The 137,392-nt window shown below is 54.3% G+C and overlaps 4 protein-coding genes across 12 annotated transcripts; 3 read left to right on the top strand and 1 right to left on the bottom strand.

Annotated features, from left to right (window-relative positions):
• Window positions 1-3,791: 3,791 nt before the first annotated feature.
• IL12RB1 (interleukin 12 receptor subunit beta 1) lies at window positions 3,792-29,716 on the bottom strand. Its single transcript, XM_077331519.1, has 15 exons — window positions 29,372-29,716; window positions 25,509-25,629; window positions 23,112-23,284; window positions 18,821-18,966; window positions 11,832-11,889; window positions 11,175-11,285; window positions 10,954-11,036; window positions 9,608-9,824; window positions 9,087-9,251; window positions 8,814-8,918; window positions 8,208-8,363; window positions 7,889-8,032; window positions 7,700-7,796; window positions 6,667-6,751; window positions 3,792-6,303 (listed from the first exon to the last, which is right to left on the bottom strand). The coding sequence occupies exons 1-15, from the start codon at window positions 29,466-29,468 to the stop codon at window positions 5,860-5,862; spliced, it is 2,202 nt and encodes a 733-aa protein (XP_077187634.1). The 5' UTR covers window positions 29,469-29,716; the 3' UTR covers window positions 3,792-5,859.
• A 5,989-nt stretch (window positions 29,717-35,705) lies between these two features.
• On the top strand, window positions 35,706-91,332 carry MAST3 (microtubule associated serine/threonine kinase 3). 8 transcript variants are annotated; one of them, XR_013229887.1, is made up of 29 exons: window positions 49,521-49,651; window positions 50,383-50,460; window positions 66,655-66,743; window positions 67,099-67,174; window positions 67,662-67,682; window positions 67,932-68,010; window positions 68,627-68,787; window positions 70,587-70,662; window positions 70,941-71,150; window positions 71,227-71,328; window positions 72,286-72,418; window positions 72,790-72,860; window positions 73,641-73,726; window positions 74,138-74,346; window positions 75,123-75,261; window positions 75,727-75,859; window positions 76,604-76,769; window positions 77,380-77,481; window positions 77,745-77,867; window positions 78,611-78,720; window positions 78,897-79,042; window positions 79,383-79,615; window positions 80,489-80,689; window positions 81,420-81,646; window positions 82,320-82,442; window positions 84,668-84,804; window positions 87,348-87,529; window positions 88,370-90,637; window positions 90,765-91,332. XR_013229887.1 is itself a non-coding variant. In XM_077331517.1 (29 exons), exons 1-29 carry the CDS (start codon window positions 49,602-49,604, stop codon window positions 88,683-88,685), a joined length of 3,897 nt encoding a protein of 1,298 aa, XP_077187632.1. In that variant the 5' UTR covers window positions 49,521-49,601; the 3' UTR covers window positions 88,686-88,876. The 8 variants fall into 8 exon arrangements, 7 of the variants coding, with proteins under 7 accessions (XP_077187629.1, XP_077187632.1, XP_077187626.1 ...); XM_077331517.1 differs by lacking the exon at window positions 90,765-91,332 and adding an exon at window positions 85,667-85,784 and having other exon boundaries at window positions 88,370-88,876; XM_077331514.1 differs by lacking the exons at window positions 49,521-49,651; window positions 50,383-50,460 and adding exons at window positions 35,706-35,863; window positions 47,692-47,723 and having other exon boundaries at window positions 88,370-91,332.
• Window positions 91,333-99,074: 7,742 nt separating this feature from the next.
• Window positions 99,075-114,110, top strand: PIK3R2 (phosphoinositide-3-kinase regulatory subunit 2). Its single transcript, XM_077331510.1, has 16 exons — window positions 99,075-99,223; window positions 103,858-104,455; window positions 104,882-104,974; window positions 105,670-105,732; window positions 106,613-106,747; window positions 106,888-107,092; window positions 107,629-107,714; window positions 107,888-107,993; window positions 108,289-108,387; window positions 108,700-108,880; window positions 109,205-109,330; window positions 109,775-109,917; window positions 110,052-110,228; window positions 110,900-110,971; window positions 111,683-111,853; window positions 112,335-114,110. The coding sequence occupies exons 2-16, from the start codon at window positions 104,116-104,118 to the stop codon at window positions 112,525-112,527; spliced, it is 2,190 nt and encodes a 729-aa protein (XP_077187625.1). The 5' UTR covers window positions 99,075-99,223; window positions 103,858-104,115; the 3' UTR covers window positions 112,528-114,110.
• Window positions 114,111-116,750: 2,640 nt separating this feature from the next.
• IFI30 (IFI30 lysosomal thiol reductase) lies at window positions 116,751-133,080 on the top strand. 2 transcript variants are annotated; one of them, XM_077331507.1, is made up of 7 exons: window positions 116,751-116,985; window positions 125,332-125,508; window positions 125,604-125,678; window positions 125,865-125,960; window positions 128,108-128,260; window positions 130,913-130,985; window positions 132,688-133,080. In XM_077331507.1, the coding sequence occupies exons 1-7, from the start codon at window positions 116,860-116,862 to the stop codon at window positions 132,762-132,764; spliced, it is 777 nt and encodes a 258-aa protein (XP_077187622.1). In that variant the 5' UTR covers window positions 116,751-116,859; the 3' UTR covers window positions 132,765-133,080. The 2 variants fall into 2 exon arrangements, with proteins under 2 accessions (XP_077187622.1, XP_077187623.1); XM_077331508.1 differs by having other exon boundaries at window positions 116,763-116,985; window positions 130,913-130,981; window positions 132,684-133,080.
• The last annotated feature ends 4,312 nt before the right edge of the window (window positions 133,081-137,392 follow it).

The following is a 137,392-nucleotide window of genomic DNA, read 5'->3' as shown; positions in this document are numbered from 1 at the left end:
CCTCTCCGACTAGAACGGCTCGTGCTCCCTGATCCAGAGAACAAAACACGGCCCAAAGCCAACTCCCCCCCCCCCCCCCGTGATGCAGTCAGACAAGCCGAGCCCTTGTGTGCGGATGGAAACGAGCAGGTGCAACTGGCAGCGGGAGGCTGGGCCACATCTCAGCGGAGGAGGAGATCCCATCCCTGCATTTTAACGGCTGGATTTGCCTCGAAAACGGCCTTCGCAGACAGCCCGTAGCTGGAATATTTTCCTCAGAGGGGCAACATTTTTATTAAGGGCGCAGTAGGGGACCAAATCCCACCCAGGTTTAGCAACCTCCAGGTGAGGCCTGGAGAACTCCCGGAATTCTGACACTTCCCTTGCTGGCACCTCGGATTTCAAAGGAGCCCCCCCCCCAACGTTTTTGGGGCAAGTCCCCCAGTACAGGTATCCTGCCTTCTGGGCTTGTGTGCACATTCCTTCCAAACCGAGGCAGTGCCTTCAAAGGGCAAACCCACAATTCCTTGCTATGACACAACCTGACCCCCCCCCCAATTTCTCCTTTTCTCCCGCTGCCCCCCCCCCAAATGCTCTTAAGCAAATGAAGGCAGATGTGCCTTAGTCCAGTGCTCAGCTGCAACCCCACACTAAGGAAAGAGGGCGAGGGAAGGCGTGGGAGAGACTGCTCCAATCACCCGGAAGGACTGCGGGCTTCAGGAGAGATCCAGCGGGCAGGGCCAGGGCTGGCTCAAGACCTCTGGAGTCACAGCTGGGTCTGAGAGAGGCAAAGCGCCTTCCCGGGGGGATCGTGTGCTCCCCTTCCATCGAGCTGCCCCCTTCCTATCCAGGGCTCCCTGTACCCCCCTCGCCCTCGGAGGCCACCCAGGGTGGAGCTGGGTCCAGGGTCCCAGAGGGTGGGCAGGAAAAACAGGGGGAGGGCCTGTGGCTCGCCTGTGGCTCTGGCCCAGTGTGCTCATGTGGGTTCATCTAGAAGAGCTGCTATGTGCATTTGTCATGCTCAGCACATTTGTGGTATGCTCCTGGAAAAGAGATTTTTCGTATCTGTTGCCCTCAGACTTCGGAGTTCGAATGATCCAAAGGAGTGGGGAATATTGGCTGCTGTCCAGGCATCTCCCGTCAAATCCGGAAGTTTTCCACTGGGATGTGAACAATCAGGGACTTGGGAGGACAGGGGAGAGGGCTGACATGGCAGTAGAAAGGTTCCCCCCCCCCTTTTCTTTTAATCCTTTGCGCCGTGCCATTGCTCTGGCTCTTCACCAGCTTGGAACGTGGTTGGTTGTATCTCTGCATTCGTCTCGTTCCTTCTCTGCCGTGGAAACCATTTGGCAATTTCTATCCACTGGAAGAGCGCTAAGAAATCAAGTATCAAAAATGTGATCGCTCTGATTTGGCATTTCCTAAAACTGATGAGCCTCTTGTGGCGCAGGGTGGTAAGGCAGCGACATGTTGTCTGAAGCTGTCTGCCCATGATGTTGGGAGTTCGATCCCAGCAGCCGGCGCAAGGTTGACTCAGCCTTCCATCCTTCCGAGGTCGGTCAAATGAGTACCCAGCTTGCTGGGGGGTAAACGGTCATGACTGGGGAAGGCACTGGCAAACCACCCCGTATTGAGTCTGCCATGAAAACGCTAGAGGGCGTCACCCCAAGGGTCAGACATGACTCGGTGCTTGCACAGGGGATACCTTTACCTTTAAAACTGATGAACCTGGTGGTGTTTGACCAATTAAGTGATCGTCGCCCTGAGAAAACTTATTTTACAGATTTCTGCCAACTGTTTTGCTCATTTCAGGATGAAAAGTTAAATCCTTGGCAGTATATCCTACCGCAATAGTTTTTACGATTAAGGTTAGGATGTGGTTTCTAAATATCGATTGAAAATGCGTTTTTGAGGAGCAAACAGACTGCTTGGCTTGAAAATGGTGGAGTGGCTGCCAGCTGTGGCTATTGAGATACACAGAAATTATTTATACACAAACCATACAGTACGTTGTCTGCTTCCTTTGTGATGATTTTGTGTTACTTTTTAATATACCGCTTAGGTCAGTGGTCCGCAACCTTTATAAGGCTGCGGACCGGCAGTGGTGGGAAGGGCAATCGTGCGCCCGCGCATGCGCATTTGCGCCATGCACGGCCGCAGGCACGCATGCGCGTTTGCGCCCACACATGGTGCAAATGCGCATGCGCGGACCTGCCACGCATGTGTGTTGTGCATGCACGGCCCTGCTTCCCTCTCCCCCCCTCCCACAAAAAGAAGCTTGCCGGGCTGCAAGCTAATAGGCTTTTGCGGCCGATTTGCTTGCGGCCTGGGAAGTTTCTTACTGCGGGGGGCGGCGGGGAGAGGGAGCCTCGCCCTGGTGCTGGGGCCTTCGTGGCCCAGTGGTTGGGGACTACCAGCTTAGGTCACTGACTCAGGAGGGTGTTTATTCTCTAGATGTCCATTCCACACAGCGTTAATGTTGCTGAAGTGTTACCATCGTGTAACGCTATTTTTTTAACATTATGCACGACGTCGTACACAATCTGCAACACTCCTGCAACACCTCTGCAAAAATCGCTTCATTGTAGTGCATTTCGGGGAATCCACAAAAGTTTTAAAGGGGATTCCCCCTTTAAAAACTGCTAGACTCTTGAGAACAATCTGCAACACATCCAAAAAAGACATGTTGTTGTCAATGGTGTTTCATCAGACTGGAGAGAGGTGAGTAGCGGGGTACCTCAGTGCTCAGTCCGGTACTTTTTAACATATTTATTAATGATCTAGATGAGGGGGTGGAAGTTCTGCATGTGGGTGAGAAAAATGAACAGCATGCCTACTGGATGGGGGATACGCTTCTAGGTAACACTGTGTGTGAACGAGACCTTGGGGTACTTGTGGATTGTAAACTAAACATGAGCAGGCAGTGTGATGCAGCGGTAAAAAAGGCAAATGCCATTTTGGGCTGTATCAACAGGGGCATCACATCAAAATGTCATTTTGATGTCATAGTCCCATTGTATATGGCACTGGTCAGACCACACCTGGAGTACTGTGTGCCGTTCTGGAGGCCTCACTTCAAGAAGGACGTAGATAAAATTGAAAGGGTACAGAGGAGAGCGACGAGGATGATCTGGGGCCAAGGGACCAAGCCCTATGAAGATAGGTTGAGGGACTTGGGAATGTTCAGCCTGGAGAAAAGGAGGTTGAGAGGGGACATGATAGCCCTCTTTAAGTATTTGAAAGGTTGTCACTTGGAGGAGGGCAGGATGCTGTTTCTGTTGGCTGCAGAGGAGAGGACACGCAGTAATGGGTTTAAACTTCAAGTACAATGATATAGGCTAGATATCAGGAAAAAGTTTTTCACAGTCAGAGTAGTTCAGCAGTGGAATAGGCTGCCTAAGGAGGTGGTGAGCTCCCCCTCACTGGAAGTCTTCAAGCAAAGGTTGGATACACACTTTTCTTGGATGCTTTAGGATGCTTAGGGCTAATCCTGCGTTGAGCAGGGGGTTGGACTAGATGGCCTGCATGGCCCCTTCCAACTCTAGGATTCTATGATTCTGTGCGTTCTATAGCAGTAGCAAGCATGTCCCTCCCTAAGCTCTCGCGCCCGAGCTTCCGGCGTCACAATCGCCATTTTTTCCCCTTAAAAGGAACGAATAAGCGATGCTTCTTGGGCTGAAATCCCTCCCAAGCAATTGTTTCCAAGCACAATACAGCCCCCCCCCCCCCGTTCAACAGTGCCCTAATTTCGGCCAGAAATTGCACGGGGGAGGGGGATTTTTTAAAAAAACGTTTTAAAACTTTAAGAGCGTGTAAACGATTAAGCGCCAGCTCCTACGCCAGCGAGCAAGAACTTTCTGATACATCAAATTAACAAATATGCGTTATTACAGGTGTTTTCGAGTTTTTAAAAAAGTTTTTAAAGGGAAACACAAACACAACAGTTAATTGGCTGTTCTGTTGATTGACGGCCAGGGGCGGGAGGAAGCATGGAAAAATATCGCCTCCTTTGTTGAGATTTTGGCAAGACTGGAAACTTGTGCGTTACGAGGACAGCTAGTGGGAGAGCCTTTTTTTGATAGAAACAGCTGTGTGCGTTATCGAGACCTGCTGCTTTAGATTCCAGTGCTTTTCAATAGCGCACAGATTTAGCAACATTACCCGTTGTGCAGAATTGCCCATAGTTTGTTGGCCACACTGAATAAGCAGTCCTAATTAACTAATGCAATTTTGCCAGTTCCATGTCATTGGCCAGGGGTAGTCAAACTGTGGCTCTCTAGATGTCCATGGACTACAATTCCCAGCTGGCAGGGGCTCATGGGAATTGTCGTCCATGGACATCTAGAGAGCCACAGTTTGGACACCCCTGTAATAGATTCTCAAAGGGGGATCTACAAGAGTAGTAGGGGCTGGCATCAGAATCTGGGCTGCTTGGGGACCTGCAAGGGGCCCCAACGGTGCAAGGCTCCTGCCCCTCCTGTTCCTTAGGCTGGCTCTCAGGAGCCTCTTTGAGTGCATCTCTCCAGGTCCCTGAAAAAGGTCCCTTCTTTCTCCCAGGAACCTGCCTTTAAAGGTCCAAATCACTCCACCCCTTGCAGGGCACGCCCGCCGGACAGCAGTGATTCGTTCCTTCCTAGTCCCTCCTCCTGGGCTGTTGAATGGCTCCTCCCCCTGGCTGCCCACCCCAGAACCCCATTGCTTTGCTATAACCCTCTACTTGGGTTGAGTCTGCAGGGGGCTTTTTATCCACTCCCAGCCTGAATAAATCCCTCCCGTCTACACTGAATTCGATTTCAAATTTGATTTGGGGCACTTTAAAATTTCCCTCTGCAGCATGCATGATTGATCTGCGGTGACCTGACCTTTCCCCCACAATAGCCAGGAGTAGATATAAGGAGAAGACTCTTGCGAGTCCCTTGGACTGCAAGGCGAACCAACCGGTCAGTCCTAGAGGAGATCAGCCCTGCCTGCTCCTTAGAAGGCCAGATCCTGAAGATGAAACTCAAATGCTTTGGCCACCTCGTGAGAAGGAAGGACTCCCTGGAGAAGAGCCTAATGCTGGGAGCGAACGAGGGCAAAAGAAGAAGGGGACGACAGAGAATGAGGTGGCTGGATGGAGTCACTGAAGCAGTAGGTGCAAACTTAAATGGACTCCGGGGAATGTTAGAGGACAGGAAGGCCTGGAGGATCATTGTCCATGGGGTCACAATGAGTTGGACACGACTTCGCACATAACAACAACAAGATATAAGCCTCGATATCTGAAAAATCATCATCAGTAAGTGTAGATTTCTCCTTTTTGTGGATTAACTTCCTGATCCGTGCTGCAATGCTGACATAGCAAAACAGTCTTCCCTGACTGGCCCTCCCTGTTTTAAAGTGACTGCGCTCCAGCAGCCCATACTTCTCTCAGCAGAGATTTGCCTCATTCTCTGAGAGGCTGCTGCTGGCTCAGGAGTCAAAAGACAAGGAATAAAGCACTAATGCTGGCTGGACTTCACCCGACCCCCTCCTCTCTGAGCTTCCCTAATCAAGTGCAGAAAACTTTTTTTTTTCAATTCGGGGGAGGGAGGAGAAATGACGGAGAAAGACCTGGGTTCAAATCAATCTGAATTCAGCAGGATCCACAGCAGGGTGGGGGGAGTAAGTGCAGAGTCAGCTTGGACTGCTGCTGAGCAGAATTGCCCATGTGCAGTCATCTCTGGCCTGCCCCTGACTTCTGTGAAGTTTGTGGGGGCTGCCCTCTTTCCTGGGCCACGCCAGCTATGGACCCTGGAGTCTGGCAGCACTTGATGGAGGAGAACATCCCAGAGGGGCAGTTGCTATTGCAGGGAGGGGAAAATCAAGAGTCCTGGAGCATCTTGAAGATGCAGAGCTGACTTAGGTTGAAGCACTAAAACCACATCCTCCAGCACTGTCCCGGGACACCACCACTGTATCCAGAAGCGTCAAGGAACGTGGGGCTGCTGCTTGAGGGAGGGCTGTGCGGTCCCCAACCTCTGCCTCCTGGGGAAGAAGCGGGCCATGGCCAGCTCTCACCACAGAGGAAATGCCTGTAAATCCCCCCCGTCCTTCTTGTCCTTGATCACCCTCCTCGTCTACAGGGCTCAGAAGCCCCTGGCTGTTGTACTCCAAGGGCAAGGCAGTGGGACAGCTCGCTGGGTCCTCCGTAGGGGGCGGAAATTCTTCCACTGGCTTGGCAGCACCCAGTGGGTCCACCGTTGTCTTGGCAGATGACCCTTCCTTGGGTGGCCATTCTACCAGGAGAGGCTCTGCAGGACCATCGGGCTCCAGCAGTTCTATGAATCCCAGCTTCAGCTGAACCTGTGGAACGATCAGCATTAGATGAGCAACGCATATGTTTACCTTGGTGTGGTTTTTACCTTCTAGTGGATAGCAGTGCTGCAGGCCCAAGATGGATCAGGGCCTCGCAGCATTTTAATGAAGGGGAGCAGCCACGCGTCCACAGTCCTCTTGGGTCTGGCTCAGAGGCCAGTGAGCTGCCCCTTGACCCCTGGCCTGCTGAGGAGGGCGCTGGGTTGGGCACATAGTCGGGGGGGGGGAGGGGGTGCCACCAGGTCCAGCCTCCTCCAGTGTCTCCCCTGGAGCAGGGCAGGGATGCCTCTGGTGGGGGCAAGAGACAGGTGCCGTTTTTTGGGGCTCGACTTGAAGCAGGAGGAGCCTCACCTGAGCCGCTCCTGAAATGCTGGTCAGCTGGACAGCTTCTGTGTTTGCAGGATCCGGCAGGGCAGAGCAGAGCCCCTCCTTGGCCCTAAGAGAAAAGTGGGGGGAGGGGTGCAGAGAGCTGCATGAGGGGAGGAGCTTCAGTTTTAAAATAGTGCACCTCTGCTCAAAGTATGGGGTGGGGGTGGGGGTGGGGGTGGGGGTGGGGGTGGGGGCAGGGAATGCAATAAGCCCCATGTTTCAGGTGGGGAGGGGCCTTTGACTGGGGGTGGGCTTAGGCCACTTTGTGACTTTCTGGCTGGATCAAGACCTTCTCCAGCGAGAGTTGTCGGGTTCCTGGACCACCAGTGGGAGATGGGGGTAAGGATGTCTGGTCCAGGATGGGAAAGCCCTGGAGAATTGGGGACGAAGCTCAAAGAGGTTCCATTCCACAGAGTCCCCCCTCCACAGCATCGATGTCCTCTAGGGGAAAGGGATCTGCAGTTCTTGGGGACCCCCTGGTCCCACCTGGAGGCTGGCCTCTCTGTGTCCAGCACCTATAAGCAAGTGTCTCCTAAGGGCCCTTCCCGTTCCCCATGTTTTGCCAAGGAGCTCTTCTTGTGGGGCTGTGAAATAGAAGTGGGGGCTCCTCACAGTGACTTCAAGGAGGGGGGGGCAGCATGGGCTCTAGGCTGATGCCGGCTTGGCCTGGGGCAGACTGCCATGCTGTTTGGCCCAGGGTCCCCTTCTCTGACAAGGTGTCCTCCCAATCTGGGACCAGGATTGAGCCTGGGAGCGCGAAGCAGGGACTCTGCCCGGGAGTCCTCCCCCGGCAATGAGACTGCCCCCTACGGCTTTCAGGCCCCCGGATGACTCTCGCCCTGTTCCACCCGACTGTCCGGCGAGCAGACAGGGGCATGGCCACCATCCCAGGACCTGACTCTGCTTTCCAGTGCCCCTGACGGGGATGAAGGGCTGGGGGGAGCAGCGATGGAACCACCTCGCCTTCCGTCCCGTTTCCCAGCCCAGGGTGGTGATGGCCAAAGGCTCCCTTCACCTTTTCTTTCCGAAGCAGAAGACGAGGGTGGCGGTCAGGAGGCCTCCAAAAATCCCCACGTACCAGAGGCCGAGGGACGAATTCGCCGACTTGGGAACTGGGGGGGGCGAAGAGGGTGGTGAGGGACGGCTGCTCCCCCTGGAAGGGGCCCTGGGGAGGAGAAGCCCTCGGCCGCCCTCCGCAACGCACCTCTTGGGCGGGTCAGGAGAGGCCAGAGGGGCTGGCAGCTCTCGTCTGCTTCGTCGGTGGAGGGCCAGACCCCGACCTGGTACGCCGTCTGGGGCTGCAGGCCCAGGATCGTGTAGTGAGTGTCCCAGGAGTTGGCTTCGTGGTCTGCCCAAGGACGCAGGAGCGTGTCAGGAGGAGCCCTGTGGGTCTGCTGCCACCCCCGGGGCTCTGGGGCCTGGCTTCTCACCACACCACGGCGCTAGCCGCCAGCATCTTCCCACCCCCCTCTTGCGGCCCCGCGGGCTGTCCCACTACGCCCAGCTCGGAGCCCCCCACTCACAAGCCACGTTCCCGGCCTGCTTGTCCCTCCAGCAGACGATGTACTTCTTCAGGGTGTTGGGGCACGCCACGAGGGCTCCTGGGGGCTCCCACCCAAGGACGGCCGAGTCAGTCGTTTCGTTGGTCACGCGGACCACAAGGGCCTCTTCGAGGGACGCTGAGGGTGTGTCGGGGAGAGACAGAAAGAGCAGCAGCTGGACACGTCGGCCCAGCAGTCCAGGTCCTCTCCCCGGGCAGCCCCACATCGGAAGCAGCTAAGCCGCTCTTCGGGAGGAGGGTCCGTCCCTTGCTGGACTCGCCAGAGGCAGCTCAACCACACTGCCCTCAGGAACGGCCCCTGAGAAGGGCTGCCCTCCCTACCCCTAGATGGGCCTGACCTCTCTGGCGGACACAAGAGAGGCCGCTGGGCCCAGCGGAGACAGGGAACCTTCCGCAGCCATAGGTGTGTCCCGGGAACACGCTTCAGACGAGGGGCTTGGGAGACAAGGTGCAGGCAGGAAGACAGAGCGCCACCAGGACTGGGATTCAGGGGCTGGGGGGGGGGTCTTCCCGGTTTCTCCCCTGCCCAGCGAAGGGGGTGTTCACAGGACTGGACAGAAATACTCACTGTTTCGGGAGAAAAAGTGTGTGAATACCACAGTCGACCAGAGACACGTTTGGGAATCCAGGGCATGCACTGCCAGGCGGTAGCATCTGTTGGGCTCCAGCGTTCCTGGGAGGTAAAGCCAAGGATTCTCGGGGGACGAAGCATCCCCTTGAAGGTTGTGCCGGAGGGGGGGTCCTCTTGGGCTGCCAGTGCCCCTTGGATCCCGGCATAGGAGGATGTTCATCGAGGGAGGCCGGGGGGAGGGGAGGGCTCCTCCCCAAAGGAAAACATTACCTGCGTGTCTCCCCATGAGCATGTTGGGGGCTTCCCTGGTGCATGGCTGTCGGTGGAGGGCCTCCCCCAGGGGCTGCTCCTCAAAGCAATAGGCCTCGGCATCTGTCTTCCCTGCCCACGGGTGCCCGGCAGACAGGGGGCTGTGCAGGCTGAGCAGGTCTGGGGCTGAAAGCCAGGAGAGAAAGGGACCGAATGAGGGTGCGAGGTGGCCCCCGGCCGGCTGGCTGAAGGCTGGGCCCAGCTGCTGTGCCCCTGAGACCTTGCGGCCCACGCACCGCCCTCCCTTTGAGCCTCGGCATTGCAGGGCCTGCAGATCTCAGGAGAAGTCAAGGAATTCTGTCCTCAGGCCCCGCGGAGAAGGGGGGAAGCCCTCCTGCATGGCAAAGCTTCTGGCCCCTCCGCAGAACCCCCAGGAGGGCCCAGAAGAAAGCCCCGGGTGATCTCAAGGCCCTGCCAGTAGCACCCATTGCCCCAAACGAAAAGAGGGAGGGCTGCCATGTCAGTGGGGCATTTGCACCCACCTGGATCAGGCCCCGCTGGGGGGAGGTGGAAGACAAAAGGCGGGGCCCGGCCAGCTGCGTTGGAGGCTTGCAGGGAAACGGAGTAGGCAGCCCCAGAGAGGCGGATTTGGCAGGAATTCGAGCAGCTGTCCACGCGGCTGGGGGCATCCGGGCAGTCGCAGGGCAGCAGGACAAACGTCAGGGTGTAGTTCACCTCCCCTTGCTCCCGGCTGGCTTTCTGCGCAGGAGGAAGGAAGGCACTGGCAGGCGGCTTCCTTTCACCCTTGGGCGACTCCTCCACAGCCAGTTCCCTCTCCTCTGGGCCCCCTCCCCTCCCCTCCCCTCACGGCTTCCCCCCTCTTTCCCCGGCACGCAGCGGAATGGCCTCGGCTGTCTTGCTCTCAGTGCTGCTGCAAATCCCATGCCAGAAAGAGTCGGCAAGAAGACAGCAAGGGCAGGAAGACAACGCGGCAACCTCAGAAGTACTCTGGGAATGGGGGGAAGGATATGGCAGTCTATTGAAGATGATGAATAGTTATGCGCCTATTATACTACCCATGGGTGCCTGCCAGTATTCCCCCTGGCTAGTTAAATCAGTGCGGCTGCCGTAGTAATAAATACGACAAATAACATGTACAAAGCAGTTTCCCTCGGTGCCTGCTGAGCTCTCCAAAAAGTAGGAGGAACGATTTCGAGGCACAACTCGAACCCGGCTAGCACCTGGGCTCTCCATAGTTAACGTGTGGTTATGTTGTCCCTACAGGGTTTCCTTCTACCGAGGGGTTGTGTGAGGAGGGAGGACCCGCCTCTGGAGGCAGCCATTTTGGGTTTGGCCCCGCCTCCTGTAACAGCCATTTTGGTTGAGACTCAACGCCTCATGTTAAAATCCCTCAAAGACACGGGAGATACCAAGATATTATTGTATCTATGTGCTTAAATGGACTCCGGGGAATGGTAGAGGACAGGAAGGCCTGGAGGCTCATTGTCCGTAGGGTCGCGATGGGTCGGACACGACTTCGCACCTAACAACAACAATGTGCTAGGTGAGGTGGCCCACCACAGTCTCGTGGCTCTCCACGAATTACCAAGTGAGGACCACGGTCCTCTGGCGTGCAGGACTGAGGCCACGCGGAACTACGAATGGGGCTCGGAAAGAGAGTACTGTCTGGGGATGCTGAGATGGGGCGAAACAACTCCGACGTCTCCGGCCCAGGAGAGTTGGTGCTTCTGGTGCGGATCAAAGCCATCTTCAGGGACTTACAACACGCCGCGTGGCAGTCTAACTGCAGCAGGTACAAGGGAAGCCACTGGCATGGTCCCCATTGAGGCCACTGGGCCAGAGCCTGGCACACCTGCCTTGGCATTACCTCCCATTCCAGAGTCACGTTCCTCAGGCCGTCACTCCCCAGCTGCCCCACGATGTAAGTCACTTTGGGACTGGCAATGATTTCTGGAAAGATCGAAGCACCCGTTGGAACTGGGGGATGTTCTCCTCTTGCCCTGAAGTCCCCCTCCGTGCTTCATCAAGACACCTCCCACCACAGTAGCCCCCGCCAAGGAGGGAAGCCAAACCACAGAGCCCACGTACCAGCTGGGACCACGAGAGGCTTGCTCCACTCACTCCAGGTGCTGCTCCAGTGGGAGGTCCGTTGCCGAATCTGCACCTCGTGCCGGACGCTCTTCTCCACGCGACACAGGACTGGCCAAAGCCAAGCAGAGCTGAGTCCACCCGCAGCAGCAAAACCAAAGCAGGAGAGGATTCCCCGCCCCAAGGAGCACTGGGGCTCACATGGTGCTTTCCCTGCACAGGCTGGCCAGACGCCTCCAGGAAGCCCATGCTCAGTCCCCTCCCCCCAGCATCCTCCGTTTGGAAAGGGAGACTGCTGCCTGGCGTGGAAGTTCTACTTTGCTCCCAGGATAATATAATAGATGTCAATAGTGATTGTGTAAACCAGCTGCCCCCAGTAATTCAAAATGCATAACCCTGTAATAAGCAGGGTTGCCAAACTCAAGGTGGGGCCTGGAGCTCTCCTGGAATTATATCATCTCCAGAGCACACAGATCCGTTCTGCTGGATAAAATGGCTGCTCCTTCCGCCACAGATTGCCCTCTCCTTCCCAGGCCCCACTTTCCATGGGCTGTGCCCCCAAACCTGCAGGAATTCCCCAACCCAGAGTAAGGGCCATACATGAGTCTACACGGGGTCAGCCACCACCTTCCCAAGGGGCTGGGGGAGTCAACCTACCAATGAGCTTCCATCCGGTGCTGCTGTCACCCTTTTCCTCCCTGGAGTCACAGTTTCCCTGAAAGCAAACACGGATCCCTGTCAGAACATGGGTCAGGTTGCTGATTGCTCTGCTGTGGGGCACAAAGGCAGCCCTTGCTCAGACACCAAGAGCTCAGAATCCCTGGGGTATGTTATACGATCAATGAAAAGACCAGGCCAGACTCCCGCTCTAGTCGGACTGTCCCTAAACCCAGATAGCAGTTCCAGGGGGGATTTGGTTTTCAGCAGGGTCACTCTTCAGGAAGCAAGCAAGCAAGCGGGTGCTCCAGTGAGATTCGGCCCAGCCCGCCTGTCTGCCTGCTCCAAGTGAGGGCAGCTTAACTTGGAGAGCTGGAAACGGCCTTTGCAAAGGAAGAGGGCGGCTCTGTGGACATTAAGAAGGACTTTCCAACAGACTCTGAGGAATGTCCTCTTTTCAACCACTTATTTCCTGGGATTTGTTTCCCAAATAGCCAGCCTGATGAAGTCAAAAGTTTGCAGCTCGTCGTGTGACATGTTAGAAGAAGAAGAGGAAGAGGAGGAGAAGGAGAAGGAGGAGAAGAAGGAGAAGGAGAAGGAGAAGAAGGAGTTGGTTTTTATTTGCTGCTTTTCTCTACCCGAAGGAGTCTCAAAGCGGCTTCCATTCACCTTCCCTTCCTCTCCCCACAACAGACACCCTGTGAGGGAGGGGAGACTGAGAGAGCCATGAGATTAAGAAGAAGAGTTGGTTCTTCTATGTCACTTTTCTCTATCCGAAGGAGTCTCAAAGCGGCTTCCATTCGCCTTCCCTTCCTCTCCCCACAACAGACACCCTGTGGGGTGGGTGAGGCCGAGAGAGCCCTGATATCACTGCTCGGTCAGAACAGCTTTATCAGTGCCGTGGCGAGCCCAAGGTCACCCAGCTGGCTGCATGTGGGGGAGTGCAGAATCGAACACAGCATGCCAGATTAGAAGTCCACATTCCTAACCACTACACCAAACTGGCTCCTAAAAAGGGCCTTTTGTGGCTTGTGAGTTTTCTCTTTTGAATTTGGCTCTGGGACTGTAACTCAGGGCCATTCCGCACAAAGTGGCCACATGTTTGCTGTTTCCGAAAGCGCTACTTAAAGTAGTGAAAATTGGCCGTTCCGCACCACTGCAGTTTTTGCGGAATTTTCCATTTTCACTTACGGTATTTTCGTTACCCACAGGTTTCCGGTCTAGGCCGTCTCGCCACAAAGGAGGTCCCTTTTTAGTGCTTCTGGCTTCCCGTGGCCGTCAATCAAACAGCTGGGACACCTTTGACCTCCCCCCCCAAGCCGCAATCGGGGTTTTTTTTTTTTTTAAACCCCGAAAAACATGTTGCAACGAATCATCGAAAAATCATTGGCGCAGATGGACCAGGTTTCTAATGTTTTCTATGAAAAAAGGTTTTATGATGGAAACATGTACCCCGCCCACAGTACATGCCCACAGATTACCTGCCTATATGTACCTAGGCGCACACGTGGTCAGCCTCACTCTTTGTTCTCCTTGCCTTGTGGCCACCACACAGCTAAACGTAGCAATGGAGAAGATTATTCTTGTGTTGCTTGCTCAGATGCAAGCAATTGCGCCCAGTGTGTCCGTGCCGCCGTGTCCTGGATGCGGTCTACGTTATGGGGATACAGACAACGTGTGGACAGAAGGAGGAGGAGGGCCATCACCAGAAGGGCTGTGATTCACAGCAAATTTCTTAGGGCACGCGTGGTGGCTAGGAAACGCTGGCAAGCTCTATCAGAGGTCTGGTTCCCCAGACAGTTCTGGATGGACGAGAGATCCACTGACTGGTGGGAAAATTTTGTGATGTCTCGCTGGGATGATGACCACTGGATTCCCAACTTTCGAATGTTGAGGTGAAATTGTGAATTTTTTTGAAATTGTGGAAGCCCCATGGAGAGGGAAGTAACTGGCATGTGGTGCCCTGTTCCTGTGGGGGAAAGGGTGGCAGCCGCCTTGGGGTACTTGGCCACCCCACAGTACTTCCGCACAGTTGCCCAGAAATTTGGATTAGGAGTGTCCATGGTCGGCGAGATCCTGTTGGAGTTCTGCTTCGCCATGGAGGCAGAATTGTACAGCAAAGTGGTGTGCCTCAGAGACCTGCTCGGAGCGGTGGGTGTCCTTTTACCCTGTATTTTTTTTTTGACAGGTGAGCAACGAATACTCGATGCGCCCCACGTTAACATTGATCCCTGATGTCTATTATTTTCTTTTTCTTTCCTTAGAGCATGGACGGGTTCGCCCATTTGGGGTTCCCACATTGTTTCACCGCAATGGATGGCACCCACACTCTACGCAGGCCTGCCCTTGTCCTTGATCCAGAAATTGCAGCTGGTGCAAAATGCAGCTGCTAGGAACACCTGTGAGGGCCCTTGGATCTACCTGGTGCTGAGGCAGCTGCATTGGTTGCCAATTGCTGCCCGGATCTGGGTCAAAGTTTTGGTATTAACCTTTAAGGTCCTTTGCAGTCTGGTACCCACATAGCCTTATGCCCCTCAAAGGGTCTTGTGCTCTGCAGGTACAAATTTGCTGGATATTCCAGGCCCACGGGAAACTCTGACGAGAAGTGCTTGCACTCGAAAGCTCATTCCCTGAATAAATCTTTGTTGGTCTTAAAGGTGCTCCTGGACTCTGGTTTTATTGTGCTACTTCAGGCCAACACGGCGACCCATTTGAATTTACTATTTTGTGGTATTGCTAATATTGCTAATATGGTTGTGACTATTCGGGTTTTAACTTGAAGGAATTGTATTGAAATTGTATTGTTATATTTTATTCTGTTTTTATCTTGTTGTAAGCCACAATATAAAATATAAAATAGGCACCCTGGGATTCTGACCCTGAGGCACTGGGGGTGGGGGTGATGTTGGATTTTTATATATTATTCTCACCATCGGATTATGTTGTGAATTTAATGTTTTATCTTGTGTGGATGTATTTTATGTGGAAATCCGCCGCAAGATGACTTGTTTGATTGCAGTGGGTAATAAATCAGATGGATAGATATGCGGGGTTTTTACACCTGGCTTTTCAGGGTACAGAGGAGAGCGACGAAGATGATCTGGGGCCAAGGAACCAAGCCCTCTGAAGATAGGTTGAGGGACTTGGGAATGTTCAGCCTGGAGAAAAGGAGGTTGAGAGGGGACATGATAGCCCTCTTTAAGTATTTGAAAGGTTGTCACTTGGAGGAGGGCAGGATGCTGTTTCTCCTGGCTGCAGAGGAGAGGACACGCAGTAATGGGTTTAAACTTCAAGTACAACGATATAGGCTAGATATCAGGAAAAAGTTTTTCACAGTCAGAGTAGTTCAGCAGTGGAATAGGCTGCCTAAGGAGGTGGTGAGCTCCCCCTCACTGGCAGTCTTCAAGCAAAGGTTGGATACACACTTTTCTTGGATGCTTTAGGATGCTTGTGGCTGATCCTGCGTTGAGCAGGGGGTTGGACTAGATGGCCTGTATGGCCCCTTCCACTGTGGTTGGGAAGGGGCCATACAGGCCATCTAGTCCAATGTTCAGTCTTCTCACAGTGGAGGTGACAAATAGATTTAAGGAATTAGATCTGATAGACAGAGTGCCTGAAGAACTATGGACGGAGGTTCGCAACATTGTACAAGAGGTAGCAACTAAAACCTTCCCAAAGAAAAAGAAATGCAAGAAATCAAAATGGCTGTCTGAGGAAGCTTTACAAATAGCTAAGGAGAGAAGGGAAGGGAAAGGCAAGGGAGAAAGAGAAAGATACACCCAATTGAATGCAGAATTCCAGAGAAAAGCTAGAAGAGATAAGAATGCCTTCTTAAATGAACAGTGCAAACAGAAGAAAACAATAGAATCGGGAGGACCAGAGATCTTTTCAAGAAAATTGGAGATATGAAGAGAACGTTTCATGCAAAGATGGGTATGATAAGGGACCAAAATGGTAGGGACCTCACAGAAGCAGAAGAGATTAAACAAAGGTGGCAAAATTATACAGAAGAACTATACAAGAGCGAGCTTAACATCCCTGATGACCACAATGGGGTAGTTACTGACCTGGAGCCAGACATCCTGGAATGTGAAATCAAATGGGCCTTAGGAAGTCTGAGCAACAATAAAGCTAGTGGTAGTGACAGCATTCCAGTTGAACTATTCAAAATCTTAAAGGACGATGCAGTAAAAGTGCTACACTCAGTATGCCAGCAAATTTGGAAAACTCAACAATGGCCACAGGATTGGAAAAGGTCAGTTTACATTCCAATCCCAAAGAAGGGCAATGCCAAAGAATGTTCAAACTACCGCACCATTGCACTAATTTCTCATGCTAGCAAAGTTATGCTCAAAATCCTACAAGCTAGGCTCCAGCAATATGTGGACCGAGAACTTCCAGAAGTACAGGCAGGATTTCGAAGAGGCAGAGGAACTAGAGATCAACTTGCCAACATACGCTGGATCATGGAGAAAGCTAGGGAGTACCAGAAGAACGTCTACTTCTGCTTCATTGACTATGCTAAAGCCTTTGATTGTGTGGAGCACAACAAATTGTGGCAAGTTCTTAAAGAGATGGGAATACCAGAGCATCTTATTTGTCTCTTGAGAAATTTATATGCAGGTCAAGAAGCAACAGTGAGAACTGAACATGGAATCACTGACTGGTTCAAAATTGAGAAAGGAGTTCGGCAAGGCTGTATACTGTCGCCTTGCCTATTTAACTTGTATGCAGAGCACATCATGAGAAATGCGGGATTAGAGGAGTCACAAATTGGGATCAAGATTGCAGGGAGAAATATCAACAACCTCAGATATGCAGATGATACCACTCTAATGGCAGAAAGTGAAGAGGAACTAAAGAGCCTGTTGATGCGGGTGAAGGAGGAGAGTGCGAAAGTTGGTTTGAAACTCAACATCAAGAAAAAAAAGATCATGGCATCCAGCCCTCTCAATTCCTGGCAAATAGAAGGGGAAGAAATGGAGATAGTGACAGATTTTATTTTCCTGGGCTCCAAGATCACTGCAGATGGGGACTGCAGCAAAGAAATTAAAAGACGCTTGCTCCTGGGGAGGAAAGCTATGGCAAATCTAGACAGCATCCTAAAAAGCAGAGACATCACCCTGCCAACAAAAGTGCGTTTAGTCAAGGCTATGGTCTTCCCAGTTGCAATGTATGGCTGCGAAAGTTGGACCATAAGGAAGGCCGAGCGTCAAAGAATTGAGGCTTTTGAACTCTGGTGCTGGAGAAGACTCTTGCGAGTCCCTTGGACTGCAAGGCGAACAAACCGGTCAGTCATAGAGGAGATCAGCCCTGACTGCTCTTTAGAAGGCCAGATCCTGAAGATGAAACTCAAATATTTTGGCCACCTCATGAGAAGGAAGGACTCCCTGGAGAAGAGCCTAATGCTGGGAGCGATCGAGGGCAAAAGAAGAAGGGGACGACAGAGAATGAGGTGGCTGGATGGAGTCACTGAAGCAGTAGGTGCAAACTTAAATGGACTCCGGGGAATGGTAGAGGACAGGAAGGCCTGGAGGATCATTGTCCATGGGGTCGCGATGGGTCGGACACGACTTCGCACATAACAACAACAACATGGCCCCTTCCAACTCTATGATTCTGTGATTCTATGATTCACAACCTGAAGGAGTCCCAAAGTGGCTAAAAAAGACCTTCCTTCCTTTCCCACCACGGGCACCCTGCAAGGTAGGTGAGGCTAAAAGAGCTCTGAGAAAACAGCTCTGTGGGAAAAGTGTTAAGAGAATGGTGACCAGGTCAAGGTCACCCAGCTGGCTGCATGTGGGGGAGGAGCGGGGCGTCAAACCCAGTTCTCCACATTAGAGGCTGCCACTCAATAAGCACTACACCAGGTGGGCTTCCTACATGGCTTGGGGCAATTTCTTTGTTGAACACCCTGCCCTGGGGAACCGGCTGCTACTTCTGATAGCTATTTGTTGCCTGATTCAGCCTGGCAGAGAGCTCCCCCCCCCCCCCCGGCTACTGGTGTACTGTTGAAAAGGTTCTTTCTCTTGGCTTGTTGCCACCACGGGATGCCGGCTCTGGTATCTCAGGCCAAAGGGCCTGGAAGTCCAGTGGTCTCTATGTCCCTGTGGAGGTCACAAGCAGGGCAAGGAGGGTGCTGGGATCCTCCTGCATTCCCTTAGCCAAGTCGCTGGCTTACCTCTGAAGGTGGAAGTTCCCTTTATCCATTATTGCTTGGAGTCAGGAACTAGGCCGTTGCTCTCGTGCAAAATGAGGACCTGAGGCCCCACTGGATTCCCACTGACATGCCAGCCGCAACAGCCATAGAAATCAGGCATGAACAGCCTGCAAAGGGGTAGAGGAGTGGGCAGCCGTACAAAACTCCTGTGGTTACCAGCAGCTGTTGTCTTCTCCGTCACAAGGACCTCTTGTTGGAATTGCAGTCAGCAAATAATTTGGTGAACTCAGCCTTGAAAGGCTGTTGTTAAGCTGTTTAAGCAACTGAGCTGCACCTAAGTGCTCACTAGTGGCATCAAGTGGCATTGGTGAGGTTGCAGGGAATTCTGAGCCATGTGCCCTGGGGATTCCTTTGTTTAAAGTGGGTTCCCACCCGCTTTCTCTTTCTTCAGGAAGAAGCAGCTCAGCTGAAGATTTGCTGAAGATTTGCCTCTTGGATTTATTCCCCTCCTCTGCTGTCTCCAACCCCTCCCCCCCCCAGGAAAGGAAAGAAAGAAACTCCTGCTGCGTTTGGCTCCCCTCCCTGCTCTGAGCTTCCCCAATCAAGTGCAGAACACTTTTTGTTTCAATTGGGAAGGGGGAGATAGAGACCCAAGACCCAAGTTCAAATCAATCTGAATTCAGCAGGATCCACAACGGAAAAAACAAAGTGCAGAACCAGCCCTGGAAGGCTCTTCAGGCACCAACCGAGAGTGTTTCTCACCAAGGACACCCCCAACAACGCCTTCGCCCAGCCCTGCCTTCGCTTCTCGTCTCCATTGGCAACTCACCAAGGTCCATTTTTCACCCGTGCTGTTGTGCCGCATCCGGGCCTCCTTCTCAAAGGGGGGACAGTCACGAGAGGGCCTGGGCCACTTCAGGGTCAGACTCCCGTTCACTTTGGAAACGTTAATTCCCGTTGGTGCCTCAAATTTCACTGGAACGAGAAGACGGCCTTTATCATTATTTATTATCCGTGTGTGAAGCAAAGCCAGGAGATCCACGGACTGTCTGGCAGCCAGGCAAGAGAAGTTGGGAGGCCGTCTGCCATTGCTTGCCTCCACCTCACAGCCCCTAGTGCTCCTTGGAGGAACACCACCCAAATCACTGGAGGTCTCTCATCCATATGCTAGCCCGTGTCAGAATTCAAGACTTGCAGACAAGAATACTTCTATTGCAGAAAGTTTCTTTAAAGGTAAAGGGATCCCCTGTGCAAGCACCGGGTCATGTCTGACCCTTGGGGTGATGCCCTCCAGCTTTTTAATAGCAGACTCAATGCGGGGTGGTTTGCCAGTGCCTTCCCCATTTGCCAGTGCCTTCCCCAGAATAAAGTTTCTTTATTCTCAAGCAAAAGCATCCAGCAAACGAATAGGTAGAACGGAAGTTAAACGCAGGGATCCACATATATAAAACACAGGAACATCCCCTTCCCTCCCTCCCATCAGAAGGCGATGACTTGGGTTTCAAAGGAGACCAAACATTCTTCTAATCAGGGTACCCGGCGCAGGAGGGCAAACTAAGTCAAAGGGAGTGTAGTATCCCAGCACAGCATTGTTGTGAGAAGCAGAGGCCAGAAAGCATAAGCTGGGGAATGCGGCCTTGAGGTGTGAAGGGAACCAGCAGTGGGAAGCATCACAGGCCAGGCAAAGCAGACAGCTCCAGCTATCCATCATAACATTCATGGCCGAATACCCAGGATTCTGATGGCCACGGTTGGTGCTGCTTAGCTTCCAAGGTCTGGTAAGGTCAAGCTTGCCTAGGCTATCTCCAGCAAGTGAGAAAACAGGAGCCTGTTGGGCTGAAGGAGGGGTGCTCTGGACACAAGCGTCTCTCGGCCTGGCACTGATTCTAGGGCTACCAACCTCCACGTGGGGCCTAGAGAGTTCCCAAAATGACTACTGATCTCTGGACTCCAGAAAGCAGTTCCCTTGGAGCAAACGGCTGCTTTGGACAGTACACTCCAGGCCAGTCTAGCATGGTGGAAGCCCCTTCCCTCCACAGCCCTCCCCTCCCGCTGGCTCCATCCCAAGATCTCCAAGAATTTTCCCAGCCACAGTTGGCCCCTGTTTGGAGTCCATTTCCACTTCCTCAATGGCCAAATGATCTGGGACATTAATTCGTTGCTGACCAAGTCACTTACACAAGAGTTGTGGGCATTGCCTTGAACATTGAGCCAGCTTGGTGTAGTGGTTAGGTGTGCAGACTTCTAATCTGGTGAACTGGGTTTGAATTTGCGCTCCCCCACATGCAACCAGCTGGGTGACTGTGGACTAGTCACAGCACTGATAAAGCTGTTCTGAATGTCAGGGTTCTCTCAGCCTCACCCACCTCCCAGGGTGTCCGTTGTGGGGAGAGGAAAGGAAAGGTGAATGGAAGCCGATTTGAGACTCCTTGGGTAGAGAAAAGCGGCATATAAGAACCAACCTTCTTATTCAGTAATCTCAGGGCTGTCTCAGCCTCCCCTTCCTCACAGGGAGAGGAAGGGAAGGTGATTGGAAGCTGCTTGGAGCCTCCTTTGGGTAGAGACAACAGCATGAAAGAGCCAACTCTTTTTCTTCATGGAAAATGATTTCCCCACAACAACCTATAGTTTCTGTGTCCCTTGACCATTCTGCACCCGAAAAATATATTGAAATGATCACCTTTTGGAGATGCCAAATTTTTGGTGTTTCTCATGACGGCATCAACATCCAGCATCCCAGGAGAAAACCAGAAGCCACATCCTCCATTTTGAAGCGCTAGTTGTGGGATCGCATAAAGCGGATTCCCCAGACTGTGTAGCGCGAGCCGAAGGAGAGCAACCAGCAGGCCACACTCCAAGGAAAGGTGTGGAGCCGAAGTAGTGCTATCTCTTCTTCCAATGCCCACCCTCACAACCACCTCCCTGTCCCTTATCCAAGGGGCGGGTTTTACTTTTTTTTTTATTTAGCAAACTGCCTGAGCAATGATTAGGCATTAAATCATCCAGGCAAAGCAAAAAAAAATAAAAAAAAAATTCCCCACCAGTTAACACACAAAGCATGCCTCTCTTAATTCCCCCCTACCAAAAAATCAGGCTTGAGATTCATTTTTAAAAGGTTCAAGGCTCATGATTGCAAAAGGGACGGCATTAAAAAAACACTATGCATCTATGATTAGATCTAGGATTAGATGCATGGGCATCTCAATGGAGAAGTTTTACTTTTAAAAAAGTAGCTGGCATTGTGGGCCCTTTAAAACATGGAGAAAGGTGATTGGCTGCCTGGCTTGATTGACAGGCCGAGGAGAGTCGCGTGTAAACCGCATTGCTCTCTTCTGCTATTTGAAGCAGGCATGCAGAGTGCCAAGAAGCACAAGACGGAGGCAGAGGAGAGCGAGAGAGCCAGAAGGTGAGGCATGACTGGGGGCATGCTATTTTTTAGCGTTATGCCATTGTGACGCTATTTTTTTCAATGTGCGGAACTGCACCCTGCTTTCCCTGCAACTTTTCCCAAACTTGCTTTGCTGTATTTTGGGAAGTGTCATGGCAGGGCAGGGTGGAATCAACACAGGCAGGTTTGCATCTCCTCCTTCTTGCCCCCATCAAGGCTGTTCACCTTGTTCCAAACAGATTTGGGGTCCTTCGAAAAGCCTGCCTATCAACCTATAATCCTGGGTGTAAGCTGCACGGAGCTTTTATTGCAATTCCAGGTCGATTCAGTCCCTGCCGTCTACACGGAATGCGATTTCCGTTTTGAATTGGGGCGATTTAAATATTCCCTCTGCAACAGACATGATTGATCCGGGGTGACCCTACGTTTTCTTCACGATTTCCTGGAGTGCTTTTAACCCTGGATAAATTAAAAATCGCATTCCTAAAACATGCAGCTGTTTGCCTTTCCCCGAACTAAACGCTGCTGAGCCTCCAATTGGTAAGGGAGTCCATTCAAATGCTTCCGGTTACGAAACTTTCCTCCCAAGATGTCTTGTTTCTCTTTGTTTCCCTCTGGAATTTGTTTCCCTCTTGATTTGTCTCTTCTTTGAGAAGCTGCTGGCTAGCTGGCTTTCGTTTTTCTTTTTTAATGAACGTTATTGCAAACTCAGGGAGGGGAGGGGAGGGGAGGGGAGGGGAGGGGAGGGGGTGGCGTTTACCTTCCAGTTCCTGCAATTTAGACAAACCTCCTATTTCAAAAGGACGGCTGCAAGCTATCCCTCTGAGATGGATCAAATTCCCTGTAAGTCCCAGAGTGGGAGGCTGGTATTGGCATAATGGGGAAGAAAACACAAGGAGCCGGCTCCCAGCTCCCCCCCCAGACTGACCCTACCTTTATTGTGCAATATCTTAGAGTGCTTTTAATGCTCAATATTTTTAATATTGAATTGAGAAAGTAGGCTGTTTTGAATTTGGGCTCTGCTCCATTGTAGAGAACTTCTGATTGGCCAAAGCTGATCATGTGACAAGCTTGCCTTAAAGGAGAAGCCCCTAATTTCTCTCAACTTCGGTCGGTCCTGGATTTTTTCTCCCTCCTCTGCCTTCTTCGGTCCTCTCCCCCAACCCTCCAAGAAAAGAAAGAGGCTCCCTGCTTGGCTCCTCTCCCCCCCCCCTTCAAGAAAAGAAAGAAAGAGGCTTGGCTCCCCCCCTTCTGAACTACCCTAACCACGTGCAGAAGACTTTCCTGTTTCAATGGGGGGGGGGGGAGAGGAAGACCCGAGCTCAAAGCGATCTGAATTCAACAGGATTGACAATGGAATAAACAAAGTAAGTGCAGACTCTGCCCAGGTGGCTGTGAAGCTGCATCAGCTCCTACAAAAGGATTTCACACGAGCCTGTCACGGTTTGGAAAAGCGGCCAGGCAGAAAGCCAGCCACAGCCCCATCACCCAGCGCAGAGGCAATGCAGAATCCCGTTGGTAGCCAAGAACTAGGAGGAGCTAAATTCCACGGTAGGGGACAGGCTGGAGGCCGTTGTTCAAACCATCACCCGGGCTGCCTACATGTCCAGTCCAAGGACAATGTCACCTGCAAATTGTGCAGGTCTCATAAAACTTGCGCAGTAGGAAATGGTGCAGGGGGTGAGGCCAGGGGATGCTCTGCACTGCAGCAACCACAATATGTCCTACTCACCGGCTTGGCTGAGTTTCAGCTGCAGCTTCTTAGAAATGAGCACTGAGCCTTCCGCCAGGTTCTCCACCCAGATGGTGACGTTCTTCACACTGGAAACTCTGTTCTCATCAAAGGAGAAGGAGGTGGCTTCTCCAGCCGGAAATGACCTATTCCTCCTTGGGTCGCCAGGGTACCTGAGGGCAAGGGGGGGGGAGGCCACATTCTGACAACCTGAGGAATACTAGGCCTTGTCTCTCAGCGGTGTAACGGATGGCAGGGCTTCCTCACACCACTTACAAGCAATGTCCCAGATGTGTGATTTCTGCACCCGTTAAAAATAGTAAAATGTTTACCTTTCGTTGTTGTTATATTCCGGCCCCTCCATATGACATGGCCAACATGCAGCACCTGGGCAGTAAATGGCCGGCTACATCCATTTTAAAGCGCTGGTTGGGGAATCCCAAAAAGTGGATTCCCCAGCCTATTTAGCGCAAGCTACTGGAGAGCAACCAGCAGAGGGAAGATCTGGAGGAGGCTAAAACATACAAAAGGCGCCTGCCTCGTTCCACCCTCCCTCATGCCCCCTCTCCTGGGGACGGGAACATCTTTTTAAAAATGTCTGACAACCTGGAGCAACGAATAGGCAGACAAGTATGCAGGCAATGCAGGAAATAATTTTTTTCCAAACGTTGTAGCACAAAGCATGCCTCTCTAAAGCTTCCCCCCCAAAAAAATCAGAAAAAAGATTAATTTTTAAAATTAACAAGACTTGTGATTAAAGATGGGGTAGCATTCTAAAAGCGCTATGCATCTATGATTAGATGCATAGGCATAGCCATGCATTAAAAAAATTAGCGGGCATCACGGGACCTTTAAAGAATGAAGAAAGGGGATTCGCTGCCTGGCTTGATTGATAAGCGGAAGAGAGTCGCATATAAATTGTGTTGCTCTCTTCCACCATTTCAAACAGCGCTTGTGGAAGGTGAGAAGCACAAAAAGGCAGCAGAGAAGAGCAAGCCAGGAAAAAGGTGAGGAGGGGCCGGGATTCGTGATTATATTTAGCGTTACGCCATTTGGCTGGTGTAACACTATTTTTACAGAAATGTGGAAATGCCCTGCATACTGAAATGAAACCTCTGTGGTCAGAGGCAATATACCTGTGATTTCTGGAAGGAGAAAACTCCTGTCCTTCCTCAAGGAGCACAGAGCAACATGTATGGCTCCCCTCCCATTTCGTCCACAGAAATACCCTATCAAGTCAGCTAGCCAAAGAACTGGCCGAAGAAGAAGAAGAAGAAGAAGAAGAAGAAGAAGAAGAAGAAGAAGAAGAAGAAGAAGAAGAAGAAGAAGAGTTGGTTCTTAGATGCCGCCTTTCTCTACCTGAAGGAGTCTCAAAGCAGCTTCCATTCGCCTTCCCTTTCCTCTCCGCACAACAGACACCCTGTGAGGGAGGGGAGGCTGAGAGAGCCCTGAGATTACTGAAGAAGAAGAAGAAGAAGAAGAAGAAGAAGAAGAAGAAGAAGAAGAAGAAGAAGAAGAAGAAGAAGAAGAAGAAGAAGAAGAAGAAGAAGAGTTGGTTCTTAGATGCCGCCTTTCTCTACCCGAAGGAGGCTCAAAGCGGCTTCCATTCGCCTTCCCTTTCCTCTCCGCACAACAGACACCCTGTGAGGTGGGTGAGGCTGAGGGAGCCCCGATATCTCTGCTTGGTCAGAACATCTTTAGTAGGACCATGAGTAGCCCAGGGTCACCCAGGTGGCTGTGCTCCTAACCACTTCACCAAGGGTGTAGGATCACTCATCGTGCTATACCAAAAGAATACATGCCCGACTGAGTCGACTGGAGTAAGCACGACTGCGTAGAACTGTTCTCTTGGTGAGGTCTGCGGTAGAGAACAGGATTTGCACCCAAGACTCCCATTCCAACCACAGTCTTTCGCTGGTTCTCTCTTGCCCATGATCAGCGATGGCTTCTGGGGACGGACAGACCTGATCCAGGCAGCCCTGAGTAGGCATTCACTCATGCATATGCTGCTTTTGGAAGAATTTATTTTCTCTAGGCAATGTGACAAAAACTAGAAACATGAAAATATAACTGTAATAATCCCAAATAGGCAGGACACCAGAAGAGCTGGTGAAAAAAAATGAGGCAAACTCTATGATTCTATGGTTCCCAAAGCCCACTGAAACTCCGCCCCACCTTGCAGGCGCAAATCCAACTGGTGACAATTCCCACAATTAAATTTATTTTCATGCCACGAAAAAGCTTCACCTGTTGAACATCTGTCTGGTCCAAACCGTCATGACAAGTCTGCTTAAAAGTTAAAAGTAGGGGCTGCATTATGACTGTAGGGAGGGAGGGGGGAGGGAGGCAGGCCCCACATAGGGGGCAAGGGGGCCCGGGTGGTTTATGCACACCCACCTGAGGTGGAGGATGTAGTTGGCCTTGGAGACATTTGCAGCCTTCCACCTGCAGAGGATCATCCGGTCTGTGCAGGACTTCTTAGAGCAAAGCAAACCGTGGGATCCGAGAGCATCCAGACCTATGGAGCACAGAAAAGGGATGTGGTGACTGGGGAGTGAAGAGGGCCTGGGGGGGGGGGCAAACAACCCATTTTATCTGGATGAGGCATTTTCCAAGCTAAATGGCTCCTCAGAGGCAGTCTACAGCAGGGGCATTTGCTGGCAGGGGCTCATGGGAATTGTAGTCCATGAACATCTGGAGGACCACAGGTTGACTACCCCTGTTCTACAGGACCTGGCCTCCTTTCCAGACCTCAATATACTTCCTTCTACTGAAAACGGGAATTGGAGTCTTTCTCTGCAGCAGCAGGCAGAGATCTGTGGCTCCTCCAAAGGTGCTTTCAAAATGCATCTGCTGCAACTTGGCATGCATTTCTGCAGTCACCCAGAGTCTTCAAGTTCTTCCAAGTGTGGGCCCATTTCTGCCTTCAGCCAGCCAAACAACCAAGGAAGTCCAGTAGGGCCTTTTCAGGTCCACAAAACAGCCCAGCCGGTTTAAAATGCAAACACCGTCACTTGTTATTACAATTCCCAACAAAAAGCCATAAATAAAGTGAGCACACGTATTAAAAGTAGAGTAAATAATGAAGTCCCCTTTTTGTTTGGTTGGTTGTTTGTCTAATATATTGTATACTGTAAAGTAAATGTTGAATAATTGTGTGGATGATATATAACCCCCTTTTCTGCATCCTTTCTGCATTTCTATTATATTCGGATTTCTCTTTTACAAATAAAACCATTTAATTTAAAATAGCAGTAATAATGAATGCCCCAACAAGCCAGGAAGCAAAGTCCCGCTTTGCAGGGCTCTTCCTTGGACGAGAAGGTCAAGTAGGAAGAAAGCCAGCCCAAAGCGGAAAAATGCCAGGAAAGGTGGGACGGTGAGAAATTGGCACGCTTCCGCAGGAAAACAGGTCTTCGGCCAAGCTTTCGTTTGGGGCCAGTGAGTTATAACATCTACTGGGCTCCCACCGTAACATCATAGTATCTCTTGAGACCTGCTGAAGGAGAACATCCAGGGGAGAAATACACTCAAATTTGACCACACAGCTGCTTAATTTTGATGGCTTTAAATGTTTGAAAAACTGTTTTGGAGTTCAATGATCAAATCTGTGTCTTACTTTTATCTTATCGGTCTTGTGAAATGTGCTTGTTTTATATAATGTTCGCTTTCCTTAGCCAACATTGGGAGGGCAATTTAATAAATAATAATATAATAAATAAAGGTTTGGGGTCTTAAACCCTACTTTTCTATTGCAGCTAAGAGGTAGCCCCCAAAAGAGTTTGAATTTGATAAGATTGCCAACCTCCAGTGGGTGCCTGCAGATCTCCCGCTCTTACAACCATTCTCCAAGTGAGAGAGACCAGTTTACCTGGAGAAAATGGCCACTTCGGAAGGTGGATTTTGTGGCAGTATTGAAGCCCCTCCCCTCCCTAAGCCTGCCCTCTTCAGGCTCCACCCCCGAAATCCCCAGGTATTTCCCTACCTAGAACCAGGCATCACAGGACCTTTAAAACACGGAGAAAGGGGATTGGTTGCCTGGATTGATGGACTGGCGGAAGCACGATACATGTAAGGTGCTTCGCTCTCTTCCACCATTTCCAGCAGCAGATGTGGAGGGTGAAACGTGTGAAAAGAAGGCAGACAAAGGAGAGACAGAAAAAGGGTGAGGAGGGGCTGGGAGGCGCAATATGACTTAGCACTTTGCCATTCAGCTGGCGTAACGCTATTTTTACTGATGTGCGGAAATTGCCTTGGTCTTCTGAGAACAGTTTCAGTTTGTTCTTTTCCTCTCTCCAGCTACAGCAGACAGACAGGCTGCTCCCTCTCCTCTTTCCTGCACCCCTTGTTCTCTTATTCCATCAATCTCTTTTGTACTTAATCCACCTGTGCTGAGCTTGGATGTGTATTTAGACTCTGCCAACCAAAGTTCTGTAGGTTCTGCCCTCGGAAGCTGCCATTCCCCGATGCCCGGAGATCGGATGCAATTCTGGGAGAACTCCGGACCCATGCTGGCAAGCTGTCTGAAGCACAGCACTTTCACATGCGCTACCATATGCAAGTGTGGAATCCAGAGGCAAAGCACATAGAACATGGATGGAAAGTGTATTATTTACTAGCCCATTGGGTTTGGGGGAGGAGAATACAGCAAGGCAGGTGGGCATAAGAAAGATGTGGGGCAGATTCAGGTAGGAAGACAGCCAAATGAGGAACTGAATTTGCCCCTGTGCTGCTGGCCAAGAGGGCTCTCCCTTCCCACTCCCTCCCACAGAGGCCATAGTGTCGGCTAGCCCTGGACGACGGGATGGGTTCTGGGCAGAAGCCGGCCAGATAAGATCCAGGCTCTTGGCTTCACCCTGTGATGGTGGTTTGCGGTGGCAGCAGGTATCCCGTGAAGAGCGGCGAGTGCTTTCTCTCCTGCATATTTGCAGCATCACCAGAAGTGAACAGGAACTGGATATACCACACATCCCCTGACCTATTTGTTACAAACATGTGCGCTTAAAGATCCCCACCCAGCAAAGCTGCCCATCCGAGCAACTGCAAGAGCCACGTTTCAAATACCTCGCAGGAGAGATTTTGCCCACCCCGTGTGGATTCTGCCCTCAGCAACTGGCCAGGGAGGACAAGCGTGGCAAACCAAGCGAAGCACTTTCCCCAAGTCACCTCGCGCCTGCTTGGGTCAGGGCCAGCAAAGCTGAGAGACGCCCACATTTATCAGTAGGTGGCTGGAGCTTCTATTAATATAACTGCTTCTCATTCAAATCCCTCCCGCAGTTAACTAGATAGAGGAAATCCCACAAAATAAAAAGGAAAGAGGGAAGTGGGCAAGGCCCTGCAGTCCCCTCACTTCGTGGATCCTCTCCTCTCCGTTGGCTGCAGAGGAGAGGACACGCAGTAATGGCTTTAAACTACAACAATATAGGCTAGAGATCAGGAAAAACTTTAGTTCAGCAGTGGAGTAGGCAGCCTGAGGAGGTGGTGAGCTCCCCCTCACTGGCCGTCTAAAAGCAAAGGTTGGATACACACTTTTCTTGGATGCTTTAGGATGCTTAGGGCTGATCCTGCATTGAGCAGGGGGTTGGACTAGATGGCCTGCATGGCCCCTTCCAACTCTGTGATTCTGTGATTCTCTCCACTTGGGCGAGTCGGGACGAGCACCTGAGGCTGCCTGGGATGGACCTGAGGTCCAAACGGAGCGGAACCAGGCCTTTCCCGGGCATTGCGCACCCAGCCTGCACAGCGCAATGTGGGCAGGTGGGAATGCAGCCGTCCACCGAGAGACTGATCCGGACTGACTGCAAGGAGCAGGTAGCCTCACCCAAGGGAAGGAGGGCTGGAAATGGCGCATGTGCTCATGGTGACCCACACTCCTCCCTCAGGACCTGTGGCTCTGGCTTTTGGGTGGCAGGTGCTCCTTGGATGTCTCACCATGAGCATGGAAAACCCTTTCTTTCCGTGCTATAAACCTGAGGCATGAAAGTTCCTCCGCTGGAGCATTATTCCCCCCCCCCCACACACACACACATTTTCCAGAACTAAAACCCAGGGGAAAGGGGGGGGACCCTCAAAAGTTCTCAAAACAATTGCTCACATATTCTGACTTGGGGGGGAACAACCCACAGAGGGTCCAAGTGGGGTTGAAAAGACAGCTCCAGCCTGAAACGCCGTCCTGTTTTGGAGGTCCAGGTGTCTTTTCACCCCCACGTGGGCCGGCTGGATCTATCTGCAGCTCCGCGAGAGCCTTGTGCTGCACTTACCATCTGGCGTCCCCAACACTGCGAAGCACAGAAGCAGCAGCAGCAGCAGGAGAAGGTGCCTCAGCAGGAGGCGCCTGCCCCACCAGGTTCCCTGCATCCTCCTCTTCTCCGGGCTGGCCTGGCCCCGTGGCTCCCCCCTTTTCCCGGCAGCGAAGCCTTTCCCTGCCTCCTGCGGGGCCAGCGGACTGGGCCTCCGGGTCCCTCCTGGCTGGGGAAATTGGCAAAGACTCCACTTCCTCCCCTCCACTTTTGCTCTCCTTCGATCACCGTTCCCCAGAGCGTTTTTGGAAACTCCTTCCTCATCGGAACCACGTGGCGAAGCAAAGATGTGGGGTCACAGGCTGTTCTGCGCTCCCACCGCTGTGCGTTCCTTCAGCCCAAAAAGGCACCAAGAAAAGGGATTCGGGGGGGGGGGGAGATACCCAAGGGTGCCTCTGATGGTGAAGTGTGATCCACACCAGGGTGGGGGATCTCCTCCACTCCTCCGTCTGCAGAGAAAGCCACATCCTGCCTTCACCGCACACAGGTCTGTCCTGCAGGAGAGCATGAGCCAGGCAGAATGAGTCTGACACCGGTTGTGTGTGTGTGTGTTTTGTGTGTGGACTTTCCCTTGCCTTCCGGCCAGCACAAAAAGGGTGGGGGGCTTCTTGCTTGCTTGTGTCATACTGAGGGTCCCCCGCGGAAAGCAATGGATTCAGGAGAAGCGCATGGGACTCATGGCCTCGTGACATGATGGGCCACTGGCTGAGAGGCCTGGAGGAGGAGATGGGACAGGAGTCAAGCTGCCTGCACCGCAGGGATGGCCGTCCTCCCCACCACCTCCCCTAGGATGGGCAGAAGTGTGTGGTCAAGGTCCTCGTACCCCAGCCATGTACGGCAAGAGTCAGGGTGGCTCCTAACCTGACATGGTCCTCAGGGGTTTCTTCCTTGTCCCACTGCAGGCCCACTGGCTGGGCAGACGAGCAGCTTTGTCCTCCGACTATAGTTCCCTTCCTGGGAATTGAACTCCGTTCCCAGGAGAGGGAACTTCCCCAGGGAGAAGGGTAGTGAGTCCAGCCTGGTGTGAGTCCAGCCCACGGCTCCTCCTGGGGTATCCGCTGCGGTTTGGTCCCTGCCTTCTGGGGCTCCAGCATCACACGGGGAGGCCACGGCTGCCTCTGCAGAGGGCGGGGGGCTGTGCGCCAGAGACACCAGTGGCACGTGGCTCCTTGCCTAGTGGCTGTTCCAGGATTGGCAGGGGCTCCCCCAGCAGGCTCCCTGCGCCTGTCATTCCTTTCCCAGTACCAGTGCCCATGGAGTGAGGGCATCCCGCCGGCCCACGTGCCCCACAGCTCTGGGGTTCTTGGGATAAATCTGCCATGCCCTTTAACTTCCTGCTGCAGAGTTCTGACATTCACCACCTTGCGGCGGTGGAGAAGTCAAATGCAGTCCTGAGCTGTATCAACAGAGGTGGCACGTCAAAATCATAGTCCCACTGAATACCTCACTGGCCAGACCCCACCTGGAGGGCTGTGTGCAGTTCTGGAAGCCTCACTTCAAAAAGGACGTGGACAAAATTGAGAGGGTTCGGAAGAGAGAGACAAGGATGATCCAGGGCCTGGGGACCAAGCCCTATGAAGACAGGCTGAGGGACTTGGAAAGGTTCAGCCTGGAGAAAAGGAGGTTGAGAGGGGACAGGATGGCTCTCTTGAACTATATGAAAGGTAGTCACTTAAGAGGTCAACATCAAGAAAACAAAGATCATGGCATCCGGCCCTCTCAATTCCTGGCAAATAGAAGGGGAAGAAATGGAGATAGTGACAGATTTTATTTTCCTGGGCTCCAAGATCACTGCAGATGGGGACTGCAGCAAAGAAATTAAAAGACGCTTGCTCCTGGGGAGGAAAGCTATGGCAAATCTAGACAGCATCCTAAAAAGCAGAGACATCACCCTGCCAACAAAAGTGCGTTTAGTCAAGGCTATGGTCTTCCCAGTTGCAATGTATGGCTGCGAAAGTTGGACCATAAGGAAGGCCGAGCGTCAAAGAATTGAGGCTTTTGAACTCTGGTGCTGGAGAAGACTCTTGCGAGTCCCTTGGACTGCAAGGCGAACAAACCAGTCAGTCCTAGAGGAGATCAGCCCTGACTGCTCTTTAGAAGGCCAGATCCTGAAGATGAAACTCAAATATTTTGGCCACCTCATGAGAAGGAAGGACTCCCTGGAGAAGAGCCTAATGCTGGGAGAGATCGAGGGCAAAAGAAGAAGGGGACGACAGAGAATGAGGTGGATGGATGGAGTCACTGAAGCAGTAGGTGCAAACTTAAATGGACTCCGGGGAATGGTAGAGGACAGGAAGGCCTGGAGGATCATTGTCCATGGGGTCGCGATGGGTCGTACACGACTTCGCACATAACAACAACAACACTTAAGAGGGGGGCTGGGAAAAGTTCTTGGCAGCAGAGGAGAAGACCCACAGTCATGGATTTGACCTATGAGTAGAATGGTACCAAATAGATATCAGGAAAAAAATTCACAGTGAGAGTAGTTCAGCAGAGGAATGGGCTGCCTAAGGGGGTGGGGAGCTCCCCCTCACTGGCCGTCTTCAAGCAGTGGCTGGACAGATCCTTCTCCTGGATGCTGGAGGCTGATCCTGCACTGAGCAGGGGGTGGGACTAGATGGCCTGCATGGCCCCTTCCCACTCTATGATCCTTTCAGGGGCTATCCTGGATCTCTGAGAGATCAATGAGCATATGAAGTTCCACAGCAGCTCTATATCTGTAACAGCGGGAACTGTTATTAATAAAACACTAAGGGCTAAATGGGCGGAGAGTAGGCATGGCCTGTCAGAGGAAGGGCCCAATCGGGACACGCAAAGGGCCTCCCAATTGGGGCCTGCCTCACACAGGTCACGCCCACTCAGGACTTTGGCCCAATCATTGATTAGCCATCATTGGCTTTGCCTCAGACTATTGACAGAGCTTGCAGGAGGCTGGTGAGTGCTTTCCCTCCACTTCCCTTCAGGCCTGCTGAGAAGGAGCCTCTGATAGCCCCTGACTGAGGGGAGGGAGGTATTTCTGAGAGTAACGCAGGAGAGCCTGAGGGCCTTTCTTTTGAGGGCGGGGAACTTTCCCGTTCTACCAAACAGTTGGCTGACAGGGAGGCCACAGAAAAGCCCCTTCTCACTTAACATACTGCTCTGGTCGGAGGTTGGACACAGCCAAGCCATGTGTATTTCTTCTTTGCAACTCTCTGCAGATTTGAGGCCACTGCACAGCGTTATTCTGCAGACAAAACTGGATCCTGTTGCGGAGGTTCTTTTGTCTCCTGTTTCATCTGCACAACAACCCTGTGCGGTGGGCCTCAAGTCTTTCAATTCAACAATGAACTGTGTGGGAGGCCTTAAATGTTTCTTCTCTACCACAACCCTGTCCAAAGTAACCCTTTCTGCTTGGGGAGATGATCTTTATACTCTGTAGGTGAGCTGTAATTCCAAGAGCTCTCCAGACCCCATCTAGATGTTGGCTACCCCTGGGTTGGAAATATTCCTGGAGGTTTGGAAGTGGGACTTCAAAATTGTACAATGCCTCAAAGGAGCCATTTTTGCCTGCAGAGCTGATCATTATACTCTATATAGTATAGTAGGGGATTGCAGGCTGCAGTTGGGAGTGAGTGCTGCAGGTGTGTCCCTCCTTGGCTGTGGGCTATGGCCTGTCCTTACCAGCAACTGTTTGTATTTTGGGGCGCAGACAGACAGACCAGCATCAGTCCTGTGAGTCTGGAAAGTGCAGGAAGATCTAAATAAAAATTATTTACAGCCTGAAACTGTAAATAATGAACTGGGGAGACAGGGGTACTGAAGAGGATTTTTTCAACCTTGGCCTGGCAAATAAAAAAACTAGTATAAAAAACCTTACTTAGATCAAGACTGCTGTGCACACAGAGTATTCCTCTTAGGGTTGCCAGCTTCCCTGTGAGGCTCTACCCCACCTCCCTCATGGGGAGTCTGCTATGGGGAGAGGAAGGGAAGATGATTGGAAAATGTTTTGAGACACCTGAGACCTGCTGGGTCACTGCGGCCCATTCCCAGTTCTCTCAGACCTCTCACAGCCCCACATCCCTCACAGGTTGACTATTGTGGGGAGACGAAGGGAAAAGGTGTTTGTAAACCGCTTTGAGACTCCTTTGGGTAGTAAACAACAGGGTACTAAAATCCAGTTCTTCTTCTAAGGAGCAACCATGAAAGAAGTATGTGGGCACATAACATTTTATCAACAGTGAAAAAATGGAGACAGAAGGAGCAGGATGGACACCTGTGTACTGTGACCACCCCATGTGTATTAGAACAGGGGGACATTTTGGTGTCTGTGGCCTAATTCACACAAGAAGGGAAATGATGCAGAACTGCCAAGCCCTAGCGCCCGTTGTATTCCTGGATACAACCAGCTTTGCTACTAGTGCCTAAATAAAAACCCAAAAAATCCAGCTCTTCTGGGATCTGAAGGAGATTAGATAATGTGCTTTCATCTTAGAAATACCAAAAGATAAGGGGGTGGGGTTTGCTTTGGGTGAACCCATTGCATGTGCCTAGACACCACTCTTCCATGGATGCAGCCCAAAATCACATTTGCTTTTTTAGCTATTGCATAACACTGCTGACCCATGTTCAGTGTGTAATCCCCTCAACCTCCTACATCCTTTTTACGTGGTGAAATTCATTTTGTTAGTTCTCGCCCGGTTTTCCAGCCAGTTAAGGTCATCTGGATTCCTCCCAATTCAGTATCACCTGTGGATTCAATGTGCAGCCCCCTTTAATGCCTTCATCAAAGTCTCTTATAAAGATATCCAACAACACAGGGCCCAGGAAAGACCCCCAAGGCAATCCACTTGTCCCCCCGTCCCCCCCAAGCAAACGAGGAACCATTTATAAACATTCTGTCAACCAGTTACAAATTCACCTTACAGCCCTCAAATCCAAAACAGCCTTTTCCAACTTCTCATAAGTCTCTCAGAAAGAAAATAAGGTTAGTCTAATGTTACTCATTCTCGACATCTTTTCTGGATGCAGGGGACAGACTGTTGGATGATGTGTTCTCCAACCTTCCCAGGTGTGGGATCTTCCTTTCCCCCCTCTTGATGGTGGAGAGACCCTTTGCCTGCCTCCGGCCCTCCAGCTCCTGCCTTTTCCTCCGGAAATCCTCCAAAGCCAATGGCAGGGGTTCCGAAATCACACGGCACAAGAGGAACTGCTGCACAGTCTACCACCAGTGTGCAACTGCCCCCAGGGCACAGGGCCGCTCAGTCACGCACCACCAGCTCTTGACTCCCACCTCTGCCAGAGAAGCCAGCTGGGGGACGTTGGGCCGGTCACACATTCTACCCCAAAGGATAAAATGGGGGACGGGAGGTCCACATCAGCTGCTTGGGGTCCTCAGTGATGGGAGAGGCAGGGAGGTGGATTTGCTGAGGTCCCGGAGGGGCTGCACCTTCTCAGCTCACCAGGCCTCTCCTTGGGGTCAGAGTGGGGGATGCTGCCTCCCAAGATGCCTTCCGGACCATCTTGTGCAAGTAACTGGCCCTTTTGGGCCTGGGGGAGCGGACTGAGGGTGCCAGCTCTGGGTCAGGAAACACGTGGAAATTTGGGGGGTGGAGCCTAAAGGGGTTTGGGGAGGGGAGGAACTGGGGGGGGGTATGATGCCAGAGAGACCACCTCCCCAAACCGCTGTTTCCTCCAGAGGAACTGATCTCTGGCGCCTGGAGGGCAACTTGAGCCCAGGGGATGTGCAGGCGCCCCGGGAGGTTGGCGACGCTGAAGCCGGCTGGGCTTTTGCCTGGAAGGAGAGGTGGGGTCGCTGGTTCTAGAGGGGGCAGGAAGGAGGCCAGGCAGAGCGGGCCAAAGAGCCTCCTGGGCAGCCCGAAGAAGCGGGCCAGTCCATGCCGGCCAGAGTTGCGGGCGCCGCGCCTGCAGAGGGCACCGGGCCCGGGAGGCAAGCAGCGCCGAGGCAGAGCGGCCGGCGGAGGCTGCGGCGTGGGGGGGGGGGGCTCCTTCTGTTCCCCGCCGAAGAAGCACCCAGGCTGGACCCCCCTCCCCCTCCCCCTCCCCCACCCCCACCCCCACCCCCACCCCCACCCCCACCCGGCTGCAAGGGAGGGAGGGCGGGCGGGCGAGGCACGAGGGGGCAGGAGCAGCTGGCCCAGGCGGGGGGCGCGGGCCCTCCCTGGGCGCTCCTGCCCCGCAGTCTCCCCCGGCCCCGCGCGCCTTCCCGCGCCAGGCGGAGGCCAGCGCCAGACCCCCCGCCCCCCCCGCCCCGCCCCCGCGGAGCCATCAGCTGATCTGGCGCCGGCCAATGCGCGGCCAGCCTCCCGCCGCCGCCGCCGCCCGCCTCGCCTGTGCTGCGCTGCGCTGCGCTGCGCGGTGCCTCCAGCCGGCGGGCGGGCGGACGGGGCGGACGGGGCTCCCTCCCTCCCGGGGGCCATGGACGACTCGAGCCTGCTGCGGCGCCGGGGCCTGCAGGTGAGGGGGCAAGGGCAACCGCGGAGGCCGGGGACGAGCCGGTTGCAAGTCCCGGGGCGTGGCGGGGACGGCCGGGAGGCTGGCACCCTCTCCTCGGGGCCGGCGGGGGCCCTTCCGAGCTGCTGGGCAGAAGCGCCGCCGGAGCTCTGGGTTCGAGTCTCCCTCCCCCAGGGAGGAAGGGGAAAGGGGGTCTCAGGGATCCCGTGTGCCGGCGTCGGGGGGAGGGGGCAGGCGCCAGCCCTGGGGAAGCCCTCTCGCCTGCAGGGCGTGCTTCGGGGCCGGCGAAGCGCCAGGAATCCTAAAAGACAAGATGCTTAATGCAGAACCCCCCCCCCAACACACCTGTCAGCCTGCCCGTCCAGGTAACCCTTCTGTGTCCTGGGAGCTGGACATGCTACAAATCTGTATAGTAGTAGATGGAGACCATGTTAAGCATTTATTTATGCAGCTTTACTTGGCCCTTCCTCCAAGGAGCTGGGGGGGGGGGAGATGGGTAATTCTCGGCTTCTCCGCGTTACCCTCTCACAACCACCTTGTGAGGTGGGCTAGGCCATGAGAGCAAACGTGGTCACCTAGTAAGCTTCCTGATTGGCAGGCGCCCGAAGGTGCCTCTTCTGTGCCCGAGGCGGACGGTCTTGGCCGCAGCCCCATGCCGGCATATGGTGAGTTTGGAAACATGGCTTTGATGTTGCGGCCTTTTCTGATGTGCACCTGTGAGGCCAGGTACCGGCACACCCTTTTAATAACCGACAAAGTCCACCTTCCCGGACCAGAGTTGGAGGCCGGGCCCTTTGAGTACGGTCAGAAGCGCCCGGCGTCGTCTGCTATGTGCTCCAGCCAGCATTAGAAGTGCAGATGTTTGGAATTTGCGACCGTGCCAGTTGCTGTCCGTGGACAAGCGTCCTTGGACATCCCTTCACAATCATGATATTTGGGCTTTGAAGGTTCCCTGCTGTTTCCGGGGTTTGAATGTGGGCGATATGCTAAATGCACATTGTTTTGCCTCAGTTCTGACAAGGAACTGTGTAGGTTACCTCACTTGCTTTCAGTTTGGGGCCATCTGCAGAAATCTTACAGAGTGTCAGAGCTTCTCATTCAGCCACCACCACCATTATTATCATTATTATTATCATCATCATCATCATTATTATTATTATTATTATTATTATTATTATTATTGATTTATTTCCTGCCACTCCATAAGTAGGCTTGTGGCAGGTAACAACAGCCTTAAAACCCTAATTAAAACACCCCTAAAAGACATTAAAAATTCCTAACATGGCGGCAACCAATCCCAATCCTCCTCCTAACTATTAAGGCGATGGCGAATGGGGAGGAGTGACGTATGCTTCGGGCTCCCCAGGGGGCAGCTCTCTGCCTCGCAGACCCCTGGCGGAAGGGCTCCGTTGTACAGGCCCTGCAGGAAGCTGACAGCTCCCTCGTCATCGGACGAGGGTGATCTGGGTTCCAAAGCTACCACTGAGGAGGAGACGCCCACAGCGCCCTTGCAGGGGACTGGCGGTGCCCACTATACAACTGCCCACACTGGAAGCGCCGGGCCAGAGGGTCTAAGATGGGCTGCGACATGGCCAGTCATTGGGTAGATACATGCCAGGCGCCCACAATCTAGGATCTGCCGCCAGATTGGACACCTCTAGTGGGAAGGAACCAGCCCAGCCAGGACTGCGAACGTGGCGCTGTGCGCCAAGTGATCTCCGAACTGCAGCTTCAGTTTTGCTGCCAGATGAACAAGATGATGGGTGAGATGGCAGCCTGGATGACAAGGAGAAGGCGGAGGAGATTACCCCCAGTGGTTCAAGGAGCACCAGGAGGGGGAAGAGACACTCAGTACCTTGACAGAAGTGTCCGTGGTGGGCGGAATTACCATTGCAGCCCCCACAGCCTCGGCACCAGCCCGGCCACCTCTGGGAAGGCCTGCTGCAGCTGCGGGTGCTGCTCCTGTCTCGCCGGGAGGGGCACGGACGCTGGACACCGACTTTGACAGCTCCTCTGAGAAGCTGCCCTTCCTGGTGCAGATACTGATCTACATGAACAAATGCAGCTACATCTTCCCCAGAGGAGCCTACAGGGTGCACCAGGTGGGGTCCTAGCTGGGAAAGCAGGCTCTGGACTGGCTTGTGAATCTCTACAACCATGACGCCCAGAGCTACAGGACTTTGACCGGAAGCGCTTCAAAGACCCGTTCCTGTCCGATGTGGCTCAAGAGCAACTTTGGAACTGAAGCAAAGGCTCCAAGACAGTCTCTCAATATGTGTCCGAGTACCGGCCCCTAGCAGCCAGGGTCCATGACTGGTCTGAAGTTACCAAGGTCCAGTTTTTCCTGAAAGCCCTCCTTGAAAAATGCATGGGGTAGGCTGACCCTACCACCCTCATGGGGTGGTTGTGACTAGCTGGGGAGGTGGAGGCCGGGCTTCAGATTGTCCAAATGGTGAAGGTTCAGCATGCTGAGGAGGCAGCCAAGAAGTGCGCCGATGTGGGTCGGAATTCTGAACCCCAGTGCCCACCCCCGGCTGACACGGCCGAATGCCCCTGGCAACGAGAGAAGGGCCTGTGCCTTGGGGGTGGCGGATCCAGGCCCTTCCTGGCTGATTGGCAACCACCTCCGATAAGTGCTCCGGCATCCCTGGAAGTGCCTGACGCCCCAGGCAGCAAGCAGACCCCACACCCTAGTCTGAGGGGCAACAAGCAAAGGTGCGCCTGACCCCTCCCCCCTTGTGGGTTCCATAAGGCAGATTTGGAAGAGGGGGGGGGGTTCTTCTTCAAGAGGACTAAACTTTAAGTTGCCGCCGCCTCTCGCCCTGAGGTTTCGAAACTGTATCATGATTCTCAGGCTGCTGAGCATTTCGACTTTGTGACTTTGACTTTCTGACCTGCCTGGCTGACAATTTCATTTATCAAATGGTAGATGAACCCACAAGAGGTTCAGCCATACTGGACTTAATACTGACCAACAGGCAAGAGTTGGCGGATGAGGTGAAGGAGGTGGGGACCCTAGGGGGAAGTGACCATGTCCTCATAGAATTCCTTTTGAGATGGGGAGCCAAGGAAGCTTGTAGCCAGACGCAGATGTTGGATTTTCGTAGGGCAAACTTTAATAAACTCAGAGACATGATGAGTGTCATACCATGGACGAGAATGCTGGAAGGGAAGGGAGCATGTGAAGGGTGGGCACTACTCAAACAAGAGCTATTGCATGCTCAATCCATGACTATCCCACAAAGACGAAAACATTGCAGGAGCTCTAAGAAGCCTATTTGGATGAACAGAGAACTTCAAGAGGAACTAAGAAAGAAAAGGAAAATGTTCAGGAAATGGAGGGAAGGACAGAGCTCTTAAAGAAGAGTACCTACAGGTTACTAGGCACTGTAGATCAATCATCAGAAAGGCCAAAGCTGAGAGTGAGCTAAGATTGGCCAGGGAAGCCCATTGTAACAAGAAAAGATTTTTCAGTTATGTGAGGAGCAAACGTAAAGTAAAGGAGGCAATAGGCCCACTGTTGGGTGCGGATGGACAAACTCTAACGGAAGATGCAGAGAAAGCAGAAAGGCTTAGTGCCTATTTTACATCTGTTTTTTCCCACAGGTCAAAGTGTTTAGGCACATCTAGAGATGGCCATAGCCAAAGGACAGTGTCTGGGTGGCAGGTTAACATGGATAGAGAGGTTGTCGAGAGGCATTTAGCTGCCCTGGATGAGTTCAAATCCCCTGGTCCGGATGAAATGCACCCGAGAGTACTCAAAGAACTTTCCAGAGAACTTGCACAGCCCTTGTCCATCATCTTCGGAACCTCTTTAAGGACTGGAGATGTCCCGGAGGACTGGAAGAGAGCAAATGTTATTCCGATCTTCAAAAAAGGGAGGAAGGATGACCCGGGAAACTACAGACCAGTGAGTCTGACCTCTGTTGTGGGGAAGATAATGGAGCAGATATTAAAGGGAGCGATCTGCAAACATCTGGAGGACAATTTGGTGATCCAAGGAAGTCAGCATGGATTTGTCTCCAACAGGTCCTGCCAGACCAACCTGGTTTCCTTTTTTGACCAAGTAACAGGTTTGCTGGATCGGGGAAATTCGGTTGATGTCATTTACTTGGATTTTAGTAAAGCTTTTGACAAGGTTCCCCATGATGTTCTGATGGATAAATTGAAGGACTGCAATCTGGATTTTCAGATAGTCAGGTGGATAGGGAATTGGTTAGAGAACCACACTCAAAGAGTTGTTGTCAATGGTGTTTCATCAGACTGGAGAGAGGTGAGTAGCGGGGTACCTCAGTGCTCAGTCCGGTACTTTTTAACATATTTATTAATGATCTAGATGAGGGGGTGGAGGGACTACTCATCAAGTTTGCAGATGACACCAAATTGGGAGGACTGGCAAATACTCCGGAAGATAGAGACAGAGTTCAACGAGATCTGAACACAATGGAAAAATGGGCAAATGAGAACAAGATGCAATTTAATAAAGATAAGTGTAAAGTTCTGCATCTGGGTCAGAAAAATGAAAAGCATGCCTACTGGATGGGGGATACGCTTCTAGGTAGCACTGTGTGTGAACGAGACCTTGGGGTACTTGTGGATTGTAAACTAAACATGAGCAGGCAGTGTGATGCAGCGGTAAAAAAGGCAAATGCCATTTTGGGCTGTATCAACAGAGGCATCACATCAAAATCACAAGATGTCATAGTCCCATTGTATACGGCACTGGTCAGACCACACCTGGAGTACTGTGTGCAGTTCTGGAGGCCTCACTTCAAGAAGGACGTCGATAAAATTGAAAGGGTACAGAGGAGAGCGACGAAGATGATCTGGGGCCAAGGGACCAAGTCCTATGAAGATAGGTTGAGGGACTTGAGCCTGGAGAAAAGGAGGTTGAGAGGGGACATGATAGCCCTCTTTAAGTATTTGAAAGGTTGTCACTTGGAGGAGGGCAGGATGCTGTTTCTGCTGGCTGCAGAGGAGAGGACACGCAGTAATGGGTTTAAACTTCAAGTACAACGATTTAGGCTAGATATCTGGAAAACGTTTTTCACAGTCAGAGTAGTTCAGCAGTGGAATAGGCTGCCTAAGGAGGTGGTGAGCTCCCCCTCACTGGAAGTCTTCAAGCAAAGGTTGGATACACACTTTTCTTGGATGCTTTAGGATGCTTAGGGCTAATCCTGCGTTGAGCAGGGGGTTGGACTAGATGGCCTGTATGGCCCCTTCCAAATCTAGGATTCTATGATTCTATGAAAACCCTCCATCTGGTCCAAAGGAATTACTGGTGGCCCTCTCTACGGAAGGATATGGAAAGCTACGTTCAGGGCTGCCCCACATGCCTCACTGCCAAGTGGGTGGGGGGGAACCACTGGGTCTTCTGCAGCCGTTGGAGATCCCGGCTGCCCCCTGGCAAGACATTTCCAAGGACTTTATCATGAGCCTGCTTCCTAGCTGGGGGGAATTGTGATTTGGGTGATGGTTGAGCTGTTTTCCAAACAAGCCCATTTCATACTGTGCCCAGCCCTCCCCGTGGCCCAGAAGCTCGCCTCCCTCTGTGTCCAACACATGTACAGATTACATGGTCTCCCCCTTAAAGCCATCTCTGACGGAGGAACTCAGTTTGTTGCCAGATTCGGGAAGGAACTCTTGAAAATGTTAGGGGTGGAAAAAGCCTTAAGCTCAGGCTATCCCCCGGAGTCCAACAGCCAAACAGAAAGGGTGAATCAGGTTCTCGAACAGTACCTCTGATGTTTCATTAATTACCAACAGGATGACTGGACCAACTATGCAGAATTTGCATATAGTAAATTACACATATATAATAAGGTTGTCTATGGCAAGAACCTCCAGGCCCACCCCCACCTGGGATCCTGGCCCCGACAGTCCCCAGATTTGAAGACGTGGGCTGCCCTCCTATGCGCCTGGCTTGAGATTACTGCCATCCTTGAGTTCGCCAAGACTGAATTTAAACTCCAGGCAGACAAAAAGCGGCTCCCTGAGCCCCTCTGAAGGTGGGGGACCGAGCCTATTTGTCCACTAAGCATCTTTGCTGCCAACAGCCCTCATGCAAGTGGGGCTTGAAATTCGTGGGTCCTTTCCCAGTTACCTGTCTGATAAATGATGTCACAGTTGTACTTGGTCTCCCAGAGACTTACAAAAATGTCCATCCTGTTTTCCATTGCAGCCTGCTCTGACACGCTCCTGATTCTGATAAATAACATGCAGCACCTGGGATGTGGATGAACACACCTGTTATTAAGTTAGCAATATCTTGGACTCACGGGTGCACAGGAGGAAATTGTAGTACTTAGTGGATAGGAAGGAATTCCCTGTGTGGAAATGGGAATGGGTAGATGCTACCCATGTTTGGGTGCCCAGTCCAAGAGTTTGACTGTCATACCCCTTGAAACCCTCACCCGTGTCCTTGGGGGTGGTGGGAGGGGGTTAAGTTTGGAGGGGTGGAATTTATATTATTTTTATTTTGTTATTATATTTATATACTGCCCTCCCCGAGGGCTCAGGGTGGTTTACAGAAAACATGGAAGGATACAATTAACACATGGTAACAGGTAACAGTAACAGCATATAATATTATAACAATAATAACTTAACAAGATCATAACAATAACACCATAAAATAGAAATTGTGAGAGCCTCAGCTCAACTCTTACTGGACCCTGTTAGCAACCGATTAGTGTTGGTCGTAGAGGGGGGGAGTTTGAGGGCCAACTGGAAGCGGTGGTTTGATCGATCTCAACCAAATGCCTGGCGGAGGAGGTCCCTTTTGCAGGCCCTGTGGAACTGTTTAGGTTCTGTCAGGGCCCTCATCTCCTCTGGGAGCTCGTTCCACCAGGTGGGGGCCAGAATGGAGAAAGCTCTGGTCCTGGTTGAGGTCAAGCAGGCTTCCTTGGGACCAGGGGCCACCAGGAGGTTGGAGGTATTAAAGTGCAAGGCACTTTGAGGAGTGTAGGTGGAGAGGCGGTCCCTCAGGTACACTGGGCCCTGACCGCATATGGCCTTAAAGGTGATAACCAACACCTTAAGCCTGATCTGGAATTCAGTGCCTCGCTTCTGCCATATACTTTAGCAAGCGTTAGAAGTGTAGATGTGAGGAATTTGTATCTATGCTGATTGCCTGAATTGCCTGCTGAGGTTTCTTTCTGCCTTCACACCCCACCCCCTTCGTCTCTGCCTGGCTCCAGGAATGCAGATGAGCATCCTTGGACATCCTTTGATAATCATGTTTGGGCCCCACCGTTCCCATGGGAGGGGGTTTGAATGTGGAGGATGTATGCCAAACCCGTATTGTTTTGCCTCAGTTCTGACAAAAAATTGTTTAGGTATAATCACTTGCTTTCAATAAACTCGACCTTTTGCACCAAGTCAGAGATTCATGTATTGGGCAATTTTCAGAAACTTAACAAATACCCAGAATCAGACTTCGTTGGTCTTAAAGGTGCTCCTGGACTCATACTTTGCTTCAGACAATAAACAACAAAAGAAGGAACAAAATATCCCAACCTGTATAAAAAAGCTAGGAACCTTAGAGGCTGAGCAGTAGAAGAATATATCCTGCATATTAAAATACAAATATTGATTCCATTAATGTGCGCATTAAAAAAAAAATTCATCTCTCACTGTTGCACAAATTCAGAACATGTTGATGCATGGATAAACAACCTGATACAAAAAATGAAATGCATTTTTGCTCCTCTTGGGGCCTTGCTCAGTGGTCTAATATTTAAATACACTTGTGCAATGCAGTGGGGACTATTAGGTGGTATAAAATATATAAAGAAAGAGGCTCCCACACTTATAAAACATGTCCAAATATTGGGATTTAGGAGAATAAATCTTTTAATGGGGGGCTCCAAAAGAGATCTATTTGGATGCATTTCATAAGTATGGGAGCCTCTTCCTGTATATTTTTTTACGACCTTCGAGTCCACATGACTATGTATTAAATTGCATCTTGTTCTCGTTTGCCCACTTTTCCAGCATGTTCAGATCCTGTTGAATATCTCTGGGGGCAGCGAGAGAGAGCATCAGGGCCTCTGAGGCAGTGAAGAGGGCCCAGGATCAGAGGGACATGCCTTGACCTTAGGGAGGGGCTTCATCTTTGTCATGGCTGCTGGCTTTCTTTGGGAATTTGGGGTGAATCTATGGGGGAAACTGGGGAGGGGTGCTCAGCCAGGGTCCCTGAACTGCACCTCTGAGGTCCTTCATGCTCTGCCTGGAAGATGATTGGATGTGCGGCCCAGCTTCTTGGCCAGATTCAGCACAGCAGTTCTGACCTGATTTTATACACAGCTCTGGGAAGACAGAGGGTGGCATTTCACTTCGATTAGGACCGGCAGCTCCTGACGGGTACAGCGGGCACGCACGGCTGCCCATGCCTGCCTGCGTGCATGGCCCCTCTCACAGTGCTTGTGAGCGATATTTCGTCCTTTGTGCCGCAGCTTGGCAGAGCAGAGAGTGGTGGGTGGGCATGCCAGGCTAAATGACACAGACCCAGGGTCACTGTCCAATCTCGCCCAGTGGAATTCAGGGAGACAGTGTTCCCTCCCTATCGCCAGCCAGGGAAAGTTGTCTGGATCTATGCTGGGAGGGGGCAGATAGAACCCACGTGCCCTGGGGTGCGTGAGGCACGTGCCAGCGAGAGCAGGAGCTTCTGGAGAAGGTTGGCCACAGGTGCGTGCTCTTTCTGGGCTTCGAGCACCCAGTCTCCCCTGCGCAGGGATTGGTCTTGGCAAAGGCTAAGGCTCAGTGGAAGAAGGTGGGTTTGAAGGTGCCTGGTGGGCATTTTGGAAGTTGCCATGTGCCAGGAACACTTCAGGATGACCGGTCTCAGCCAGCATTCCCAGGTCCCTCAGCCTTCCCTCCTAGGGCTTGTTCCCCAGGCCCCACCTCATCCTTGTCCCTCTCCTTTGCACCCTCTCCACTTTGTCCACATTTTGTGGCATCTAATCTGGCGAGCCGGGTTTGATTCCCCGCTCCTCCTCCACATGCAGCCACCTGGGTGACCTTGGGCTCATTGCAGCCCTGACAGTGCTGTTTGGCCTGAGCCACCCTGTCTGAGCTCTTTCAGCGCTCCCACGGACATCAGTCGGTTAGGTGTTGACCCACCTGTGCCCTTGCTTGCTTTATGTTCCATTTTGTATGGGGCTCTTCTTCTTCCTCCTCTTCCTCCTCCTTTTTGGAATGAGGCCTCCAGAACCGCAGACGGGACTCCAGACGGGGTCTGAGCAATGACATCTCGCGCTTTTGATGTGATGCAGCCCAAGACTGCATTCATCTTCTTTACTATCACATCACACTGCCTGCTCCTATTTAGCTTACGGTCCACAAGTACCCCAGGATCTCGTTCACACCCGCTGCTACCCGGAAGTGTCTCTCCCGCCCAGTAGGTCTGCTTCTCATTTCTGTGACCCGGACGCAGAACTCTGCCCTTCTCCTTATTGAATTGCCCCTTGTTCTCATTTGCCCACTTTCCCAGCATGTTCAGATCTTGTTGGACTCTATCTCCATCTTCCGGGGTCTTTGCTGCTCCTCCCACTTTGGCACCATCTGCAGATTTAATGAGGAGTCCCTCCAGCCCCTCATCCAGTTCACTGATCAAAATGAGGGGAAGTACTGGAGCCAGCGCCAAGCCCCGTGGCGCCCCACTGCTCTCCTCCCGCCAATCTTAGGAAACACCCGTGACAACCATTTTTGGGTGCGGTTTTCTAACCAGCTCCCTACCTGATTAACCCTCCAAAACTCCAGTCTTCAGTCCTTCAGTTTACCCATCAGAACATCACGGGGGACCTTGTCAAAAGCCAGAGTAAACCCGTCACTTGGTCAAAGAAGGAAACCAGGTTGGCCAGTTGGAGACCACCCCGTGCTGACTTCCCCGGATCTCTACTTTGTCCTTCAGATGTTTGCAGAAAGCCCCCTTTAAAACCTGCTCCACTCGCAGGGCAGGAAGGTCAGAACTGGGATGCCCTGAACATGGGTTTCTTCTCAGCTCTGTGCTTCCCCCATGAGCCTGTGGCACGGCTCTACCCCTCACGCCAACCCAGCCTGGCCTCCCCCTGCTCACACCCAGCTGTTTATGAGAGCCATTTCAGAATGGCGGGGGGGAGGGGGAGGGCCTGCTTGTGTTTCCCTCCTGGCCCACGGGGGCTGTGGGGTAGGGAACCCCTACCTCCCCCCCCCTGCTCCCGCTCAATCCACTCGCTGCCACGACAGGGATGACCTCACTGGTTCCCATGGAGATTCTGTCCTCCTGTTTTCCAGCCCAGCTTGGGTTTCAGCAGGAGAAGCTAAAGGAAAAGGGGTGTGTGGGGGGGCATCAGCAGGTGAGAGCAGGGGGCAAAGCTGACGGGCAGCAAAGGGCCAGGTGGGGTGCCATGGGCTGCTTCAAAGGGCTCGTAGGAATAACTCCCTGCACATTGAAGTCCAGGGGCACCTTTAAAACCAACAAAGTTTATTGCAGGGGTAGCGAATGCTGGCAGGGGCTCATGGGAATTGTAGTCCATGGACATCTGGAGAGCTGCAGTTTGACTACCCCTGGTTTATTGCGTGCACACAAAAGCTGACACCTCAAATACAGCATTAGTGGTCCTCGGCAGCTGTGCCACTGGACGGTTCTTGTGTGCTGTAGCTGATGTTCCTTTGGGCCATTCTTTTGTGACCTGTGTGGCATCTGTGGGCGCAGGGCAGAATGTGGACCAGCGACTGGGCATGGCTTTTGGTCAAGGCACATGTTGGCATTGTGGGCTGAGTTAAACAGAAATGATTTGAGAAAGTGTAGAAGGCCAGATCCTGAAGATGAAACTCAAATATTTTGGCCACCTCATGAGAAGGAAGGACTCCCTGGAGAAGAGCCTAATGCTAGGAGTGATCGAGGGCCAAAGAAGAAGGGGACGACAGAGAATGAGGTGGCTGGATGGAGTCCCTGAAGCAGTAGGTGCAAACTTAAATGGACTCCGGGGAATGGTAGAGGACAGGAAGGCCTGGAGGATCATTGTCCATGGGGTCGCGATGGGTCGGACACGACTTCGCACATAACAACAATAACAACAATGTCGTGGTTAGGGCCAGACAAGGAGCTGGGAGACCCAGGTTCGAATTCTCACTCTGCAATGGAAGCTTGCCGGATGATCTTGGGCCAGTCACTCACTGCCAGCCTCACCCACCTCACATGGTTGTTGTGAGGAAAAAACAGAAGGGAGGAGAAGGATATAGGATAAATAAATGCGCTCCGGTGAATTATGGGTGCTTCAGGGGAAAGGAAACCCCAAGCAAGACAAGATGGGGGAAGCTCAGGACTCTGTCAAAAGTGAAATGGGAATGGCGGCCAAGTATGCTCCACCCTTCCTTATGGGCTCGGCCAGCATGCACCCATGCGCAGGCAGATGCTTCTTGAGCACTGGGCTCCTAAGGCAGGGCACAAATCCTTACTGGCTCGAGGGGCAAGTTTGTGATTGGGAAGATGTGAAGTCAAGCCCGTTTGGACTGGGCTGTTTCAAGGCAAAGCCAGCTGCTTCCCCATGGCAGTGGGACGGGGTTCCAGAACACCTCTGGTGGTGAACATGGGGCCTTTCCACAGGCCGTAGCTGAGTCCTGCCCACTCAGGGCTGAGGCAGTTGTGTCCCGAGTCCCTCCTGCACTCCTCTGGCTTGGACATTCTCCGTTGGGAGGTGGTCACATGAAGGGAAGCTGTGTGCCACTCAGCCCTGTCACCAAGCCTGTTCTTAGGGATCAGGTCACAGGGGTGGAGTCGGGGGCTGGAGGTGATGACAGAGGAACTCATGGCCATAATATGACCTTTGTCCTTTCTTCTCCCGTAGAAGGAGCTCAGCTTGCCACGCCGAGGAAAGAGGTGAGTAAGGGCAACTAGCCCATGTTTTTGTTCTGAGGCTATCGGGCCCCTCTGATGACCCATACTGCACTGACAGGCCGGTCGGGGGCTCTTTGATTCCTTGGGGACTGCAAGGGGCCAGACCCTGGCAACAGTCAGCCCTGCATGAGAGAACCACCTGCAAATATGCAGAATCTGAAGAGTGTTTTTTAAGGTTCTTGTGTTGATTCTGTGCAGTGCTGCATTACTCATGCGTCTCAATCATTAAAAAAAAATCCAAATCAGGTGGGCAGAGAATCCAGAGAGACCATAATCCCATGGGCTTCCCCATCACCTGCTGCCTGGTCCTTTAAACTGGAGATGCTGGGGATTGAACCTGGGACCTCCTGCATGCCAAGCTGAGGCTCTGCCCCTGCTCCAGGACCCCTCCTGAGACGGCATTTTGGTGCATCTGCTGTGTTTTGAGTTGCCCGCTTCCTAATTTTGATAGCTTTTCCGGATTCCTCGCCACGAGTTCTGTTTGCTTTATTGAGGTTTACTGAGATGTAATTCCAGATGGTGGGGACCCATTATGGTCTGTGGCCGTCTGGGATAGGAGGCAAGCATCCAAAATGAATGCGTAAGATAGACTCCGCCCTCCATGAGCCCATAAGCATCCTGTTGGATGAGATGAAGGTCGATGGTTCAGCATCCCTTTGCTTTGAGCAGAGGTGGCCAGACTGGGGTTCTGCAGATGTCCATGGACTACAATTCCCATGGGCTCATGGGAACTGTAGTTCATGGACATCTGGAGAGCCACAGTGTGGTCACCCCTGTGCTAGAGCTTCCAGTAAGTCCCCACACCAAGCAGGAAGATCCTGTTTGCCATCCCCATCAATTGCCAGTCACAGGTGTGCCGCCCTTGCACATGGAGGTTCTGTTCAGCTGTTATGCAGAAGTCAGAGACAAACTGAGGAGGCTGGCCCTTTCCACCGCTGGGGAGCGACCCCAGGCTTTACAAACATTGTGAACCTTTCTTTTTTCGTACTGTCATTTCATGTTGAAGATGATGATGATGCAAAACGAAAAGCTGCAATAAGATAGAGATGGGAGTCCAGGGCGCACTCCGTTGTGTTTTATTTCTGATTGATTGATTGATGCAGAGTTGCGGGGGGGGGGGGGGATGGAAGACATGGGGGTCCTTTTTAACCAGGCCTTGCACTGAACGGTTCCATCGTGTGTCGCTGTTTTTTCGGAGCCGCTTCTAGCCGGCTTCCTTCTTTGAGGATGGCATCACCGTGGGCGTTTGGTCTGGACTGGCAGCTGGGAAGGGGCTGGCTCCTCTCCTGCTTCTCATGTGCCTCCTTGTCCCTTGAAACGTGTGGCCGCACTGGGTGTGGGATGAGGGTGGCGCTGGGTGCGGAGGGTGGGAGTCCCACGGCAAGTTCTGGGGTTTTCGGACTTCCTCGTGATGCTCCTGAGAGGTCTTCCCTGCCGGCCGGGATCTTCCGGAGAGACTCCTCCAGTGGGGGGTGGGCAGTCCCTGCATAGCCCCCTTTCTCTCCTCTCCACCCCAGAGCCATTTTCTTGAGGCCCCAAATACAGGGGTCAGTTTTCAGCAAGTGGGGCTCAGCAGCGGGGGGGGGATGAGGGGTGCCTCCTAGATCATCTCGGGGTGCCCTGCCCTGGCCTCTCCCGGTCTCTGGGGATTTGGGGGGGAGGGCGAAGTGTGCCTGCTTGTTACAGGGCAGCTGTGGTGGGGGAGCCGGGGGGGGGGGGGCTGGGGCTGCGCTCTGCACAGGGGCAGAGGGGCGGCTTGGACGCGCGGGCGATCCGCAGGCGGGCAGGCGGGCAGGCATCTTCCCTCCCTCCTTCCTTCTCCCGGCGGCGGCGGAGGCGGTGGGCGCCATCGGGGCGGCCATGCAGGCGCGCCGGGCCAAGCTGCAGATCCCCTCGCTGACCCTGGCGGAGTGAGTGGGGGGGCGGGCGGCCGGCGGGAGGGAGGGCGGGCGGGCGGGGGGCTCCCGGGATGCCTGCCTGCCTGCCTCCCGCCCGGGCCGGGGGGGGGGGGGCTCCTCAGATGACGTCTGGTGGCCGTTGCTAGGCGACCGGGCGGGGAGGGGGCGGGGGAAGAGCCGGGGTGGGCGCCTCTGAGCGCGGGCGGGGGGGGGATCTAGGGCCGACCCCCCCCCCGTCGGAGCCCCTGGGGCGGCTGCAAGATCGAGCTTGCCCCCGGTGGCCGTTGCAGCCTCCTTTTGCGGCGAGGGGAAGGGTCCGGGCTGCTGGGGGGGGGGGGGGACCGGCCGCCTTGCTGCTTGGGTGGGCGGAAACAAAGCCCACTCTGAGATAGAGGAATTTTGCACATGCTCAGAGACACGTGCCAGGGCTGTTTGCAGCGCTGGGGTAGTCAACCTGTGGTCCTCCAGATGTCCATGGACTACAATTCCCATGAGCCCCTGCCAGCGTTTGCTTGTAGTCCATGGACATTTGGAGGACTGCAGGTTGACTACCCCTGGAGGTGTCCGGGGGGGGGGGGGCGGGGTGCTTAGCAGAGAGAGGAGGCCAAGCGGGGTCCCCGGCTGAATGGGGAGCCTGGCAGATCCAGCTGGCAGCTGCCCCCTGCCCCACTTCTGCCGCCTGCTGCCGTTCTTTTCCCAAGAGGGGGGACCCTTTGGGTTACTGGTTGCCTCTTCCCTTGCAGCTGGTCCCCCAGTAGTCAGAGTCCCGCCCTTGGGAGTCCCTGCAGCCCCTGCAGCCCTTTGGCGCTTCACCCCTGGAGGTAAGAGCGTCCACATGGGCTGAAGGTTATGAAAAGGGCCTTCAAACTATAGTCATGGTGGCAAAATAGAACTTCCACATTCAGCAGCAGTGTACCCTGGAACGCTGGCTGCTCAGGGGCCTCCTTGCCCCTGCTTGTGGACTGCCTCTTGGGTGGCCTTTGGGTGCCGACTGTTGAAATCGTTGCTGCATGAAATGAGCCCACTTTAATCCAGCAGGATTGTTTTAACATGAAGGGATCCTGCTTCCTGCCAGGGAGGATGCAGAAGGGGAGGTGGGCGGGCAGGCACTGGGCAGGGCCTTCCCAGTGTTGGCATCTGGACTCCAAGTGCCCTCCCCCTTCAGGGCATTGAATGGCGTGGACCTTGCCAACCTCTCATGTGGCAGGTTGCTTTTAACCAGGCTTTGCACTGAACGGTTCCATCGTGTGTCGCTGTTTTTTCGGAGCCGATTCTAGCCGGCTTCCTTCTTTGAGGATGGCATCACCGTGGGCGTTTGGTCTGGACTGGCAGCTGGGAAGGGGCTGGCTCCTCTCCTGCTTCTCATGTGCCTCCTGGCTTTTCCGTGGCTTTCTTGCCAGCTTTTCCGTCCCTGCTGTACTGTGCGAGGAAGGACCGGCAGCCGTGTGGGTCTTCGGCACGGTTTCTCTCTGCTCGTCCCGGCTGGCCTCTGCACTACGGGGTGGGGGCTCTTTCGGGTGTTCTGAAAAATCAGGGATTGTTACAGTAACCGGGTGCCTCTTGGGTCCCAAATGTTGCAGAGCATATGGGCTAGAGAGTTTATTCTTTATTCTTTTATGTTTATTTATTTATTCTTTATTCTTTTTACCCGCCTTTTCCTATCCCCGGTGAGCTCGCTGCTGTTCAAAGTATTGCTGATTTTAATATTGATTGGATTGATTTGATTTATAACTTGAACTCCCTTCTCAACTGAGGTCTCGGGATAATTTGTATGTTTTTTGTTCTTGTACAGCTCAGTTTCTTTACCTGTGAGTCGCGGAAAGCAGGAGAGACAGCATGCAAAATTTCTTAATAAATAAATAAAGGGGGGGAGGGGATTCTTAATTGGAGCCTTTTTACGGAAGGAAGGAGGAAGAGGCCAGGAGGAGACCAGAGCTCGGAGGAACCCAGAAGTTGTGTGGGGTGGGGTACCAAGTTTGAAGTCCTGCTTCAGGGCAGGTGGGCAAAGCATGTGGGAAACTCAGCAGCTGGAACTGAGGAAGGGAATTCCAGGGGTCCAGGGGAGAGACTTTGGTCGTCTGTGCCCTTCCCCTCCGCTCCCCTCCCGATGGCTCGCAAAGCCGGATTGGGCTGCTTGTATCCAGAAATTTACCTCCCCCCACACGCCCCACAGCAGTTGTTTCTGATGCCTGACAATTTTTTTCTGGGATCAGGGGACCACTTGGACTAATAGACCCTCAAAGACCCCTTAGGAAGCCACAGCAGGGAAAGAGAAAGGGTTGAAATTTCCCTTTTTCTGCCTCTTTCAGGGGCACAACTCTACTGATGGAACCAAGGGGATGTGTATGCACTTTTTGCTGCCCCCTCTGCTCTTCTCTGCGCGGAACTATGTCAAAGAGAAAAGCGGGCCAATTTCTTCCAAGAAAAATCTTTAGAAGATAGCAAAAGTTGTATGCAAAGCAATTGGAAGAAACAACTCACCGGTCAGTAGATAGGATATCTATCGATAGAGGTGTTCCTTGCCAAAGAAAATCCTTACAAGGTTGCGCCAACAAATATGGAAAACAAAACTACAGCCAATGGACAGGAAATGCTCAATCTACATTGTAGTTCCAAAAAGGAGACATTAAAGACTGCAGCAACTATGAGACCTTCATGTTAATTTATCACACAAATATAGTGATGCTCAAAATCTTACAACGAAGGTTCTTCACATATGTGGAATCGGGAGTGCCAGATATTCAATCTGGGTTCAGAAAAACAAGGAAAAACAACCATGACACCCTGTTACTGGCAGAAAATAGTGAAGATTTGAAATTCCTACTGCTGAAATTTAAAGCAGAATGTGCAAAGCAGGATTTAAGCTATATGTCAGGAAGACAAATGTGCGGACTGCGGGAGAATTACTCAACTTTTAAAAGTCAACAGTGAAGAGATTGAAATGGTTAAGATTTTTGATCCCTTGGCTCAGTCATCATCCCAAAGGGAGGCTGCAGCTAAGAAATCAGAAGGGCTACGAAGGGCAGCCATGAAGGACGTGGAAAAGATCTTTCAGTGTAAGGATGAATTGCTGGCGACCAAGATCAGGATAATTCATGCCGTGTGGTTGTGAAAGTTGGACAGCAAAGACAGCAGGTAGGAAGAAATTGGATTCCTTTGGAGTGTGGTGGTTGGAAGAGAGTTTTACGGAGCCCGTGGACAGCCAGAAAAGACAATCAGTAGGTTCCAGATCAGACCAAGCCGGAACTCTCCCTAGAGGCTAAAATTGCTAAAAAGGGTTTTGGTCACAGGAGTTATTAGAAAAGACAGTCATGCTCAGAAAAGCAGAAGACAGCAGGAAAAGAGAGAGGCCTAACCTGAGATGGATGGACCACCATCAGGGAAACAAGGGGCCTGAGTTTGCAAAACCTGAGCCAGGCCGCCCATGATAGGTTCATCACGAGTCAGAAGTGACAGCATTTAATGCGCACCCCACTGCTCTTCTCACTGCAGCAGATTTTCCCATGGCTCTGTTATGCGGAGGGAAACCCAAGAAAAAGCCACTGCAAGAATGCCCATGGAAGGCACTACGGAGCACAAAAAAATCTCATCAAACATTACTTCTAGAATCTTAGATCCTTAGGCAACTGATTCCACTGCTGGATTACTCTGACTGTGAATTTTTCTCCCCTGGTATCTAGCCGGTACAGTTCTCCATGTCGTTCAAAGCCACGACTGCAGGCCCTCTCTTCTGCTGCCAGCTGGAGCCGCTCCCAGCCATAATCCAAGTGACAACTTTTCATATACCTAAAGAGAGCCGTCAGGTCTCCTCTCAACTTCTTGAATGCTCTGTATCTCCTAGTGTCTTCGCCACTCCTCCCAATTTGGTGCCATCTGCAAATTTAATTGGCAGTCCCTCTACCACTTGTTCCAGACCAGTGATAAAAAATCTTGACACGTACCGGAAGCAGTTCCGAGCTCTGTGGCTCCCCACTGCTCCCCTCCCTCCAGTCCGATGAAACCCCATGGAGGACTACTCTGTTTGTGCAGCTTTCTAGCCCGTTCCCCACCCATCTTAGGAGCGTGTGCTTTGGCTCGGTTCGGCCACTGTGGCGATCACCAAAGCATGAAGCAGCACGTAGGAGGCCAGTGCCACAGAGAGGCTGCTGCCGCCCCTCCTCTCCGTGGCACTGGCCTACTACATGCCGCTTCAGGCTTTGGTGATCACCACAGTGGCCGAGCCGAAGCGCACAACCCTCCCTCTGAAAATCCAGCCTGCAGTCCTCCAGTTTCCCGTCATGGGGAGCCTCGTCAAAAGCCTCACTGAAATCCTGCAACCGCGCCTCCCTTGGGGCTCGGAATCCTGTGCCCAGCCGGCCTTCGACCCTCCGGGATGGTGCCTGGCAAGGCTACGTCAGAGGTCCTGCCCGCACTGCCCTTCCCAGACAGCTGCCCCCGTGGGAACTGCCCTCGCATGACTGTCAATGAGGGTGAAAGAGCATCATGGAAAAAGTGAGCGGCTCTCGCAGAGTCTGCCAGCCAGGCTGACGGCTGCCTCTGCTTCCCTACGACAGTCACGCAGACAGACGGAGGTCTCTCCGGGGAGGAGGCAGCAGGGCTTCGGCCTTGGGTCTGTTCCCCATGGACCCGCTCAAGAGGACCGCAAATGCGGGGGCAGGGCCTCTCCTGGAACGCAGAGCCGAGCAGCCGAACCTGTCCCTGTGGCTGTGGATTACCTGCAGGTAATTCCCATCTGGAGGGGCCCTGGGACCCTGGCCCTCCTCTTAGGCCCTGTATCCCCCCCCACCCACACCTCGTGCACACCGCAGACCCCCAGATCAGGAGCTGTGCCAGTTAAGAGTCGGAGGGGGAACAGCCTGCAGCCTGCAAAGGAGGACGGAGGGAAGGAAAGGCAAGCACGACCATCCGGTGATCTTTACTATCGGCCGTGTTCCGGGGAGCCTGGAGCACAACAAGAAAGGTGCCCTGCAGTTTTCCTAGTGGGTGGGTGGGTGGGTGGGGTGAGCAGGCAAGGGCTGGGGAGGGGGGGGTCGAAGAAGACAAGGTATCTGAAAAATGAATGGGGGGAGTTCTCTCTTGTGCATGAAGTTGAAAGGGTGTCCTCACAGATTGTGTGTGAGCTGGTGGCTGCGGGACATGCGTGCGTCTTTCTTCCAGGCAGATTCTAGCCGTGTTGGTCTGAAATAGCACCATAAAATCAGAGTCCAGTAGCCGCTTTAAGACCAACAAAGATCCATTCAAGGCGTGAGCTTTCGAGTGCAAGTCGAGTCTGACGGAGGGTGCTTGCACTCGAAAGTTCATGCCTTGAATGGATCTTTGTTGGTCTTAAAGCAGCTACTGGACTCTGATTTTATTGTATTTCTTCCAGACAGCCTTTTCTCGGCGCAGATAAGCCCATTGTTTATTAAATAGGAGTCAAGACTCCTATCTGAAGGCAGCATCCCAGTTGTGGGGTGCTAGAAAATGCAGATCCCCACTCCCTTGCAGTTGCTTCCACTGGCAGTCTGAGTGCTGGGCCCGAGTAGCCCCCACTGGCTAGTGCCTGTGATGTCTCCAAGCCATGAGTCAGTCCACTTCTCGCTCTCTCTCTCTCTCTCTCTCTCTCTCTCTCTCTCTGCTCTCATGCCAGTTGTGTGCACACTTAAAGTGTGGAAGTGCCTCCGTCCCCACCCTCAGTAGCCCTTCAGCATGATCTCATGGGTAAACGGGAGGACTGCAGACTGGATTTTGGGGTGGATGGGGAACCAGTTAGAAAACTGCACCTGGAGAATGGTTGTCTAGGGTGTTGCATCGGGCTGGAGGGAGGTGAGCAGTGCGGTGCCACTGGGTGTGGTTCTTTTCAACATTTTTATCAGCGATCTGGAGGAGGGGATGGAAAGACAAGTCATTAAATTTACAGATGACACCAAATTGGGAGAAGTAGCAAAGACCCTGGAAGATGGAGATAGAGTTCAACGAGATCTGAACATGCTGGGAAAGTGGGCAAATGAGAACAAGGGGCAATTCAATATGGAGAAGAGCAGAGTTCTACTTCTGGGTCACAGAAATGAGAAGCAGCATACCAGATCAGAGATACACTTCTGGGTCGCAGGGTGTGCGAACGAGATCTTGGGGTACTTGTGGACTGTAAGCTAAATATCAGCAGACAATGTGATACAGTGATAAAGAGGCATCACATCAAAATCGTAAGACGTCCTAGTCCCACTGTATACCACATTGCTCAGACCCCACCTGGAGTCCTGTATGCAGTTCTGGAGGCCTCACTTTGGGAGGGTGCAAAAGAAACCATAGAATCATAGAGTTGGAAGGGGCCATACAGGTCATCTAGTCCAACCCCCTGCTCAGCACAGGATCAGCCCAAAGCAATGAGAAAGATCCAGGGCCTGGGGACCAAGCCCTATGAGGAGAGGCTGAGGGGCTTGGGAACGTTCAGCCTGAAGAAGGGGAGGTTGAGAGGGGACAGGATGGCTCTCTTGAAGGATCTGAAAAGTTGTCACTTGGAGGAGGGCAGGGAGCAGTTCCTGTTGGCCGCAGAGGAGAGGAACGGGTTTATACTACATGTAGAATGGTATTGGTTTTGTTGTTGCCAGCCCTTCAGTTGTGTCCAATTTTTTACAATCCCATGGTGCAGGTGTCACCGTGATCCCAGATCCCACACGGTCTCCCTCAACCCTGCAATGTCCTGTCCGGTGTCCATTCCGATTGCATCCAGCCACTGAGCTCTGTGCCGGCCTGGTCTCCTTTTTCCACTGACCAATCCTAGCATGATCGCTTTCTCCATTGAGTTGACTCACATGATATGGCCAAAGTAAGTGAGCCGGAGCTTCGTGGTTTTGCCTCCCAGTGATAGATCAGGCTTTATGCTCTGTGCTGTTTCCTTGTTTGTGACTTCTGCTGTTCATGGAACCCGAATTCACATGAATTGATCCTTCTCTTGGCTGATGTTTTCACATTGGAACAGTTTTCTGAGTCACCCTTTTTCGGTAGTGGGATGAACACAGGTTGTTTCCACTCCTCTGTCCAGTTATTAGTTTCCCAGATTTTCTGATGCAAAGCTGTAATGGTTTTGATTAGTACACACCTCAGCAGTTCCATGGCTATGAGGTCAATGCCTGGGGCCTGGTTGTTTGGCAGATGCCAAACAGCTTCTTCCTCCTCAAGAATGGCCAGTTCCATTTCTTCTTCATTTTGAAAAGAGTGATCTTCCATTCTGCAGGCTGTGTATTCTGCGTATGCCACTCCGTTCTGTTCTGTGTGTTTCCACCACCTCTTCTTGATGCTCTGTTGGTCAGTCAGTTCCTTCCCTTGCTTATCTTTGATAACACTTTTGCAAGCAGCAAATGGCATTCAGAACCTCTTGTGCAAAAGCATTTCTTGTGTGTCCCTTCTGACTACTTGCATTTCTGATTCCAGTTAACTTCATTGTCTGTTCCCGCTGCCCTTCGAAAATCATTATTTAATTTTCTTGCTTCCTCCCTTTTGCCTGCAGCTTTTGCTGGTTTTCTACATTCAGCTATTCTTGTAGTTTCATCAGAGAGCCATTTTTTATCCTTTTTTTTTGCCTTCTTGTGCAGTACTGCCGTTTCAACAACATTTGATTCAATTTCCTGCCCCTGTTCACCAGGCATCTTCTTCTCTGGTGTGTCCAATAGTTAAAATAGATTTTTCACCTCCGCTGCATATGTGAGTGGAATTTTATTTACATCGAACTCCCTTAACCCTGATGTTCTCTTGATGTTGTGGAATTTTGTTGTAATTGGATAGATATCAGCAGGACATTTTTCACAGAGTAGTTCGGCAGTAGAATCCAGCTGCCTTTAGGAGGTGGTGAGCTCCCCCTCACTGGCAGTCTTCAAGCAAAGGTTGGATACACACTTTTCTTGGATGCTTTAGGATGCTTAGGGCTGATCCCGTGTTGAGCAGGGGGTTGGATTAGATGCCTTGTATTGCCCCTTCCAACTCTGTGATTCTATGGAACTATTTGTCCTCCAGACAAAAAAATTGGCAAGCGTCACACAGGCTCCCTGTTGTCTCCCAGGCCTGCCTGCCCCCATAGAATCATAGAATAATAGAGTTGGAAGGGACCTCATGAGTCATCTAGTCCAACCCCTGCACTATGCCATTTCAGTTTGCCACTGAGAAGTCCTCGTCACCTTCAGTGAATGGGCCCAGAGGCACCTCCAGCTCAGGCACCCTGAGGTGAAAGGGGGGAGCAGTGTTGTAGAGTCACCCTTGGCAGTGTTGGCCAGGGCCAGGATCGAGCCCCCTGCTCCCAGGGAGTAGAAAAGCACCTCAGGCCGGCCCAGTCTCTAGGACCAGGTAGAAGGGGGCCTGGGGTTGTGTGGGAGAAAACTCTGCTGGAATTCCTATTGCCAGAGGGTTCATTCCCTGTTTCTAGAAGGTGGCAAGTGCCTTGTGGGAACGAGGGTGGCAGGGAGACACCCATGCTTGGAACGGCTTCTCACCCTTCACCTGCTGATCACTGCAGAGGAGTGCCAAACGCTGGAGGCGGAGTGGGTCACTCTGTGCCCCCCCCCTTCCCTCAGATTCCTGGTGGGGACAAACCCTGCCCTGGAGTCTCTCTGCTTTTCTTGCCTCTTTGCTGGCCCCGGGACTGGAGTGAAATAAATTGCTCAGCATTCTCCTAACAGAAGGCCGTGTTCTCTGCTCTGTTGAACGAAATCTGGGCTGGAGGCCTGTCAGAGCCCTGAAGGCAGAGGACTGCCTGTGACTTGGGGGGGGGGGAGTGGTTGGGGTCTGTGGCGTTTGCATGTTGAACTCAGCAACCTGGGGAACTCCCGATCTGCATACACAGAAAGCAGGAAAACAGACAGCAAAGGACTGGGGGGGGGGGGGGGGTAGGTGTTACAGCGTCAGGCTTTTAGCCTTTCCCATAGTGAGCACACTGGAAAGGATGCAAACCCAAGCAAAATTGGCTGGCTTCTTTCTCCTGGAAAGACCGTCCATCCAAGCTCCCAGGAGAAAGAAGCAAGCCAATTTTGCTTGGGTTTCGTTCTCCCACTCTGCAAAGCGCATTTTGATGGGCAGTTAATTGCCTGGTTTCCTTCTGTTTGTCTAGCGCTTGTTTTAATATTCCAGACTGAGAAGGGAAACCAGCCCCTTCTTTATAATTTAGCCCTGCCTAAAGCCGGCTGGGAGGAGCCACAGGGCTAGGTGGGGGGGGGGGGGTGCTCTTCCCCAGGCCGGCAGCTTCAGGGTCTCCCCTCGGAAACCACCCATGGGCGCTTCTGGGTGCAAGTGGAGAATATATGGTCTTGAACGGGGGTAGTCAAATCGCAGCCCTCCAGATGCCAGGTGGGGTGCCATGGGCTGCTTCAAAGGGCTCGTAGGAATAACTCCCTGCACATTGAAGTCCAGGAGCACTTTTAAAACCAACAAAGTTTATTGCAGGGGTAGCGAATGCTGGCAGGGGCTCATGGGAATTGTAGTCCATGGACATCTGGAGAGCCGCAGTTTGACTACCCCTGGTCTTGAACATCCCCCGCCTCTTCTGTGTATCCCGTGGCGTTCCAAAGTGGGAGAGAGGAAGTCTGTGGCCTGACACCTGACTTCCTGTGCGCATGTTTGTGTCTGCGCATGCGCATACAGCGAACCGAAGCCCACTGTTGCCACGGCAAGGCAGGCTTCTCCCCCTTGTCCTGCTGTTTGGGGCCTCCCGTGGCCGCTTTGGCGCTTCAGCCCGTTCCACGGGAGAGCCAGCCGACACCTGTGTGTGTGGGGGGGGGTGTGTGACGCTCCCAGGCAGCAGAACTCCCCCCACCCCCACTCCACCCCACCCCACCGTTTCAGTGCAAGAGTATTTTTTATTGTGAAGCTGCATACTCGGTTCAAGGAGTCTTCTGAAAGTGTTCTATGTGCAGGCCTCATCTGCAACCATTTGTGCAACAACTCTGCAAGGCAGGCCACAACCTTGTTCAAAAAATACAGCAGGGGGAACTGGCCTTTCCTGGAGGGGGGGGAGCCCTGCCTCCTTCGCCCCCATTTTATCCCCCCCCAACCCTGTGAGATCCAGATGTTCCTGGACTACAATTCCCAGGAGCCCCTAGGCTGAGCGCCAGGGCTTTGTGGCCCTCTGCGGAGCTCCCGGGGTGGGACGGGGATTTGAACGCGGGTCTCGGTCCCTTCTCTCCCAGACAGCTCCCCGGGGCCAGGAGGAGGGAGAGGGGCGCAGAGGGGCCTCCCCGGGTTCTCCTTCCGAAGGCGCCGCCGAGCGTCTGTCCCCGGGAGGCGAGTTCGAATCCCAGGCGGGCCGTCGGGCCGGCTTCCCCCGAGACCTCGTGGCTGCCTTCGGGGAGGGGGCGCCGCCGCCCAGGGGGCTGGGCCTGGGGGGGGGCGGAGGGGGCGGCCGCCTTGTCCGGGCGAGCCGGGGGGCGGTGCCCATCTAGGCGCCTCTGGCGGCCGGCCCGGCTTCTGCCTTCCCTCGCTCGCCCGGGCGGCGCTGCAGTCGGGGCGGGCCGGCGATGGGGGAGCGCGGCTGCGGCGCGGCGTCGGGGCGGCAGAGGTGGGTAGGGGCCCGGGGCGGGCGGGGGGCGTTTGTTGCCCTCGGGTCCATCTTTGGGGTGGGAGGGGCTCCGGAGGCTCCCCGGGAGAGGGGCTTGCTTTGGCCTTAGCTCTCCAGGCCAGCCAAGGGCTTCCACCGGACCTGGCCACGGCAACCCCCCTGCAGCCTTTCCTGTGCTCTGACACAGCGGGTGTCACCCTGGAGGGTGGATGTCGCAGGCTGGCCTCCAGGGACCAGCAGGGAATTCGATGCCAGCTCTTCATGGCCTTTCCTTGCCTCTTTCCAATCCTGGCTTCAGGGCGGGTTTGAAACGGCGAGCAGGCGTGCTAACAATGCCTAGCGAAGCCACATAGTGAAGGAGGTGTTGAAATGTAAGGACGAGAGCTCAGGGGATCATAATGTGACTTGCCAGCTAGCTTGTGATCATAGAAACAGAGTCGGAAGGGACCTCTTGGGTCATCTAGTCCAACCCCTTGCACTGTGCAGGACACCCTATCATTCATCCACTGTCAACTGCCACCCCCTTGAGCCTTCACAGAATCAGCCTCTCCATCAGACGGCTCTCCAGCCTCTGTTTAAAAATTTCCAAAGATGGAGAACCCACCACCTCCCGAGGAAGCCTGTTCCACTGAGAAACCGCTCTGACTGTCAGGAACTTCTTTCGGATGTTGAGATGGAATTTCTGTTGAATTAATTTCATCCCATTTGTTCTGGTCTGCCCCTCTGGGGCAAGAGAGAACAACTCTGCTCCATCCTCCACATGACACCCTTTTAAATACTTGAGGATGGTGATCAGGTCCCCTCTCAGACGCCTCCTCTCCAGTCTAAACAGACCCAGCTCCCCCAACCTTTCCCCATACATGTTGGTCTCCAAACCCCTCACCATCTTTGTTGCCCTCCTCTGGACACAATCCTGTTTGTCTACCTCCCACTTCAACTGGGTGCCCCAAACTGAACTGAATGCGGATCCTTTGTTTACTGGGGGAGTCAGTTTCCCTCCCAAGTGGGTCCTCCGTGTTCCTTCTGGCTCCGGCCCCTTCACTCGAACACGGTATGGCACAGAACGTGACCGGGCATCACAGGGGCTGGGGGGAGGGACCCCTTTGCAAGGGGGGGCCTCTTTTCTGAGGACATTGTGGTGCGATGCAGGAGGCGTCAGCGTGCAAGAGGAAAAGCCACCACTTCCTGTTTCTGCAGCTGTCGAAATGCGCTGGCAGGACCCGTAGTTGTCGTGCAGCGGGAGGGGAGGGCTAATCTGCAACTTGTGCAGTCTTTCTAGATGCTGCTTGGTCTCCCGCTCATTCGGCTTCACCTTGGAGGCTTCGTGGCCGAGCGTGGCTCTCTTCTGTGCCTCTCTGCATCCCAGGTCTCCCACTGTCCCCCCTTTGCTGTCTCGCAAGATCTTCTGGCCTGGCACGACCCATTGGCATGGCACCACCTTGTCCCTTGGGAGTACACAGAAATGTGAGGAGTCTGTGGTGGGCTCTCTGCAGCACCAGGGCAGGGATGCGACTCGGAAAGCCATTTCATTCTGACCAGCTTAGAGCAAGAGACACAGGTCTCGGGACAGCTCTGACTGGTCTAAGATTCTCAACAAGGATTTGAACCCTTCCCTGGGTCTACTTTCCGTCTTTTTTTCCTCCTGCGTTTATTATGTTTGCTTCTCTTGCCAGCCACATTAGCTTCAAAGGAGGCATCATTCTGTAGCAGACATTTCTGGGTTAAGATTAAAGATGGAAAATTTCCAGATGCCACAAAAGAAAATACAGGCGTTTTTTGCATTCTGCAGAGATTTCTGTGAGAGCCCCGCACCTTTATTTACTGATTTGATTTATTTGATGCTTGATTTATCTACCACCCACCCAGCAAGCCGACTCAGGGCAGTTCGGAACATTCTCTATGAAACAGTCGTTCAAATGCAGTAGTTAAATAGATAAAAATATAAAATTAGTTCAAAATCGGTTTAAGATAATCAGTGCAGCGTCCATGGCAGCCATCCATTTCCAGGTACTTGGTGATGTTATCCCAGGCTAGATTAGGATCAGGGGACTCTTAAAATAAGCAGTAAGCACCCCCCCCCCCACCCTCTGGCAAAGCAGATGGGATTGTCCAAGGCAGAGAGCTAGGTAGCTCAGGAGAGATTTATTTCTGTGGCTTCCGTTTGCAAAGGCCTCTGCTGATAGGTTTGCGTCTCGTGCGCTGCAGAAAGAAGAACGGAAGCATTTTTCAAAGGGGGCTGGCCGTGCCCTGGCTGGCTGGTTTTTAGAGCCTGACCTGGAACGGCCCCCCTCCCCACATGTCCTGCCTCCCCCTGGGGAAAGCATCTAGGTCACTTTCAGAGCTACTTTCATGTCCTGGAATGGCTGCGTGGGGCGCCCGCAGGGTGGATTCCATGCTCACCCACAGTGAATGGTGCCCACATTTTAATTGCAAAACGGCCAGCCTGTGGGAGGGACGCCTGGCATGCCCGGGGTGGGCTCAAACACCTGGCAGGCGTCCTTGCTTTCGTACAGCCCCTGGATGGGAGTAAAGAGAAGTTGGGACTCCCCAGCCAAGTGACTGCCCAGGGCCTCAACGAAACAAGGACACCCGTGGGCCTTTTATTTTCTGACCCACACGATGTTGTCATCCCCCCAAAATGGGCCTGAAGTAGCTCAGAGAGAGGTGCCAAAAAGATTATTGGCTTAAATAAACAACTGGATACGAGTCCAGGCGCACCTTTGAGAGTTTCAGGGCCTAAGGTTTCGAGAGTCACATGGATAATTTTGGGCAGCTGTAGCAGAATCGGATTGTTACTCCAGTCGCAAACCTTTGGCTTTTCTTCCAGTGTGCGACGGGTTGCCGTTTGTGACATTTGTGGTAAGGCCTGCTGAGGCGAGAGGTGCTCATTGTTCTCTCACCCATAGCCGTGACCCCCTCCTCTGGGGAGGCTTAGGCGCTTCCTTACTGTGGCTCTACACACTCTTCTGGCCTCCTTTGAAATGCAAGGCCAGGAGGCGCATTGGGGCGCTGCAGGGAGGTTGGGCTTGGGAGAGCCTCGGGCATCAGCCCGCTGTGCGCCTTGGGTGACTTTGCCGGCTGGTGGAACGGGTCAAGCCCCCACCCAACGGTCTCGGCTCTCATGGCCTCAGAGGCCAAGCAGGGTTGGCCTGGGGGGGAGACCTCCCCCCAAGAAAGTCCAGGGCAAAACCCCCTCTGCTCACCTCTTGCCGTAGAAACTGCGAGGTCTCTGGAAGCCACCCTTGGAACTGGCCCAGCAAAAGTCTTTGAATAGAGTCAGAAAAGGCCATCTAGTCCACCCCCTGCTCAGTGCAGGACCAGCCTCCAGCATCCAGGAGAAGGATCTGCCCAGGTTTTCTGTCTCCCTGTTTCTTCCGCTGCCGTTTCTGGGTTTTTTGGGCCTTCATCGGACTCGAGTGTGCGTGATGTGCAGCCAGTCGGCAGCAAAGCTGTCCCAAAGCATGTCATTTTGTTGTTGTTGTTGTTTTTCCTTCTGGGTGACATGCTGGAGCCAAGGATGTTCCACTGAATGATTGGGGGGATGGAGCACGACAAAGCAAGCAGCTTGTGAAATATTTTAAAATCCCTGCCCCTGGCCAACGTAGCCTGTGTGGGTGAAAGGAGAGCGTTTGGCTTCACACGTGAGATTCAGCGTTGTTCTGGCATCATGGAATAGAGTCGGAGTCCCAACTGCCCCTGGAAGACCACAAAAATTTCATTCAAGGTGGTATAAGCATAAACCTTGAATAAAACTTTGAACTCAAACTTTGCTCTGGCATTCAGAAGTGAATGCTGTTCTTTCCTGGGGGGAGGTAAACCTTCCTTTTCATTCATTCATTCATTCATTCATTCATTCATTCATTCATTCATTCATTCATTCATTCATTCATTCATTCATTCATACTTATTGCCCGCCACTCCCGGAATCGACTCATGGCAGGGTATAGTTTGTCCATAATAAAAAGCCCATTAAAATACTCTAGGACAAGGGTAATCAACCTGTGGTGGCAGGGGCTCATGGGAATTGTAGTCCATGGACATCTGGAGGACTACAGGTTGACTATCCCTGCTCTAGGACATAAAAACCATACAACGGAATTAATATCCCCAAAAGACATGGTGGTATTCGCCCTCCTAACCCAGCCACCCCCCAGTAACATCTGCACAGAGGAGTGGGGAGAGGGAACACAGATGACAGAAGCTTAACACCGCTTGGGGGGGGGGGGTTGATCATCTCGCCATGCCGGCCTCAACCGTAAACCTGGCGGAAGAGCTCCGTTTTGCAGGCCCTGCGGAACGCTGAAAGCTCCTTGCAGGAATGGTGATTTTCTTCAGGCAGGACTTCCCGCCAGGGACGTGACTATCCATCAAGGGATGTGACTGATGCATTGAAGGGGGTGCATGTTGGCAAAGTGCTCAGTGCGAATTCACCTGAGGGGCTGGAGTCATCAGGGTCTTTGAATTCCTGTTGCATTTTACATCAGCATTGGAGGCCTCAGCTCTGGAAAGAGCCTCTTTCTTGCTGGTCATCTGGGGTGAGTGACCCAGAAGGGAATCCTTGTCCGAGGAGCACAGATACGTCTCTCTGTTTATATTTTGAAGAAGTAAAGTGATTTTCGAGGGAAGGGAATCCACTTTCAAAAGTAGACTGTGGAAAACTCTGAGGGCAGTTCAGGGAACCTTGGGGAAAAGCCTCATACTGGACATGTGTAGTTTCATACTTTCAAGTTTTGGTTCAGTGTAAATAATACAGACAGCAAAGTGCGTTTATTACACTACTAGATTTCAAAGCCCGTTCGTCCTACCGGACAGGGAACCCCCTACCTTCCCCCCACCCCAGGGCCCTTACATGTGTCCTGGGGAGCGTCTGGGGCAAAGTGCCGCCAATGGTGGCAGAGAGCCCCTGGCTGGCTGGCTGGGCGGAGAGTGGGCGTGGCCAGTCGTGCATCCTGGTTGGGCCTTCATCCGGACTGGCCATGCCCACTCTCCACCCACTTAGCCAAATATGTATACCACTCCCTGAGCGGTTTAAAGATAATATTATGAAAGGCTTGTTTTCAGCATTACAAGGTTCAGCTTTATGTTCAGGACTAGAAAGAAAGACCATTTTATCTGCAAATGAAATGGGCGCTAGAGAAGGAAGCAGGAAGGCCTCGGAGGGCGAAGGGCTCCGGTGGGCGTATAGCGGGGTCTTCTGCCCCCCCCCCCCCGCCCACCAGCAATTGTACTGGGGCCAGGCAGAAGGCGGAGGGCGGCGAGTGCAGGAGAGAAGGCCGGCAGGGCGTTGTGTGTCCGTGGACGTTGTTAGTGCGGGGAGGCGCGGGCGCGTGTCGGGGCGATGGCGTCTCGGGTGGCGGCATACCTATTTTACGGCGGCGGCAGGGCGAACGGCAGCAGTCCCGCAGCAGCTGAGGGCGGTCGCGGCTCCTGGCGGGCGTGGCGGCTGTTGGCGACGGTGTTGCAAGCAGCGGGAGCGAGTGCCGTGGCCTTAGCGGTGGCGGCGGAGGCGACGGAGATGGGGGGACCGGCTTGGCAAGCTGGTGGAGTGACTGTCGTCCGTGGAGGCAGCAGGGCGGCGGGGACATGTGTGGTTGAGGCGATGGTTCGTTGGCGTTCATGGTTCTCCTACCGGCAGTTATCCCGGAGGGCCACGTTCATGGTTCTCCTACCGGCAGTTATCCCGGAGGGCGACGTTCATGGTTCTACCAGCAGTTATCCCAGAGGGCCCCGTTCATGGTTCTCCTACCGGCGGTTATCCCAGAGGGCCACGTTCATGGTTCTCCTACCTGCAGTTATCCCAGAGGGCCACGTTCATGGTTCTCCTACCGGCAGTTATCCCAGAGGGCCCCGTTCATGGTTCTCCCACCTGCAGTTATCCCAGAGGGCCACGTTCATGGTTCTCCTACCGGCGGTTATCCCAGAGGGCCGCGTTCATGGTTCTCCTACCTGCAGTTATCCCAGAGGGCCACGTTCATGGTTCTCCTACCGGCAGTTATCCCAGAGGGCCCCGTTCATGGTTCTCCCACCTGCAGTTATCCCAGAGGGCCCCGTTCATGGTTCTCCTACCGGCAGTTATCCCGGAGGGCCACGTTCATGGTTCTCCTACCGGCGGTTATCCCAGATGGCCACGTTCATGGTTCTCCCACCTGCAGTTATCCCAGAGGGCCACGTTCATGGTTCTCCCATCAAAGTAGTGACCGGGACTGACCCTGCTGGGTTTCTGAGATCAGCCTAGCTTGGGCCGTCCAAGTCTGGGCATGTCATTCTCTTAAAAACTCTTCCAGTGTGCCAAGCAACCCAATTCTGTGTGTTGCGTATGTTTTAAGTAATGCATTGGACATTGTTAAGTCAGTCATAAGAAGTCAGAATATGCTCCCCACCCTGCTGCTGGGGCTTCAGGCTTTCTGGGACTTGGCCCCCACCCCGACCTAGCGACGGAGGGTGCCTTTTGTCCTGTGCCTCACTGCCTCCCTGCCTCTCCCCACTCTTGCAGCTGTCGAAGCGGCAACAGGAAGAGCCTGGCGGTGGGAACGCCTCCACCCACCCTCTCCCGCCCGCTGTCCCCTCTTTCGCTGCCCACAGGTAGGAGCCCAGCAGGCCGGCCGTGGCGCTGAGACCAGTGGGAATGACAGCTGGGGAGGGGCTTTTGTGTGTGCATGTATGGGGGGGGGAGCAGCTCCAGCCTGGGGGGGAAGGAGCCCCTGGGAGCGAGAGGCTTTGGGGCGAGGCTGACCAGAGCGAGATCACGATGGAAGACTCAGCTTTTGGACTGGGCCCCTTATTTCACCCCCCAGTTCTGCCGCCATTCCTGGGTCAGTTAAGGGGGCTATTCCTTTTAAGAAGACAACCTGTGGGCCTTGGGATTCCAGTGGAACTTCTGTCCGTGTGAGAGAGAGAGAGAGAGAATTCTCTTTTTGCCTTCCTGGCTTCTCTGCAGCAGGGAGCAGTCCTGCGGAAAGCCCTCGCCACTGCCTCGCTGCCGGGACCGGGGTCAGTTTCCAGTTTGCTCGCAGGTAAGAGGCCGTGAAGGAGCTGGCTGGGATCCTTCTGTGACCCGCAGAAGGGCTCTCTAGACGAAGGGCCGTCTGTTCTCTGGCAAACAGGTCAGCTGTCCGAGGGCAGCCCAGAAGGGACGCAGGAGGGCTTCATGAGAGCTAACAGCTCTGCCCCTGTTTCCAAGGGGAGGGCTCAGGTTGGGAGTGCACTAACTGATGTGCCTCTGGGCATGCACAGAGTGCGTTTCCCTCTCCACTGGCAGCTCCTACGTCATCCCCTTTTCTTGGTCTCTTTTTTCCTCCTTTTCTTGGAATGCATCCCAAAGGGTTTAAGAAACCATAAAGGCATGCATAATTCTGCAAATGGGTTGACAATTTGGTTTCCGAGGAGAGTCCAGGAGCGTGTGTGGGGAGGGCTAGGGCATTTCTGCGCTTCACGCTGACCTCTTTCTCCTCCTTCTTTCGCCTTCCTCTTTTCTTGGTTGACCAACACGCTTCTGCGTAGCCATGTTCCTCGGACTGACAGGTAACTCCGCCAAAGATGCTGAGGTTGTGAGAGTTTAAAATCTCTGGGCCTTCCAACCTCAGTCTGAAGCGCTTTGCAAAGCCTTTCGACTGACCCCATCCTGTTTCCAAGGGGAGGGGCTTTTGTGGGTCTGGCTGCGCCTTTTCGGTTAACCAAGAATTTGGGGAACCAGATGAAGACCGAACTAGGGGGAAGAATCAAAACCTGACTCCGTCTCTCCCTATGTGACTGCTGCTGGGCTCTTGGCAGGGCTGATGGCAGAAGGTGGTCGCTGGCATCGCTGCCCTCCTCTGGCTACGGGACCAACACCCCCAGCTCCACCGTCTCGGTAAGTGAAGCGCCCGTCGGCATTTGGCGTGGTGGGAACGTCGGTCTGCTCTGCTCTTCATCGTCTCAGGCCTTTCTCCGCTACTCTCTTGTGTGCTAAAACCACCCGTGTTCTGCTCTGATGTCCATTCCAAATGGAATATTTAGGGAAACAGGCAATATTGGAGGGGGGTGTAGGATCGGGAGGCAGTCGAGGGGCTCTGTGGGACCTGAGGTTGGGCAGGAGGTGGCTGGTTGTGGGTCTGCTGCCTGCCAGCCTTTCCATGAGCCGCTGAACTATCTGAGCGACCGCCGTGGACCCCAGTGGGTGGCTGGTCCCAGTGGTGCCCAGATGCCTGTGGGTGTGACTCAGAAGCCCTGGCTTGGCCCCCTTGCAGGCAAGGCATCATGGGTCAGGTGGGCGAGGGGGCCGGGCCCCCTCCCCACTGCGGGTGTCTGCTGTCCTTCAGCCACTGAGCCGGAGAAGTCGGGGCCATGTTTTTAGCTCCACCGTCAGTCTTTGTGGTGTGGTGGCCGTTTCCTCAGCACAGCTTCAGACTTCCCAGCGCTGGGGCTTGGGGCCTGGGCCTGGGCCTGGCCTCCCTCCTCACAGCTGGCTCCCGTCTCCTCCCGTCTAGTCCTCCTCCTCTTCTTCCCACGAACGACTCCATCAGCTGCCCTCCCAGCCCACCCCGGATGAACTGCACTTCCTGTCCAAGCACTTCCGGAGCACGGGGAGCGTCACCGGAGAGGGGGGGCACCATTCGCCGAACCTGCGCACGCGATCCCGGAGCTTGAGGTACTTCACGCGGGCGGAATTCGGGCGGCTTGAGGGAAGGGAATTGCTTCGCTGTAATGGCTGACTTCAGATGGTTGTACACTTTTTGGGATAGTATAATTTGCCCAGACGACTGATTCAATTAAAAGTATTTTGAATGGCAAATCCCAATTAATTAGCAGAGATGTAAGCCATTGCAAGTAATCTTTAATGCTAATTTTAAAAAAGAATGACACATACAGCATACAACGTCTCTGAAGCAACAGTCCTTCGGTATAAAGGGGAATGCCTCACCTAAGAAGGCAGCTGTGAGAGGAGGGGAGGAGGAGGAGGGATGGCTTTTCCGAGATGACGTTGAGGAAGAACTAGGAATGCCTCTTGGATGGCTTTTGAGAGAGAAAATGGGAACGTATCTCCTCAGATGGCCGTGAGAGAACAGGAAATGGCTATAGAGGGAAAGAGGAATGCCTCAGCTCAGAGGCTTGGAGAGTGTAGGGAATGACTCTGCTCAAGTGGCATTCACTGTCACGAGGGGTGTCCAGAAAAAAACAAACAAAAAAACCACATATGTTTAGGTTAAGGTCTATTGGACCTGAAAAAATTTCAGGATTTCCCCCCAAATCCCGAAACTCATTAGCAATATGGTATTTGGATCTGGGATTTTTTGGAACTCCATCATTCTTTTGGGTCCAATAGACCTGAGAAGCCAGCATGGCCTCAGGTTCTGCCTGCAGCCGGGAGGGCCTTCCCCGCCCCAGGCAGGCTCAGCTCCTGTTGCCCCACCCACTTCCGAGCTGCAAAATGAGCCAGCCCCTGCCGAGGCAGCGTAAAGCTTTCCTATCCTGACCTGTAGCTGCAACGGAAGCCAGCCGTGGTCAAGCTCTCAGCTTCCGTCGCCCCAGCTGATCTTTGGTATAGTTGAATATTCCCAAATAAAAGCTATTTCAGTAGCAAATCAGATTCTTTTTTGCTCGTTTTTGCAAAATGCCTACTCCTAGTTGCCACAAAAGTGAGTTAGCACTCCTATGTTAGCACTCTGGACCAGAGAAGGCAGGTCTGGACCCTGCTCCCCACAGCCAGCCACTCCCTTGCCTCCTTCCGTGCCTCCTTCCACAGGGCTGTGTCTGGCCCCCCCGTTCTGCAGGCCTCGATCCCAGCCTCCAGCCCTGGCTCTGACCCTCCCACCTCTCTCCCGTTCCCTTTCCCAGGCCAGGGGCTGTGAGTCTGTCCTGGTCTTGTTTGCTGCTCTCCGCCAATGGTTCTTGCCCGGGCACCCTTGGCCCTGCTGGCTGCCTTGCCTCCCTGTGACTTGGTTTTATGCCACAACGGGATTAAGATTCCTCTGGCACTGGGGGGGGGGGGGAGACTGTTGAGAAAGCCGGGTCAGCCCAGGGCACACGGTGTGTTAAGGAGATAAAGCCCTCTGCCCCTCCGTGATCCCCTGGGAAGAGGTTGCTTCTCAGCTTCTGCTCCTGGTGACGGGCAGCAGGGCTTGTGGGGGGGGGCCCTGGGGGCTGGGAGTCAGGAGGTGCCATGTGCAGCTCCCAAAGGCCATGGGGAGGGGCTGGAGGCCATCACCTGCTTACCTCCTTTAGACAGGATGGCCAGCTGTGAGTTCTCACCAAAAGAAGAGGCGGGGGGGGGGGGAGCTGGCCCTCCTCAGGCAGCAACCTGGCTTGGGGAACAATGGCCTGGCTTCCGTGTGTGTCCTGTGGGTCAGAGGGTCATCCCATCCCCCTTGTGGGGACCAGCCCTGAGCAGGGCCCTCGGCGTGGCGTCACGGCCCCACGATGGACTCGCGTGGCCCTTTCTTCTTGCAGCCCCCGGCGCACGAGTGGGAATTTTGACAATGAGGTCGTGATGATGAATCATGTTTACAAGGAGCGGTTCCCGAAGGTAAGAGCTGATGGGGGAAGCCAAGGGGTGGTAGACCAGGGTGTCCTCTCTTCTCTGAGCCTGCCTGGGGGCAAAGGCCTTCCACACATGCTCTCGTCCATGCACCCCCATTTGCTGAAGCAAGGGAGAGAGAGAGGGCCTCATCAGCAGCTCATGGGCCTGTTTGGCATCTGCACATGCTCAGAGGCCTCCTCCCCTGTGAGAATGCCTCCAACATACAAAAGAAATCTCGGGTCTCTGGTGAGGTCCCGCAATGGCCCTGTGGTGCCCCCCTGCAGGCCACCGCCCAGATGGAAGAGCGCCTGGCAGAGACCATTGCCAGCTTCTCCCCCAGCTCCACCCTGCCATTGGCCGACGGCGTCCTGGGCTTCATCCACCACCAGATCGTAGAGCTGGCCCGTGACTGCCTGGCCAAGTCCCGCCGGGCACTTGTCACCTCCCGCTACTTCATGGAGCTGCAGGAGAAGCTGGAGAAGATGCTGAGAGACGTGAGTGCCTCAGGCCGCCCTCCCCCAGCCCTCTCCCACGCCCCAGTGCTCCTCCATTCTCCTTCCCTTCCCGCAGGCCCAAGAGCGATCCGAGAGTGAGGAGGTTCGCTTCATTGAGCAGCTGGCCCGGAAACTGCTCCTCATCATCTCACGGCCGGCCCGACTGCTGGAGTGCTTGGTAAGGCAACTCGTGGCTTGGGGGGGGGGGCTGGGGGGGTCCCTGTGCACTCCATGGGGCTGCCTGCCTGCCTGGCTCTGCAGCACGCCTGTTTATTCATTTCTTGTGTGGGGCATGTATGTCACGTAGACGGGAGATCTGCTTGACAAGGTTGTCAAGCAGGTAAGGGAAGTTCGGAGGTGGTCTGCCATTGTCTGCACCGGCATCACAGCCCTTCCCCTGGCGTTCCTTGAAGGACATACCTGCCACGTACTCACCAAGGCTGGCTCAGCTTAGCTTCCGAGATCTGACTGGGTAGTAGTGCGAAACCCACTGGCCCCCAGCTGTGTATCCCGAGCTGCAGCTCAAGGCCCTGCCTGGGTTGGCCGGTCCTTTCCGTGTAGCCGCATTCTTCCCAGAAGCTGTTGTGGGTTCTTTGGCTGGCCAAGGGAGTGCAAAGGTCTGGAATTGTTCAGGGTGCCCAAGGGGGTGGCGAGGGTGGACATGTATGTATAGATTTGTAGAGGGAGAGGAGCTGTTGCTTCCTCTGGAGGGCGCAGATTCCTCAAATGACCCAGGACTTGAGAGAGGCCCAGATCCGGGCGACGTTTGCTATCCTCAGTCCTTGGTGTTCACAGCAGAGCTTTTCCTTGCTGCTTCCTGAGAACTGGAGGACACTCCTTTCCTCGCCTCCCTTTCTGGACAATCCTCCTTTAATCTGTATCCTGTGTGTGGTTGCAATGTCTTCTGGGAGCAGGAAGTCATTGCGTTTCAGCCATGCTTCCTCTTAGCCTTCTATTTTGTGAGCAATCAAGCCTTGGGCTTCCAGGAGCCAGAAACGGAGAAGGGGAAGAGGCGCCCCCAGGGATGGGCTGTCTGTCCAGAGCATCCCTGCAGCCCGTGAGTAGGTGGAGCTCTGCGTCCATGAGAGGGCTTCTTCGGTGGTCTTTCATGCCCCCCTTGTCCCTGTTTCTACAGGAGTTCGACCCAGAGGAGTTCTACCACCTCTTGGAGGAAGTGGAAGGACACGCCAAAGTGGGCCAGGGGATCAAGACGGACATCCCCCGTTACATCATCAGTCAACTTGGACTAGCCAAAGACCCCCTGGAGGGTGAGGAGAGGAGGCATCTGGGTTGGGGTGATAGCAGGGAGGCCATAAAATCAATAAATATAAATAATCAGACCAGGTTTGGAAAGGATTGGAGCCAGGCGGAAAAGCGCTGGAATAAATTTCCTTGCCGCTGCCTGCTCTGTTGCTATCTTCCCGCCCCTCCAGAGGCATGCGTAAAACAGCATCTGTGAGCTCACTATAGGGAAAAACCTGGGACGTGGACGATGTTGTGGGGATTTTCCAAACCTACTTGCTCTGTGCTGCGTGCCAGACTGGTGCTAAACCTCCTTGGCCAGGTATCCCTAAAGCCTTGTTCCCTGTCCTTAGAGGGTGAGTGCATTGGCATCATGGCGGACTCTCTCTTTTTCCAGAAATGGTTCAGCTCAGTCAGGTTGACTGCAGCTCCCCCGCAGGGCTGGAGAAGCGAGAGGAGAGCCCTGAGGTGAGGCCTGATGGTCGTTGCCTTCTGAGCCTGCTGGGTGGGCTCAGCAGAAGTGGTGGGCTGGAAGGCACGCCCCCTGCCCCCCCCCCCAGTCAGGCACACGTTCCTTGTTGAGCAACCACTAGGCCCAATGGGCCAGGCCTACCAGAGGGGCGAGTCAGACAGCAGAGTCTTACTTCGAGGTGAGAGGCAGAGGCACAGACCCTCCCCCTGGTTACATTAATCTCCTGCGCCTTAAGGAAAGTGACGGGGGGGGGGTCCTGTTTAGAAGGAGGCAGCTTTGTGCCCTCACCATGATCTCCCCCTGAACAAAGGAAGACCCACCCACCCACCCTGCACACACGCGTTCCTCAGACCTGCTATGAGCGTGCAAGAATGCGCATGCTTCTCCGTGTCGACTGACTGCAGCCCTGCAGCAAATTCCTGGCCTTGCTTGGAGAGACAAGCGGGACCCCTTTGGGGTGGCTCCGTAGCTGCAGTCCTGTGTGTTGGTTGTCCCTCCCCCCAGAATTGTCCTTCCAGTCAGCCTCCGGGAACAGCCTTTGGTCTGCCTGGTTGCCTTTTGGCAGGCCGGGCCTCTCCGGGGCCTCAGACAGAGTGCAGTTATCTTCGGTGCCTGCCAATCAGATCCGTTGGGAGATGCTGAAGGCCTTGTGCGTGGAGGGTTGGAGTGTTGCTGTTCCGTAGCAGCGCCAGATTCCCCCCTCACTGGGGTTGGGGGAAACACAGGACAAGCCAGGGCTAGTGCCGATTCAAACAGTCCACCTCCTTCCCTCCCAGACCCGGTCTGCTGCCCCTGGGCCTCGAAGGAAGCCCTGCGAGAACGATTTTGAAACCCTCAAGCTGATCAGTAACGGAGCCTACGGGTGAGTTGCCTGTCCGGACCAGCCTGCAGTCCTCTGCACTTTTTTCGAAGCAGCTGACCCGACCGGAAGGGGTTGGTTGCAAGGGAAAGCACTTGGGCCAACTGGGTCCCTGGAGGACCAAGGCCGAGCTCTTACCTGTGGCCATAAGCTCACCTTTCCTAAGTCCCCCATGCCGAGGGGCTTGCCTTTCTCAACACAGCCCTGAGGGGAGGGTGAGAGGCCCTGAGGGGAGGGCGTGGCCCTAGTGGGGGGCATTTGTGGGGGTCAGAGCTCTGGTGGGAGGGAGGCCGCGGCCGTCGTGTCCTCTGCAGAGCCGCCGGTCCCCCTCGGCTCTCTGCCCCAGTCTCCTGCTCCGCCAGCCGGGAGTCTCCCTGGGGGCCGCTTCTAGCTCTCCCTGCCTCGCCCTTCCAGCGCCGTCTACCTGGTGCGGCACAAGGAGACCCACCAGCGCTTTGCCATCAAGAAGATCAACAAGCAGAACCTGGTGCTGCGAAACCAGATCCAGCAGGTCTTTGTGGAGCGGGACATCCTGACCTTCGCGGAGAACCCCTTTGTGGTCAGCATGTTCTGCTCCTTCGAGACTCGCCGCCACCTCTGCATGGTCATGGAGTACGTGGAAGGTGAGCTCACGGGTGCTCGGGCATTCTCACGTGGCGGGCAGGACGATGACTTTCCAGGGAGAGGCTGGAAGGGAGGAGCCGGCCCGAGCTCCCCTGCTTTCCCCTGGCCGGCTGCCTCACCGGGGCTCTCTCCAGCGTGGTCTGAGTCACAGAGGCTGAGGGATTTGACCTAGGGCCCAGCTGCAGGTCCAGGGACTGAGGGCACCGGCAGCGGGAAGCAGAGGCGCTCGGCTGGCGCCCTTTGTGGCCCCTTTGGTCATGCGGCTCTCCAAGCCGAGGAGAATCACGGTGTTCTTTGAAGGAAAGGCTGAGCTGTTAGGCTTGTTCAGTGTGCTCCAAAGGCACAAGACTGGCCAGTGGGCGGAAGCGAGGAGAGCTTTGCCTTCTGGCTGTCCTGCGTTGCCGGGTGCAGGGCTCTTATGCGCCTCATCGATCGCTTTTCTCTTCCTTTAAAAAAAACTCAGAAGAATTTCCCATCAATGCAGTTGAGTCACTTAGGACAATATCGTTAAAGGTTTGCAGAAATGAAACCACTTAAAGATGTTTTAGAAGTGTCCAGTTGGTACGAGGCAGCCTCTTGGGGTGGTTTGGGGAGCCTCAGGGGCTCCTCCCCTCTGTTGGTTCTTTCTTCCGAGGAGCACCATTTGTCCTGCAGTGAGCAGGATCCCCCAGCCCCGGGGCTGAGAAGCCAGCATGCCAAGCTGCAGTTCTTGGCGGAGGGGTGGGATTTTTTTTTTAAAAACCCAAAACAGGCAATCCACTTCTTCCCCTGCCAGGTGGGGACTGTGCTACTCTGCTGAAAAACATGGGTCCCCTTCCTGTGGACATGGCCCGGATGTACTTTGCGGAGACCGTGTTGGCCCTGGAATACCTCCACAATTACGGCATTGTCCACCGAGATCTTAAGCCGGACAAGTAAGTAAGAGGGAGGGTCAGCTGTGAACCTGTGGCCATGGAAGCTCTGTCCCCTGCGCCTGCAGTTAACACATTGTCCCTGGAGAACATGATCCTCCAGCAGCAGCAGCAGCAGCAGCATCTGTTGTGGTTTGTAATAGTCTGTTCATAGTCTCAGCACCTATTGGACAGTGTGCATGTCCTACCAGACATTACAGAGATATTCAAATGTGTGTGTGGGCCATGTTATTTTAAAACTTGCATCCCCCGTCCTGTGTTCTGTAGAGGTTTATTGCTCTCTATGCATATTTATTTATTTCCATTAATGTTTTTAAGTCCTGCAAGGGGCTGCCAAGAGACGGTCAAGTGCAAGGAAGTAGATTTTTCAGCCAAACGATCCACCTCTGGGGTGTAGAAGCGCCCCTGCAGCCTCTCGCCTAAACATAGTCCGCCCTCCTTGGGTGACCGAGCTTCTTCCCTTGACAGTCTCCTCATCACCTCGATGGGCCACATCAAGCTCACGGACTTTGGGCTCTCCAAGATCGGGTTGATGAACATGACCACAAATCTCTATGAGGGCCACATTGAAAAGGACATGCGGGAGTTTGTGGACAAGCAGGTGAGGATGGGGGGCTGCCTTGGATGCCCCTGGTGGTTTTGGCTCCTCGACAAGCTGTAGCTGCTGATGGTCTACTCAGGTGCAAAAGGTGGGCCTGCTTGTTCTCTGAAATGCTTGGGATCTCTGGCTTATGAACATTTCTGCAGGACTGCATTTGCCAAGTGCTCATAAGCCAGAGCAAAGTAAAGATTGATTGATTGATTGTATTTTTGTAACACCCTTCCAAAAAGCTCTAGGCGGTTTCCGTCATAACAAAAACAGTAGCTTCAAATCAATGAAAACAGTAGCATAAGGAAATACATATAAGAATGTGCAATGAAAAAATTAAGTAATTGTTACTTATTTCCTATGTCGTTCTGCTCAGGAGAACAGAACTGTTTTTTCTTTAATAGTTTGTGGGGGAATGGGAAGAAAGTGATAAACCAAATGCTTAAATTGGTTCTGGTGTTACAGATGGGTGTACAAATGCACAGGGAAGCATGGATGGGTTTTTGGGCCTCAGCCACAGGCCCTGCAGCACAACCCTCATTTCACAAACTCTGTCGAAGGGCCCTGATTGGAGTCTTTTCCCTCCCTAAACTGGAAAAGGCCTCCTTGTTGAAGAGTCACAGGTGACTGAGAGTTAGCCCCCAGGGGCGCAAACTGCCTGGCTAGAGACCTCCCGCAGATCCCCAGAGCTGTGGGGACACTCCCCTCCCCTCCTGTCTGCAGCCAGAGGTGGACTGCTGGAATCCCTCTCCGCAGGTGTGCGGCACGCCTGAGTACATCGCCCCGGAGGTGATCCTCATCCAGGGCTACGGCAAGCCGGTGGACTGGTGGGCCATGGGGATCATTTTGTACGAGTTTTTGGTGGGCTGCGTACCGTTCTTCGGCGACACCCCCGAGGAGCTCTTTGGACAGGTGATCAGCGGTAGGTCCCTCCTCGCTTTCCCGTGGGTGGGGAGTTACGGCCGGGACCGTGTCAGGGAACTGGGGCCAGCCTTTCCCCCACGCCTGGCAGAGAGGCAGCTTGTTCCTGCAGGCCCGGACAAAAGGGCCATTCAGGGACCATTAGATGACTTCAGCCAGGACAGAAGCCCTCTTCTGACCGGGGCTCAGCATGTGATGCATTCCAGGCGCAAACAGAGCAGGGTGGGGGCCAGGGGGTTGTTTCCCTCTTCAAAGGGATCATTCTGATGTCTCCAGAATCCCAGGAGAAATGTGGCCAGCCTCTGTTGGTCATCTGACTCTCCACTCTTGTTGCAACAAGTAGTCCCTGACGAAGTGGTCAGTATTGGCCCAAACAGAAGGACAAACCCCTCCCCAAACCGGCTGGGAAGCTGGGGGTTGTAGAAGGCTCCCTTTTCTTGGCCTCAGCCAGTGTATCCAAAGGCACATGGAGGTTCCCCTCGAGAACCGCTGGCGGGAAGCATCGGACAGACCTCTCCTCTGTGGAGGCCTCCGCGGGTGTTTGTGTCTCTCACAATTGTGGAGGGGACTGTGGGGTCACCTGTAAAAATCACTTTGTCTTGCCTCTTCAGACGAGATCCTCTGGCCAGAAGGGGACGAACAGCTCCCGGCCGATGCGCAAGACTTGATCATGCGGCTTCTGCGGCAGTGCCCCCTGGACCGCTTAGGCACAGGTCTGTACTCTGTTGGCCGGGGAGGGGCAGCCCTTGGGGAATGGAGGGGGCTTACCTTGGGCGTGGCACTCAGAAGACAGGGCTGGGGGAACCCAGGTTCAAACCCCGCCATGTTGGATGAGCGCATTCTCTCTCTGGCTTCTTGTGAAAATGAGCTGGGAGTGTCACAAGAGAGGGCCTCTCCTTAAGCGGCCCCTGGCCTGGAAGGAAGATCTGGGTGCGAAGGGTGCAGGCAAACAAACAGCCCGTGTCTTGTCCGCCAGGAGGGGCTCACGAAGTGAAGCAGCACTCCTTCTTCCGTGGCCTGGACTGGAATGGGCTGCTCCGGCAGAAGGCCGAGTTCATTCCCCAGCTGGAGGCCGACGATGACACCAGTTACTTTGACAGTAAGGCCCCTGCTGGGTGGAGTTGACCCACAGGAGGAAGGCAGCTGCAAAAGGAAGAAACGGGGGGGGGGGGGGGTCGAACTGGAGGTGGTGCTGGTGGGAAGGGGGTTCCCTCGAGCCCAAATTCATCCTGCCAGAATGCTTGTTCCGCCTAGTAACTGCACAGCCTTCAGCAAACTCAAAGGCAGCCAGTTTGTCTCTGAATCTTCCCTCCTGGGAGGGGAACCCGGGGGCACTGAGGCCAGAAGGCCCACAAAGACTGCAGAGGGTTTATCCCAGGTCGTGTCGCTCCCCGTCAAGCGGCCTTGAAGGAGCCCCTTTAGCTCTGTGTGATCTGTTCTGCCTGGCAGAAGCTCTCCAGGGGCTCTCTGGCAGAGGAGGGTTTTCCCCAGCCCTGAGAGATGCCAGGGGACTGCACAAGTGCAAAACACGCACAGGCACAGGGAGCAGCCCTGTGCAGAGTCAGGCCCTGGGTCTAGCTGGCAACGGCTGTCCTGGGTGGCAGTCAGGGAGGGGCCTTTCCCCACCCCTGAGATCCCAGCCCTTGCAGGTGCCCGGGGCGGGGCCAAGGGCCGTAGGGGCGCCCCACGAATGCTCCGGCACTGAGCTGCTGACCCAAGTAATGGCCGTTACGCAGCACAGGGCCTTTCCCTGGACCTGTGGGCCTGATCCATTTAGCTGGAGAGCTTCCACCTGCAGGTCAGGCCCCCTGAGCCGGCGTCTCTCTTCCTCCCCTTCCCTAGCTCGCTTGGAGCGCTACCGGCACCTGGGCTCTGATGACGAGGACACCACCAACGAAGAGTCCTCCCTGGAGATCCGGCAGTTCTCCTCCTGTTCCCACCGGTTCAGCAAGGTTGGCCACGCCTGGCACTTGAGCGCTGCCAAAGCCCGTTTCTCTCCAGGGCTGGGAGGCCACTGAAAGCCCAGCCCCACAGCGGGGCCTTCCTGGCAGAGGGACCCTCTGCTGCTGTCCCGTTCAGAGGGCAGCTTCTGAGTCCCCCCTCTCTCCATCCCCCTGGGCCCTTCCAGGTCTACAGCAGTTCCGAGTACTTGGCCAGTCCCTCCGGCCTCAGCTGCCCGCTGGCCGAGCAGAGCCAGGACAAGGAGGGGGCCGAGAGGGCGGATCGCAGCTCCGGAGACGAGGAGAAGGGCCGCACCGTGGCTCCAGAGGCCAGGTGAGCAGCCGGAGCCCCAGCTGTAGGCCACGGGCCACGCCATGGGCCACACCGCCGGCCTCTGGCAGTGGGAAGGGCGGTGCTGGGACGATGGGGGCAGCCTGTGCCTTTAAGGGTCCTCTGGCCTGCTTGGCCTGCCGAGACTCTGCCCTGAAAGGCTGCCGAGGGGTAGGTGGTTCTCCGTGGCTGGCTTGACGAGGCAGTGCTCCGTGGCTGGCTGGCCCCTGGGAGGCCACAAACAACTCTAAGTGGCCAGGGGGAAGCAGGCTGCTCTGGCCTCTGGGTGCTCTCCAGCTCCCCTGGGGCCAGGCCCCTCCTGACGTCCCTCCCTCCTGCTCAGGCTCCGTGCGTGGACGTCCTGCGGCTCGACCTTCCACGCCTTCCGGCAGGAGCACAGCCACAGCCCGGCCACCCTCAGCAGCACGTGCAGCCTGGAGGCCATGCCCAAGTTCTCCTTTTCCGAGGAAGAGAGCTCTGCCCGGGGCCCAGCAAACTGGGACCGTCCGCTGTTCGTGGTGGGGGACCCCGAGGCGGCTACGCCAAGAGTGCCCAGCAAGGCCTCGCAGCTGTCAGGTGTGTGCAGGGGGCTCCTGGGATGCAGGTCCAGAGGCAGAAGCCTCAGCAGCCCCCCACCCCCTGCAAAGCCCCCAGAAGGTCACCTTGCGCCCAGCCAGGCTGTGGGACCCTCCCCACCGGCAACCTTTCCTGTCTCTGGCGGAAGGAGCCTTTCCCCCAAGCGGTCTTTGTCCTGGAGATGGGCTGTCTGCACCAGGGCCTGTGTCCGGCCAGCCACGAAGAATCCTGACACGGGCTGGTGGGAGAAATGGCAAAACGGCTGCAGAAGGCTTTCCGCATGTAAGACACAAGAATCCTCACAGCAGCCCTGCAGGGTCAACCAGCACTGTTCATTTCTCTCCCAAGAGGACTAATAATGAGCCCTTAATGCCGATGGGGAGCAGACGGGCTTTCGTGTGGCTACTCTGGAGTAGGTTTGTGGCAGGAAGACCTTTAGAGCCGCTTCCAGTCCCGGTTTGGAATCTCGCCTTGTGAGACAGAGGAAGGGTTCGGACGTCCCCTTTGACTGTCCTGCTTGATCGCTCCTGAGTGCGCCTCTCGTGTGCCCGCCCCACAGTGGCTTGCTTGCTTCCTGCGGGTGGCGCTTGGCTCCCTCTGGTGGAAGCCTGCCCCTGGCGGAAGACGCCACCAGAGCAGCAGAAGGTTCCTTGCATGGGGGGGAACGCAGGTTCCCGCCCACCCTCCTGTGACAACTTGAGCCCCTGATTCTGCGAAGGTGGACCAGGGACCTGGCTTGCGGGGCAAGAGCAGCAGGGAGGGAGACTTGGGGAGGTGACTCTGGGAAGGGTGCCTTTTGGGGGTCAGGGGCTTAGTTTCTCTGACTCAGGAGGTCTGTGCTGCTCCACGGGCATCTGCTTCTTTTCCTCCCAGCTGACCTGTTCAACTTGAGCTGCGCCCGACTGCGGAGCAACAGCACCGGCACCAAGAGCTCTACCCCGCACGGCCCGGAGCCCGAGAGCGTTCGCTGGCTGGGGGGCCGCCGAGAGGCTCTGGGGAAGCATCGCGTCTCGCCAGGGGGCAGGGTGCCCAAGTCCGCCTCCGTCTCGGCCCTCTCCCTCATCATCTGCTCAGGTTTGTCAAGTCGCATTTCCCACCACCACCCCCACCACCACCACCCCCACCGGAAGACTGGACGAGGGGGTGCTGCAGAGGCTGCCTGCATTGCAGGACGGAAGGGTCAGGGGTCAACCAGGGAGGGGTGGGGCAGAGATTTGGGGGAGGGCTGCAAAAGCAGTTCTAGCCTGGCCCCTCCAGACTGCTGTGGGTGCCATCAGAACTATGGGCTGCCTGCAAGCTAAAGAGATTGCTAATCCCTTGAAAGGGCTCCACCGTCAGGCCTGCCGATCCCTCTGTCCACCGCAGAGGAGGCCAAGCAGGGGACCTGAGCCCAGAGAGCTGCTCTAGGAGGACCTGGATGCTCGATTGAGCCAGATCTGTCCTCTCTCCAGGCAGAGGAAGGTCTTGCCCAGCAGCCCAGAGTGGAGCCTGGGGGTGCCGGGGCGTTTGCTGGCACTCCTCCAGGCACACACCAAGTGTGTTTTGAGAAAATGGGCAGGGCTAAGGTGAGGGTTCTGGTCAGCCCGGCTTCTGCTCGGCCACTTGGAATTCCATTGGCTGTGCGGATTTTTTGATAGGTTGCTGTGGCCGCAGGTGCCCTCACAGGGCACTGGTCTACCCCGAGTGGCGGACAGAAAGCCTTGACAGCTGTTTTGTGGCTGTTCCAAGCCCTGGTGTCAGACCCTTGAACTGGAGACAGGCCTCGGGGGAGCTGCTCTGTGACCCCCTCCCTTGCTTTTGACAGATGACTCCAGCGGGGGCGCCCTCATGAGCCCCGTTTCACCCCGCTCCCTCTCCTCCAACCCGTCTTCCCGAGACTCCTCCCCAAGCCGAGACTCCTCGCTCGGGGGGGCCAGCCTGCGCCCCCCCATTGTGGTCCACAGCTCAGGCAAGAAGTACGGCTTCAACTTAAGGGCCATTCGCGTCTACATGGGCGACAGCGACGTCTACGTCATGCACCACATGGTTTGGGTGAGGCAAGGGTGCCGGGGGGGGGGGAAGGGCTGCATCTTGGGGTGACCGAAGGCAAGGGAGGATGCTGAGGCCCAGGGGCAGAGCCTCTGCTTGGCAGGCAGCGGGTTTCCGGCTCAGTCCCCAGGCGCACCTCCAGTGGGAAGGACCAGGCAGGACCCGGAGAGGCCCTGCCAGTCAGAGCAGGAAGTAACTGACCTGGAGCAGCGGTCTGAGTCCATATAAGGAGTCTGTGTGTGCAGGGGGTGGGGGGTATATGTGTCTGCATGGATACAGGGAGGGGTCTGTGTGGACAAGACTAGAACATCCTCCCTCTTTGCTTGGCATTGTGGGGCGAGAAGCTAGAACATCCTGACTGATCTCTCTTGTTTGATTCACGGCTTCTGTTTGTCCTCACAACTACCCTGTACAGTGGGCTAGGCTCAACCAGAGGTTGTAGCTTGTTCTGGGTCACCCAGTGAGCTTCCTGGTGGATTGGTGATTTGTAAGTGGATTTTCCCATATACACGCATATGCCCCACCCCCACCCCAATGGCTGCCTTTGAACGGATGCTAACAGCAGACCCCAGCTGTCGAAATGCTGGGGCAAGGACCTTCTTGGGCCGTGATGTCTCTTGGCCACAGCAAGCAGGGAAGACTTCACAGGGGGCTGCTGGATCCATTTGTGTTCCAGAGTGTTGAGGATGGCAGTCCAGCCCAGGAGGCGGGGCTGAAGGCAGGAGATCTCATTACCCACGTGAACGGGGAGCCAGTCCAGGGCCTGGTGCACATGGATGTTGTGGAGCTGCTGCTGAAGGTACGGGGCTGAGGACGCTCTCCAAAAAAACAAACATGCAAAAAAAATTGCAAACAAAAAAGCTTCCTACTGTTTTCTAGTCTTTTAACACCAGGTCTCACAAAACTTAAATGTGCACAGAAAACAAATCTGGACCCATAACTTATATTGGATATATTTTGTGTAAAAGTAGCAGAGAATATATAAATGATGAGACTAGACAAGGCAGTATTAAAGTATTTTAAAAGACTAGGAAAAAAGCCCATTGTATAAGAAATACAATGGGCGCTAGCAGGCGGGGGCAGAGCGAGGGACAGGCGAGGGGAGGGTGAGGGAAGGTAGCGTACCCGAAAGAGGAGGCAGCGGCCCGGGAAAGGAGTGGAGAAGGGAGGCCGTGGGTTCGTGCGGCGGCTCCCCGGCGCCCTGGTGCTGTGCCCAGCAGCGGCAGCTGCTCCTCGGCGGTTTCTTCTTTCCGGCGGCCATTAGGCAAGGGAGCCCCCGGCAGCTGTGCTGCACGCAACTGCCGGCGGAGGGGCTCCCTTGGCCGGCGGCCTGATGTGGAGAGAGGCGCTTCACGCCTCTCACCGCATCAGGCCGCCGGCAAGGGAGCAACTGCGAGCTGCGTGGTTGCTCCCTTGTCAGCAGGGCAGGAATCGGTCGGGCCAATCAGCAGGCACTTTGCGCCTACCGATTGGCCCGGCCGATGGTCTGTCCGGAGGAAGGGGCCAATTGGCACCCTTCCTCATCCCGAACAGAGCCCGCCCTAACTCCTCCCCCTAAGCCCTTACGGCTTTATTTAGTCCGCGGCGCCGGCTGTGTTAACACTAGTTTACTAGGCTAACATGGTAGGGATCATGGGAAGGTAAAATGAAAAAAACATAGGTTTTATGAGTTCAATCAGGAGCTCTGCACCTAAGCTGTTACATGGTAAGAATTCAAAAATGGATCTCCCTTGCCCTCCCTTGAGATTTCTTCTCAAGCAAAGGGAGGAAGGAGAATCCTTGTCTTCCTGTTATAATTGTGGGTGCAGTAAACAAGCTGTAAAAACCCAAATAGCAATATTTTATAATATAGAGGATAATTAAAATTAATGGCTGTTGCTACAGACAGGAATGTAACATATAGCTTCAAATCTGTTGCTTTAATATACCGTAGCATTTCCAGTAGTTAAAATAAACAAGCACCCCTGATGGCTCAGAAAATATGCCAACATATATTAAGGTGCTCATTACAAATTACATAAATATTAAGCCATATTTGTCTTTTCAAACGTGAAATACTACAACCGTGTGCCAATGAGCTTTCCCCAAAGAAGGTTTGTTCAAACTGTGTGGGTTGCCATGGACACGAAAGCAACCCAGTCACAAGGGAAAGGAGTCCAGTAATAATAGTGGCGGCCGGCCACCCCAAAGGACAGGCTGAGTTACACCCTTAAGAGCTCTTCTGGAACAAACGCCTCATGTTAACTGCACAAGGTGGCTGGTCCAGGAACAGCAGTCTACAATTGCAATTAATAAGCAAAAATTATGAAAACATTTTGGTGTAGTGGTTGGGAGTGCAAACTTCTAATCTGGCAAGCCGGATTTGATTCCCCGCTCCTCCACATGCAACCAGCTGGGTGACCTTGGGCTCACCACGGCACTGATAAAACTGTTCTGACCGAGCAGGAATCTCATGGCTCTCTCAGCCTCACCCACCTCACAGGGTGTCTGTTGTGGGGAGAGGAAAGGGAAGGCGACTGGAAGCCGCTTGGGACTCCTTTGGGTAGAGAAAAGCAGCATAGAAGAACCAACTCTTCTTCTAAAAATCTTACTTCCATAAAAATGCTGACAATTCCAATTGATCATTAAGTCCTGTGTTTTAATTGCATAAATTCAGTCTGCTTCCTGTCTGAAAGTCTTAGAGCTGTGTGTTTCATTAGCTATAAAAACCCAGAGCAAAAAGAAATAACAATTCAGACCTATGAGATGTGTTTTGAAAATGGTCCGTTAAAGGGTAGACTTTTGTGAAGGGAAAACCTTTCCTGTTTTGCTCTATAATCCTGCTTCTTGATGATCTGGAAGTCTGCCGGGTGGAATAGGGTGGAAGGGCTTTAAGTAAAGCTAAGGAAGCAAATAAAGAAAACAAACAAACAGAAAACCATTGAGCAAATACATGACCAGACTAGGGGGGCTCCAGGGGGGCTGGGGGGGCTTTGTGCAGATTCAGGGTGCAACGGGGGCCTCCCCTCTCCTTCCTTCCCTCAGAGTGGCCACAAGGTGTCGCTGAGGACAACAGCCCTGGAAAACACCAGCATCAAGGTGGGCCCTGCGCGGAAGAACAGCTCCAAGACGCGGATGGCCCGCAGAAGCAAGAAGAGCCGTAAGCGGGACGGCCAAGATCGGTAGGAGGGGTTTTGGGACCAGCTGTGGAGGAGGGGGAGAGCGGGCCACAGCTGCAGGCTCTTACTGAGGCTTGAGAAACAGCTGCATGTGGCTCTTCAGCCCAACAGCTCTGCAGTGCAGGCAGAAGAGCCTTGCTAAAATGAATGACTGCTGTTTTCAAATTCTGGATGAGGGTTAAGGCTCTGGGCCCCGTGTACCTGAGGGACCTCCTCTCTGCCTACACCCCTCAGAGTCTTACAACCTGCTACTACCAACTGACTGGTGGTCACTGGCCCCAAGGAAGCCCGCCTGGCCTCAACCAGGGCCACAGCCTTCTCTGTCTTGGCCCCCACCTGGTGGAACGAGCTCTCAGAGGAGGTCAGGGCCCTAGTGAGCTTTAACAGTTCCACAGGGCCTGCAAAAGGGAGCTCCTCCGCCAGGCATTTGGTTGAGGTCAACCTGAATTCAATCACTACCCACTGGCCCCTGAGCCCCCTCCCATGAAAACCACCACCGACATGTCCATCTTACGGGGCCATCAGTATGTTACAGTTAAAATGGACATTCTCACCATGTTTGTTCCATTGTGTTATTGTTCTTCTGTTATGACCGTATTGCCGTTGTTCAATTTATCGTGTTATTTGTATTGTCTTTCTCCAGTTCCATGTAAACCGCCCTGAGCTTCAGGGGAGGGTGGCATATAAATATAATTAACTAATTGACTAACTAACGAACTGCTGCATTATAAAATATATAAATGAAATAAGATTATGAAAATGTTTTTAAATGTCTCACTTCCATGAAAATGCTGACAATTCCGGTTTATCATTGAGTCTTGTGTTTTAATTGTGTACATTCAGTATGCTTAATGCCTTCCTGCAGGCCACACCAAAGACAGTCCAAAATCCAGGACCAGAAAGACAAGAGTGTATTGGAAAGAGTGTATTCATTCAGTTATGCAGTCAAGGGATGGGCACCAACTAGGAGAAGGCAGTCCATGGTATGCCCGGTTCTCAGCCCATGTTTAGAGTCCAAATGAACTTGTTTGGCTTCTGACTCACTAGAAAGGCCCCCCAACAAGCTGTAGGCAACAAATTTGTAGGGGCTCTCTGGCTGACTCTCCACTTCCCACCCTCCCAAGTTCCATGGGAATTGAATATACGTTCCCCCTTTCCTGGGGGCACCTTTTTTAGGGGCAGGAATATAGCAGCAGAGACTCAGAACCTGTAAACCCAATCCTCACCAAATTCGGGGTGGGTAGAGGAGTGGCAGCTGGGAGACCCCTGTGAGCTTGCTGTCTCTAGCTTGGACAGGAGCCAATCTGTAGACTCCTGAATCTCTGGGACTTGTGCTTGTCAAAATGACAGGAGGCGATTCTCACAGGCATAGAAGATTCGGGGTGGTATGAACAAATCTTGTGCAAGCTAGAGACATCAAAGTCGCAGGGGACCACCCCTGAACGTTCCTCAAATGACCTCCAAGTTACGTTTGAAGTTTTTAAACATTTAGATAGTTTGGTAATAAGGACCAGCACTCCATGAACCAGCACAAGCTCTCCAGAGACAGCCGGCCGGCCGTGAACTTCACACACACACCAGAATTCATCACAAACTGTAGCTCATGAGGGGTTCATATCCATCCTCAAGGCTTTCCCTATACAGTTTGTATATGCTTGTTCAGGGGGACCGATAGGAACAGATTTAAGAACTGTAGTAAAAAGACAGTAAACACTGGCCAGGAAAAAATGCATAAATGTATCCAGAACCACAACTCCATGGGCATGTTTTAGATGTTACACATGAGCAGTCAAAAAAATTACACAGACTCTGTGGATGGAAACATAGATCTTAAAACAAGAGCCATATGCATACGCCTGCTGCTTTGTCTCTTAGGCGTGCCCATGAATGGTTCTGGGTCAACGTTTGTTTGTTTGTTCGTTCATTTGTTTGTTCGTTCATTTGTTTGTTTGTTCTTGGATTTATATCCCGCTTCCCATGACTTTTGTCACCTCAAGGTGGCTAACCATTAAAACCATAGCAATTACCCCATAAAAGCCCCATTAACACAATAACAGTACATATAACAATCCGCGAGATGTATTGCAAGGAGTGCTCAGCTACGGTGCCTGGTGGGAGAGATTCATCTTGCAGGCCCTGCGGCACATAGACAGCTCCATCAAGGCACTTGGCTCTCCCGGAGGTTCATTCCACCAGGCAGAGGCCAAAGCCAGAAAGGCCATGGCCCTGGTCAAGGCCAAGCAGATTTCCCCGCGGGTCCGGAGGGCCCTGGGGTGGGCATAAGCCATAAGACGTGGATGGTAACCTTCAGATCTCGGTTTCTGATGGTACCTTTGGATCTTGGCACTTGCATCTGACCTCTCCAACTTCTGCACCTCCGGCTCCAGGTTCCAGGAAGATGTCTTCCACTGAACATCTTTACCTTCTTCCCCTTCAGATGAGCTGCTCCTAATGTGGTGTTAAGATGTTGCCATAAGCCGCCTGTTTCCACCTCCGCCAGGGTCTGGATGTTTTTCACGAGCACAGCTTTTCCTTCCTCTCCCCAGGAGGAAATGCCTCTTCAAGAAGATCTCCAAGCAAACGTCTGCCCTGCACACCAGCCGCAGCTTCTCCTCAGGGCTCCATCACTCCCTGTCATCCAGCGAGAGCCTCCCAGGGTCTCCTACGCACAGCCCGTCTCCGGGGCCAGCCACCCCCTGCCGCAGCCCTGTCCCGGACATCCCCCCAGGTAGGAAGTGACATCTGCCTCTATTGCATATGTGCTATCCTTTGCATCTCTGTGGGAACTAGAAAGTCCCCTCCCCCTCACCTCCGGGAGTTCGGTGGGAGGGGCACCGTTTGTGGAGCTTGGTGGGAGGAGCAACATTTCTGGAGCTCTGTGGGAGGGGCACTGTTTGTGGAGCTCGGTGGGAGGGGTACCATTTGGGGAGCTCTGTGGGAGGAGCATTGTTTGTGGAGCTCTGTGGGAGGAGCACATTTTATGGAACTCTGTGGGAGGAGCACTGTTTGTGGAGCTCGGTGGGAGGGGTACCATTTGGGGAGCTCGGAGGGAGGGGCACCTTTTGTGGAGTTCTGTGGAAGGAGCACTGTGGAGCTCGGTGGGAGGGGTACCATTTGGGGAGCTCGGAGGGAGGGGCACCTTTTGTGGAGCTCTGTGGGAGGAGCACTGTTTGTGGAGCTCGGTGGGAGGGGTACCATTTGGGGAGCTCTGTGGGAGGAGCACTGTTTGTGGAGCTCTGTGGGAGGAGCACATTTTATGGAGCTCTGTGGGAGGAGCACTGTGAAGCTCGGTGGGAGGGGTACCATTTGGGGAGCTCGGAGGGAGGGGCACCTTTTGTGGAGCTCTGTGGGAGGAGCACTGTTTGTGGAGCTCGGTGGGAGGGGTACCATTTGGGGAGCTCGGAGGGAGGGGCACCTTTTGTGGAGCTCTGTGGGAGGAGCACTGTTTGTGGAGCTCGGTGGGAGGGGTACCATTTGGGGAGCTCGGTGGGAGGGGCACTGTTTGTGGAGCTCGGTGGGAGGAGCACCGCTTGTGGCCGCTGAGTGGCTCTCCTTTTCTCTTTGTCAGATTCTGCCTCCCCACAAAGCACATCCCCGTCCTCCAGCACCCCCACTTCTCCGGCAGGACACATCCGGCCGAGCTCCCTGCACGGGCTGGCCCCCAAGCTCAGCAGCCAGCGCTACAAGGTCGGCCGCCGCAAGTCAACCAGCAGCATCCCCCCGTCCCCGCTGGCCTGCGCCCCATCTTCTGCCCCACAGCCCCCTTCCCCCCAGAGGTCGCCTTCACCACTGCCCTCCTTCACCAGGAGTGCCCAGGCTTTCCCGGGCCACACTCTGTCCCCACCGATGCTGGTGCGGCAGACATCCCGACCCCGCAGCGCTGAAGGCTCCCGTTCCCCGTTGCTCAAACGGGTCCAGTCTGCTGAGAAAATCCCCCCCAGCCTGGCTGAGAAGAGGAACTCTGGGACTCGGAAGCTCTTCCTGGAGATGCGCGTCCCGGGAGAGGAGAGCTGTGAGGACGGGCGCACCGATGCGCAGAGAGAGCCCAGCGCTCCTTGCCTCTGCGACGGGCCCAGCGACAGCCACGAGGTGGTGGTCATGCGGCGGCTGAACCTCTCTGAGCGCCGCGACTCCTTCAAGAAGCAGGAGGCCGTCCAGGAGGTGAGCTTCGATGAGCTGGAGGCGGGGGCTGGGGGCGACGGCCGGACTGAGGGCAGCAAGCCTCCTGCCTGGCACCATGGGGCCTCCTGCCTGGCTTCCTGGGCAGAGAGCAGGCCCTGCTGCTCAGCCGTCGTCTTGGTCCCCAAGCCCTCGCCAGTGCCCCACATCGCCATGCAAGGGGGCGAACCGGCGGTCGGCATGGCCACATGGGAGTGCCAAGGCACCTCCTACCCGGCGCGGCTGGAGGCACGGGTGTACACGGAGCAGGAGGATGGGACGATGGCGGTGGAGTACAAGAGCGTCTCTTCCCAGCGCCAGGGGGGCCCGGAACAGAGGGGGTCCACAGCACTGCCGGGAGCGGGGCCCAGGACTGGGGACTCCCCTCCCGCATCCCCCGAGAGCCACGCCTGGAGGAGTCTGGAAGTCCGGAATCAGGAGTCTGTCAGAGCCAGCCTTTCCCTGATGGACCAGGAGGAGGCCCTGGGCCAAGGCCACAGCAGAGCGCTGGAGGGAGAATAGCCCAGCAGGGGCCTGCTTTGCCTCCCGGTTTCTTCCCTCCTTGTTGATCCTTGGGCTCCCCCAGGTGTGGAGGTTGGGCAGGGTGGATGTGCTCTTTCCGTTCACTGGAGAGGTGCGGCTGGTTCTGTCGGGCCGGGGTGTGGTGAGGAACGAGGCTTTTCACCCAAACCTCCACACCATCGCATCCTCCTGGCCGAATTTACATCGAGGAGGGGAAATCTGGGAAGGAATGTTTCACTGGCCGCCCGAGGCCAGACATCTTTGCCAAGTGGTTCTTGGGGTTTCTCTGGGGCCAGTCCTGTCTCTGGGTCCATTTTACAAGAGTCGTCTTTGTGCTGGGGAGAGCAGAAGGGGCTGTGCACGTGGGATCCGTGTGCTGAGCACCATTTCTGTGCCACAGGAGTCTGTGCGGAAGAATTTCGGGTCCCTGCATGCCTCCCAGGGCCACGGGAACAAATGAAGGTTGAAGGTGACCCCCAGTCCCGTTTTTGTTTCTGCTATAGCCGCCCCCGCCCTGCGCACCCCCCCCCCTTGCCAGCGGAAGGAGTCGCATTCCCCCAAGCCCCTGCCCTGGAGGCCCCTTCCCTGCTTTCTGCGTACAGATGGCTCCTCGCCTGCCGGGACGGTGTCCTTTGCCTCCTCCTTCCCTTGCGTTGGCCCAAAGGATGCCGGTGCTCGTGCCTCTCCCACAAGGGCCAAGCGGAAGGCCAGAAATGCAGCCCCACCCCCCAAGTGTTGCTCCTTCTGGATTGCTCTTTCTCCGGGATCTGTTTCTGTCAAGGCAGAAGACTCGCTCCTGCCCTGTACCTAGGAAACATACTCCCAGCTGGCTCTGAAGCCTGAGCGATGCACTTATCCCCCCCCCCCTCTGGCAGGGGGGCAAGAACTGCACTGACATGCTGAGCTGCCACAGGAGTGGGGAGGAAGAAAAATGGATTCCGTGGGCAGAAGTCCCTGCTCATGGGAACGTTAGAAGAGTTTGCACTGCTCATTCTGAAGCTGTCCTACAACGTTCTGATACAGCAGGTGTGCTGCCCTAGCCCATGACAGTAGGTCACATCTGTTCCACTTAATATTTCTGGTAAGGACTTGGAGGAGGTCTCATGGCTTAAGTGCCACTCAGCGCTTCATACCCACTCAGGGCGGGTGTCCAGGGGTAGACCAGGGGTAGTCAACCTGTGGCCCTCCAGACGTCCATGGACTACAATTCCCATGAGCCCCATGAGCATTTGCTGGCAGGGGCTCATGGGAATTGTAGTCCATGGACATCTGGAGGACCACAGGTTGACTACCCCTGCCTTAGACGACCGAGACACCTGGCCGCAACCAGGGACATGCTGCCGTAACAGCTGCCTGCAGGCTATTCAGGTCCCAGGGGAAGGGAGAGGCCCTCTGCAGAGTTCTTCCACAAACACCCCAATCTAGTGCCCGTTGTATTCCTGAATGCCAGGGGCTTGGCTCCTAGTTCATTCTGTGAAGTGCTGCCAGTCTCCCTTTTGACCTCCGAATTCTAGAACTCCTACTGAGATGGATAGCTTCAGCATATTTGGCTCATTTTCTTCAATTGTGCTGAAGTAAAATATGTATTGGGGCACAGTTCTAGTGCGATCCACTCATGTAGTCCTATCGCCCTCCCTCCACACCGAGGCTGCTGGGGAAAACCTTCAGGGGTCTGCTGGGTGGTCTTTCATGCTCCTGCTCATGTGTTTAGAAAAGGATTCCCCCCCCCCCCAAAAAAAGAAAACCTCAAATGTCTCAAAGTAGGACCTGCCCCGTCCCAGGGCATTCCAGGCATGAAGGAGTGAGTCTCAGCAGAGTGTTGTGTTGGAATAAAACATTCTCCTCCCCACACATGAAACTCCAATGTGCCATCTTTGGTGGGTTGGGTGAGTGGGTGTTTTCTTGGGGTGGGGGGAGCGGAAATTATTGCCACCTGGAAATCGGCTTTGGGCGGGGCCTGCAAATGTTTTGTCCTTCATAGACCTTTTCCCCACAGAAATGGAGGCGTACTCTGCAGAAGCCAACGGAATCCACAGGCTTCAAGTAAGCCGTGTCATGGGGCTAGGACTGTGGGAATGAAAATGAATCGGAAATCTGGAATAAATAACAGAAGGTTAACCAATGCAGATATTAAACAAAATAACAGAGAGAGCATTTGCTGTCCAAAGTGGCCTCTTTCCCATTAAGGGAAACTCCCATTATAGAAATGGTCTTCGGACAACTCCATTTTGCCTTCCTGAGCCCTGTGCAAGGGGCACCAGACTGTGCATGTGCAGGCAGCAGTGGGTTTTGCCAATGAAGGGAAGCTATTGTAGCACTAGTGCCATGAAGGGCTTTGATGGTGGCCAGCAGCCTAATAACTAATGGGCAGTCCTTGGAATGGGGGTTGAAAGGACGCCTGTTCCACCAACTCGTGAGGACCCAACTTGAACTGGAGTTCCCGCCCAAGGGGAGACCTTTGAAGAGAAGATTGCCGTCGCCTAGCCGTAGGGTCAGCTGCCTTTTCCTGGGCTGGACCTCAGTGGGCAGGGAGGGCTTTCTGCACCTGCATAAACTTGCTTCTCCGGCAGTAGTTAAGCCTCCAGAAGAAGAGAATTTAACTAGGCCTGAACAGATTCAAGTGGGTGGCCGTGTTGGTCTGAAGGAGCACAACAAAATCAGAGTCCAAGAGCTCCTTCAAGACCAACTAAGATTTATTCAAGGCAAAGCTTTTGAGTGCTTTGTTATGCCTGAAGATTTGCTTCTGCCTTGGTCAGAATGGTCTCTCCTGCCCTTCTGGGCCAGAGAGTTCTTTTCTAGCCCCTGTTACTTAATATTCTTTTAAGGGGAATGCCCCAAGGGGGCCTGCATGCAAAGGTAGTGCTCTGTCCACCCCCTCACTGCATGCACACACAGACTTTCCAACAAATGCCTCCTGCAGGACGATCAGCTAGAGGGCAATTGGAAGCTGCTTTGAGACTCCTTCGGGTAGAGAAAAGCGGCATCGAAGAACCAACTCTTCTTCTTCAGTAATCTCAGGGCTCTCTCAGCCTCCCCTCCCTCACGGGGTGTCTGTTGTGGGGAGAGAAAAGGGGAGGTGAATGGAAGCTGCTTTGAGACTCCTTCGGGCAGAGAAAAGTGGCATCTAAGAGCCATCTCTTCTTCAGTAATCTCAGGGCTCTTTCAGCCTCCCCTCCCTCGCAGGGTGTCTGTTGTGGGGAGAGAAAAGGGAAAGCGAATGGAAGCCGCTTTGAGACTCCTTTGGGTAGAGAAAAGTGGCATATAAGAACCAACGTCTTCTAGAAAGGGAGATAACAGAAATGCAAGTTATTACAGCACTCAAAACAATGGCATACCTTGGACTCAGTAAGGACATAGGTTTTTTTACCTTGCTATGCATGCTAACCTCATTCAACACATTCCTTACAATCCTCTCTTTTTATTTTATTTGGGACCATGTGACTGTAATGCGATGTTAGTAATATATATAATATAATTTAAAATCTAACTCTCTGGTCTCAGGACAAGATAACTGGCCAGCACAACTTGTCCCTTGCAGGGATGCTTCCACGCTTGGGTGGGGATGGATTGGGCCAGCAATGAGTCTCTCTTAATTATTTCTTTACACAACTGGGGAAGTGTCTGCCATTAATTAGTAACGTGGACAGTTTTATTTCTCCAATGTTTTTGTGAAGGGACAACTGAACTCAAAAGGACTGATTAGCTGTTTTAGCAAAGAATTATCATACTGCATCCTATGACTTCATTTGGATATCATGACACAGTTTACCAATTTGACACTGATTTACCTTTTCTATATATCTGTACTCTCATGATCCTTGTTCCATTTTGTCTGAGGAAGAGTGCCTGCACCTGAAAGCTCCTGCCTTGAACAAATCTTTGTTGGTCTTGCTATTGGACTCAATTTTTGCCATTCAGCAGAAGAAAAACTTTATTTTTTAAATCTCTGCAATCCCAGTTTGCCCATTTTTAAAAAATCCACACATCCATTTAGCAAAAGAGAAGCTGTTACATAATACACATTTCATTTCTGCACAGTCCAACTTCCCCCAGCCCCCAAAGAAGCGAATTACTTTGACACCAGTTTGGTGTAGTGGTTAGGAGTGCGGACTTCTAATCTGGCAAATTGGGTTCGATTCTGCGCTCGCCCACATGCAGCCAGCTGGGTGACCTTGGACACTCCATGGCACTGATAAAGGTGTTCTGACCACGCAGGAATATCAGGGCAAACTCAGCCTCACCCACCTCACAGGGTGTCTGTTGTGGAGAGAGGAATGGGAAGGCGACTGTAAGCCACTCTGAGACTCCTTCAGGTAGAGAAAAGTGGCATAGAAGAACCAACTCTTCTTCAGTAATCTCAGGGCTCTCTCAGCCTCCCCTCCCCCACAGGGTGTCTGTCAGTCAAGTCTTTATTATTACAGTACTAGGTAAAGGTGAAGGTATCCCCTGTGCAAGCACCGAGTCATGTCTGACCCTTGGGGTGACGCCCTCCAGCATTTTCATGGCAGACTCAATACAGGGTGGTTTGCCAGTGCCTTCCCCAGTCATGACCGTTTACCCCCCAGCAAGCTGGGTACTCATTTTACCGACCTCGGAAGGATGGAAGGCTGAGTCAACCTTGAGCCGGCTGCTGGGATTGAACTCCCAGCCTCATGGCCAAAGCTTTCAGGCGGCTGCCTTACCACTGCACCACAGGAGGCTCTTACAGTACTAGACCAGTAGTCAAATTACAAGGTACATAAAAACATCTGGCATTAACAAGATAAAAGAATCATTGATAACTTAAATATTATAAATATTAAATATTATTAAAAAGATTAAAACATTCCAGCTATAAGAATCATTCTGGTTTTAAAACTCACAAGCATTATCTCAAGCAATTGAGACTCTCTCTACCTAAGTTGCTCCAAATCCACCCAGCTCTTCCTTGTTTTGATTGCTCTCCAAGCAAATCTGGCCACAACAGAAGTTATTTCTGTGCTTTTGTCTGACAACATGTCTGTGATTGCCTCTGAGTTGGGCTTATTCTGTAGGGAAGATATAAGTTCTCCCCTGAATGGATTGTATAGCCTACATTGGAGTAATACATGTTCAGATGTCTCAATGCTCCCATCCTGGTAAATGCATAAACAATCACAGATGGGTATTTTCATAGAATCATAGAGTTGGAAGGGGCCATACAGGCCATCTAGTCCAACCCCCTGCTCAACGCAGGATTAGCCATAAGCATCCTAAAGCAGTGGTCCCCAACCTTTTTATCACCGGGGACCGGTCAATGCTTGACAATTTTACTGAGGCCCGGGGGGGGGGGTAGTCTTTTGCCAAGGGACGTTGCCGCCGCCTGAGCCTCTGTTCCACTTGCATTCCCACTGGCACCCTTGACTTCCCGCCGCCCGCTGGGGGGCGCTGCCAGCAGCAGCTGTGCAGTGCCATGCCGAGGGGGAGCCCCAGCCACGGCGGTCACTGGAGAGCACCAAAGTTGAGCCAGTGGCAGAGTGGCAGGGCAGCCCGCGAGGCAGCAGCCAGGGAGGAGGACGAGGAGGAGCCACGGACCGGTACCGACTGATCTACGGACCGGTACCGGTCCCCGGACCGGAGGTTGGGGACCACTGTCCTAAAGCATCCAAGAAAAGTGTGTATCCAACCTTTGCTTGAAGACTGCCAGTGAGGGGGAGCTCAGCACCTCCTTAGGCAGCCTATTCCACTGCTGAACGACTCTGACTGAGAAAAACTTTTTCCTGATATCTAGTCTATATCGTTGTACTTGAAGTTTAAACCCATTACTGCGTGTCCTCTCCTCTGCAGCCAACGGGAACAGCATCCTGCCCTCCTCCAAGTGACAACCTTTCAAATACTTAAAGAGGGCTATCATGTCCCCTCTCAACCTCCTTTTCTCCAGGCTGAACATTCCCAAGTCCCTCAACCTATCTTCATTTTTTTTAGTAAGCCTTCCCTAAAAGCGGATGAGAGCATGTTATATCGTAAGAGAGTAAATGATCTCCTATGTTCTGGGAAAACAAGATTAGATAAATAAGGTAATGGCCTCAAATTATTAAGTGGAGGCATTGGAAAAAGGGGATTTTTTACTTGATTGAAATCCTGTAGGCGATGGATATCTAGGATTCTTTGTTTTATCGTTTCCTTTGTTCGGTTGAAACCCAGAGACAGTATTAACTGTTTGGATAGACCATATGAGCAAAGTTTTTTTCTCAAGAGTGGATATCCACGGCACAACCAATGATTCAGACACCATTAGGTAAAGCAAACCCTTTGTGGAAAAAAGCAATTTTAACCAGTACATGGACGTACATATCCATATTCTGGTCTGGACAGAATACATTCCTGTCTCCACCCGGATTGAAGCGTTAGAAATGCTGGTTGGTACATGGCGCAGGGATCTTAAAAATTTAGCCTGGGTCTTTTCTAGGCTGGAAATATTGGCATTTATACACAATGGGGCCCCATACATCATCTGTGCTAGAGGCTTTGCCTTGAACAGCTTGAGGGCTGCGGGAACATTATGCCCACCTTTGTGCCGGAAGAATTTCTGAATGGCACCTGAGCTTCTCTGGCCATTTGAGGAAATATATGATATATATGGGAGTTTCTACGGCCATTTGATTGGAATAGTACTCCTAGATATTTGTAAAATCTGACCTGTTCTATGGGTGATGAATTGAGATGCCATGTATATGTTTTAGGCTTCTTACCAAAAACCATAATCTTTGTTTTTGAATGATTGACCTCTAGCTGGTTCAATCGGCAATAAGTACCCAGTAGAACCAAGGCCCTTCTCATTCCATGTGGCGTTCTTGATAACAGGACAGCGTCATCTGCATAGAGCACTAGCGAGATATGTTTGTTAGCTAATCTGGGGGGATGTAATTCACGATTCTGAAAATGTTCAGCCATATCATTTATAAAGATGTTAAACAATAGGGGTGATAAAACACAACCCTGCTTATCTCCCTTGTGCTTTAATAGAATTAGTCAGATGACCATGGGCATTACACTTAATTCTGATGGTAGTATTTTCATACATAACACATATCAAAAATAGAAGACGCTTATCTATGTTGGTCTTAACTAATTTCTCCCATAGTAATTCCCTTGACACAGAGTCAAAAGCTGATTTCAAATCAACAAAAGCTGCATACAGGGTTGTCATAGAGCTGGAAGAGTATTTAACTACGAGATGATCAAGTATTATACAGTGATCTTGTGTTGAACAGGGTGTCTATTGTGGGGAGAGGAAGGGAAGGTGACTGTAAGCTGCTTTGAGACTCCTTCGGGCAGAGAAAAACAGCATTTAAGAACCAACTCTTCTTCTCCTTCAGTAATATCAGGGCTCTCTCAGCCTCCCCTCTCTCAGGGTGTCTGTTGTGAGGAGAGGAAGGGAAGGTGATTGCAAGCCACTTTGAACCTCTGGGAAGAGAAAAGCGGCATCTAAGAACCAACTCTTCTTCTTCTTCTTTGATAAGTTTTCCCAATTGGGTACAAGGGAGAGAGGTGGGCTGTAAGACCAAAGGCTTCCTTAGTTCTGGGGGGCTGTCTAATGCAGGGAGAGCAAAGGGAAGTTTCATGCTCAGGTGTAGCTGCATGTTCTGAGTTTGCAGAAGGGGTGGGGTGTAAGGGCAGAGGCTTCAAACTCCTGGCAAATTCTCCAATCAGAAAAGACACCCCGGCTAGCCCCATTCTCTGGGCTAGCAGACTGCCTAAAGGGGGAAAATGGCTCACAGCACAAGAGTGGGACTGGCATGAGCTTCGTTACTCCTGGCAACCAGAGGGGAGCTAGCAGACTGCCTGATGGGGGGAAATGGTTGTCAAGAGAAAAATAATATTTTAAAGGAAAGAAATGAATTCTGGCTGCAGTGATCCAAAAGCACTGCTGCCCCCTCCCCCACCCTCCGCCATCTCCACGCTTACGATCACACTCCTCTTTCCTGCAAATTTAAAACACACTGTCCCAAGGGCGGTAGGGGAGCAAACTACTCTAAACAGCTGCATGGGGTGTGATCATATGCCCTCCTCAGCATGCAATGAGATGTTCTCACAGCCTCCTTGTGAGTTTTCCTCCATGCTCACTTTACCCATCTCATTTTCCTCTTCCTGTCCCTCAGCTCCTCTGAAAACCCATGAGCCAGTTTCAGGCGAGGGCGGAGAGAGCGTCGGGAAGCAATCTCATCAACAGCAGTGGATAGACACACATCCCAGTCCTTCACCACAGTGGTCCACAGCCCCCGGTCCTTGGATCAGTTGGTACTGGGCTGCGGCTCCTCCTCGCCCTCCTCCCCGGCTGCTGCCTGGGGGCTGCCCTGGCACTCTGCTGCCGGCTCACCTTTGGTGCTCTCCGGTGGCTGACAGGGCTGGGGCTCCCCCTCGCCATGGCACTGCACAGCTGCTGCTGGCAGCACCCCCCTCAGTCTAACATCACCGAAGTCATCCAGCAGGACACGACGACTGTGCATGGAAAAGTCAAGGAACCGCAGGGGAGTTGTTGTTGTTATTTAGATTTTTATTCCCCGCCACTCCTGCAGCCGGCTCATGGTGGGATACAACAGTCCATTAAAACACCCAATAAAACCCCGTTCAAATTAAAAAGTTGACTGCTGCAGCCAAGGATTGCATTGTTTCAACTCTATTGTTTTAATTGCATAAATTGTATTGGGTTTTAATGTTTTTATGACAAAGTTGTATTCAAGGTGTGAGCTTTTGTGTGCAGACAACTGAACCCAAAACCAGATTTTGTTATTCTAGCAAGGAATTATCCAGTCCTCATCATTAGGCTCCACCCTCAACCCCCCCCCCCGGTATTTCCTCTCCTGGAGTTCTCCACCCATTGGAGCCCCTTTTGTGTGCGAATCCCCCAACCCCCATTAACAGAACAGTTTGGGTAGCCAAACGGTGGCTCTCCAGCTGTCCATCCCGGGGGCCCATGGGAATTGTAGTCCATAGACCTCTGGAGAGCCACTGTTGGGGCGCCAGCCTAGCCTCCTGCACAGGACCAACCACGTGTTCCTAGCTTGTGACGTCACGGCGCGGACTCGGGCATTTCCGGAGCTGCTCGGATCCGGATTCGGCAACTTGTCACTCTCAAGAGGGGGAGGCCTGTCAATCCTGCCCGCTGAATTCCGGTTGCCAATGTGCTCGGCCTGTTGCGGGGTGCGGGGCACACGAGCTCGCGGTAGTCCAAAGCTGCAGAGCGTGGCCAGGATCCGGCGAAGTGCATTTCTCCCCCCCTCCCCGCAGCTTCCCCGCCAAACTGCCCCTCACCAGTCCCCGGAGCTGCCCCGTTAAACATTTCCTTGGCAAGAGGGCTTTGGAGACTCCGCGCCCGGGCTAAAGGAGGAGACTTGGACCGGCCTACATTGCATGGCTGTCGCGAACCTTGCTCTTCTTAAGCCCTGCGCCATGCACGCCCATTTATCCCGGGGGGGGATCCTGGACCGTGTCCGTGTCCGTCCCGGGAAGCCTCGTCAGAGGCCTTTTGTCGCAATCCAGAAGAGAGGCGGCCACGGCTCCTGCAATGCGGGGCTGCGCAGGGCAGCGACGCCGAACCGCGTGTCTCCGTTTGCGGACACAAGAACCGCTCCCCCTGCGGCCTGCGCGCTCGGGCGCTTCCGCGGCCGTCTTCGGGTGTTTCCGGCTCCCGCTTCGGCTCCCTTCGTGCTCGGTCGGCGCTTTCCGCTTCTCCCCGGTGCCGTCGCGTTCGAAGGGGGCTCCGCGGGCGGACGGCGGGACGGTGAGCGGGGGGGATGCTCTGCGTGGCGGCAATGCATGGCCGCCTGGGGGGGGGCATCTTCGCCCGCGCCCACCTTTGCAGGGAGGGGCGGCAGGGGGGGCTCCAAGTCCACGGGCTGTTCAGCTTGGGTGGGATCCTGCAGCATGCCAAGCCGTGGCGGGGGCGGGGGGATCGGGGCCGTCCGGCCACCCGGATTCTTGCCCGGCGGGCGATCCTAATCGGGGGGGGGGGGGGGGCTTGGATGTGTCCGCCTGTTTGGGAGCACGCCCCCCCCTGTCGGCCAGCCAGCCTCCTCCATCCCCGCAGGGTCCCCTTGGGGTCCGCCGGGACCAATCCGGGGGGGGGGGGCTGGGGGTCGAGGCTCCCCCCCCCCCAAGATGCCCGCTGGAGCCGCCCTGGAAGCGCCGGGATTTAGCGCTGCGGTGGGCGTCGGGGCCCCTCGGCTGTCTCCCCGCACGTCCGCCCGACGGCGCTTGGCCCATGCTCGGGGGCCGCCCGCCCCCCTCTTGCGACTGCCCGCCGCGATCCCCGGGGGGTGGGGGTCGCCGGTCCGGCCACGACTCGTGCCAGGGCTGCCCCTGCCCTCGGGGGGGACGGGGGGAGGGAGGGAGGGTCTCCTCGCCAGGCTCCGCTTCAGCCCCCAGGCGCCCCGACGCCGCCTCTCCCTCCCCCTCCCCCTCCCCGGGCAAGAGCCCACCCCCACCCCCCCGGGGCCAAGGCCTGCGGGGGGGGGCGGTCTGTCTGCTTCCCGCGCCAAGGGGGGCAGGAGGGGGTGGGGCCCGGTGCCAGCCTCTCCCGGGCATGGGGGCTTGGAGGGAGGGTCCCTGGGCGGGTGGTCTTCTTCTCCTTCCAGGAGGGTCCTGCAGGGCCATGGCCAACCTAGCCTGGGGGCATCTGGGGCAAGCTTGCTTCTCTCTGCAGGCCAAGGCCAGGGCCCCGAGGGCGGGGGGGGGGGGAGGAACAGGCCACTTTCCCTGCTGGGGACGCTGGACTCGATTCCCCGTTCCTCCTCCGCCAGCCAGTGACCTTGGGCCAGTCCTCTGGGATCTCCCAGGGTCCCTGTTGGGGAAAGGGTCTTCAGGTCAGGAGGTCAAGATCCAGTTCTCCTCCTCTCCCTCCCCCCACCATCACTGGTGAGCTCAAAGGGGGGAGGGGCAGGGGGCACTCCCCGCCCCCCATGTAGGCTCCTCCTTTAGCTGGCCTATGAATGTTCAATGGGGAGAAACCTCCCAAATTATAAGAGCTGCCGCTTTATTCAATTAATTATATACCACCCCCCCCCCCAAACAGGCACAGGGCAGTTCACAATAAAATACAGAAATGCTACATAAACAGTTTGAAACTCAGTATAATTTTTCTCCCTTTCTGCCTTTTTGTCCTCTATCATTTTGGGGGTGGGGGGTAGCGAAGGAGAGGACGGAAGCCCATAATCTGTGAAGTCTCAAGGGGGTGGCAGGTGACAGTGGATGAGTGATAGGGTTGGGAGTGTCCTGCATAGTGCAGGGGATTGGACTAGATGACCCAGGAGGTCCCTTCCAACTCTAGGATTGTAGGATTTCCAGCTGCCCTGGCCTCAACCATTGGCCTGGTGGAAGAGAGCTGTTTGGCAGAACTTTGGCAGCTCCGCCAGAGCCTGTGTTTCGGTGGGCAGCTTATTCCACCTGGTGGGAGCCAGGGCGGAAAGGTTGAGGCCAAGCAGACCTCTTTAGGGCCAGCCCCCCCCCCCAAAAGTCGAGCTTCATGGAGCGCATTGCTCTCCGGGGGACATACTGGGAGGACCTCGTCAATGAAAGGGCGATATGGCAATACCCCCACCCTTTGTAATCTTCACCCCATCCCACCATTTGAAGGAGCATTACTCGTTCCCCAACATCGGTGCTGTGCAGTGCTAGGTCCGCCAGTAACAATTGCCTACACTGCAGACCTTTTTCTCAGAGCAGATTACCGTCTGGAGCCTGGGTGTGATCCTGGACAATCAGTGGAGGCCCAGGTCACAAACTCTGCCCAATCCCAGCCTTTCTACCATTTTTGCCAAGCATGGCAGCTACTGTCAGCGTCCAACCTGGCCCCTGTGGCTCTCCCAGCTACGCTGGATCCAGGTTGAAGAACGAATTGGGTTCAAGGTTCTGATGCTTAACTTCACAGCCCTAGAATCATAGAATAGAGTTGGAAGGGACTTCCTGTGTCATCTAGTCCAACCCCCTGCACTATGAACACTCACAACCCTCTCGCTCCTCCACTGTCACCTGCCACCCCCTTGAGCCTTCACAGAATCAGCCTCTCCAGCCTCTGTTTAAACATCTCCAAAGATGGAGAACCCACCACCTCCCGAGGAAGCCTGTTCCCCTGAGGAACCGCTCTAACTGTCAGGAACTTATTCCGGAGGTTTAGATGGAATTTCTTTGGAATTAATTTCATCCCATTCGTTCTGGTCTGTCCCTCCGGGGCAAGAGAGAACAACTCTGCTCCATCCTCTACATGGCCACCTTTTAAATACTTGAAGAAGTATTTCAAGTATTTCAAGCAGGTATGAAGGACCCCAAACTGCCTGGGCCTTTCATACCTTTTTGCAGTACACCCCACCTGCTGAAGCTTACCATTGAGCACACAGCCTCAAGATCCCTGGCCCCATCGAAATCAAATTGTTGTCAGCCAGAGCCAGGGCCTTTTCAGCACTGGCAGCAGCCTGGTGGGGGGCTTTTCTGAGCAAGCTCAGGGTCCTGCAGGACTTAGAACCATTCCAGTGGGACTGCAAGAGTCCCACTGGATCTACCGTTGGGGCTCACAAACACCATCAATTAACTGGTCTCCCTACACATGAGAAACCCCAATATGCCATTCAGTAGTGAAGGAAAACGCATGTTTACTTCCCCCTCCCTCTTCTCAGAGAGAAGGCAGTGAGTTTTTGATGTGGAAACATCTACTGGCGCATCCCCTGGAACGGATGTGATTGTGGACCCCAAGGAGCATGCCAGTAGATGCAGAGCGGGGAGGATGAGTCTCGGAGGAGGTGGACAGCCTCAGAGGACAAGCAGCAGCAGCTCCAGGAATCTCCAGCCGCTGCTCCAGCCATTATGTTATTTTATTTATATTATTATGGGATGTGGGATGTTTCCACATAATGGCCGAGAATCCTGCCGACAGCACTTTTATTTTTTACTCTTTTACTGTAAATTAAAAATGCAAAAATAAATAAATACAGGTGGTCTGGGCCTCATATGTGCAGGGCCCAGAGTGCTTTAAAGGTCCAGATCATCATCACCTGGAACCTGGTTTAGAATTCTCCCAGCAACCAGTGCAGGTGTGGGAGGGCAGGTCAGATAGGAGCCCTTCATGGGGTTCTCGTAAGGACTTGGGCAGCTGCATTCCACCTCAGTTGTAATTTCTGGGTCAGAGCCTGTGTAGAGCGAGTTACAGTAGCCAGGCCTGGAGGTGGCTTTTGTGTGGATCACTGTGGCTGCGTCTCCCTGGGCCAGGTAGGGTGCTGATAGCTTCACCTGGCATAGAAGGTAAGGCACTTGGGGAGCTACATTCGTCACTCCATCAAAAGGGAGCCATCACAGTTCACCCCCCCCTCCCCCCCAGTTCCTGGTGGTGTGCAAAAGCGGGTAGTTGCCCTGAGTCTAGATAGGGGAGAGGCACTTCCTCTCCCAGCCCCTTCCCCAGCCTCAGGACTTCCGAGGGGTTGCATTTCAGGCGGAGCTTCTGCAGCCACCTTGCCACAGTCTCTGGACGCCTGGCCAAAGAATTGGGGTGCACCCAGTTGCCTGCCCATCGACAGCTGGGTGTCATCAGCATCCCGGTGGCCCCTCAGCTCACCTCCCCAGAGCAGTTGTGCAAGAGGGTGCCTGTGGAGGTGAAGCAACCGTGCCCCGTGGCATCTCACAGGGGAGCGCAGAGCAGCACGACTGTTCCTCCGACTAGTCCCCGGCCTTGGAGAAAGGACATTGGCAGGGATATAAGGAGTCGGGGCAGCTACGATGGAAGGGTTTTCTGGCTTCTGCTGGCTGAGAATCATGGGGGATGGGGGGAGCCTTGTGCCTTTGTTGACCCCCCCCCCAGCTCCTAGGAAGCATTGCTGGGGGGAGGCCCTCTGTTTGCCCAGCCGAGCGCTGCTGACCGGTTTAGTGAGGGGCAGCTCCCCTGGGAGTGTTGGGGGCAGACTGTCTGGGACTGGGGACCCTGACTGGCGCCAGAAGGTGGCTGGCACCTCCTTCCCCAAGGAATCACCCCCTTTTCCTGCCTCTGCCCCATGCAATTTTGGGGGGACAGGACTGAGTGTTGGGGTGACTCCCTGCAGCTGTCTGGCCGTGACTGGGAGCAGGTGGGCTTGTCTTCACATGCCGTCCGTGGGGGCAGGGGTAGTCAACCTGTGGTCCTCCAGATGTGGAGGACCATTCCCATGAGCGTTTGCTGGCAGGGACCCATGGGAATTGTAGTCCAGGAACATCTGGAGGACCACAGGTTGCCTATCCCAGTGTGGCGGTGAGCAGTTTCCCATCTTGGCCACCTTCTCCAGCCAGGGCTCCTCTCCATCCTTCAGGGTGCATGCCTGCTACTGTGAGGGATGCTGGGGGCACAGATGCGGCACACGTGGTGGTGATCCTGTGTGACCTTTTGCCTTCCCTCTTCAGGGCCCAGAACACCCAGCCAGCCCCCGAGTGGCCTTGATCCACTGCCCCACGTCTCCTCGGCCGCCCTCCCGCCCGGGCTGGATTATGCTTCTCCCGTTCTCACTTTGCTCCATCATCTGGCTGAATCGTGGCTTCAAATTACGGGAAGCGGGCTGCACTTAGGTGCCCAGCGGACCCTCCTCTTGGGGGGGGAGTCTGCCTGCCCCCCTGGCCAACCCTCCTTCCTCGACACCCAGCCCGCGCAGCCTTGGGGAGCCCATGGGGAGCGCGGAAGGGTTCCAGTATCGGGCCCTCTACCCCTACCGCAAGGAGCGGGAGGAGGACATCGACCTGCTGCCGGGAGACACCTTGGTGGTGAGCCGGGGGGCCCTGCAGGCTCTGGGCTTCAAGGATGGCGACGAACAGGTGCCCAACCAGATTGGCTGGATCCTGGGTGTCAACGAACGGACGAAACAGAAGGGGGACTTCCCGGGCACCTACGTGGAGTACGTTGGCCCCATCAAGATCTCCCTGCCGCCTCACCGCCCCAGAGTGACCCGGCCCCTCCCGGCGGCCCCCGGGCCCGGAGCCTCCCATGAGCAGGAGGCCCTGGAGCAGGGTAAGTGCGGCTGGAGGGATTGGGGAGCTTGTGCAGCGGAGGGGCTTCTTCCCACGCTGGATCTGCTGTCCTCCAAACCTGGCTTGGGACAGGAGGCCGCCTTCTGGGCTTTCGGAATTGCTGGTGGTAGCCTCCTCGCTAGGACCTGGCACGCTTGCAGCTTGAAAGGGGGCAGGGCCCTTGGAAAGCATTGGTTGGCTGCTGTTAGGAGGGGCATGCGCCGTGCGTTCCTTCCCGTTCCCAGGGCTGGAGGGGCCCTGGAGGGCGGAGCTGTGCTGTTCCCTCGGCTGCTGGGCCAGGGGGCCTCCTGCTTGGTCAAGTGTGCCTCTGGGGCAGAGGGGGTGGCCGCCTGTCCCGCCCACCGTCCTCCTGCGACAACCCTTGGCTGACCCTTCCCTGCTTGATTCTCCCGCCCTCCCCTTCCAGGGTCGGTCCTTCCGGAGCTTTCTGAGCAGTTTGCCCCCCCTGAGGTCGCCCCGCCACTCCTGTGCCAGCTGGTGGAAGCCATTGAGAAGAAGGGTGAGGAGCTGATGGAATGGGGGGGGGGCATTCTCCTGGCAGCCATATCTTGGGTCGGGGTGTGCAGAAGGTCTTCCACAAGTCCCCGGAAGCTGGAGTTGGACGGAGAGGTTGGGCAAGGCCGTGCCTGGCCTGGAGAGCCAGATGGCCCCCAAGGGACCCTGTGTGTGGTGGCATTTCCCCCAGACACATCTTCTGGTTCCGTGGCAGGGCACCCCCAGCACACATGAGTCCTCATGAGAGGGGCTCCAAAAACCTTCCTCCGCCTGAGCGCCCATGTGGGTCTTCGGTGGTGGTGGGGGGTCCTTAAAGAAACCTGGGCAGAAGGCGGATTCATCCATTCCTCACTAGGCATTGGGGGCCCCTGGAGGGCCTAGCAGAAGCTCCCCACGGATTTTCCAGCCCTCGGACTTTCCTGGGAGTGTGGGGGGGGGGGGGGAGGAGGGACTGCCTGGGCCACCCAGTTCTGGGGGGTGGGATTTCCTGCTTTCTCTGCCTCAGTTGCTTGGGGGGTGGGTTTCTGTCCTTGGCCTTTGGAGCAGATCCCTTGGGAGATCATGGGGGTGTTTCACGCAGGACTGGGCCAGGGGGCAGTTCTGTCTGCAAGGGCCTCCCCCATGGTGGGGGGAGGGTTAGGGGGTGGAAGGTGGTCGTCCTGGGGGCCCTGGTGCAGCATGCCGTGTCACCTCTTGCAGGGCTGGAGGGCAGAACACTGTACCGGACGCCGGGTCCTGAACCACGCCCAGCGCTGAGAATCGGTAAGAGAATCGGCCCTATGGGGGGAGGAGTCACTGAGAAGCCCCCAGAGCCAATCAGGCGGCAGAGATTAGCTATTTGACAGTTCTAGCTGCCCCACCTGGGATGGGGGGGTGAGAGGATAGTTGGGGGAGGGGCTTTTGTGACTTGATGTGCAAAATTTCAAAATTTGGTCAAGTCATGGAGGTGCCAGGGAAGACCGCTCTAGGCCAGGAGCCTCGGAGAGCTGCTGCCGGACAGAGTAGGCAATTCTGGGTGAGGCAGGAAGCCTTGCCCTGAGCAATTCAGTGAACACTGCCAACGACTCCGGGGCAGTCCTCGCCCCTCCTGGCCTGGTCGTGGCTGAGCCCTTGTTAGCCCCTTGTAAGCCGCTTTGAGCCTCCTTCAGGTAGAGAAAAGCAGCATCTAAGAACCAACTCTTCTTCTTCTTCTTCTTCCTCAGTAATCTCAGGGCTCTCTCAGCCTCCCCTCCCTCACAGGGTGTCTGTTGTGGGGAGAGGAAAGGGAAGGCAACTGGAAGCCGCTTTGAGACTCCTTTGGGTAGAGAAAAGCGGCATCTAAGAACCAACTCTTCTTCTTCAGTAATCTCAGGGCTCTCTCAGCCCCACCTCCCTCACAGGGTGTCTGTTGTGGGGAGAGGAAGGGAAGACAGGCAGCATCTAAGAACCAACTCTTCTTCTTCTTCTCCAGTAATCTCAGGGCTCTCTCAGCCTCCCCTCCCTCACAGGGTGTCTGTTGTGGGGAGAGGAAAGGGAAGGCGAATGGAAGCCACTCTGAGACTCCTTCGGGTAGAGAAAAGTGGCAAAAAGCACCAACTCTTCTTCTTTTAAGTCAATGTGTTTTGATCCCTTTTCAACCCCCCCCCCATTTCTGTCCCCCCAGACTGGGCAGTGGCTGGCAGCTTGGAGGCGTGGGACATGCTGTCCCTCGGAGAGGCCCTCAAGGGATACCTGCAAGAGCTTCCCACCCCAGTGGTGCCCGAGATAGTCCACAGTGAGATCCTGCGGCTGCTGCAGGGTGAGGGGGAGGAGGACATCTCCTCAGCAGGCGGTTTGTGAGGGGCCCGATTCAGGGGATCCCGCGGGGGTGGCAGCAGGAGGGGAGCAGGGCCGGTGAGTTTATCAGGAAGCAACCCCCTCCTCTTCTCCCCTCTGCAGACCCTGGCCAGACGGAGCGTGACCGGGCGCAGCTGCTGTCCGTGCTGGAGCCCCCTGGCCTGCCCGTGGCACATCTCCTCACCCTCCAGTTCCTCCTGCGCCACTGGGGGAAAGTGGCCGAGCAAGCGGAGAGCAGTGGGCTGCGGCCCCGGGCCCTGGGCGAGATCTTTGGGCCCCTGCTCCTTCGGCGGCCGGCAGCTGCCAGGTCAGAGCAAGCCCTGCCTCCTTGTCTCCCCGCATGGAGGGGTCTCCCAGAACTGTTCCTCAGGGGGGCAGTGTGCCAGGGGCCTCCGCTCCCTCCCAGCAGCACAGGCACAGGGCTGGGGGGGGGGGGTAAGCCTTGCTTGGGCAGAGGAGGAGCTGCTGGTGGGGAAGAAGCATCCCAAATGGGTCCTGGGCCCCCGGTGCCTGTTGCAGTGGCTCAGTGGTCCTCCCACGTGCCCGAGAGGTGCCTTCCGGTTGCCCCCAGAACTCTCAGGGGCCCGGCCTGCGTGGCAGAGAGCCCACCTCCCCACCCCTCCCCACCCCTCCCCACTGCCCTGTGTGCACGGCCAGGGCTTCTTCCTTGGGAGCAGGGCTGGCCAGCAGATTTGTCTTGGCACATCATGTGGAACTTCCTGCCACAGCATAGCCAGTGCGCATTGGTGCATTTGGACAGAGAGCCAGAGTGAAAGGGGGAGGGGTGTGTGGCTTCCGTGGGGCAGTTTGGGTATGTTTGTGTTGCTTCCCCTCCCTCCCTAGCACTGAGGCGGGCCCCGATTTTTCCGTGCTTTTCCTGGAGACTCTTCTGCAGACCCCGGAGACCAAGCTGGAGCAGCCCCCTCCAGGTGAGGGGCCAAGACCAGGGAGGGGGCTGGGTGGAGGGGGATAGACACCAGCCCTTGGCCCCCCATCCCAGGGAATGGGGGGCTGCTCGGTGCTGGGGACCTCTTTCCCGGCCCTTCTGCGTTGGGGGCACCAAGGGAGGGAGCCTGAGGACTGCCCTCTTGACATCTTCCAGCTCTGCCCCCCAAGCCCCAGAAGCCCAAGCCCACCGCAGCAGCCCTGGCCAATGGCAACGGGGTGGCCCTGCAGGATGCCGAGTGGTACTGGGGAGACATCTCCCGGTAAGGGGGAATTGCTGCTGGGCGTGGCGAGCCAGGGGGGAGGGCCAGGGGAGTCCTGGGCCTCGTGGGGTGGGGGGACGCCCTCTTTCCTAATTCCCAGGCCGCTGGGAGGGGGGAGCCTGCGGTGTGGGCTTCTGGTCATTAGATTTGTGCTCTCAGTGCTGTGGCCCACGTGGGCAGCCAGAGGGACCCCGTCTCTCGGCCCAAAGGGGCCCTCAGGGCTCGGCGGGGAGGCGGACTGAACCCGCAACCCGGCAGTGAGTGAGGGTCTGCGTGGCTGCCTCCCTCCCTCCAGGGAGGAAGTGAACGAGAAGCTCCGGGACACCCCCGACGGGACCTTCCTGGTCCGGGACGCCTCCAGCAAGATCCAGGGCGAATACACGCTGACGCTGCGGTGAGGGCACTTGGGGGTGGGCAGGGGGCGCTCGGACGGGGCCCCAGACTCCGTCTGTTCCCCTCCGTCTGTTCCCCATTCAAGTGTTGTTTGTGATATCCGGGGGGGGGGGGGGAAGCAGGGATGGATCAGTCTTCTCCCCACCCCCTGGCGAGTCTGCCCTACAATACTCCTGCGCAACCCCAAATTGGTGAGCACCCCCACTGGCTGGGCCTTGTGGGGAGGGCTTCGTGGTCCTGGCCTTCTCTCCCCGCCCGTCTCCATCCTGCCCCGGGCCCCCTGTGACGCTTCCTCCCGCCTGCCCCCTTGCAGGAAAGGGGGCAACAACAAGCTGATCAAGATTTTCCACCGGGAGGGCAAGTACGGCTTCTCGGAGCCCCTGACCTTCACCTCCGTGGTGGAGCTGATCAACCACTACCGGCACGACTCCCTGGCCCAGTACAACGCCAAGCTGGACACCCGGCTGCTGTACCCCATCTCCAAGTACCAGCAGGTGAGCCCCACCGTGGGCAGCAAGGCACTCCTGCGGCCGACAGAGCCCGGCCCGGCTCTCTGCGCCAGCTCCAAAAAGTATGCATGTGGCCCATCAAACTTCCTCCTGCGCTTAAGCCGTTCTAGATAGATGGAGCCTCTGGGGAGAGAGGCAGCCTACCCCTGGATACGCCATGCTCTGCTTCTGGAGACTTGCCCAAAGGTTATGTCCTTGGGAGCAGGCAAGCTGCGATAGCAGTCTCCCTTTGAAGCGGGCTTGTGAGTCCCATGCAACGATCCCTGGGCTGACCCCCCGCCCTCCCCGGCCGCTGCCCCTCCCATTCAGGACCAGGTAGTGAAGGAGGACAGCGTGGAAGCCGTGGGGGAGCAGCTGAAGGTCTACCACCAGCAGTACCAGGACAAGAGCCGAGAGTACGACCTTCTCTACGAGGAGTACACGCGCACCTCTCAGGTAACAGGCTCTGGCCGCAGGGGGGTGGGGGCGAGGGCGGGAAAGCATGAACAGGCTTCTCCCTCCCACTCCGTTGCTGTCACATTCGGCTTGTGGGACTCTCTGCCCCCTGGCCGAGAGGGAGCCAGACACGTTCATGGCCTGCCCAAAGCCAGATCTGTGCTGTTCGGAGGCTGGAGGGAGGTGTGGGCTTCTGCCCCCCAACCCTCAAGGGTTCTGGGGGCAAGAAGGACCGATCCCAGGAGGAGCTGCTCCTACAGTCCTGCAAATAGGGGCCCCCTCCCCATGCCTGGGGCCCCTGTGACCCCCTCTCTGGCCGCAAGCAGGCCCCTTGCAGTGAAAGAGGAGGGGGCCCCATCTTGCCTTGCAAATAGGCCAGGGGCCTCGCTTGGCACGGTGGTTTGGGCAGCTGAGGCTCTGCTTCTCCTCTCACCGTCTCCCCAGGAGTTGCAGATGAAGAGGACGGCCATAGAGGCCTTCAACGAGACCATCAAGATCTTCGAGGAGCAATGCCAGACGCAGGAGAAATGCAGCCGGGAGTACATCGAGCGCTTTCGGAGGGAGGGCAACGACAAGGAGTTGCAGCGGTGAGGCCTGTGCCGGGGCGGGGCGGGGGGGGGGGAGCTGGGAAGCCGTGGGGGGGGGGGGCAGAGAGGCACCAAGCCTTGAGGACCCGAGGCCTCTCCTGTGACAGCCCTCCCCAAACCCTGCTTGGGCCCAGGATCCTGATGAACTCGGAGAAGCTGAAGTCCCGCGTCTCCGAGATCCACGACAGCAAGCGGAAGCTGCAGCAGGACCTCAAGCAGCAGGCAGCGGAGAACCGCGAGATCGACAAGCGCATGAACAGCCTCAAGCCCGACCTGCTGCAGCTGCGCAAACTCCGGGACCAGTACCTGGTGTAAGGGGGGGGGGGCCTGGCCTCGCCTCGCAGGCCCTGCTGGCGGGGGGGGGGAGAGGGGGGAGGTGTCTGGCAGCGCCCCTCACCTTCGCCCGCACTGGAAGCCGCAGACAAGCGGAGCTCTGCTGTGGGCGGGCGGGCGGGCGGGTGTGCATGCATGCCGGTTTACGAGCACGCCCCTCTATCTGGGGTGGGTGGGTGGGTGGGTGAGAGGGAATCTGAAGAGATTCTCTTCCATTCTCTTCCGTTTTGCCCATTGCCTCCCTTTTCATGCCACCAATATTTCCCCCTTAAAACCTTTTAGGGCTGCTGCTTTTTTAAAAAAAAGTTAGGCTTACTTTTTTATTAGTGTTTGTTCCCTTTCTTTTATCGCATTGGCAAATCATTTCCTTTATTGGGAAATATTAATCCACCAAATGGCTGCGAAAGGTCCAGCTCTGGCCCCAAATGACCGCAGACAAACCAGTGCTGATCCCAGGTGAAGAGAGACCACCGTGGCCTCTGGTGGTGCTGGCTCCGTGGCCTGCAAGCTTCATCTTCTCCCTGAACCCCATTGGCTTTGCCCCTTCCTCCGGCCAGGGGGTCCACAGGAGGGGCGGTGGGGGCTCCGAGGGCACTTCCAGGCATTGGGTTCTCCTGAGCCTTCCGGCCTCTGCTTGCCCCCCCCCCAGGTGGCTGACCCAGAAGGGGACCCGCCAGAAGAGGATCAACGAGTGGCTGGGCATCCGGAACGAGGCGGAGGAGTGAGTGCCCCAAGACTCCCCCCCCCCCTTTGGCAGGAGCGCAGAGCCCGCCCGGCAAGCAGAAGGGCCATGCCACGGGCCGCTCTCCCACAAGACACAGCGGGATGGGCAAGAGGGGCCTTGCGCCCCCTCAGGTTCTGGGCGGGGGGGAGTTCTGGCCCTCGAGGGCAGCGTGGCCTAGAGACCAGGGAGCGCAGAAGGGGCCTCACCCCATGACACAGGGGCTGGGGAAGGGACTGCTGCCAGAGCTCCTGAGAAAGGGTGGGTGGACTGTGTTTTTGGAGGGGGTGTGATGAGTCAGGCCCCCCCCTGCCACTCCTCCACTTTGAGCAGAGTGCGAATTCCACGCCCCCAGCCCCTAAGAACGCCTGTCCTTTGATGTGCTTGGGAGATGGGGCTGAATTCAGCAGTGGCATAGGCTGCCTAAGGAGGTGGTGAGCTCCCCCTCACTGGCCGTCTTCAAGCAAAGGTTGGATACACACTTTTCTTGGATGCTTTAGGATGCTTAGTGCTGATCCTGCGTTGAGCCTGTCTGGCCTGTGTGGCCCCTTCCCACTCTCGGATTCTGTGATTCTATGGATTGGGCCCGGCTGTGCCAGACGCTTCTTGCCCAGGACTGTAGCGCCGTGGCGGGGGCAGAATCCGTGCCTTGTTGTCGTGTGGGGGAGGAGGCTGGCATGGGCTGACCCTGACCCCCCCTCCCCCCCGTAGCCAATACTTCACGATGGAGGATGAGGAGGAGCTGCCCCATCTCGAGGAGCGGACGTGGTACGTGGGCAAGATCAACCGCACCCAGGCGGAGGAGATGCTGGCCGGCAAGCGGAGCGGGACCTTCCTCATCCGAGAGAGCAGCCAGCGGGGCTGCTACGCCTGCTCGGTCGTGTGAGTCCTCTCCGCTCGCCCGCCCTCCTGCCCTTCCTCCTCTCACCCAAGGGCTCCACGGGGGCCCCTTTGGCTCGTGGGGCGGGGCGGGGCGGGGCGGGGGGTCACAGGCCAAAGGCCTTGTCGGTGTGCTGATCTAGGGAGGCCCTGCCTTGAATTTCCGCGTGGGACTTGCCAAATCGGCCCCACAAGTGTGAGTCCAGTCAGGCACTTGGAAGACCGGCCAAAGGCTTGGTTGGTCTTCAAGGTTCCTGAGTGGATTCCAACTCGGTTCCGCTGCTTCGGCCCCCACCTGTCCCTGCCTCACGAGGTTCTTGTGGGGGGGAGGAACGGGATCCCCCGCCCCGATCTTCGTGCCGAAAGGGGTGGGATGGGATTAGGCCAGGCCTTTCCCCCCGTCCCTCTCCCCTGCCCCCCGGCCCGGCAGGTGACCTCGGGTGTGAGCTTCCCTTGTCCCTCCTCCTCGTCCTCTTCCCCGCAGGGTGGACGGCGACACCAAGCACTGCGTGATCTACAAGACGGCCAGCGGCTACGGCTTCGCGGAGCCCTACAACCTCTACGCCTCCCTCAAGGAGCTGGTCTTGCACTACCGACACACCTCCCTGGTCCAGCACAATGACTCCCTCCACGTCACACTGGCCCACCCCATCCTCTCCTCGCCTCCCCCCAGATGAGGAGCCTGTGCGGCCCCTGGCTGCCCTGCCAGCCCCTCTGCCCCCCACCTCTTGGGCTGCCGGATCTTAATGGAGAAGATGACTTCTTTGTAACGCCTTAACCTTGGATGGGGGAGGGGGGATCAAAAGCCCTTGGATCAATGGCTGGAAGCAAAGAGCCTTCTGGTCCCGTCCCCCCCCCTCCGTTTCCAGTTTGGTCCCGCCCCCTCCCGTGCATTTGTGTGTGTGTGTGTGTGTGTGTGTGTGTGTGTGTGTGTGTGTAGAGACAAGTTGTCTCCAGGTTCTCCCCTATCCCCTCCCCTTGGCATTCTGGTGCTACAGGTCTCCCCACACGTGCCCAGGAGCAGAGCTGTGCCCAGGGGTTAGGGAGCCCCGGGGAGAGCTCAGCTGACTCTCGTGCACCCGTGTTTGTCTTGAAGCTTTGCTCAGAGCCCTTGCCGGGGGCTCTTGGTGCTCATCAGACCCCGGGGGAAGGAGGGCTGCCAAGGGTGTCTCCAGATCCACATTCCGCCTGCCGGCTCGACCCTCTCCCCGGTGCGGCCGGCTCCTCCACAGCTTTGGGGGCAGGGGGCCTTAGACCTGCACAAGCAAGGGGGAGCTTTGGGGAGTCCCCACCCTGCACTCCACGCCTCCTGGCGCCTCCCCTCCTGCAGGTGTGGCTTCCTTCTGTGTCCAAAGGGGGTTGGGATGTCCCCTCCAAGACTGGTGGGCTCCGCTTGGCCATGGGTGAGGCTCGCCCCTTTGCCTTCCGGGCAGCTGCCTGCCTGGGACTGTCCCGGCAACGGAAATGCCGCCGGTCGCCTTCTGTGCACTGCTCTCCCTCCCTCCGTCAGCAGGGGGCTGTCCTTGCCTGGATTCCCTCCGGCTGGGGGTGTCACATGGGGGCAGGTGGGCTGCTTTCCTCACTCGCCTTGGGAGGGACGGGGTCCACTCTGAGCTGCAGGGCCTGCCTGGTCTTGGCCCTGGGCCCTGCTCTCCGGACACTCCAGCTGCCTGGAGCCCACCCCCCCCTCCTGTGCCCCGTGCCAACCGTCGGCCTGCCCTGCAGGATCCAGCTCAAAGCCATACCGTAGATCGCCTTGACTGAGAGGAAGTGGGGGCGAGGCCTTGCGCTCGAGGCCTCTGGCACATTGGCCACACTCCGCAGCTGGCCCCCAGGGACCGGGAGCTGCTCTGAAGCCACTGGGTCCCTCAAGACACTCCCCTGGCACCCCACCCCCCTTTTCTTCTTGAGGTTGCCCGCCTGGCACTAGCCATGGTGCTCCGGAGGCACAGAGTGTGCGCCAGTCTTCCTTCCTCGGCCCGTCTCCTGCCCCGCACACTGCCTTGCCTCCCGCCATAAAGGTCCCGCCTCCCCGGATTTCGGGGCCCTCCGCTGGCCAGGGCCTCCTTCCCCTTCCCCTCCCCGTTTCTGAGATATGCAATTCCGCTGCTCTCGGCCGCCTTTTCCGGGGGGCTTTCTGTTTTCTGAGGCTGTTGTATGTGCGGGATCTGTGTCAGCATTTGTTGCTGTAAGAATAAGGCAAGACGTTTTGTATGGTACTTCCAAGGGGGGGGGATAATAAACTGTGTTAATGCAGGTTCATGGAGCTTGGTGAGTCCGGGGGGGGGGCATTGGGGAGGGGGCTCTTGGGGGGGCAAAGCGATCCAAAGTAGGCTTTCTTTTAAGGAACGCTCTCTGGGAGGAAGAAGCAGGGGGACAGGTCAGAGGAAAGGAGAAGTGGAGAGAAACTGTCACGGGACGGAGAGAAAGGGACCGGCAGGGCTGTTTGAACCACTGGAGGCGAGAAATTCTGTGGTCACAGAAAGAGCCAGCGTGGTTGGTGTGGTGGTTAAGAGTGGCGGTTTCTAATCTGGCGAGCCGTGTTTGATTCCCCGCTCCTCCGCCACATGCAACCAGCTGGGTGACCTTGGGCTTGCCACAGCCCTGTGAGAGCTGCTCTCACGCAACAGTTCTCCCAAAGCTCTCTCAGCCCCACCTCCCTCACAGGGTGTCTGTTGTGGGGAGAGGAAAGGGAAGGTGATTGGAAGCCGCTTTGAGACTCCTTTGGGTAGAGAAAAGCGGCATCTAAGAACCAACTCTTCTTCTTCTTCAGTAATCTCATGGCTCTCTCAGCCTCCCCTCCCTCACAGGGTGTCTGTGGTGGGGAGAGGAAGGGAAGGTGATTGGAAGCCGCTTTGAGCGTCCTTCAGGTCGTGGAAAGCAGGGTACAAAGACCAATTCTCTGGCCTCGGGAGGTCGCCTTGCCTCTCTGGAGCACACTGACCTGGCCCGCCTCGTAGGGTTGCAAAGCAGCCGAATTGCTTCTGTGACCTGCTGGATGGAGGGGGGGGGATGCTTTACGAACAAGGGAGGCCAAGGCAACTGCCCCTGCCCTGCAAGACAAAGCTGCCCTCAAAGGGACGGGCTGGGCCAGGGGATGGCCGTGGGTCGCCTTTTGCTGCTGGGCCTCCCAGGGACGAGGGGCTCCCTCTGCCATCCTGGCAGGAGCAGGGCCAGAGCCTCCCACCAGCCCCTCTGCTCCCTTTCTGAATCTGGCGGGAGCCCCTCTCCCACATGGCCCTCTGGAGCAACGGGGAGCCAGGAGATGGAACCCCAGGCTCGGGGGGGGGGGGCCTAGTGCTGCGCACTCCTTTGTGAAGGAGGAAGCCCACCATGCCAGGGACCGCCGACCCCCTTCCATGGGTGCAGGAGGCGGCCTTCCTCAAGGGCTGCTCTTGAGTGTCACTCATGAGGACCAAAGATTTGACACTGGCCTGCATTTCTGCAGGGCTTCATAGAATAATGGAGTTGGAAGGGACCTCATGGGCCATCTAGTCCAACCCCCTGCACTATGCAGGACACTCACACAACCGTCTTGCTCATCCACTGTCACCTCCACCCCCTTGAGCCTTCACAGAATCAGCCTCTTTGTCAGATGGCTATCTAGCCTCTGATTAAAAATCTCCAAAGATGGAGAACCCACCACCTCCCGAGGAAGCCTGTTCCACTGAGAAACCGCTCTGACTGTCAGGAACTTCTTCCGGATGTTTAGATGGAATTTCTTTTGAATTAATTTCATCCCATTCGTTCTGGTCTGTCCTTCTGGGGCAAGAGAGAACAACTCTGCTCCTTCCTCCATATGGCAGCCTTTTAAATACTTGAAGATGGTTATCAAATTCCCTCTCAGTCATCTCCTCTCTAGGCTGAACAGACCAAGCTTTCCTCCTACGTCTTGGTCTCCCAACCCCTCCCCATCTTTGCTGCCCTCTTCTTCACCCGGGCTATAGAAGTTCTCAGTTGAGGAAGACATTCTGGTCTTGTCTGCCGAACAGATCCAAGCCACCCAAAGAAGAGAAAGGAGCTGGGTCAAGGGGGCAGAGACAACGGGCCACTTCTCCAGGGTCTCCCTCCCCCCCACACACACACATACACACAGAGCTTTGACCCTGGGTTCGAATGCTCTCTGTGAGGAGCAAGGTGGTCCCTCGGGGAGCACCTGCATGGACCTGCTACACCAAGCATGGAGGCTGGGCTTGACTGTGGAAGGGGGCTGGAGACTCAGGCCCATGCCCCAGAAGGTTCTTGAGGCTGAACCCGGCCCCTGGCACAGAGACTGCCTCCTGCTTGGCACCCTGTTGAGGAGAAGACTTGTGGGTGAGTCTTGGCATTCCTTGAATGGGTGCAGCTCCCAGAAGTGATGGGGGCAGCTTAGCACGGAGCTTGGCGGCAGGTTTGGGGGTCTGCACCTGAGCTTTTTGGCTTGGAAGGCTGGCCTGATACCCTCCTTAATTCTCCACAAAATGCTGACCATCTGGGCGGGGGGGGGGGGGAATCCACACACAAACCTCCACCCAACGTGAATGCTGGAGGGAGGGAGGGAGCCGTTTCTGTAGTGCCTGGCCAGTTCCACACACGGACCGCCTGCACCTGGGCCGGGGTTACGAGGGAGACCAGCGGGGAGAAGGCCAAGCAGTTTCTTTCCCCCTTCTGTTGGGCACTTTGAAGGCCTGCCATCTTTGCTCTTTCCTGCCGGGCTGGCCTGAGGCGAGTGCGAATTCACCCACTGGGTCAGGGAAAAGGGCAGCTGCTTGTCTCCAGCTGCGGCTGCTCCCCCCAAAGCTGCAATCCCGGGCAATGCCCCCTTGGCAGCAGGCAGGTGTCCCGTGTCAGGCAGGCCTTGCACAAAGGCCAGCTGGGGCTGAGTCAGCCGAGGAAGGGGAAGAACAGGTCGCTGCCTTGAAGCAGGAAGAGGGCGGGCCTCCCAGTTCCACCGGCTGGCTGGCTGGCTGGCTGGCTGCCTCTTCTCGCTCTGCTCCTGCCGCGCCAGTCCTGCTGTGCTGTGCCGTGCCATGGGTCCTTGGCTCCTGCTGGCTGCTGCCTGTGGCCTCTGGCCGGGCTTGGGGGAGGCTCACGAGGCATGCACCTCCCCTCCCCACCTATGGTGCCACTCCAGGGAGACGGCTCGGGCCTGCCAGGTAAAGGGGCGGAGGCGGGAGGATTGGCAGCGGGCTCCTACTAGTCCCCAAATGGCCCCCAGCCCCCCCCAAAGGGGGGTGCGCTTCACGTGGGCCGGCCTGAGCTCCTGGGGCCCAAAGCCTTCAGTGGCACCAGTTCTGCCCCGTGGCCCTTGGCCAGCCTTGCTGCCTCTCCAGGGACATCTGCTTGGCCAGGTGCTCTAGCTCTGCAGAACAGTCCACCTGCCTGTGCTTCTCCCCTAAGGAGCAGTGTGGCTGCCTCCTTCGGGGTGCTGTCGTCCCCCACCCCACCCCACCCAGAGGCTGGGCAGAGAAATGGGAATTGCAGGGAAGTGCTTGTGCCTAGTCTGGCTAGAAGTCAGGGGTGGCGGCGGGAGGTGCGGGCCAGAGGGCTGGGCTGCCCCTGCCGCAGAGGGCGCCTCCCTTGCAGCTACCTTTCCCAGCAGACTCTGCATAACACCTGCCTGGTTGCCACAAGGGCGGGTGGAGTTGCACCCACAAAGTCTGCGGGGGGGGGGGGGGGAGGCTGCACTCTCTCTAGCCCTTGAGGCTTGAAGTGTGGGCGGGGGCCCAGTTCACTTGGCTCTGGGTGCCAGCCCAAAAATTGTGGAGCCAGAGTCATTCCTCATCCTTCAGGGACCGGATTCTGCAATTTAATTGCCATGTTTTCTGCCTATTCCTAAACTCTTTGACTTCTTGTAATTCAATTTTTTGTACAATTCTTTCTCTCTCTCTCTCTCTGTCTCCCTCCAGTCTAACTCCCCATGAGGATCCAAAGCAGCTTGCATTCTTCTCCTCCCCTCCATTCTGTCCACTCCACAACCCTTTGAGGTGGGCTAGGCAAAGAGAGCATGACTGCCCAAGGTCACCCAGCCAGCTTCCATGGCAGAAGTGGGGAATCGAACCTGGGTCTCCCAGATCCTAGTCTGACATCTGATCTCCTTCCCCACTCTGGCTCTCTAGCCCTGGCTTCACCCTCAGCCAAAAGCTAACCTCTAACCCTAATTCCTCCCCTTGCCCCCAAATCCTGACAATTTAGTTGAGCGCTGAAGAAAGGCGTCTACCCTCACCAAAGGGTGTGAAGCCGACATGAAACAGCAGTGATAAAAGCTGCATTCTTGAATGGCTTTTCAACAAAACTACCTGAAGTGAAATTGCCATTAAGATTTGCATTTCGATGGAGGACCCCTGAGAGGCACTGCAGTAAAAATCATGGCTGAACAAGCCGGGAGCCACAGGGCCCAGGAAGCCAGGCCCCTGAGCTTGACCAGGTTCTGGCCATAGGGCTTGTGTGTGCAATTAAATGTGAGTGTGGGGGGGGGGCTAGGAGGTCTGCCCCCATTTTGGAGGCTCTCTTCCCTCTGTGTGTGTGTGTGAGAGAGAGAGAGAGAGAGAGAGAGAGAGAGAGAGAGAGAGAGAAATTAGGCAAGAGAACGGGGTACCCTCCATGGTGGCTCCTTGCCCGTGCTGGTCCTCCCTCTCTCTTAAGCCCCAGGCCAAAAAATGTCTCTTTACCCCTCTGGGGGATCTTTTCTTCTCCCTTCTGTGGTCTGGTTGGCTTTTGAGCTGAGAACTTCTTCTTCTTCTGTAATCTCAGAGCTCTCTCAGCCCCACCCACCCCACAGGGTGTCTGTTGTGGGGAGAAGAAAGGGAAGGCGAATGGAAGCCGCTTGGAGACTCCTTCAGATAGAGAAAAGCGGCATAGAAGACCCAACTCTTCTTCTTCTTCTTCTTCTTCTTCTTCTTCTTCTTCTTCTTCTTCTTCTTCTTCTTCTTCTTCTTCTTCTTCTTCTTCTTCTTCTTCTAGCGTGATGCCAGCGGGTTGCAAGATCTTAGTTTGCACTTCGTTTGTGTTCAAAGCGAGCTGAAGTGTGGCCAGTTTAGGCTGGTGGGACACATTTGCTTCAGAGTCAGCGGATGGAGGCTGGTTGGGAGGGATCCAGTCACTCTGGGGCCTCATCCTGACGGGGGCCTCTGCTCTCTGTGCATTGCTGGTTGCCACAGTGGACACACTGGGAACATTAACACACACACACTACAAACATTCTTGTTGTGGAAAACATTTTGTTTGAATTCATCGCAGGATTCCCAATCCAGTTGCGTCATCTTGTCCTGGGCCAGGAATGCCTGAAGCCTGCTGGGTGACGGGCGGTGCTCCTGCCAATGGGGCCAGGCCTGGCGGAGATGGGGGAGGGTTTTGCCCGCTCTCTGGGGTCAGCAAGTCCAAGAAATCTTCCTGTAGCCACTCGGCCCGAGCCGAGCAGATGGCTTCAGGGAACTGGGGAGTCCGTTAAGGCCGTTACTTGGAGAATGTGATCCTGATCAGCAGGGGGAATGACCGGAGTTAATAACTCTCCTTTGTGGATCTTTTTCCTGGTGCCAACCCCAATTAGTCCCTGAAACACAACAGGGGGTTGCCAGGTGCCCCCGACCAAGAGCAGGGGATGGGGCTGCAGGTCTGCCGGGTCCGGATTGGGAACCCCCTGGAGATTTGGGGGTAGGGGGCTGGAGAGGACAGGGACCCTGTGGAGTGCAAGGTGACAGAGCCCTCCTCCAAAGCAGCCTTTTTCTCTGGGGGAGGGGGCTGAACTTTGTTGTCTGGAGATGACCTGTAATTCTGGGGGATCCCCAGGTCCCACCTGGAGGCTGGCATCCCTAGCACACACATGCACACACATGTAGCAAGGACGTAGATGAGCTGGCTCCACCTTTGAACTCTGCACAATTGCCTGGCCCTGAAAGCCCACAAAGATGTGCAGCCCACACAGAGTCTCACGGGGGAAGTCCCACATGGAAAGCCCCCTCCCCACCCCGTGGGGGCCCAAAGCAGCTGCTCCATGGAGGCCCAGCCGGAAACCTTATGCTTTCACTTCCCCCTCAAAGCGGGGAGGGGAGGGGGTGGGAGCTGTTTTCCTTCTCATGTCCCTTGTTTTCCACCCCTGCAGCTTGACTTTCTGCCAGGGACTTCTTTGCACGCAAACCACAAGTAGCCCCAGTCCTGCTGCTGCCTTGGCACTTTCCATCAAAACCCCCAGGCCAAGGGCGCTTGGGGGCTCTGCAACTTTCAACAGAGGGGGTCGCGGTTCGGGACGGGGCTGTGGAGGGGCCAGCAGAGGGTGGTCCAGCTTGATCCAGCCAGCTGGTCCCAGAAGTGCCTCTGTGTCACAGCTGGAGTTAAGATTCAGAGTTAGTGCCACCCCCCTGGGGAGGGGGGCCTCCCCCACGACACTTGGTCACCCCCACCCCACGGCAAGGCTGACCTTGTTGCTTCTCCAGTGCACACCTTGAGGCTGGGCTCCTGACTGGGGTCGGATGTGTGTGGGTTTTCTTTGGCTCCTTCCTTCTCCTTCTTTGCAAGCTTTTAAACAGAGATAGACGGACACTGGAGAGAAATGCTGACTCTGTGAAATTAGGCAGATTGTGAGAGGACAGGCAAAAGGGATTGTGTCTGAGCTTGGCTCTTTCTTGAATGCCCAGGGAAATGCCACCCATTGTTTTGGGGTCAGAAGGCGGGTTTCCTCCAGGCCAGACTGGCCATGGATTCCGGGGGGTGGGGTATCGTCTGAACATGGAATCGGGCAGTAGTTGTGAAATTCCTGCATTCTGCAGGGGGTTGGACCCTGGAGGTCCCTTCCACCTCCATGACTCTATGATCCCTGCAAATGTAGCGGCCAGTTAAGATCAGGACTCACTGAGCAAGGCCTTCTCCCGGCATGATTTTCCAACCCAACCTGAAACCTCGGGAGACACATGTGCACAGCTTCCCCCAGGAGTGCTTTGGGGTGAGAGAGTGGCATGGCGAAGGGACTGAATTGCTGTCACTTTTACTACAATGACGACCTCTTTCTCTTGCAATAATCGTTAAACGATTCCCCAATACAGGATGAAATAGCAGGCCTCCAATCCCTCCCAGCATGTGCAGGAATTGAGGAGAACCCAGGGGTCAATGTGAGGGTGATACATGTCCCATGGTAGGGGCCCTGCACACACGCCCAGCGTCCCCCATCCCGTGTGAAGAAGCCACACTGGTGGAAATCTCCCCTTTCCTGTTTTTCCTCCATCAGCCCCTCTTCCCCTTCCCTGCCACCGACCCTTACTCTCGATAATAAGGGATCCTGAACCCAGGGCCCATTCTGCACACACTGGATAATGCACATTCAGTGCAGGACAGGAAAATTGACTTCAAAATTGCATTTTATTTATTTATATAATGGATTTATTCCTCGCCTCTCCCCGGAGGCCCATTGAAAGCACATTATCTAGTGTGTGTAGAATTTGGTCTCCAAGAACAGCCCAGCTGGGGAAGAGCCCCCCTCGCTGATATCCTGGAGAGCAAAGGCCCCACAAGGAGAGCAAAGGCAAAGGCCACTTCATAGAATCACAGAATCACAGAGTTGGAAGGGGCCAATGCAGGCCATCTAGTCCAACCCCCTGCTCAACGCAGGATCAGCCCTAAGCATCCTAAAGCATCCAAGAAAAGTGTGTATCCAACCTTTGCTTGAAGACTGCCAGTGAGGGGGAGCTCACCACCTCCTTAGGCAGCCTATTCCACTGCTGAACTACTCTGACTGTGAAATTTGTTTTCCTGATATCTAGCCTATATCGTTGTAAAAGGTAAAGGTAAAGGTATCCCCTGTGCAAGCACCGAGTCATGTCTGACCCTTGGGGTGACGCCCTCCAGCATTTTCATGGCAGACTCAATACGGGGTGGTTTGCCAGTGCCTTCCCCAGTCATGACCGTTTACCCCCCAGCAAGCTGGGTACTCATTTTACCGACCTCGGAAGGAGGGAAGGCTGAGTCAACCTTGAGCCGGCTGCTGGGATTGAACTCCCAGCCTCATGGGCAAAGCTTTCAGACGGCTGCCTTACCACTCTGCGCCACAAGAGGCTCTTATATCGTTGTACTTGTAGCTTAAACCCATTACTGTGTGTCCTTTGCAGCCAACGGAAACAGCATCCTGCCCTCCTCCAAATGACAACCTTTCAAATACTTAAAGAGGGCTATCATGGGGGTCCCGACCCCCCAGGTTGAGGACCACTGAGCTAGGGGGATTCAGTGCCTCTAGAGAGCAGGAAGGAAACCGCTCGCACAAGGGTTGTTCAGAGGTTGCTGTGAAAGGGGGCTTTGGGCCCCATTTTCTTGTCTCCCGCAAGTCCTCTAACCTCTCCTGCCTGGAAGTGTGGTTATCCAGTGGTGCCATTTGAGAAGGGCCTGAGTTCCCTGCTTACTCTGTCCTCTTGAATTTTCCTGGTGCAGCTTTTTTGTGTTCACATGCACACAAAAGACTACACCTTGAGTTAAACTGTGTTTGAGTTAAACTGCCCTCCTCCAAGTGACAACCTTTCAAATACTTAAAGAGGTCTATCATGTCCCCTCTCAACCTCCTTTTCTCCAGGCTGAACATTCCCAAGTCCCTCAACCTATCTTCATAGGGCTTGGTCCCTTGGCCCCAGATCATCTTCGTCGCTCTCCTCTGTACCCTTTCAATTTTATCGACGTCCTTCTTGAAGTGAGGCCTCCAGAACTGCACACAGTACTCCAGGTGTGGTGTGACCAGTGCCATATACAATGGGACTATGACATCTTGTGATTTTGATGTGATGCCTCTGTTGATACAGCCCAAAATGGCATTTGCCTTTTTTACCGCTGCATCACACTGCCTGCTCATGTTTAGTTTAGAATCCACAAGTACCCCAAGGTCTCGTTCACACACAGTGTTACCTAGAAGCGTATCTCCCATCCAGTAGGCATGCTTTTCATTTTTCTGACCCAGATGCAGAACTTTACACTTATCTTTATTAAATTGCATCTTGCTCTCATTTGCCCATTTTTCCATTGTGTTCAGATCTCGTTGAACTCTGTCTCTATCTTCTGGAGTATTTGCCAGTCCTCCCAATTTGGTGTCATCTGCAAACTTGATGAGTAGTCCCTCCACCCTCTCATCTAGATCATTAATAAATATGTTAAAAAGTACCGGGCCGAGCACCGAGCCCTGAGGTACCCCGCTACTCACCTCCCTCCAGTCTGATGAAACACCATTGACAACAACTCTTTGAGTGCGGTTCTCTAGCCAATTCCCTATCCACCTAACTATCTGAAAATCCAGATTGCAGTCCTTCAACTTATCCATCAGAACATCATGGGGAACCTTGTCAAAAGCTTTACTGAAATCCAAGTAAATGACATCAACCGAATTTCCCCGATCCAGCAAACCTGTTACTTGGTCAAAAAAGGAAACTAGGTTGGTCTGGCAGGACCTGTTGGAGACAAATCCATGCTGACTTCCTTGGATCACCAAATTGTCCTCCAGATGTTTGCAGATCGCTCCCTTTAATATCTGCTCCATTATCTTCCCCACAACAGAGGTCAGACTCACTGGTCTGTAGTTTCCCGGGTCATCCTTCCTCCCTTTTTTGAAGATCGGAATAACGTTTGCTCTCTTCCAGTCCTCCGGGACATCTCCAGTCCTTAAAGAGGTTCCGAAGACGATGGACAAGGGCTGTGCAAGTTCTCTGGAAAGTTCTTTGAGTACTCTCGGGTGCATTTCATCCGGACCAGGGGATTTGAACTCATCCAGTGCAGCTAAATGCCTCTCGACAACCTCTCTATCCATGTTAACCTGCCACCCAGACACTGTCCTTTGGCTATGGCCATCTCTAGATGTGCCTAAACACTTTGACCTGTGGGAAAAAACAGTTATAAAATAGGCACTAAGCTTTTCTGCTTTCTCTGCATCTTCCGTTAGAGTTTGTCCATCCGCACCCAACAGTGGGCCTATTGCCTCCTTTACTTTACGTTTGCCCCTCACATAACTGAAAAATCTTTTCTTCCATGAATGGGTCTCTAAAAATAGCAGCCATGGGGGCGGGAGGGGTGCGTTTGGAGGGGGGGGGTTTCCGAAAAGAAACAGGGCAGGGGAAACAGCACCATTGTGAAGCAGGCTGAGAAAGAGGAACTGCGTAGTCCGCTCTCATTCCAGACGCGTCCTGCTGCTGGAGCTGAAATATTTGCATCTGTTTCTCTTCTAAAACTGTTGCTTGCTAATAATAGACCCATCAAGCCTACATCATAGACAAATAATGGTTGGTTTGAGCAAGGGTGTAAAACTCTCGATGAAGACGTAACCCACAAAGTGAGTAAACAAATTCTAGATTTGCACCACCTCTCTCCGCTTCCTGCTCCCCCTCTGCCGGTGTGCAGGGCTGCTTCACTCAAGAAGCTGTTTCCAGCTCACCTGCCCATCCAACGATAAAGCCACCCTCTAGCACAGGGGCAGTCAACCTGTAGTCCTCCATGGACTACAATTCCCATGCTGGCAGGGGCTCATGGGAATTGTAGTCCATGGACATCTGGAGGACCACAGGTTGACTGCCCCTGCTCTAGCACACTGAGAACCCTCTGTGGGGATGTGCAGCGCAAGGGTCATGTATGTGTCTGACGGGGCTTGTTCTGCCTGCACATGTTCTGTACATGTTCTGTTTGAGCATGTTCTGTCTGCCTTCCAGTGGTGATTTTAAATGCTTAGCCTCCTTGAGCTTCACTCAGATGGATCGAATCAATGGGCCGGGGAGGTATCAGTCCTGCACTGGTGCAACAAGGGCCCGGCCAAGATTGGACCCGGGGGCTTGTTCCCAGCCCCACGGCTGCTCTGCTTCTCCAGGCGATGCTGACGGACCTCCTAGAATTTGCCTCTGGACAAAGGCAGGTTAAAAAGGCTTTGAACGGATAAACCTGGCATTAGATGCTTTTCTTTTCAAGCCATGAACTCCGTGCATGAAGCTTGGCCTCAACCATGGCCAGAGCTTTCTCTGTCCTGGCCCCCACCTGGTGGAAGGAGCTCCCAGAGGAGGTCAGGCCCCTGATATCCTTGAACAGTTCCGCAGGGCCTGCAAGAGGGAGCTCCTCCGCCAGGCACTTGGATGAGGTCGCTCCGTGCCATCCCTTCCCCAGGGCCCTCCTCCTGAGCCCCCTCCGCCAGCACCCACCATAATCCCGCCCAACCCGCTGGGCTACCGGTAGGAGTTAATTTAATGTTTCCCACATTTTTCTACTGTTCCATGCTGCTTGTTGTTTCACTTCCTTCATTATTGTTAAACTAAGTTATCTATGTTTTATGTAAACCGCACTGAGCCTTCGGGGTGGTGAATGAATGAATGAATGAATGAATGAATGAATGAATGAATGAATGAATGAATGATAAATTCCTGAGCATTTGCATAAATGAGCTCTCTCCTTTGCAGGCTTCTTTGCAGGTCTTCCGGGGCCCTCGTTCTCTCCAGCTCTCTCAGGGGCCAGTTTGGAGGCCCGTGGCCCCTTCCCTGACACAGGCGCTGTTTCTCTTGCAGGCGGAGCAGCTCTGTGCCAGGAGGGCAGCCCCCCAGGCCTCCCCGGTCTCTGTGCAGCTGTACTACGAGTGTCTGTGCCCAGCCTGCCGCAGTTTCGTTTCCACTCAGCTCTTCCCCACGTGGGTCATGTTGAATGAAATCATGAATGTCACACTGGTGCCATTTGGCAATGCCAAGGTAAGAGGGCCTGCCGGCCTCAGTTGGCCAACCGGGGAAAGGAGGGACGCCAGCCACGCAGGCAGCAGTCCCACTGAGCTCTGTCCTTGTTGCAGGAGACCAAGGCGGAAGGCAAGTGGCACTTCGAGTGTCAGCATGGCCAAGAGGAGTGCCAGGGGAACATGATGGAGGTAAGCCAGCCAAGGAGACCTGGGCGGGGTCTGTGGGGTGCAGGCAGTGAGAGAGCAAGTCAGGCAGCTGGATTGCAAACTGGAGCAGCCATTGGCATCCTCTTCCCAGGGGCCCCACCCCGATCCCTCTTGCCTTTTGCCATCCCTTCCCTCCCTGCAATGATTTTAGTCTCCTGCCTCTCTCAGGCCTGCCTCATCCACTTGCTCAAGGACTTTGATCTTTACTTCCCAGTCATCTTCTGCATGGAGTCTGGCAGCGCCGTCGTGGGGAACTTATTGCCGGTACGTGAACTTTGATTTCTGGCCCCCATCCACTGCTGGATGGTGTGTGTGTGTGTGTGTGTGTGTGTGTGCTTAACGCAGTGTTGAGACCATGATGGACAGTACTTTAAACCCCATCCTCCAAGCGCTGGAGTATCAGAGAAACAGAAGGTGAAGAGTTAAACCTTCTCACAATGAGGGAGCTTGAGTGACAGCCTGTTCCAAGCACTTTGATTGGTCTCCAGCAGCCGAGAGTGAAGTGCTATAAGGAAGTTTTTGGATTCTGGCAAAGACCTGCATTGAGAGAAGGCCATTCTGTACCTTAGCTGTTGCACATCTTCTTTGAGATTTTAATCAGAAAATACAGTTTTGACTAAAGAGTCTGGGTTCAGCCTAAGCTGAAAGCAGTTCTACGCAGACAGGAGAACTGGGAATAATATTTGGCAGGGTGATTTTTGGTAGTGGAGTGATACTCCCAGTCAAACCAAAGGAAAGGGTGCACGCTGTCCTACCCTGTGGCTGAATATTAATTTGGGTTATAACTCAGTCTTGGAACATCAAAGGAATGTGCAGGAGCCCTCTCTACCGAAGCCCCTTCAGAATGGCACTTGAAACATTGGTAGAATCAAACAAAAGTTGTTATTTAACACACTGGGAAAGGTCAGGTGGAATGAGGAGTTGAAAATGTTGAGGTTAAGACATCTGTTGTGCAGTCTTTAGTTCTTAAATATAGACGCTCATTCCCTTAGTTCTTAGTAATGATAGGCGTTTGTGTTTTCCCAATCACTACAGTAGGTTCCTTAAACCTGTCACCCTCTGTCAGTACCCAATTTCCCCTTCTGATAAACACCAGCTTCCCTATAGCTCCTGAAGTGTCTAAAGCAGTGTCCTTTCACACCATGCCTGGGAAATCCTCAGACCTAATTGCCCTGTTTAACTGGGCTGGGATTCTTCTTCTCTCCCTGGAAGATATCTCCCCTTTCCTTTGGTCTGACAGGATGTCTCAATCTGCTAACTAAATCACCCTGCCAAATATTATTCCCACTTCTCCTGTCTGTGTAGAATTGCTTTCAGTTTAGGCTGAACACCAGCTCTTTAGTCAAAATTGTATTTTCTGACTGAAATGTCCTTGGGGAAGATGTGCAACAATTAAGGTACAGAATGGTCTTCTCTCAATTCAGGTCTCTGTCAGAATCCCAAATTTTCCTCAGCACACCGCTCTGATAGGACTTCTCTCTCTTCTCACTCAAGCTCTCTTGTTGGGTGAAGGTTTAACTCTTCACCTTCTGCTACTCTGATACTTCAGCACAGGGGCATTTGGCATTTGGCTTAGACATGGTGTCTTCCCCCACACCAGAGGTCAGGCGTCTGACTTGGGACCTTTCACATGACTCTCCCACAGAGCTTCGTCCCTCAACAGGAAGTGTTCTGACTCGGCATGAGATATATAGCCCTCCAGCTTGTGTGCATGTGTGTGTCTGGCTCTAAACATGGGCCAGCCCCCCATTAGTTTCCCATTGGAAGGCAACTGGTGGGCCTGTCGTCCAGAAATAACTGTACAAAAGCCCAACACAACTTGTCATGTCTGTTAGGGTGGGTCATCATCTGTTGGCAAAATAGGGGTGGTGGGTAGGCCGAGGTTTCTGTAGGCAGCGCTCCCCACACACACACACCCTATAGTGGCAATGGCATAGGTCAGCCTGGTTGTGCCCTGTCTGATGCCCATCTCCCTCCAGGGCTGAAATGGCCAGGCCACACGTGTGCCTATCTGGTTTTGGAATAAATCAAGGGGGTATCAAAATGATGCGGCCGAGAGCTTGTTGCTGGTGCGCAGCAAGAGACTTGTGCAACTGCGGACTAGTGTGGTGAAGAGTGCTGTGCATGGGATTCCATGGACCGATTCTGCGAATAGCAGCGCTTTCCTCTGGCATGAGGACGAGCCTTTCCCTGCTGCTTCTTTGAACAGCAAAAAAAAAAAAAAAAAGTCACTACTAGCAGAACAAGTTCACAAGATCCGACCCATGAAGTCCTGTAGGATACCCCCCCCCCCTGCAGAATCCGTCAGCAATGCATACTACCTTCTATGGTAGACCCAGTTCAAGATTTTGGCCAGTGCACTGATGCTGCTCAATCCACCATGCCCCTTCTGACAAATTCTGGTCTTACAGTGTCTGAAGGTTTATGCTCCGGAGCTGTCTTTGGCCAATGTCACCGCCTGTGCCACCAGCGACCTGGGTAACCAGCTGATGCACCAGAATGCGCAGCGCACCATGGCCCTGAAACCACCGCACCAGTATGTGCCATGGATAGTCATTAATGGGGTAAGTGCCAAAGAAAAAGGCCAGATGTATTATCAGGAGGGGAGTCTGGGTTGCCAACCTCCCAGTAAGGTCTGGAGATCTCCTGGAATTACAGCTCCTCTCCAGATCGCAAAGATCTGTTCCCCTGGAGGAAATGGCTGTCTGAGAGGGTGGACTAGATGGCCTTGTGACCCATTGAGACCCTCCTCCTCCCCAACCCTGCTAGAGTTGGCAATTATTATTATTATTATTATTATTATTATTATTATTATTATTATTATTATTATTATTATTAATATTTCCGTTTATTTCCCGCCACCCCCAAGTGGCTCGTGGCGAGTTACAGTGTCTTAAAACCCCATTAAAACTCCCTTTAAAAGACTTAAAAACCATCACAGCATGCAATAATAAAATCCCCTTCCTAAGAAGGGGGAGCGGAGGAGAAGGAGGTCAACGATGTTCAAGAAGAAGCCCGGGGAAGATTCTGGGGTGGGGAGAGAAAGACCATCTCTAAATCTCAGCCCAGAGACTGTTGAGCCAAAGTAACAAAGCAGGGTTGCCTCTTTGCCTTTTTTGATGGAGGGTCCCCCATCCTTCCACTATTTACAAGTACAGGGTTTCGAATTTTGAGTCCAGGGGCACCTTTAAGACCAACCATGGTTAATTCTGGGTGTGAGCTTTCATTTGAAAGCCCACAAAAGCTTATACCCAGAATGAAACTTCATTGGTCTTAAAGACAGCACAGTGAGGGGTGGTGAATGAATGAATGAATGAATGAATGAATGAATGAATGAATGAATGAATGAATGAATGAATGAATGAATGAATGAATGCCACTACGCTCAAATTTTGCTCTCTTAGAAGAACAATGGATATAAAATTCTGGATATAAAATTCTGCAGGTGTACATACTTTTTCAGATCTGAAGAAGTGTGCATGCCCACAAAAGCTTCTACCCAGAATGAAACTTTGTTGGTCTTGGAGGTACCTCTGGACTTGGACTTTATTCTCTTGCTTCAGACCAACACACTGACCCAGCTGAATCTCAGTACAATGTTTGTTCTTTTTCTGCTCTCAGCCGGGATTGTAGTGTAAGATAGAGCGATCCCCTGCAGGATCTGGTGGAAAGTTCTGCCCAAGAGATTTTGCTGCAGCCTTTATTCCCAGATACCTTTCCTACTTCAGGGCTATAAATCTGCCATGGGGAGCCTTCTTCCTTTGAGAATTCAAGAGTTCCCCATAAAGCTGGGGCGGATTGGGAGACCATTTTAACTCCCAAATATGGCATATTTGCAATAAGACCTCCTTTCTGTGGCTGTCACTTCTTTAAAAAATGTCCAGAATCGCCTCAGTCGAAGACATGTGACATTTGCAAGGCAAAAGTGAATCTCTGGATCCAGAATGATTCCTTGTTGCATCTGAGGAGGCCTTTAAGGGCTCAGTGAAAGTCCACCAAGTCAGCATTCCTTGCCTAGCAGGTGTGGGGAAACCATCAGACTATGGTTTCCCCCCACTTTCAAATATCTTCTTCAGCATTGCATGTGGGTGGGGACATGAGCCACAGGTGCAGGAAATGCTGCTGCACTGGTATTTATTCATCTTCCTCCCCAGTAAGGATCTAAGCAGCTTACATCCTTTTCCTCTCCTCTGTTTTATCCTCACAACAATCTTGTGAGGTGGGTGAGGCTGGGCAGTTTGCGACTGGCCCGTGGCTCCCTTTGGAGCTTCCGTAGCAGAGTGGGGTTTTGAGCCTGGGTCTTCAGACAGGGACCCAGGCTCAAATCCCCACTCTGCACTGTGGGGTTATACAGTAAGGTTCGGCATTGAAGATTTATGGGGGTATTCAATGAGCCGACAATGTTAGTGACGCAAAAAATTCCTTGTGCAAAAATGGTTTCCGTGTCAGGTGGAAATCGGGATCCTTTTCTTGGGTTGGCCTTGAGCATCGGTCTTCCAGAACTGCTCTGCCCCCCTTCAGACACACACACAAGCTCTCCCTATGAGGTGAAGCCCCTGGTCTGTCGGTGCCCAGGATTGGGTTCATTGGGAGATGTTTCTCCCTCCTCTTTTGTTCTGAGCTGGGCTGGCTGTGGAAGCAGAGTGGGTTTCATTAACTATTTGATGGCGTTTGGGCTTTTAAATAAAGTGTTGTGTCCAGAGGCACCTTTAAGGTCAGCCAAGTTTTATTCAAGGTCTGAGGCCTAAGGGCATGCATGCAAATGTTTATACCTCGATTGACCCTTTGCTGGTCTTAAAAATGCCTGACTGTACTCAAACATTGCTCTGTTGTTTCAGACCAAGATCCACATGAGCCTTGATGTAAAAAATATATATTCATGTATTGCTTGTCTTAGGAAGCTGCTGAGAGGCAGTGTGGAGATCTTTGAAGCCAATGAAAGGCAACAACAAAACAAACACGGCAGTGGGGGGGGGATTTGTTTTACGTTTGACCCTTGTTGACATTCCCCGCTCTGTGGGTCTTCAGCCAGACCCCCATGCTGCCCTTTCTCTATAGTCCTTCCCTCTCTCACACACCGCCATAGCATCTTTCTCACAGTTTGGAAAGGTGTGGGTGCCTGCATGCCTTGTGCGTTCTGCAGAGGCTGCAAGTCTACCAGGGGCGGGGTGGAGGTTCAATGCAGCTTCTCTCACAGTTCCCCTTTTCTTCCTCAGAAGCACACAGAAATCCTGCAGTCTCTGGCTGGCGAGGCTCTGTTCAGGCTAGTCTGCAACTTATACCAGGCAAGTTTCTTTTCTGGGGTCAATCTCTGGCTGGGCACATGAAAAGCCACTTCCCAACAACTTCTCGGTCCCATTTCCTCTTTGCCCGGCTTTCTGGAGGGGCTTTCCTTCCCTGGTAGCTTTAGCTGAAGAAGAAGAGTTGGTTCTTAGATGCGGCTTTTCTCTACCCAAAGGAGGCTCAAAGCGGCTTCCAGTCACCTTCCCTTTCCTCTCCCCACAACAAATACCCTGTGAAGGAGGGGAGGCTGAGAGAGCCCTGAGATTACTGAAGAAGGAGAAGAGTTGGTTCTTATATGCTGCTTTTCTCTACCCAAAGGAGGCTCAAAGGGGCTTACATTTGCCTTCCCATTCCTCTCCCCACAACGGACACCCTGTGGGGTGGGTGAGGCTGAGAGAGCCCTGATATCACTGCTCGGGCAGAACAGTTTTATCAGTGCCATGGCGAGCCCAAGGTCACCCAGCTAGCTGCATGTGGGGGAGCGGGGAATCGAACCCGGCTCACCAGATTAGAAGTCCGCGCTCCTGACCACTCCGCCAGGCTGGCTCCTCAGTGCTTCCTCAGTCATGAGGAGGGGAGAAGAGCATGAAGGACGGTCCCATGAACAGCGTCCTCGAGGCCCTTGAGGCAGCAGAGTCTGCATGTGCAGAAACAAGTAACAGGCGGAGTCTCTTTATCTTTGCAGAAGCTGATAGGAACCCTGACTTGTAAGGAACACCATTCCAGGCAAGATAGAGACGAGATTCTAATCTCGTCTCAGTGGGATAGATAGAGATGCAGGAGGCATGCCCTGCCTTCAGGGTGCCAGGGTGGAGAAGAGAGAGCAACCGTGTGGAGAGAAGTGTCAGGCGGGAAGGCAGGAAGGTTCCCTGAGAGTCACAGTCTACACATCAGAGGGACAGCACTAGTCGAAAGGAGGGAGGCCTAGGGTCCTGGCCTGTTCCTCGGACTCCCTGTAGTCCCCCTCTGCATTCTGAGGCTAAGAGACGGTGCAAAGTGCTTCACTTCCAACAAAACAAACGGCTGTAGTAGCAACAGTCAAATATTTAACTTAAATGGTGTCCTGCAATTCAAGATCGAGCCAAGTTTCGGAGAAATGCAGTTGTATCTTCACAGGATTCCAAGAACGAGTGTCTTCTGGAGCTGAGCTGGTATTATTTGCTCCAGGTGTTTCTAGAGACTTCTAGGCACTGCAAAGGCCTCCCATGATAACTGGCATGATAATCACCTTCTTCCCCCAGATGCACGCTCTCCATTTGTAGTTCTTGGTATTTGGTGATCTTTTCCTGTTCTTTCTTTTTCATTCTGCTGTCTCCTGGGATTGCAATATCAATGATCCAAACTCTTATTTCTCATTTCTTATATAATTGTGATATTAGGGATATTATGCTGATTATGTGCATATGTGTATATGTTCATAATTATGTTATTATAATAGTAATAATAATTATTATTTAATATATAGGTTCTAAATAAACTTGGTTGGTCAGATTTGCCTTTACTGGGAAAACTCTTCTAGGAAGGAAAGAATAAGGAGAACATGTTGCAAAGAGAACTAAGGCCTTTTGGGGAGGCAAGAGAAATAAAAATATGCAAATCCAGGATGGTTGGTTGTTGACTTTTGAAAAACTTATTGGAATGGGGGGAAAGTAATGGGGCTCTCCCTCTTTGGAGTTCTGAGCTCTGCATTTCCTTTTCCTGCAGGGAGAGCTGCCTCCGGCTTGCCAAGGACAGCCCCAAGCCCAGCCTTCTGCATCCCCACAACATACCTGCTGGAGGCGTTAGCATCAGGCCTGGCCTTCCTGCCCCTGTCCTGACCCCCAGAGCCATGGATGCTGGTCTCGCCTGAGGCCGACCAGTAAGAGTCTTTTTCTTCCTGGGCCTCTGGAAGGCAAAGGTATAGCTGGGCCCTCTGCCTACACCCCTGAAGGAGGAAAAGGGGTTCCCACAGAAGGGCTCTTTCTTCTCATACGCTACTGCTTGAGCAGATCCACGGACACAGGGTTAGGTGCAGAATCACCAATATCCTGTATTCATCTGATTTTATGCAGAAATGGAAATGATAACTTGGAGAAGGGAGTCTGATTTCTTTACCAAATAATGGTCTCGTCTTATTTTGGTCTGGGATTTTCGGTACGACTGGGCGGGGGAGAGGGCAGAAGAATATCCCTTGTCGGATCGGATCCTGGTGCACATGAGGTGCTTCTGGACAGCCCTTCCCATTTGTTCCCTTTAATGACTGACATGCAAAGAGAGACTGCTTCTGAACATGGCAGTTCCATTTAGCCCTCCTAGCTGCCATCTGTTAATCAACCCTTTCCCATTTTAGGGAATGGCAGGGTAGAAATAAGATTCAATCTCTGAAGCTGAAGAATGTGCAGCTAATGTGTTCATAAGAAGCTTATACCCAGAATAAAACTTGCATGGTCTTAAAGGAGCCGGTGGAGTCAAACTTTGTTCCGTCCCTATTGGTTTAAGACTTTCTTCCCAGTTTAATTTTTTAGAATTTTCTGTACAGTTTACATAGATCAAAAGAGAACAAGAGACTAAATGGCAAATATTTAGCCAGGGAGCAGGAGACAAGCCAACAAATTGAGAAACAAAGTTTGAATCCACTGGCTCCTTTAAGACCAACTGGCTCCTTTATTCAAGATGACCCCCCCCCCCCTCAGCAACACCCACCCACCAGGCATCAGGCATCGGCAGCTGACAGAGCCAGGCAGAGAACTTCCTGCAGGCAAGCACGATATAGGCTAGATATCAGGAAAAAAAGTTTCACAGTCAGAGTAGTTCAGCAGTGGAATAGGCTGCCTAAGGAGGTGGTGAGCTCCCCCTCACTGGCAGTCTTCAAGAAAAGGTTGGATGCACACTTTTCTTGGATGCTTTAAGATGCTTAGGGCTGATCCTGCATTGAGCAGGGGGTTGGACTAGATGGCCTATATGGCCCCTTCCCACTCTATGATTCTGTGGTCCTGCAGAGAGCGGGGAGAGGTGGGCCAAAGCCCCAGAGTTGACTTACATTTATTACATTTATATATCACCCTCCCTGGAGGCTGAGGGCGGTTTACATGGAACACAGGAACAATACAGAGAAGTCATTAATCATTAATCAATAGCAAAGGATCAATAAATGGAAAACAGTTGAATGATAAATTCATAGCTAAAACATGTTGGTGCAGGCATTCGTTTCAGCTTCATGGGCGGGAGGCCCAGTGGAAGAAGTGGGAGCTAGAGGACCTAAACCGAATGCCTGGCGGAAGAGCTCCACAGATGGCCAAGGGGAAAGCAGGCTGGCCTAGCTGACCGGCCACCTCCCACTCTCAGGATTTGAGCTGGGACAACGCCCCACAGCTCCCTCCCCGCTCCATGCCTAGAATCTGCCGTGGCTTCAGCAATCTCTGTGGCTTATCAACTACCAGCATGGCACTGGGACAGTGCAGGAGACAGGAAACAGCCCTCCACGCTTCCCAGAGCAGAGATGAACCATCCCATTCCCTGTGCATGTGGCACACAAGCGGCCAGCTGGTGGTATGTGGGGTGGGACCAGGGTGGGTTCAGCTTGCAAGGTGCTGCTGGACCTCCCTCTGCGGTTTGGAACTGAACACTGCTGCAGGAAGTGCTGGCGGCCACAAGCTTCAAAGGAAATTGGATGAACATCTGGAGCAGAGGCCCATCAGTGGCTCTCAGCCACAAGGTCTAGAGCAGCAGTTCTAAACGGGGGGGGGGGGGGGGGTCGTGACCCCTTTGAGGGTCAATCAACCCCCTGCTATGGCAGCTGAAGACAATGGCAGCGGCCCGGCCAGGCCCTTAGTCAGCGGCTCCATGGAAGGAAACGGCATTGAGGGCTGAGGGGTGTGTCAGCACTGGCCAGAACCGCAGGGTGAGCGAGTCAGTCCCGCCCAGGTGGGCGTGTGTGGGGGCAGCCACGGTGGTGGTGCCAGAGGGGAGGGAGAGAGGGAAGAGGCCAGCTGCTACCACCTCCTTCCCCATGACCCGTCCCTGAGTACCTGTGGGAGCGGGGAGGGAGAGGATGGAGCCTCCTTGCCCTTTCCAAAGGGGGTCATGGCATTTGGGTAGGTTGAGAGCACTCTGTCCGGGCCATGGATGCCCTGTCTTCTTGGTGCTTGAATGGCAGCAGTGGGAGGGCATCTGGAGTTCTGGCCCTGCTGGGGGACCTCCTGAGAGCAAAACAGATACATGCACAGCATACAGCACACCTGCCCTGCCCACCGCAGCCATGTCTAGAGCACTGAGGCAGGGCCCACAGCCCCCTACTGGGGTTGGGGTCGGCAATTTGCCAGAAGTTTCTCCCTGCGAAGGCAGAGGCTGTTGCTGTCCCAGTGAAATGTGTCCATCCTGGGTAAAAGTCTTCTGCTATCTCAGCCAGCCCCAGCCCCACTCACCACTGGCTTCACTCCAAAGAAGCAAGGGAGTCGGGCATGTGCCAGGAAGAGGAGGAGAAGGCAATGCCCAGTGGCATAGGAACACCAGAACAGCCCTGCTGCATCAGAGGCCAATGAGGACATACCTAGACCAGGATCCTGCTTCAGACAGCAGCCCCCTTGCCCCCCCCCCACGGGCCTGGAGGGCCAACAGGCACCAGGAGCTGCTGGGAAACCAGGATGCCCCAGACATGCTCAGCCCTGCCCACCGGGAAAAAGAGAAGGGCAGCCAGAGCAGCGGTTATCAACCTGGGGGTTGCGACCCCTTTAGGGGCCGGTTGACCCTTTCCCCAGGGGTTGCCGCCGTCTAATGCTGCAACCTGCCGAGGCCACAGGGGGTCACGGCATTAGGAAGGTTGAAGACCCCTGAGCTAGAGGAATGAAGGACCAACTGGCAGAGAAAGGGAGAAGAAAGCCCAGGGAGGGCAAGCCCCACAGCTCCCCCTAGCAGAAAATGGGGGATTTCCGGAGAATCATCAAAAGCCTCAGAAACCCTAAGCTGCCTTTAACTCTAAACTCTTCAGATGAACTTCATGGAGAACAAGAATGTTAACATTTTAAGCACTTTTTGCACAATAGTTACTTATTATTAATTTATTTATTAGGCGTAAATGGCACCCTTCCCAACAACAGGCTTAAAACAGATTTAGGTTTGTAGCCATTGGTCCAAAGCAGGGGTGGGCAAACTGTGGCCCTCCAGATGTCCATGGACTACAATTCCCATGAGCCCCTGCCAGCTTTTTAATATTCCAAATTAATAAAATACTTTATTCAATGTAAAGGGGAAAGACCATGCTGGCAGGGGCTCATGGGAATTGTAGTCCATGGACATCTGGAGGGCCACAGTTTGCCCACCCTTGGTCCAAAGCAATTGCACAAAGTCCGAGACCCATGGCACCTGGAAGAGCAAGAAATGTCCAATCAAGGCAGAAGCCTGTATGTGGGGAAGTGTGCATGAGCACAAACATTTACACCCGGAATAACATTGGGTCTGGGGGGTGGGGCGGGATTCCTGCCCTAGTCTGCCCCTCAGTCATTTGGGGGTAGTGGTGGAGGGAGTGTGACTTCTGCCTTGCTGCATAGCCACAGTGGGCGTGAAGGTGGGCGCTGCCATGCCTCTCTGTGGCTTCTCTCCAGGGGGGAAGTAGCCCGCATTGCTGGAGCCCCACAGCCTTTGGCTGGCCTGCTTCTGAAAGAGGCTTCGGGCTGCCCTTCCCTGTGTGAGCGAAGAGACAAGCAGAGGCGGTGGTTCGGCCCTTCTGCCTGCACTTCCGCAAGAACAGCTGGGCTTTCCAAATGGCCCTGCAGCTTGGCTTCGACTCTCAGCTCAGCAGGACCCAAGCCTCCCAGCCCCTGGGTCTGCCTCTGAAGGGGCCCTCACTGTAAACCTGTGTCACCCCAGCCCCCCTGTCTGTCTTGCGAACAGGGATTTCCACCCATCCCCAGAAGGCACCCTGGCACGTCCTGGTTTTTCTTGGCCAGTTTGGTGTAGTGGTTAGGAGTGCGGACTTCTAATCTGGCATGCCGGGTTCGATTCTGCACTCCCCCACATGCAACCAGCTGGGTGACCTTGGGCTCGCCACGGCACTGATAAAACTGTTCTGACTGAGCAGTGATATCAGGGCTCTCTCAGCCTCCCCTCCCTCACAGTCAGAGTAGTTCAACAGTGGAATAGGCTGCCTATGGTGGTGGTGAGCTCCCCCTCACTGGCCGTCTTCAAGCAAAGGTTGGATACACACTTTTCTTGGATGCTTTAGGATGCTTAGGGCTGATCCTGCGTTGAGCAGGGGGTTGGACTAGATGGCCTGTATGGCCCCTTCCAACTCTATGATTCTATGATTCTTCAGTCATATCAGGGCTCTCTCAGCCTCCCCTCCCTCACAGGGTGTCTGTTGTGGGGAGAGGAAAGGGAAAGCGTATGGAAGCCGCTTTGAGACTCCTTCGGGTAGAGAAAAACGGCATCTAAGAACC

Source organism: Paroedura picta, chromosome 4 (assembly GCF_049243985.1).
Source record: "Paroedura picta isolate Pp20150507F chromosome 4, Ppicta_v3.0, whole genome shotgun sequence".
Classification (NCBI taxonomy): domain Eukaryota; kingdom Metazoa; phylum Chordata; class Lepidosauria; order Squamata; family Gekkonidae; genus Paroedura; species Paroedura picta.
The sequence above is the reverse complement of the archived record's forward strand: the minus strand, read 5'-3'. Positions and strand labels throughout refer to the sequence as shown.

What these genes read in the sequence shown, in the direction of transcription:
- IL12RB1 (XM_077331519.1), bottom strand. Translation starts at nt 29,468, where the DNA reads ATGCAGGGAACCTGGTGGGGCAGGCGCCTCCTGCTGAGGCACCTTCTC. An exon ending in GCTCATGGGGAGACACGCAG is followed by an intron (nt 8,919 to 9,086) that starts GTAATGTTTTCC and finishes TTTACCTCCCAG; the next exon opens with GAACGCTGGAGCCCAACAGA. An exon ending in GCATTTCAGGAGCGGCTCAG is followed by an intron (nt 6,304 to 6,666) that starts GTGAGGCTCCTC and finishes ATCGTTCCACAG; the next exon opens with GTTCAGCTGAAGCTGGGATT.
- MAST3 (XM_077331511.1), top strand. Translation starts at nt 49,602, where the DNA reads ATGCAGGCGCGCCGGGCCAAGCTGCAGATCCCCTCGCTGACCCTGGCG. An exon ending in GGGAGTTTGTGGACAAGCAG is followed by an intron (nt 75,860 to 76,603) that starts GTGAGGATGGGG and finishes CCCTCTCCGCAG; the next exon opens with GTGTGCGGCACGCCTGAGTA. An exon ending in CTTTGGACAGGTGATCAGCG is followed by an intron (nt 76,770 to 77,379) that starts GTAGGTCCCTCC and finishes TTGCCTCTTCAG; the next exon opens with ACGAGATCCTCTGGCCAGAA.
- PIK3R2 (XM_077331510.1), top strand. Translation starts at nt 104,116, where the DNA reads ATGGGGAGCGCGGAAGGGTTCCAGTATCGGGCCCTCTACCCCTACCGC. An exon ending in CGGCGGCCGGCAGCTGCCAG is followed by an intron (nt 107,093 to 107,628) that starts GTCAGAGCAAGC and finishes CTCCCTCCCTAG; the next exon opens with CACTGAGGCGGGCCCCGATT. An exon ending in TGCTACGCCTGCTCGGTCGT is followed by an intron (nt 111,854 to 112,334) that starts GTGAGTCCTCTC and finishes TCTTCCCCGCAG; the next exon opens with GGTGGACGGCGACACCAAGC.
- IFI30 (XM_077331507.1), top strand. Translation starts at nt 116,860, where the DNA reads ATGGGTCCTTGGCTCCTGCTGGCTGCTGCCTGTGGCCTCTGGCCGGGC. An exon ending in TCGTGGGGAACTTATTGCCG is followed by an intron (nt 125,961 to 128,107) that starts GTACGTGAACTT and finishes CTGGTCTTACAG; the next exon opens with TGTCTGAAGGTTTATGCTCC. An exon ending in CTGCAACTTATACCAGGCAA is followed by an intron (nt 130,986 to 132,687) that starts GTTTCTTTTCTG and finishes TCCTGCAGGGAG; the next exon opens with AGCTGCCTCCGGCTTGCCAA.